General features: G+C 40.3%; 8 protein-coding genes and 3 long non-coding RNA genes across 13 annotated transcripts; 3 read left to right on the top strand and 8 right to left on the bottom strand.

Moving 5' to 3' along the window:
* Positions 1-7,698: 7,698 nt before the first annotated feature.
* LOC144701759 (Leucine-rich receptor-like protein kinase family protein) lies at positions 7,699-12,600 on the bottom strand. The gene is made up of 3 exons (XM_078573509.1): positions 11,485-12,600; positions 9,243-10,796; positions 7,699-8,438 (listed from the first exon to the last, which is right to left on the bottom strand). The coding sequence occupies exons 1-3, from the start codon at positions 12,419-12,421 to the stop codon at positions 7,864-7,866; spliced, it is 3,066 nt and encodes a 1,021-aa protein (XP_078429635.1). The 5' UTR covers positions 12,422-12,600; the 3' UTR covers positions 7,699-7,863.
* A 2,647-nt stretch (positions 12,601-15,247) lies between these two features.
* LOC144701758 (putative MYST-like histone acetyltransferase 1) lies at positions 15,248-21,967 on the bottom strand. Its single transcript, XM_078573508.1, has 9 exons — positions 21,581-21,967; positions 20,130-20,218; positions 19,652-19,711; positions 19,313-19,522; positions 17,147-17,215; positions 16,844-17,005; positions 16,661-16,754; positions 16,445-16,587; positions 15,248-15,560 (listed from the first exon to the last, which is right to left on the bottom strand). Exons 1-9 carry the CDS (start codon positions 21,936-21,938, stop codon positions 15,357-15,359), a joined length of 1,389 nt encoding a protein of 462 aa, XP_078429634.1. The 5' UTR covers positions 21,939-21,967; the 3' UTR covers positions 15,248-15,356.
* Positions 21,968-51,082: 29,115 nt separating this feature from the next.
* LOC144702589 (uncharacterized) lies at positions 51,083-52,517 on the top strand. The gene is made up of 2 exons (XR_013581264.1): positions 51,083-51,448; positions 52,022-52,517. It is a non-coding gene; the product is annotated as an uncharacterized LOC144702589 (long non-coding RNA).
* A 374-nt stretch (positions 52,518-52,891) lies between these two features.
* LOC144701757 (FAD/NAD(P)-binding oxidoreductase family protein) lies at positions 52,892-54,378 on the bottom strand. The gene has a single exon (XM_078573507.1). The coding sequence runs from the start codon at positions 54,345-54,347 to the stop codon at positions 53,007-53,009; it is 1,341 nt and encodes a 446-aa protein (XP_078429633.1). The 5' UTR covers positions 54,348-54,378; the 3' UTR covers positions 52,892-53,006.
* A 6,832-nt stretch (positions 54,379-61,210) lies between these two features.
* LOC144701755 (protein HEAT INTOLERANT 4-like) lies at positions 61,211-67,431 on the bottom strand. Its single transcript, XM_078573505.1, has 14 exons — positions 67,101-67,431; positions 66,758-66,796; positions 66,609-66,662; positions 66,415-66,478; positions 66,144-66,202; positions 65,802-65,926; positions 65,670-65,729; positions 65,085-65,143; positions 63,957-64,033; positions 63,774-63,812; positions 63,592-63,654; positions 61,970-62,017; positions 61,754-61,882; positions 61,211-61,675 (listed from the first exon to the last, which is right to left on the bottom strand). Exons 1-14 carry the CDS (start codon positions 67,293-67,295, stop codon positions 61,628-61,630), a joined length of 1,059 nt encoding a protein of 352 aa, XP_078429631.1. The 5' UTR covers positions 67,296-67,431; the 3' UTR covers positions 61,211-61,627.
* A 1,977-nt stretch (positions 67,432-69,408) lies between these two features.
* SEP2 (stress enhanced protein 2) lies at positions 69,409-71,867 on the top strand. The gene is made up of 2 exons (XM_078573506.1): positions 69,409-69,921; positions 71,457-71,867. Exons 1-2 carry the CDS (start codon positions 69,598-69,600, stop codon positions 71,724-71,726), a joined length of 594 nt encoding a protein of 197 aa, XP_078429632.1. The 5' UTR covers positions 69,409-69,597; the 3' UTR covers positions 71,727-71,867.
* Positions 71,868-80,697: 8,830 nt separating this feature from the next.
* Positions 80,698-84,305, bottom strand: LOC144702588 (uncharacterized). 2 transcript variants are annotated; one of them, XR_013581263.1, is made up of 5 exons: positions 83,257-84,305; positions 83,145-83,174; positions 82,831-83,012; positions 81,245-81,370; positions 80,698-80,825 (listed from the first exon to the last, which is right to left on the bottom strand). It is a non-coding gene; the product is annotated as an uncharacterized LOC144702588 (long non-coding RNA). The 2 variants fall into 2 exon arrangements; XR_013581262.1 differs by having other exon boundaries at positions 83,145-84,305.
* Positions 84,306-84,468: 163 nt separating this feature from the next.
* Positions 84,469-86,697, bottom strand: LOC144701754 (uncharacterized). The gene is made up of 3 exons (XR_013581101.1): positions 86,646-86,697; positions 85,212-85,309; positions 84,469-84,631 (listed from the first exon to the last, which is right to left on the bottom strand). It is a non-coding gene; the product is annotated as an uncharacterized LOC144701754 (long non-coding RNA).
* Positions 86,698-87,016: 319 nt separating this feature from the next.
* DPE1 (disproportionating enzyme) lies at positions 87,017-93,169 on the top strand. Its single transcript, XM_078573501.1, has 16 exons — positions 87,017-87,456; positions 87,613-87,675; positions 88,025-88,113; positions 88,225-88,285; positions 88,878-88,956; positions 89,228-89,364; positions 89,525-89,683; positions 89,766-89,842; positions 90,419-90,558; positions 90,630-90,661; positions 90,928-91,002; positions 91,625-91,697; positions 91,763-91,851; positions 91,941-91,988; positions 92,087-92,239; positions 92,888-93,169. Exons 1-16 carry the CDS (start codon positions 87,061-87,063, stop codon positions 92,993-92,995), a joined length of 1,779 nt encoding a protein of 592 aa, XP_078429627.1. The 5' UTR covers positions 87,017-87,060; the 3' UTR covers positions 92,996-93,169.
* Positions 93,006-103,419, bottom strand: LOC144701753 (uncharacterized). Of its 2 annotated transcripts, none has more exons than XM_078573502.1 (10): positions 103,211-103,419; positions 102,682-102,777; positions 102,491-102,565; positions 102,123-102,191; positions 101,103-101,179; positions 100,843-100,931; positions 100,274-100,403; positions 100,123-100,213; positions 99,976-100,041; positions 93,006-93,226 (listed from the first exon to the last, which is right to left on the bottom strand). In XM_078573502.1, exons 1-10 carry the CDS (start codon positions 103,376-103,378, stop codon positions 93,104-93,106), a joined length of 984 nt encoding a protein of 327 aa, XP_078429628.1. In that variant the 5' UTR covers positions 103,379-103,419; the 3' UTR covers positions 93,006-93,103. The 2 variants fall into 2 exon arrangements, with proteins under 2 accessions (XP_078429628.1, XP_078429630.1); XM_078573504.1 differs by lacking the exon at positions 93,006-93,226 and adding an exon at positions 93,255-93,432.
* Positions 103,420-140,065: 36,646 nt separating this feature from the next.
* CYP78A7 (cytochrome P450, family 78, subfamily A, polypeptide 7) lies at positions 140,066-142,104 on the bottom strand. Its single transcript, XM_078573500.1, has 2 exons — positions 140,974-142,104; positions 140,066-140,886 (listed from the first exon to the last, which is right to left on the bottom strand). The coding sequence occupies exons 1-2, from the start codon at positions 141,967-141,969 to the stop codon at positions 140,254-140,256; spliced, it is 1,629 nt and encodes a 542-aa protein (XP_078429626.1). The 5' UTR covers positions 141,970-142,104; the 3' UTR covers positions 140,066-140,253.
* Between the last annotated feature and the right edge of the window lie 2,075 nt (positions 142,105-144,179).

Raw genomic sequence — 144,179 nt, 5'->3', positions numbered from 1 at the left:
TAAAATGATAATGGATCAAAATTGTTTTATGATATTTTCATGTGTCTTGGTTTTAATATCATGTTGCTTACTATTTGTTAAAAATAGATTCATTTTAAATCAAAATATTGAAAATGTAAAATTTAAGGTTTAGAATTTATCTAAATTTAATATTTTGGTATTAAATATGACGATGATCACTTTATATTGGTATTAAAATCCATGCTCAATGAATCTAAAGTGATATCAGTTATCATATATAAGGTCTATCATCGAATGTGAAATCTTGATTAAGTAGGTGATTAGGCCTCAAATCAGGAAATTCTTTGAACTATTTTCCATTTTATTTATTTCAATTATATTCATATGCACCCTTGTGGAACTCCTGTCTTGAATGGACAATATATGATCTACAGTATATCATTCCAAGTTGACAACAGCTTCAATCTGATTAATTGTAGCATCAGTGATTAACAACCAATAATATTGAGGTAGGACCTATAGGATGCTGAATCGGTACTAATAGTCATGATGTAAGCTGGGGACCATGATAACACATAAATTATTGGGTTATTTCTAGGAAATTTACACATGCTTATGCATTAAAATAATATAAAATATGTGTCATCAACCTTTAGATGATTAAATGTATTTTAAGAGTGATATTATGATCTTTTGGATTTAATGGTTTTTTTAAAAAACTTAATTTTCTGATTTGGAATATATTTTTATAAAAAAAAATTGCCCTTAAATTCATGGAGATATGGATTTTCTAATTCAAAATATAAAGTTATTAAATTTTTCTGACTTTATATTTATATTATAAAATTGTATTAATATATTTTCACCTTGAATAAGCATACCACCACGTGATGTCATTGAATGGATACCAATCAAGAGCATCTTCAATGATTAGATGTGCTAATCAGTGCAAAAGGTGCAATAATGGCCTCGCAAATTGTAATTCCATAATGTGCCAATCATTAGTCTGACACTTTTTATATATTGTTCTTAGAGGATGATGTGGACCAACATGAAAAAAGGTGAAATTTAAATCTCAATAATTGTGATCCGTATATTGAGAGTAAAAATTATAACAAGAGAGAGAAAGAGAAGTAAAGAATTGCAACGATACACGTGGTGTGCATGTGTGCCGCAGCGATTGATTCAAAAAAAGATACAGGTCCTAATGGGGTACACATAATCACACACTATGTCAGGTAATCATTGTGATGTGAATGACACATCAGCATGCCATTCATTATAAAAGGCTAAAAAAGAATAGTGTGATGTGGCACACAGTGACACGCTGTCATGACACAAAATTTTCCTTTTCTCCCCCATGTACACGTGGTGTTCTCGGATTGCACAATTGCAGAAGATGAGGCAATCACGCCAATCATTAATAGCTAAGGATTGGACATCTCAACTGCCAAAGAAAACAAGGAAGTGTCTGCTCCAATGACAAGAGAAAATAATGGACAGTTAGGATTCCTCAAACTTCAAAGCTTGACATCTGATGATCCTGAGGTTTGATTGAGCTAAAAATTTTCAGGGATTCTTCATCTTCAACCCCCATTTCCATACATACCCTCTTATCTATAAAAGAGGATTGTATCCTTATCAAATGCACTATTAAACTTGATTCCTACTCATGTGGGCTGATTAAAAGATAGTGAGTCACTGAGATCCAGCAAGCATGTTATTGGTGTTCCAGATGTGTTGGAAGAGGCAAAAGAAAATATTGGGATCTTACATGCACCAAGGATCGTAAGGATCTATGGTAAGTACCCTTGTCTTACATTATCCGACCTCATCATTGTCATTATATTAGAGTGATTTCACTATTGTGTCTCGCCATCACATCACTCATTTACACTCTTGAATCACATATTACCACATTCACGTCACTGTCTAACCATTAATGTGAGCGCCATTTACCTTATATGACTCGCTCTTTACCTCGCTAATGTCACTCCTCATTTTAATATCGCTTCATTTTTGCACTCGCTGGATTTTCTTAAATTGGAATTTTTTCCATCTACTAACTACTATCCTCATCTGAATTATAGTACTAATTATCACTATATCGCCTCATCTTTTCTCGTCTCTCGACTCTGTATTTTAAATGTCTCTCATATCACCACATAATTACTATTTTAAGAATTTTGAATCCTTAATTGTCGTTACCTTTGGAGACGATCAGTACTCATCTCTAGCTAAAATTACTGAGTACAGGTTTATATTTTTATTAAATAACCTCAAAATACCAATGATGCATTAAATCCTGATTTTTGAGCTCATCATGCCACTGAGTTGACCCATGTGCATCCGTCATCTTCAATGGCCCTCTATCATCTATATAAGTTTATATTTTCCTCGCAAATATATCACTTATCTTTGAAAATTAAAGTCGCACCATTTATTTTTATGGATCAACTTGAAAGACCATTGTACAAAGGCAAACTTTATTTTTCCCTAAGTCCCTAGTTCAAAACTTTTACTTTGATTGTTTTCTTAAAAATGATATATCCCTCCAAAATATATCAAACTCACTACGTCCCTAGTTATGCCAAAAATAATAATCCTTTTAAAGGTCAACATCAAAAATTGCAGCCCGTTAAGTATACATTTATAATTAAATATTAATTCCTTTCTTGGACAGTAAAAATATCCTAGTGGAGTAAATAATTTAAACAGTAAATGTAATTGTGATACGAGCAAGTCTTTACATCATGTGATCATGAGATTGAATCCATAATTTTTTCTTAAATGAATCTTGATAAATTCATATATTTAATATTGGCTTTAATTTTCATAAGTAAATAAAGTTGATATTCAGGTCGGAAAACACATATGAAACTTTTTGATTAATAATCAGTTTGTATTAAAACATTTAGCCACCTATGGTATTTTAATCACTAAAACAGAATATTGGGAAGATATATTTACAACACCATTAAATATAAATAATTTTTTAGAGAAAACATCATTTTTGCGAATAAATTTTTATTGATACTTTTTATTGAAAATACATTGTGGTAATTATGAGAAAAAATGGGTTATAAATATTTTGATACGAGCATATGAGAAGAAGAGACGAATCCATAGGGAGCAATCATTGAATAAATGAATTTTATATTTAATTTCTATTTTTTATATTTACTTCAGGAGTTAAATTCAATTTAATAAAAGCAAACTCATGAAAATATTAAATATAAAATGGTGAGAAATTAATTTTTCTAATTAACCTTATTGATCCAGAATTTATAAAAAAATTACATAACTTTAATAGAACTTTGTTATAATAAATACCTTCGGCGGTACTTCAACAGTGTTTGGTGATGGTTGACAGAAGTGGATGTGAGTGTAGCAGAGCAGATAAAAGAGATAGCACCGCTGATTGCAATGGAGATTATGTCAGATACGTAGAAATGATAGACAGATCAGGGGTGCGCCATGACAATTTTACTATTGCTAGTGGCCACAGACATGGTGGGGGATAAGTTGACGTAGGACGACTAAGGAAAAGGTGACTGAGGGGATGGATGGATGATGATGGGTAAAGGGTAATAGACGGGTTCGAAGGGAGGGATAAAACAGCCACAGAAATACACACGGTCGGATTCGGGATTTAAAACCGATGAAAAACTGGTGGTGCAGCTCCGACCCTTGTCGAGGGCGGGAGTACTGTCTTCACCCACCGCGACGATGCCTAAGCACCGAAATCAATATCCGAATTTGTGTCACGAAGAAACGCTCGAAAGAGAGAGAGGAAGTGGGAAATCCAAACCAAATCTAATTCTGACGGCGGTGGAAACTTCTCGAGAAAAAACTGGACGGAGAACACTTTCGACACCAAAGAGTTCAGGTGTACCTCGGCACTGTAACGCGTGAAGAGGATGCGGGAAATTCCGATCGTGACAAGGCTGGGCGAATCCGGGAGTTGAGCGGCCCACTGGACGAGGAAGATTCTGGGCGTTCCGGGCGTTGAAAGGCCATGGTTGAGAGTAGATGTCGTTGTCGCAGAGTTAGACGTAGGCGAATACCCGCGCGCGCGAAGCGCGCGGAGGGCGCGCAGCGCACCTGGAGCACGCGTAGCGCGCGCGGATCGAAGCGTCAGACCGCGTCAACAACGACCGGCGGCCTGGGGCGCTCTGGGCGGCGGTCTAGGGCTGCCCTGTAGGGGCGGCCTGGGGCGCCCTTGGGGGCATTGGCGGGCTGCTCGGGGCGTCCTGGCGCGTCCTTGGGCGGCCTTGGCGGGGCTGCCTGGGGCGACCTGGGGGCGCCCGTGGGCGGCCTTGGCGAGGCTGCCTGGGGCGGACTGGGGGCATCCTTGGGCGGCCTTGGCGGGGCTGCCTGAGGGCGGCCCTGGGCGTTCTTGGGCGGCCCTGGCAGGGCTACCAGGGGCGGCCAAGGGCTGCCCTGTTGGGGCGGCCTGGGGGCGTCCTTGGGCGGCCTTGGCGGGGCTGCCTGGGGGCGACCTGGGGACGTCCTTGGGTGGCCTTGGCGGGGCGGCCTGGGGGCGTCCCTAGGCGGCCTTGGCGGGGCTGCCCTGTTGGGCGACCTTGGTATTGCTGCCTGGGGGCGACCAGGGACTGCCCTGTTGGGCGATCTGGGCATGAAGAAAGAGAGAGAAAAGAAAGAGGAGGGAGGGAAAAGGAGAGTGAAGAGGGATGGAAGAGAGAATGGAAAGCTGACGTCGCGAGGCGGCGACTGCAACGGCGGTGACGGCTAGGGTGAAGAGGGATAGGGGAGGCTGGGCAGTCCTCCAAGAAGAGTTAAACAAAACTCAATTCTTGAAATTATGACTGCCTCATGTTTCTTGAAAACAATGGCCTATATATAGGCCTTGGAGGAAAGAGAAAATGACGAGAAATTAGAGACGAGAAATTAAAGACGTGTGTCGTGTCATGTCAAAGGGCAGTTGTGGATCTGCCTCTGGCATCGTGTCATGACGTGCGTAGGGACGTGCGCGAGTGGAGACGTGCTTTTCGACGGTTGCGGCATGTTGACTTTGGTGTTGACTTCGGTCGACCATGGCGGGTTGACTTCGGTTGACTTCATCGTTGGGTCCATAGCAGGCGTGTTGACATCGGTTGACCGTGGCGACGCATTCGCCGGTGATGTGTTGGCGTCCTCGCCATCATAAGTGCTGATGAGCGAAGCAGTTTTAGGTGGTATGTGACGGTTAAATCCTAGGGTATTAGTGATGATAACCTTGGAAAAAGGTTCAATCCATGAATCAGAAAGATATGAAGATCACGCTAACCTCTTCCTCACGTGCTCGTAGGGCCTATTGATAAGAACATCACTCCAATCCTTGAATCTTGTAATACAAGAAACAATATAAACAACATTTTGAGTGAGCAAATCACTCCACTATTTTAATTTGGAATAAAATCAAAGGGTGCATTTTTTAAAAGATGGAGTTTTGTTATTTGTAGGTCAAAGATGGTATGGATTAATGAGGTCAACATGGAACAATCTTAGCCTAAAACTCCATCTTCATCGCTGTATATCATCATTGCATGAAATTCTAGGAGGACATGCAAAAGTCATAACTTTCATTAAAAACATTGAAATAAATTCAAAGTTATATTTTTAGACTCATAAAATTATTGTCTTTGTGAGTTTAACTTGAATTTTTCATAAAATATCATAAAAATGATAATATTGATTCCAAAAATATAATAAACCCATAAGAATAGTTGAATAAAGCTAAATAAATATTTTTTTACTTTAAAAATAACTAATACATGAAATTAAAGATTAATGGGAGAAAATTATGTTAAAATACCAGCAAATCAAGGAAATTAAAAATTAATTATAAAAGTGTAATAAATCATTTTAAGCTTTACTAACATCCATTTATGAATATTTTAATAAAAATAGCATATTAAATGCATGATATTATTAATAAAAATACAATGATATTTATGATTATCAAGTTCATGTTGAAAAAGAATTGACATATCAGTTATCAGTTCCTTCGTGTTGGATGAATGTAAACATGGGTAGATGTATTATGAAATCAATCAACCTTGTTGTTAAAAACCGTGAAATGAGATTTATGATAAATAAAAATGTTTGAAGGTGGAAAAACATTCTTCTCATAAAAGGAATTTCTTGCTTATAAGGTTATTTGGAAGAAGAGATTGACAGAATGAAAACTTTACCATAATGAGTCTTTCAGGATTCCTCGGAACCTTGATCTCAAACCATACTGGACTCTAATCATAACTTCTGCAAGAAAATTTTCTTTCATGCTTCACTTATTTATTTGGTATGTTTAGTATGAAAATAGTATAAATCGTCATCAATATTTCTTCTCACTGGCCCATCAAGTTGAAATATCTTTGGAGCTTGAGATAGGAGCATATTTGTAATGTTTCTGCTGACTCTTAAGTTGACATAGTGATGTCATATACTGACTTAGATTCCAATTTTGATCTCTATTATCATTGATTTGATTAAATTTATCAATCAAAATGGTCAATAACCATGATAAGATATAAAATCAAAATAAATTTATGAATGAGTAGAAATCGTTTAACAAAATTTTGAACTATAACTCGTGATCTGTGATATGATCTTTCTATGCCTTCTAACCTCCTGTATTATCTGAAATATTCATTCTTTGTCTCATCCCTCATTATTTTTATCACGTTCAACTCTTGTTTTGTTGTTCAAAATCATCATCGCTGACCTCATAGTCTGTCAGTACGTGTTGATGGGTTAGATCTGGTTATTTTAAAGAATATCCATTTAGATATTATTTATTATTAGTGAAAAGTGTGTTCATTTTATAATGTGTTAATTATATCATTTCCGAGTATGGGGCTCAACACAGTAAGGCAGAAGCAATCTAATAGCAACCCCTAAGTAGTAGACAAAAGTGGCTCAAAGGAAATTATGTATATATTGACAATAATTACACTGCTCGACTGTGATGATTTGTGTGATGAGACGGTTGATGTAGTATGGACATAGAAATGCTTCATAAAACACCCATAGGGATGACACCTACTTATAATTGAATTTGAATCTTGAAAAAAGTTATAATTTCAATACTGAAACAAGTACACAATGAAATTTATGAAAATCCTGGAAGCTATATAAGACAGCCAAACATTTTCATGATGATAAACTCTTTAAAAGTTATCCTGATAAAAATGCTAGATATATAACGATGTAATGGAATTATAGTTCTCAAAATTAAAAGCACCAGATATAGTAGTTAAAATATATAAGTACAGTGAGAGTGTAATTGCTGACCCTAAAACTTATTCAACTTCAAAGTAAATTATCAGGATATGACACATTTTTTGGAAAGCACACAGATTTCATCAAAGAGTTGGGCTAACTGCTCCATAAAAAGTTGCATTTGATCTAAAGATTATGAATGAACTAAACTTTTTGTGGAACACAGTGACTTTTATTAAAATACTATGAGAGTCCACCATGGTATACATCTTCCATCATTTTAAATAAGTTAACTTGCTAAAGAAAATAAAAAAACATGAAGAGGCATATATCATCATAATCCAATGTATTCAAATTTTGAAACATTTATTTCCGTGTTCATAGAGTTCCCAGCATTTATTGTGGACAATAATAGTACCTCAGAGGTACATCCTTAGTGGTCCTCTGATACAAGGGAAAACTCATGATACTAAAGATTAATGTATCATACTAAAATATGAACTACCAAGCTAATGCTGACAACCCCAATCTGAGCTCTATAAATCAATGGAAAATAACGTTTTACACACAAGGGAGGGCCAAGAGAAACAAGAGATAGACACAGATAGAGAAAGAGAGGGTGGATTGATCTGCAGGGGCAAATAACTATACAAACGGCCAAAAAAAGAGAAGCCCCAATCAGACGACAACGGAACAGAGCTCCTCGAGGACGGCCCTGGCAGTGGGCCTCTCACTGGCCGGGAGCACACACCGTAGGGCGAGGCCAAGGAGCCGGTCCATGGCAGGAGGAGGGGTCTGGTCTGTTAGCGGAACCACGTCTCGGTCGTAGCACTCACACGCCCGCCCCTCCCGCACGCACATCCGGACCCAGTCGGCCAGGTCGACGGCCCCGGACTGGCCCGATATGATGTCCTCGGCGCTACGTCGAGTCAGCAGCTCCATCAGGATCACCCCGAGGGCGTATACGTCCCCCTTGGGCGACGGGGCTTGGGCCAGCTCAGGGACGGAGTAGCCGAGAGCACTCAGGTTCAACATCTGCTCCCGGGTGCCAGCCGGGGTCATCAGACGGTGGAGACCGTAGTCAGTGAGCCGCGCCGTGAGATCACTGCCGGTGAGCAGAACGTTGGCGGGCTTCAGATTCCCGTGCGCGAGGCCCCGGTCCTGGTGGAGGTGCACCAGCCCCCGGGCGATGTCCGTCGAGATCTTCAGCCTCTGCACGGCTGTCAGCGGCGAGTGCCGCCGCGGCGTCGACTCTGCCCAAAACATTGATTAAGTACAACCATATGGAAAGAAGGGAGAGGTTTTAAGGAGAGAGTGCGACATGATAATGCATAAGGAAAGACATGATGGTCAAAGGTCCAGAGCAAGAGAGATGAGCAGGAAGACATTGAAGGAGAGCAGCTTTCGGAGAAATATATGGAGACAGAAAGAGAGAGAGAGAGAGAGAGAGAGAGAGAGAGAGAGATGGAGAGTGAGCTCAAGCATAGAATGATTATTGAGGTTATACAGGAAAGCTAACGAGTTGCGAGTGATTGAGGTATTACAAGGGATTCAGATAAGAGAGAGGGAGAAGATGTATGTACTATTTCATCACTATATTTGTGTATTGTTTATTTTGCGCCCGTGTATGACTGTCAGCTTAAACATTGAACTAAATTGAGCACAACTTTAATCCAATATTTTCAAATTGTTAAATACTCAATCAGGATGTAATCTGGACCCAGTGAAGTATTTTGCCCAAATTGAATAATAAGAACTACAAATTAACAGGTTGTGATGAAACAACAAACCAGACACAATCCAGAGAAATCTTCAAGAAAACATGATAAACTCATCAAAGAAATTTGAGAAAAATTTGGTCATAATCCAATTACTGAGATGGGATCTCAAAACTAGTTTAGGGCATAAGTATATGTTTTTGTATACTTAGTAATGGTCTAAGAAACATGAGAAGTGAACTGGGGAATAAAAAGTGTAGGGAGATCCATCTCATGTCATCAAGAAGTTTAGATGCAGATAGGCAGGGAGCAAAAGACAAAAGGGGAAATGTGACATACCATGAAGATGGAGGGCCAAGCTATCTCCATGGATATAATCAGAGAGGAGGAGGCGCTCCTGCTCGCGTAGGCCCCAGTAAAAGCTCCTCAAGGGAACTATATTAGGATGCCGTATGGAGCCGATCTTCTTGACCTCTTTAGAAAACTCGTTCTTGCGCTTCACCAGCCCAACTCTCAACCACTTCACGGTCAACACATGACCATCGTCCAGGGTCGCCTTATATGATGTCCCGTGGCTACTTCTTCCCAGCACTTCTGCCGGAGCCCGTGACAAGTCCTCAGCCGTCAACGTCAACGACTTATCCAAGTAAAAAAGATCTCCAGCAAGCCGGTCCGGCGAATAAACATCCAGCACGACGGCCTGGTCAATGGCATCTACCTCCCTCGTATTTGAAGGAGCAATTTCAGCTGTTTCCGAGATCGTTGAATCCTTCTGCGCTGGTAATGTCCTTGACGACGTCGAATTTAATAAATGATCGTTGGAGAAGCTCATCGAACTTTGGACGACATCGTGTTTATGGAATCTGAAGATTGATGATGGGGAGAACCTGCCGGCAGCATAATCCCTGAATCCTTTCTTGCCGCAGAGCTCTTGAGTTGCTATCATATAAACGGCCATGAATATGAAGAAGATCAGCACAACAGCTCCAACCGAACCAAAGATAATGGCGATGAGGATTCTGGACTTCATCTGTCGATGCTCTGACGGGGAACCAATAGTGGAAGAGTGGGTCTGCGGGCCGGACCGCCCGCCCGGTAATATAAGCAGAGCATTGCCCGGGTGAAATGCATCAATGCCAAATTTCCTCAGACTTTCGGGGACAACACCAGATAGATCGTTATAAGAAACATTGAATCTCTTTAAGCTGGCCTGTGGAAGGTTAGGGATTTTTCCTTTGAAGCTGTTCATAGACAGGTCAAGAAATTCGAGATTAATGAGGTTAGATAATTCTGCGGGTATCCCACCAGAGAGGGAATTTTTCCCGAGCTCAATGTACTTGAGCTTCTGGAACTCTGAGATTTCAGGAGGCAGCGGACCCGAGAGGGAGTTAGAGGATAAGTCCAAGAACTCCAATGGTAAAACAGAAGGCAATACAAGCGATTCTGTTGAATGAGGAGCTTGAATAGGCAGAATTCCTGAAAATTGATTCTCCGACAGATTCAGATATGTTAATGCCAACGATAAGAAAAGGCTAGGAGGGAGAGGCCCCGTTAGTTTGTTTGAGCTGAGGTCAATATCTGATAGCTGACGGCCGATGTCCGAGGCCGAGGGCAGAGAGCCAACCAGGGAGTTGTTTCTCATCTTAAGATAAGTCAGTCCTTCAAAATGGAAGATTGAGCTTGGTATTTCTCCGGATAATGCATTCGAACTCAGGTCAATGACCTCAATAGTAGATCCCCAGCTCTGAATTGAAGATAAATCGCCAGAGACCATGTTCATGCTCAAATCAAGTACTTGGCAGGCACCTATTTGCGCTGGGAGTGAACCAGAGAGTAGATTCGATGAGAGGTTTAAGACTTTTAGAGACGTAGAGTTAATGTTGAAAATTTGACCTGCATACAATAACCATGAATTATATAGTAAAGTTCCCCATTATCAATAACATAAAAGAAAATAAATAACGTCTGCATAATCAGCACCGATAAAAAGTCCAAGGAAAAACCAAACCATCATCACGTAAATTTCAAGGGAATGAAGTCCTCTAAAATAAGCCTTAATCCTTAACGATCAAGTTTTGGATCGAGTTTCAATTGCCGTCGATAAAAGAAAAATCCTTCATTCCACTTTAATGGCCAGTAGCATTAAATTAAATAAAATAAAATCACAATTTTCCTCAAATCTTGAAACTCCCGACACCGGACTTCAAAGTTCTTGAACTCCGAGAAACAGCCGGGGAAACTTTTTGACACAACTCGATTTTCACACATCGAGGTTAATTATGTCCCAAAAGTATTTATTTTCTTTCGGTAAAATAAAAAGACAACCAATTTACAAACTTCGAACTTGCCTCAAAATATTTATTAAGACTTTCATTCACAAATATCACAAATCTTGTGATATTTGGGTGAACAGTCATCCACAAAATGTTTGCATAATGAAATCGACGAGATAGACTGCCGTCAAATCAGCAAGAAACAGAAATTCATCTAGTTCTTCCAAGAGTGTGGACATCGTAGAAAGGATCTCAGAAGAACAGGTAATACACAGAAATATCAAAAGGAAATATTAATCTAACGTTACCTGTAAACCCATTTCCACTCAGGTCAAGTTCTAGCAAAGCCGCCGAACTACCGAAGAGTCCTTGAGGAAGATGCCCAGAAAGCAAGTTCCAGCTCGCTCTTAAAACCCTCAAATTGTACAAGGAATCGAAAGAGGGAAGCTCGCCGCTCAATCGATTATTGCTCACATCCAAAGTCTCCAAGTTCTTGAACGACGGAAGAGCATCGCCCAAAAAGAACCCTCCCCCGATCCTGTTGAAACTCAAATTGATAATCTTCGCCGTGTTCCCCAAGCTCGTGAGATTCACCGCATCCACGGCCAACGACCCGTAGAAACCGTTGTTGCTCAGATCAAGAATCTCCACGTTGCGCAGCTCGGAAAGCATCTCCTTGACATCCCCATCGAGGCTGTTGAAGCTCAAATCAAGAACCCTGAGCTGCTGCAAAGACCCCAATCCGCCGGGAAACCGGCCCTCGAACCCATTCCGCGAGAGATTGAGATGAACAAGCCCCCAAAGATCGGTAATCCGGGGAGGAACAGGCCCGTAGAACTGGTTCCCGGACAGATCAAGATGCTGAAGAGAACCCATCGACCCAATCATCGGAACGAGCCGCCCGGTCAAATTGTTCCCCGAGAGGCTGAAATTCCGAAGATTGCGCATTCCGACGAGGGTGGAGAACTTGACCTCGCCGGAGAGGGCGAGCCCGTTCAAGGCAACAGCGATGACCCCGTCGTCGTCCTCGCAGACGACGCCATGCCAATCGGTGGGGCAGCGATTCTGGGCCAAGGCGAGGGATTCCTTCCAGGAGGAGAGTACCAAGCCGGAGGGGTCGTCGCGGATGCCCTTCTTGAACTCGAGGAGGGAGCGGAGGTCGTCGGCCATGGCAGAAGCTCGGGCCGGGGTCGTTGGAAAGGAAATCAAGAAGAGAAAGAGGAGGAGGGGGAGCGGAGAGGCCATCTGCGATGGAGATTGGGATCGGAGCGATCTTCAACGGAAGGGATCGAAGGGATGAAGCAGCATTGGGGGAGATCTGCTCCTCCGAGAAGAGAAGAGAAGAGAGGAAATTAGGGTTCTTACTTCTGAGCTGCAGGACTCTACTTCTCGTTATGCTCTCTCTCTCTCTCCGCTGTGCAGAGAAATATATATATATGTACCTAGAGAGAGAGAAGAAAGAGAAGAGAGAGAGAAGAAAGAGAAAGAAGAGAAGAAAGATAGAGACTAGAGAGAGTAGATAAGAGAGAGAGAGAGAAGAGAAAAAAGATAGAGACTAGAGAGAATGAGAGAAGAGAGAGAAGAGAAAGAGAGAGAGAGAGAGAGAGGAGAAGAAAGATAGAGACTAGAGAGAATGAGAGAAGAAAGAGAGAGAGAGAGAGAGAAAAGAGAGAGAATGTAGAGAGAGAGAGACAGAAGAGAAAAAAAAAAGATAAAGAGAGAGAAAGGAGGGAAGAGAGGGAATGTAGAGAAAGGGAGAGAAGAGAGAATGTTGAGGGACAGAAGAGGAAAAGACAGAGAAGAGAGTGAAAAGAGAGAGAATAGAGAAAATATGGATAATAAAATAAAAGAAAGAGAAGAGATAGAAGAGAGGGAGAAGAGAGATAATAGAGAAAATATAGATAATAGAATAAAAGAAAGGAAGAGAGAGAAGAGAGGGAGAAGAGAGAGAAGATACAGAAGAGAGAGAAAAGAAAGACAAGAGAGGGAAAAGAGAGAGAAGAGAGGGAGAAGAGAGGAAAAAGAAAGAGAAGAGAGGGAGAAGAGGGAGAAGAGAGAGAAGATAAGAGAAGAGAGGCAAAAGAAAGATAATGGAGGGAGAAGAGAGAGAAGATAAGAGAAGAGAGGCAAGAGAAAGATAATGGAGGGAGAAGAGAGAGAAGATAAGAGAAGAGAGGCAAAAGAAAGATAATGGAGGGAGAAGAGAGAGAAGATAGAGAAAAGAGGGAGAAGAGAGAGAACACACAGAAGAGAGGCAAAAGAAAGATATTGGAGGGAGAAGAGAGAGAAAGAGAAGAGAGAAGAGAAGAGAGTCAAGAGAGAGAAAAGAGGGACAAGAGAGAGAAGAAAGAGAAGAGAAGAGAGTCAAGAGAGAGAAAAGAGGGAGAAGAGAGAGAAGAGAGGGAGAAGAGAGAAGAAAGAGAAGAGAGAGAAGAGAGTGAAGAGAAGAGAGAGAAAGAGAAGAGAGGGAGAAGAGAGAGAAAGAGAAGAGAGGGAGAAGAGAGAGAAAGAGAAGAGAAAGAGAAGAGAGGGAGAAGAGAGAGAAAGAGAAGAGAAAGAGAAGAGAGAGAAAGAGAAGAGAGTGAAGAGAGAGAAAGAGAAGAGAGTGAAAGAGAAGAGAGTGAAGAGAGAGAAAGAGAAGAGAGTGAAAGAGAAGAGAGTGAAGAGAGAGAAAGACAAGAGAGTGAAGAGAGAGAAAAGAAGAGAGAGAAGAGAAGAGAAGAGAAGAGAGTGAAGAGAGAGAAAAGAAGAGAGGGCGAAGAGAGAGAAGAGAGGGAGAAGAGAGGGAAGAGAGAGAAAGAGAAGAGAGGGAGAAGAGAGAGAAGAGAGTGAAGAGAGAGAAAAGAAGAGAGGGAGAAGAGAGAGAAGAGAGAGGAGAGAGAAGTGAGGGATGAGAGAGAGAAGAGAGAAAGAGAGAGAGAGAGGACACCCTGTAAAGGCCGCGGGACGTGGGATTGGTGAGAAAGGGTGAGGGGGAAGGTGGGGCCCATAGGACACGTCACCCCACGTGGCCGGCTGGTAAAATAAAATAAGAATACGACGGCGGAGTCGCTACGCGAGAATAATTAATTTTATTGTATTTCTATCGAGAAAGAAATAGGAATAATAACCATTAATGTAAATCAAAGGGTAATTTCTCTCTCTTGCTTGGAAAGTGGGATGAGAGAGAGGGAGATTGAGACAAATACATTAAATATGTTCCCTGCATATGGCAACTATTGTCTGCCAGTGGAGAGCTCTCAGGGCTAGAGAGAGAAAGGGATTGGCTGGCAGAGGAAGAGATAGAAAGAGAGTCACACTGGGAGATTCAGATAGAGAGAGAGAGAGAGGAAACTAATTAGAAAGTAGGCAGAGGAGAGAATACTAATTATTTTATTTTCTCACTCTACAAATAGAGAGAGAAAGTTCGCCTTGGGATATTTAGGGAGTGAGACAGGAAACTAATGGAATAAGCATTGAGAAAAGGACAATTTAGACAGTAGGCTGACGAGAGAACTCAAACTAATTTATTTTATCTCTAAAAGTAGAGAGAAATCTGAATTGATATATTTAGAGAGAGAAAGAAGGGAAATTAATGGAATGGGCAGTGTGAAAGGACAAGTCAGAGAGTAGGATGAGGAGAGAACTCAAATTATTTTATTTTCTCTCTACAAGTAGAGAGAGAAATCTAAATTGAGAGAATTAGAGAGAGAAAGAGGGGAAATTAATGAAATGGGCAGTGTGAAAAGGACAATTAGACAGTGGGATAGGAACTCAAATTAATTTATTTACTCTCTCCAAGTAGAGAGAGAAAACCGAATTGAGAGAATAAGAGAAAGAAAGAGGGGATATTAAGGGAATGGGCAGTGTGGAAAGGACAATTTAGACCGTAGGTTGAGGAGAGAACTCAAATTACTTTATTTTCTCTCTCTACAAGTAGAGAGAGAGATTCATAGACAGTTTTGCGCATGGAGAAAATTGCTTCTCTCCAACACTTGGGCCACTTCCAGACTGTCCAGGTCCCTGTCTCTCTCTCTCTAGAGCCGAGCCAATCACATGGCTGGGCCCGGATCTCAGGCACCAAGATCCAACGGCCAGGAATCTCAGATAAGATGATCAGATAACAGCACAAAGGACCAAATCAACGGTCAACGGCGTCTCAACCGTCATGTACAGGTGGCAGGGAGGAAGGCAATCCACGTCAGCCCTGCTCCTTGAAAGGAGTCCAGATCAGCTTGCTGACGTCAACATCCAGGCCGCCTCGTCCCGCCGCCTTCAGGTGACGGTCCAGAACCTTCGGGTCGGCGCAGATCGCGTGCTGCCCCTTCCTGTACTGGATCAAGTCCAAGCTCTGGAGCGTGCTCAGTATATCGTCCGCCTTGATCGCCGTCATGTCGCTCAGCTCCTGCCACCCACCGTCGGCTTTTGAGTTTCTTAGCGTCGATCAAAGTTAAAGTCGAAGTGAAAGTCAAAGAGACGGGGGACACAACCTTGATGGAGATTAGACAAGGTTGTTCTGTTCTGTTTGTTTGAAGCCAGTAAAAAAATTGCACAAAAGACAGGGCCTTGTTCTTTGTTCTGTTCTTTTTTGTGCAAAAAACGAATAAAATTTGCACATTCGAACAAAATTAGAACAAAATTCGCACAAAGCGGACGATAGAATTGCACACGGGTCTGTGCAATGATCTTGTTTGAATTCGCACAAAAGAACCGCACAGGGTCTTGCTCTTTGTTCTGTTCTTTTTTGGACAAAATTCGCACATTCGAATTTTGCACAAAGCGAATGATAGAACTGCACACGGGTCTGTGCGATGATCTTGTTCGAATTTGATATTATTCTGTTTGGAAAACAACCAACAATTCGCACAAGTTCGCACAAAAGGAACCAAACAACCGTGTCTAGTTTCTTAGCGTCAATCAAAGTCAAAGAGATGGGAGACATCACCTTGATGGAGATCAGACATGGTTGTTCTGTTATGTTCATGTGAACCGAACAAAAAATTAGCACAAAAGAACCGCACATGGCTTTGTTCTTCGCTCTGTTTTTTTTTTGTGCAAAAATGAAAAAATTCGCACATTCGAACAAAATTAGAACAAAATTTGCACAAAGCAAACAATAGAACTGCACACGGGTATGTGCGATGATCTTGTTCAAATTTGATATTGTTCTGTTTCGGAAAACCGAACAGAACGAACAATTCGCACAAGTTCGCAGAAAAGGAACCGAACAACCATGTCTAGTTTCTTAGCGTCGATCAAAGTCAAAGTCAAAGAGACGGGAGACGTCACCTTGATGGAGATGTTGCTCTTGTGCTTCTTCAGGATGTCGAGGAGGACGCGTGTCCAGTACCCACGGTAGCTCAGCAAACCTAGGTCCGAGAGAGGCCTCTCCGGTGTGCCCACCTTGCCTTCTTTCTTTGATAGTTCATAAGCTGATTTCCACGAATTTTATTTTATTATTTTTAATTTCTGAAATGGGAATTTCTGTGGGTTTAAAAGACTCACAGAATGCGATGAGGAATTTTCCGTATCCTTTTCTCTGGTAAGGTGGGAGGGTGAGAATGCAAGCTAGATTGTAAGACTCCTCGGAATGTTTTTCCTGAGAGAGGGAAAATGATTAAATAAGAAAAAAAATTCATTTCATGAGATAAAATAAGATTGTTATTTTTTATGCAAAGATTCATTCACCTTGGAGAAGTAGCCGACCATGTGACAACCTCGATCATCGCACTCACATAGAACGTAGAATAGAAATAAGTCAACATCGTAGTAGAGCGTCTTGTGATCCAGAAACAGCTTCGCCAAGTAGCATAGATTCTGTCCGTAAACTTTATTCTTCTTGCCGTCCACCTAATTCAAGAAATAAAGAACAAAAAATCAGAGAAATCAAGAGGAATTTGGCGCTCACATAAATTTATTTTAGTGGACGCAAATATTGGGTTTTGGTTCCCCGAACTTATTGAAAAAATAAGAACAAAAGAAAAAAATAACCTCAAACATCGAAAGCGTGCCAGAACGGTAGATTTCATCTCCAGGCGGATGCTTCAGATTGCATTTCCTCTGCGAATGAAATTCCATAAATCAGTAAAAATCTCAACATCAAAAGACTATACAAATCCTTCACGTTAAAAAAGGAAATGACACGAATGCAACAAAGAAGTTTCTACTCAAGATACAAGAGATAACCGGGGATAAAAATTAAGTAATTTGGGTGTGCACAGTTTGCAGAGAGGGTAAGATTTTTGCGGTCGCCAGAAAACTCATCAGGACCAACTGTGAAACACTGGAATGTATTAGTTATGGCTATTATTTACTACCCTTTTATTTGATTTTCCTTTTGAGACCGATGTAAGAGTGAGCCGCCATGTTTGTTTTTTCAGTTCACGGAACTACTGACATAGTCACTCTCTAAGTGAATCCAATGCAGGTCCAAGCCATGCCTGAAGCAGAAGAAGCGGGATTCGAAGAAAAAGATGATGAAACGGGCCAAAATAGAGAGAATGCGGTGAATATGGATGATGCGATAAATCAGGAAGATGGTTAAATGTACTGGTATACTGCACTGAGAGGCGGTAAAGAGCTGCCCCAGAAAACCAGCATATTCACTAACTAATTATTTGTCATACAAACGATTAGCAGACACATCTAAATCCTTCCTTGGTAATTTTAATGAATATAACAGTTCACAAAACCGTTTAAGAAGCATGGTCTAAGAAGAAAACGAATAAAGATCTTGAGGGGGAATATTGAAAATTGCGATTTATTATCCTTCTTTTGAAAGATGTCCTTTGAATTTTTGTACTTGTTTTTTTTTTAAGTTGAATTTGTGTATTTGTGTCCTGGTCATTCCGGAAAGATTTAACGGGTAGATATCTACCACGTAAGGAGGATCAGATAACACATGTGTTCTTCAAATAAGATGAAACTTTCCCCAAATCGGATAACAGAAGTTCATTTCGTTTTTCTACTCTCTTCCTGTCTTCTCTGTTCTACCCTATCTCTCAGCTTCTGTCCTCAGTGATATGCTGTCTCTGGCTTAATGTGCGCGTACCAACAATTTTATAATCATAACAGGGGATAACGAGCAGATTCAGCGTCTGTGTAGAAGTCTATCCCAGCATTTTAACGTTCGGCACTGGGCATACTGAGATTTTTTTTTTAGAAATTAAGAGTGCATACTCAAGAAGACGCATATCCATTTCTCAGAAGAAATACATCCTTGATGTTTCGCAGTAAACAAGAAGGCTTGCAGGAAAACCAGCGATTCCTGGTGTTGACATCAATGTGAAACATTGAATTGGAATTCCCTCGGTGAACATTGAATCCTTCCCGAAGTTCATTGTGAAGTTGTGGTAAGTTCCTCCTTCAGACTTATCAAGACAAGAAGGAAGCACAAGAGAAGCTCCGCACATGCGACAGTTGTGGGTTTGCGGCTAATGCGGCCAACTCCCGTTGTCAAAATTCTTTCAGGCTTTCTATTTCTCTCAATTTAGTGGATTCCTGTTACAGAGAGGTCAGTCGATTACATTACTACATTCTTCTAAATACAATCTTTTTAGATTCTTGACTGTTTTGGTCAATTGGGATACGAAATTGGAGGACTATTACAAGTTGGTATATTTAATCCATACCCGACCTGACATCTCTTATCCCATCGGCAGCCTGAATGAACTTGTGACTGACCCAATAGACCAAACTATCCCTAATACAGGGTTTTAATGAATCTTAAGGAATATAGATTACAAGAAAAGGTGACATGAAAGTTGTATAAATTGGTCCAGATTTTTCTAAGTCACCTGTGGCAAGGCAATCAACCCCACATTACTACGCTTTTATTGGGGACAGTCTGGTCACTTGGAAGACGAAGTAGCAGGTGGTGGCCCGTTAATATGCAGCAGCAGAGTTTAGATCTACGGGCAATAGATTATGTGAAGAGTTGTCATAACCTAAAGTTTAACAGAAGGTTCCGTTGGTAAACAAAATCACACGAGAGAGAGCACCTGGCGGCACTGGGGTGAAGCAGAACAGACTCATTTGTAAACCAGATATAAAGTGAATTTCTACGAAGGAAATCAGAAAAAAATATTTATCATAAATAGATCGCATAACATGCCATACTAGAATTACAAGTTAAAAAAATTATTTGACATGGCTCACCATATGCCTTTGGAGCTGCTCTTTCCGCTTCATGAAGTTGAGACAGAACTCGCAGAAGTACAGCTTGATACAATCATTGTACTCGGGAGGAAAAGGGGAGAAGTACCAAGTCTCAATTTCGTATCTTCCGAGCTCTATGGTCGCTATGTTTTTCACTTTTGTGAATTCTTCGTGCTCTCTGAGACTTGCAGCGTCGAGCTCTTCATGGCCCTGGCTATGAGAAAGAGACAACTGTTGACTATTTCCTTGAAAACATAACAATCCACAGTGGTTTTACATTGGGGGCTACTGTAAATAGACAAATACAGAAACTCTTTGGAAGATCAAACGAATGCATACCTCTACATGTGTCTCGTCAATCTTCCTTTTCTGATGACGAGTCATTTTCAAGCTTGTCGCCTGGCCACAGAGAAAGAAAAAATAGAAAATGAGGTTAAAAATAACTAAGTTTTCAATCCATAAATAAATGAAAAAAAAGTACTTCACGCAATTGATATGGTTCATTCAGCGGTCAACATAAAAGGATAGAACATTTACACTGAGAAAGCATAAGCAAAAGATATTCTGGACCATAGTAAAAATAACCAGACAGAAAGCCAAAAGTCATGAAAGCTAAACAAGAATCAATGAAAAAATGGTACTGAAAGGGAAAAAAACCCATATCACAATCATACCGATCAATGAATCAAGAAAAGGTTTGAATTGGCCCCAAATTACTCACCTTTTTTGTGGAATTTATGGAAATTATGGAATTTTGATATTTAACACATCAAAATGTTTAAGAAATCTAATATTGCCGTACGTAATAAATCTTTACCTTCTCTTCAACTTTTTCGTCAACATCTGTCTCCACAGTATGAAGATCAAATTGATCAAGCTTGACCCACTCGTCAAGCCTTCGATTGACTGGAGAATGGATTTTTCAATCGCATTAGGATAGAACCTTCCCGAACTATTAAAGACATTGGAGGCAAAGTACACCCGAAATAGAAAGAAGCACATATTCAAAGTAGTAAGTTTTACAACCAATTAATAATTCGATAATTATGGTCCACTAGATGAATTCGTCTTCAATCAAACTTTCCAGGGATGCTAAAACATAATGAAGGCGAGAGATCACAAAGATATGATACGAAATGTGGGTTCCTCAAAAAATCGAGGATATTCGGAAGTTGCGGAACTCCCTGGATGAACCAAAGAAGATTTCCGAGGATTAATAGTATGTTTTTTAAGAATATCAATAAGGAGTGCAGTAAATATTCACGTAAGGGGCCATAATTTCTAAATTTTTATAAGAATTGGAGCAAAAAATAAGACAATCAATCAGCCAGCACAAACAAAAATTGCTCCCGACTCGCTTCTAGTCGGAACCTCTACCCAGATACTTTTCAAAAGATGAAGGCGTGAGCATGTAAAAAACCAGTTCTCCAGGTAGCAACGAAATAGACCCTCGGAAAAAAAATTATTTCATCAGTATTAGCTAAAACCATTAAAATTGTCAGCAGTATACTTGAGAAGAAAAGTTATACAACGGCCACAAAGAGGTTAAATCAATTTTCGTGCTCAACTTCTTCACCACGTCAAGTTTGTCTTCTCACCAACAGAACAGAGACAACTTTCAGCAATAAAAAATCACGGGGCAAACGAGCCCCAGCCCGACATAAACCTTTAGGATCTTTGATTTTGAAACTAAGAAATTAACATACGAACATTAAAAACCCAAGCTTCAAAGAACCCAAAACCATCCATTCAGGATCATTGATTTCGAAGCTAAAATTAAATCTACAAACAATAAAGAACCACCCTAGACCGACCCAAATCTTCAGGATCATTGATTTAGAAGCTAAAACGAAATCTATAAACAATAAAAACCAACCCTAGACAGACCCAAATCTTCAGGATCAATGATTTAAGAGCTAAACAATTAACATATGAGCCCTAAAAAACCTACCGTCGACGAACCCCAGACCGTCCCAAATACTCAGGATCATTGATTTCGAAGCAAAAAACTAAAGCTTTAAACAATAAAAACCAACCCTAGACCGACCCAAATCTTCAGGATCATTGATTTAAAAGCTAAAAAATTAACATATGAGCCCTAAAAAACCTACCATCAACGATCCCTAGACCGACCCAAATATCCAGGATCATTGATTTGGAAGGCAACAAATTAACATACGAACCCTAGACCGACCCAAACTCTCAGGATCACCAAAAATCACCACAAAAACACCCAAAAACCCCTAATTTCAAGGAAAAATCACTCACATTCACTGTAATGGACGTAGTACTCGTACTCGTGACCGCCGCCGGAGTCTTTCGCCGGCAACTTCCGCCGCTCGATGACCTTCACAGGGTGGAATTTCCCGTCCCTCCACCTACACATTACTCTCGTCCCGACCTCCAAGGGCAGCATCGCCCCCGCCCCAGACCTGCCCTTCCTTGTAGCACCTCCGGCCGAGCCAGGGCAATCGACGGAGTCCCCTTGGAGCAGCGACGTGGGGGCATCCGATTGGGCCACGTCGTCGCCACTGCCGTTGCCTTGGCGCTCCTTGCCGCTGTAGCTGGGGGCGGCGACCTCGCCATCGCCGCCGTTCTCCGCCATGGCCCCCTCCAGCGAGCCCATCTTCTTCTTGTTCTTCTAAATGGCAACTGAGAGCTCCCCGCCAGGTATAAATCAATGGATTTGGACTTTCATTTGAGTGCTCAAAGGCCCATAATCAGACTGCTGGAAAATTTGTTAAAGATCTCTGAATTAGTTGGTACATTAGTAAGATTAGTCCGGCTAGGGTTTGGTATGGCCTGATGAGGCCGATGTTGACAAATAGTTGATGATTTATTTCCCTATGATGTTGATGTCATCTTTATAGTTATTCCCATTGTAATTGGCATCATCATCATCATCATCATCATCATCATCATCATCATCATCATCATCATCATCATCATCATCATCATCAGCGTCAGCATCAGCATCATCATCAGCATCAGCATCATCATCGTCATCATCATCGTCATCGTCTTCATCATCATCATCATCATCATCATCATCATCATCATCATCATCATCATCATCATCATCATCATCAGCATCAGCATTAGCATCAGCATCATCATCAGCATCAGCATCATCATCGTCATCATCATCGTCGTCGTCTTCATCATCATCATCATCATCAGCAGCATCAGCATCATCATCGTCATCATCATCGTCATCAACATCGTCATCATCATCGTCGTCGTCTTCATCGTCATCATCATCATCTCCATCATTATCATCATCATCATCATTATCATTATCATCATCATCATCATTATCATCATCATCATCGCCATCATCGTTATCATCATCGTCATTGTCGTCGTCATCATCATCATCATCATAATCACCATCATCACCATCATCATAATCGCCATCATCATCATCATAATCATAATCGCCATCATCATCATCATAATCATAATCGCCATCATCATCATAATCATAATCGCCATCATCATCATCATCATCGTCGCCGTCGTCACCAGCATCATCATAATCGCCATCATCATCATCATAATCATAATTGCCATCATCGTCATCATCGTTGTCGTCATCAGCATCATCATAATCATCATCATCATCGTCGTCATCATCATCATCATCATCATCATCATAATAGCAGTCATCATCATCATCATCGTCGTCGTCATCATCATCATCATCACCGTCATCGTTTTCATCACTTTTGACGTCATAGATTTCGTCATTGTCATCGTTATCATTATCATGTGCCCACCAGGCTGAGCAGATCTTTTTCTTCATGAGTCTTTATCAGATATTCAATCCTTCACTCTCAAACTCAAGAGCGTAAGAAAAAAGCTGATTTTAAATGAGTGAATCACTACGCTAATCTAAATTAAAAAAAAATTCAAAAGACTTTTTTTACTTAGATGGGGATCTACTTGAATATAAGAGACAACAGATGTATAAAGGAGGTAAAGGCCAAACCGTCCTTAACATTTCACCCTAAGACTTCTATAGAGTTAGATGTCATGTTGTGAAATTGGAGCAATCTAGGCTGTTGATATTTTCTCTCTCCTCCTCAATCCCCTCTATAATTGCCAGCGATGTGTGTAATCATTGCATTTGAGGATTATGTGTCATAATAAAGATTTGAAAACATGCTTCAATAATGTGTAACATGTGCCCTCAATTTTGTCAAAAAGCTCCACATTGCCCTAGAAATCCATACTTAATCAATCATCTCGTCATGAAAAGACGTGTACTGGGAAAACACATTCCAACATGTTAAACCGGTCTTCTTTTGCTTTGTCAAATCACACGATGTCATGTATCTGACCACATTTAAATGGATTCGATGCGTTTATTACGATAAAAATATCGAATTTTCTACTCTCCTTCTGTGTCACACTTGTAAATCAGCACTTTTAAAAAGCTAATTTGTTATTTATTTTATGCATACCTTTTCATGTAAAAAGAAATAATAAAATATATTGAAGAGCGCACCCTAATCATTGGCCACAGTTTGAATGAATCAGATTACCACACTTGATGGAGCAGATTAAATAAAACAAATGTATGCTTTAGACATTACAAATACTTGATTAGATTAAGATATATATATTCTGGATTATAAATACTTTATTTATAAATTTAATGTCATCAAATTCCGTAAAATACCAAAAATCACAAAAACTACATTCCCATTCAATAAACCTTTAAAACATTAAAACCCATATGAATTCTAATTTGTTAAATTATTATTATTTGGATTTAATTAAAGATAATTCCATAAAAAATACCAGAAAATTGAGGAAAACCAGAACTCCACTAAAAAATATAATAAATTATTAATAAGCTTAAGTAACATCCATTTACGACAATTTTGATGAAAGAAAATGATGGCGCATGCCATCTTGACCCGTCGAAAGCATCATCCCCGCCGCCGCCATCGTCGTTGACCGCACGGGTGAAATTATGCTCATTTTTATCGTTTTCTGATTTCTGTCGTCCCCCCTGCTTATTCGTGTTTACATTTCCTTGGTCTCATCCAATCATTTCGTCGAGTCTGTGTCAGTCATTTTATGATTTTATTTTATTTTATTTTGTTTGGTTGTAATGGGAGCCCATTATATAAGGGTCCCCCCCCCCTAATGGACCAAGACCCCCTCTCTTTGTTGACCCATTAGGCCCAATTGACTTTCCTTTATAAGGGAAGAGTGGGCACCCTAAGAACGCAGACCAGGAAATTTCGAGTTGTGATTTTGTTCAGTTTCTTGGTCTCACCACCTCGATCAGAGAGAAAGGAGAAGTGAGGGAGGGGAAAGAGGAAGAAGAGGGCAAACAGGAAGGGGAAAGAACAAAATTCCCCACATGAATTGGGCGTCAGATCAACGTGAATGGGGATGCAGCAATTGGCCTGATTGCTCTTCTCCAAACACCAACCGAGTGCAGTTGGCAGGAAATCACCGGGTGCCATCGTCATTCATCGACTTCGTCCAAGGTCCTGTGAACAAGCAATCGATAGGGAGGGGACTCCTCCATCCAGAGAGTCCCCACCACCTCTAGTGGCTCTAAGAGGCTCGATCGGCCAGCCCCACCGCTGCGGCGAATTACCAAACTGTCGGGGTTCCCGCGGGGGAATTCTCCACGATCAATCGGAAGTCATCGGTGCCTATGACTGGATCCGCATCAACGTCGGGAATCAGCAGCTGTGAATTTGTGTCTCTGATTTGTTCGATCCCGCATTGTGTTGACCGACGAAAAGTCACAACAAACGCCCTACCCTTCATCAGAACTGTTCAAATCGTGGATATTGACCTGCTCAGAAATCGTGACCGACCGGCTGACCATCAGTTGAATGCTCTAGCGTCGCCATTGGCACTGTTGGCCACTCCCACCGTCTATGCACTCTCAGACGGCCGTTGACATCCTGAATTGGGCTCCCGTGGGTGCTATCACTGTAATCATCGCCTGGTCGCCGTGGGTACTCGTGCTCAGACTGAGATCGACGTCTGCCGATGCCTTATGGTCGTGCCACCCTCCAGCCCGGACATGCCCGCTGAGTCGTTGTTGTGCTCAAGTTGGTGCGAGGGTCATCGTGTTCCTTGGCGCGATTGCGCTGCTCACGCAGCTCGCACCTGTCGCCAATCAAGATCTTCTAGTGTTTAGCTCGCGTCCGCCGTGTGACTCCGACTAGTTGACTTAACGTCATCTCGACGAATTTGGCCGACGCGCGAGCTGCTTAACCCCGGGCTTCACTCTCTTCCTCTCGACCCCCGCGCCTCATCTCTAACCACTCATATGCTACGCCAGTTGAGCCGCCGACGCTCTCCGGCACCTCTCCACCGCACTCGCTCTAGTTGTCATGATCGATGAAGACTCTGCACAACGATCCACGCGCCGACGAGGTCCGTCGTTCCTGAAATCGAGAGTTAACTACGAGAAATTGGAGCATCTTACCGGTACGGACGAGTTCGTCTGTTACCTACGAGCCCTACAGATTGATTCTGTTCAGCCCGTAGACGTCGTCGTTACCTCCGACGAGGTTCAAGAGGCCACCGTTGCCGTCACCCGGTGATCCCTTCGAAGCTCGGAGCTCGGCATCCCCCTCAAGTCGGGGCCTGCAAATACAACCGTAGGACACATCGTCTTGCATCATAGTTACATATACCTGTTTAGGGTTTATATATCTGTCAAACGATGACACCTTCGTTGTCCGACATTACTATCTGGGTACCGAGCCATCATCCTCGGTACCGAACGAACGACATCCTCGATGACGTCGGGCATCAGTAAACATGTAAAATACAAAGATTAAAAAACACATTATTTTGAGCTCGGTACCCAGATATTGAGTGGTAAAGCTCGGCATCACCCTTGCCTTAAGAGCTTCATACTTTCTAAAGGTAGAAGTCAAGAAACTGAACTTTGGAAACTGTTGTGATAGCCTAGAGGTTAAGGATTGACGAGTGTGACATGGGACTAATGATTCACCAGAGTTTGGTTTCCAATTTGTATCATTCCACAAATGTTTGCTTGGAAAAGGAGGTTGATCATTCATTCAGCAATATTTTTTAGCTGAAAGCCAATATGTTGGGTTAATCCTTTCATATTGTAAGGTCATTTAACACCCCACTATATTGAGGTGGGAATCTAAAGGGTAAAACAGTGTTTGTATAATTCCTCATAGAGGTATCATATTCATCATCACTTGACTCCTAGATCTCATATTGCATATTGCCACCCTTAAGCCATAGCTTTACCACTCATGTTTTATGTTCTGTGGAATCCATTTTTTCATTTTTTTTGAACGCTGAGCCCCAAAATAACACATGATATCCATAAGCACATGAGTCGATCAAAGACATAGGAAGATAATGCTATCAAAACAAATGGCTCTACCACCTTAAGACAATCATATAAAGCAAATGGAATCTGGCATATATTGGATTGGTAACTTAGGAAACCAGGTAATCAAGGTACAAATATTCATGCCTTGAATAATTAGTAATCATAAATTAGATATAAGATAGGACATTATAAAATATTAGTGACAAACTTTCAGGATTTTCCATTATCTTGAGCTTCAAAAGGATTGGAAGACCTTCAATCACTAGTTTAAGTTTGAAATGTCACTTAGAATACCTCCACAACACATTTACAAATAATTCCATACTATAAAATTAGGAAAAATTTAACCAATATCCCTATGGATCAACCTTGACTTGCTGTAATAAAAATGTTGATATTTTCCAAGGGACTCTCCATATTAAAGCACTAGTGATAGTTTACATCCAAATACAATGATATTAAAATGATTACGATCTGCTATTATACTCGGAAACTATTCTGCAATATATGTTGGGTTCTATGCCTTTGTTTGTCCATGGAGAACATGATTTCATGGATGTGGAAACGTGTTAATTGATTCATAATCGATCTTTAAAATCAAACATTGAATGTACCTTGTGGGGAACTTGTTCCACCGTTGACTTTGCCACTTTGAGATTATTCTGAAGCCGTACACGCGTCTGGCCTCTAGAAGTATCCACGCGATCACTCGACAATTGGATCTCTACGTCTTTTTCTTCAACTCTTCTTGAAAATCTAGAAGATCTTCTCTCTATGACGATACTCTCCTTGGATGAGTGGAGAAAGGGAGGAGCTCTCAAATCTGGCTGGCCTAGGTGCTTGAAATGAGTGTCCCTTCCCTATTTATATTTTACATAAATTTTTTCTCAAAAGCCATACAAAGTAAACTATGTCCACCAATGGCCTTATGACCTTGTGAGTGTGACCCTCTAGGTCCATGTATCACTCTAGTTAACAATTTTAGTGGTCCAATAGCAATTATTGGCCAAACTTATGTATTAACTATATCGACATATAGATTAATTAACTAAGGATCAATTTAACCCAATTGATAGGTTATGTTTACAGCCCGTGGGGTGCCAAGCTACACCTCGTGCTCTAGAAGATACTGAGTAGTGTTGAACCCCCTTGATAAGCCTAAAAATGCACGTAAATATGTATTTGATTTGGCGTTAGACTTATAAAATAAAATTTATAATTTTCCTTAATCAATAAATATAGAATATAGAGTAAGCAAGGAGTCAAACCACAGGGAGGCAACAAATAAGAATTTTTATCCAATTTCAATGAATTAATTCAAAGATGAATTAAGTTTCCAATTAATAAATCTTAATTATGCTTAATACTGTTTTTTATTAAAAAAAATTAAGTAAGAATTAATTTTGATTTTAAATATTTCGATCAGAAACCCCAAGATAGAAATATTTCAATTTTAAGATCAGATTAATTCGGATTATTACTTTCCCAATTATTATAAAATTTTAAGACAATTTTTATGAATTAAAATTGGGAATTAAATATTCAAAAAAGGGATTTTTAAATTGGACTTCAAGATGGATGAATTTTCGAATCAAAATTTATTTTTAGGTTTTTATACATTAAATTAAATTCCTAAATAATAAAAATCAAAATCTAGAGAGAGAAACTAGACAAATTAACCTAGAGAGAGAAAGTGAAGAACTTGGGAAAAGGATGAAATCCGACCCTAAATTAAAAATCTAATGAAGTAGAAATGTTCTAAATTGATGTAGAATTAAGGATCAGAAATCAGATCTTGAATCAGAATCAGAATGCAGTGCTAATTTCATTCAAAACCAACTTCTAAGGCATGTACATTTCGCCCATGCCTTGGCGTTTTAGAATTGTTCAAGAAGAAGATTGAAATACAAATCAGAAACTTAAAACTTTGAGTGCAGAATCAAGAACTGTCAACTTCCAAAGCATCCCTTGTGTCCTTCCTGGCCAAATCCTTGGAGAGAGCTTCAAAAAGTGAATTTTGCCCACTTCCAGACCTTCATTTAAAGATCCAACTGCCTGGATTGTAGAGGGACAAAAGGCGAACCTACCCTCAAAATTTCAGCCCAATCGGACATCTAGATATCAAGATATCGAGGTTTAAGTGAGGATAAATCTAGGCCATTGGATGTATTTATCTCTCCTCCAATAAGTTAGGAAATGGCGCTTCTTGATTGGCCGGAATATCTTTTTCTCGTTTTCCCCGTCCTCGGATCGTGCGCTGTCATGTGGTTGCCCACGTCCGCCGTCAGCAATCATTGGAGAAGAATCTCTCTCTCTTTAATCGGCTAGGATGATGCCACGTCGCCCCCTTTCTTTTATTTTTCTAAAAAAAAAATAAAACAACAATTTAAACCGTAATGTTTGACCTTTTCTTCATCGCCTTTCGCGCCACGTTGTCCTGTTTTAATAAAGAAAAACATTAAGAAAAACAAAGCCAGACGCAATTTTTTGAAAACTTTTCAACGCACGTATGTCGATTAAAAAATAATAATAATAAAAAGCCGTAAGCTTACCAGGCGTCGTTCCTTAAAAAAAAACGTAAATCAATGCACGAGCATGTCGGTTGCCGCATGCATTAAATGCATGCGGCAACTCGACGGCGCATGCATGCACATTGATTTATTTATCAATGCACGTGCATTAAATGCACATGGCAACTCGACGGTGCATGCACATTGATTCATTTATCAATGTGCGTGTCGGTGGCCTCTTTTTTTTAAAAAAAATCAATCTCTCTCTCTCTTATTATTGTAAATGATAATTATCCACTCATTCGCCCGAATTTCGGGTGAATGACTTGGATGCCCTTAATATATGTATATAAATACATTATAAAATGTGAAATAAATTAAATATGTATTATTTAAATATATGAAAAACATTTCTTGGCTATATAATGGTCAAAAAATTATATAAAAATATGGAATAATTCTAGAAAAATTAGAAAGACCCTTACCAACCTTTAGTCAAGTATTTAAAGCCTTGCAAAAAATATTTCTTCACTAAAATGAGGTAAATTTCCATGTAATAAATGATAAAAAATCAGAAATAATAATAAAATGAAAGTGTAAGTGATTTATCTTTATTTTAATATGATAACATGCAGATATAGTCATTAAAACACATAAATATAATGTAAAATTCTCTAATTAATTTTACATTATAATGTTAATTTGCAAGTTATCATACCCCCCCCCCCACTTAAATCATTCCTAGTCCCTTAGCAATGTACCATTATTTCTTTAGGTGACTTCTTCATCCATCAATCCTCATTCATCTGCATGAAGTGTTAGAATTATCAATAACATGCTCAAACGAAACTCTCCTCGACAATTTGAATTCCACCTTGTCAGGAATATGGGTGCCATCCCTCTTTGTTTTGGGTAGAGCTAATGAAATGAATAGAAAGATGTACTTCTCTCTAGATATTACACTATGATCCAGAATGCTCCTCACTGCACTCTTCAAATGGTGGACCTCTCGCCTCTCATATCAAGATCACTCTCTTCCGGGTAGCGTCTACCGGTGTTAAAATTCTCCACTAAGTTTCCTCCAACTATAAGATAAAATCTAGACATTCTCCGCCTCCCAGTTAGCACAGAATATCAAATAGTGTGATGGCATGGGTAAGAGAATAAGAATGAACGAAAGATAGCATGCTCAAAGGGGAAGAGATGGATTTCGAATGAAAGGTTTCATCAAGGATATATCATTTCAGGTTTCCTTCTCCCAAGACTTAGACAAATGAGAAAGAAATATAAATAAAGAAATCATGTGTAATACCCTTACTAGATTTAACAACTTGAAACAAAATCAATGTACTAACAATGCCTATCACAAAACCCCCCCTTTTTTTTAATTTCCTCATATTTTGCTTGAACTTGACAACACGCCAGTGTGTCTAGCCGTCACTCTCGACACATCCCCAGATGCACCCGTAGCTCCCCAGCCACCCGAAGTCGAGACCCTCATATCGGAGTTTAGTGACATGTTCCCCGACGAGTTACCCGATGAATTACCGCCGATGCATCACATACAACATGCGATTGATCTCATGCCGAATCATTGCTGAATCTTCCACATTACCGAATGGAGCTGCAGAAGTACGAGGAATTTCTACGACAAGTCCACGAGTGATAAGCCTAAAAATGATATGAAATAAAATTTATAAATACCCTTAATACCTAAATACTGTGTATAGAGCAAGCAAGGGGTCAAACCACAGGGAGGCACTAAGGAAGAATTTTTATCCGATTTTAAATAATTTAATTCAACAATTAATTAATTTTTCACTTAATAGACTTTAATTATGTTTATAATTAGTCAAAATTAAGTAGAAACTTAATTTTGATTTAAATATTTTCGGTCAAGGCACTCAAGATAAGATAATTTTAATTATAAGATCAGATTAATTTAGATTATTAATTTCCCAATTATGATAAAATTTTAAGACAATTGTTATGTATTAAAATTGGGAATTAATAGTCAAGAAGAGGTTTTGAAATTGGACTTCAAGATAGACGAATTTTTGGATGAAATTTTATATTTAGGTTTTTAATATATTGAGTTAAAGTTCCAAATAATCAATTTTGAAATATACAGAGAGAAAATAGACGAATCAACCTAGAGAGAGAAAGTGAAGAATTTGGGGAAAAGTGAAATCCAACCCTAAATTAAAAATCTAAAAATGCAGAATTGTTCCTAATCTATTTAAAACTAAATATTTAAATCCAGATCTCGAATCAAAATCAAAATGCAATGCTAATTTCATTTCAAAACAACTTCAAGGGTATGTACATTTCGCCCATGCCTTGGCATTTTAGAATCGTTCAAGAAGAAGTTCAAAACACAAATTAGAAACTTACAATTTTCAATGATGAATCCAGATCTATCGACTTCCAAAATAACTCATGTATCCTTCCAGGCCAAATCCTTGGGGAGAGCTTCAAAAAGTGAATTTTGCCTTTTTCCAGACCTCTATTTAATGATCCAACTGTCTGGATTGTAGAGGGGAAAAGACAAACATGCCCTCAAAATTTCAGCTCAATCGGATGGCTAGATCTCAAGATATCGCAGATTTACTGGCGTTTAATCATGGCCATTGGATTGTTTAATTATTTAGGAAAAACAGATTTTTCCTATTGGAGGATGGCTCTTTTTCCTTGTTTTTGCCACCTTGGATCTCGTTTTGACACGTGTTTGAGCGCTTACACATGCCCAATCATTGAAAAAAGGATGCTCCATTTAAATGGTTGAGAAGAGACCACGTCCTCCTCATCAGCGCCTTTTTTTTAGGGAAAATAATAATAATAGTAATAAAGTTAGTTTACCTCATAACGTATTAAATGCATGCAGTGTCGGTTGCCACATGCAATAAATGCACGCGGCTAACCAACTGTGCATATGAGGTGAGCTTTTTTTAGAGATTATTAATACTAGTACGCTCAATTGCGCACGGCCCTGGGAAGTCAACGTGCCCACGATTGGTGTGACTACAAGGGCTCAAGCCAAATCGTTGGGCGACGTGACCGTTTTCACAAGACCCTCTCCAACTGGCCACCGATGACCATGTCCGTGCATGCTACCCTATCTCGCCCATCCAAGCCTCTACCTTGTGACGGGAAAGAAGATAGGGTCGACTCCCGACCAACGTCCTTTCGCCCGAAGCACATCCATGACTCACCAGGATGCTGAATCACGCCCGCGTGCAGTCCCGCTAAATGTTGTGCGACGCCCACGACTCTCTCCTAGGCCAGGGGTTATGTCCTCCTCCCGTGTAACATGTGTCACCGAGAACCGTTGGCTGCGCCAAGCTCCACCGCAGCCTTAGAGTTGTCTTGTAGTCGCATCCCTACCGTGCCCGGTGTCCTCCCGCTGCACACGGACCTCCACTCGACTGTGCGCCATTCCAAGCCGCTAAGCTTGCCGCTCTGCCTAATCATCGCGCCGCATGCTACCCACCTGGACGCGCCCACCAGTCCCAAAGGATCCATCAACCCGACACACTGTTGCTCGTTTCTCATTTCGTCTCCGACCTCTGTCGTCCCGGTCATGTGTTGTGTCACCGCTGCCAGTCGAGTCCACTAGGCCCGTCACCAGCACGCCTCCATCGTCTTGCCCTCACCGATCTATGCACCATCGAAGACTATGATGATGAATGCCGCCACCAACGAGGTACGCCAACCCCCTTGCTCGTTTGTTATATTACGTCTTACAATATTTTTTACTGCACTCCACCGCGCTCGGGCTAGATTAGGTGAGAGCAAATTATCAAAACAACCTGTTGAGCGTCTTCCTAGGTACAGGCTGAGCTAGTTCGTTACGTGCCAGCCTTACATAATTATTCCGTTTGGTGCCATAGTCACCATCCTCGCTCCGACAAGGGTCAGAAGGTCACAGTCACTGTTACTGGACGCCCGCTTCGCAGCTTGGAGTTTGGCAAATTACCACGAGTGAGGGACTGCACGTGCATTCTCCTAGGTTACATCGCATCACATAGTTACATTCACTTAGTGAATTGTCCCGTCGGGCGACGCTGCCGACGACGTCTGACATCATTGGATGGCTAGCTTTTCTTGGTTTATAGCCTGGACCCACGTGCCATTCTTATCAGATTTGAAAACGGGCCTTTAAAATTCAAATTTAGGTTTAGTTCCATAATTCCTTCCTATAGTTGATCCAGTCCTTAAGGAGGTTTAAATAACTTCTAAAGCAAACTTCTTGTGTATTAGGCCTCTTCTTATTATCTATTAGATGGCTTAGGTTTCTCCTTTCCTCCCATTTGTATGCCAAATCCACCATTATATTTACTTAAGGCCTGTTTTTATCCAAATAGAACTCCAATAAGTATGAGAAATCCGCTTGACTCTAAGTAGTCAAGTGGGGTTATTCTAAAAAATTAATAATATATATAAATACATATTAAGAAAATAAATCTTAAGTTTTTCATGTTTTTCCTTAAATGGTAAATAATGATAGTGCAAATCTTTAAAAAATGTCATAAAACAAGTGTAAAGCATAATATAATTTGTCAACTTTGAAGTTATCATGTTGTCATAAACTTGAACAAATATAAAAATAAAAAACTCCAGTCCTCGCATAAAACATAGAACGGTTAAAGTTCCTATTGGTATAGAAATTACTAGAAAAATGAACAATTATCAGTTAGATGTCTTCATCGCAGTCATATATATGGATCAATTGCAAGGATTTAAAGATCCAAATCATCTTGATTATGTATGCCTCTTTAAAAAATCAAAATAAGGTTTGAAACAAGCTCCCTGAGCTCTTTTCAATAAACTGATTTCTTACTTCATAAATCTTGCATTATTGGTTCAAAACATATACTTCATTATTCTATTAACCTCATCTTACCAATCCCTTTTTTTATTTTGATATATGCAGATGAATTTTTAATTATATGTCCAAATTTCTGTGATACTAAAGTTTTCTAAGATCTAATCACTCTTTTATTGGTATTCAGAATTAATGCAATAAAAAAGAATTCACTTTATCCCAGTCAAAATATATTTATGCTTTATTATAATTTCGTACTATGTTTGCCCTTATCGTTTTCATCATAAAACTAAAACTCAATCGATGATTATCATTGAAAAATGTTAGTAGAATCACTTAAATACATCACACTAACTAGGCATGTTATAACTTTGTATTTATTGTGATATTTTAAAGGCACTGTTATACATTTAGTTATTAATTATGAATCAGAATTTAAAATCAGATCTTCTTAATGCAATTTGGCAGGATACAATATTGATATAATATGAATAAATCCTACATAATAAATATTAAAAAATATAGTCTCCTTGAGTTCAAAAAATCATCCCACTTTAGAAATATTGATTATAAAGTATGTGTAAAATTTGCCCCAATTTTATCATAATTATATCTTGATTTTATCTTATGAAAATACCAAAAATTGTCTATTAAATATACAAACCACATTATCCAAATATTTATATTCCTTAATCATATATTCATTTATATACTTAAATCTTAATTTATTCCCATTCCCATTCATTCTCATCTAGCTCCCCCTATCTACTTAATTAACTGAAATTCTTCTAAAAATAAAAATCTACTCTCTCATGTAAAAGATCTTTCTCTGCTTCATTCATCTATAAGTAATTAGATAATTTATGGATTACTATCATCATAATTCTTACCTTATTTTCTTCTTCATCCTTCTACTTATTTTTTACTAAAATAAAATACATCTATTCACTAACTCCTTTAATCATGATATATCTTTACTTACTAAGATCTACCTATCCTATCTTACATATAATCTAAATGTCAATTAAAATAAATAGCAATATTAAAACTATCGTCTATGAAGAGTAGTATCTTTCTAATTTATCTACACCTTATTTCTCTTATATCTTATTTAAAATCTAAAAATAATTTTCCCACTTGCTTAATATTTCTAGTACCTATAAAAATATTAATTATAATAATGATATAAATTTTATTTTACTTCTTCCTAACTCTTACTACTTATTTCTACTTACTAGTAAATTGCACTTTCATTAGTCCTTAAATCACCTTATCCATTCTCTTACTCTACTACATAATTAGTTCCTTTTTTTGTCTTCATTATCATCTTATTTTCCCTAAACCTAAATCAAATATTTTACCAATCTCTAAAGGCCAGTACTTGTGGAGACAATATCACTCCCAATATACATATTTGAGGTAGTTTCGATAATTACAACGTTTATTTGATTTAGGGAAATTAATTTATGACCACATTAAAATTAAAACCCTAATTTGCCTTCTTCAGTCACTCACCATGACACTTACTGAAGTTGTTTCCCCCTTTGCATGCAGTTGGGTAGACTTGGCCCCCCAAAGAGTTGACTCGCCTGAGTAGTTGACCTCTTAATCACCTTTGTTTTGTAACCTTAGTCATTTACTCGATCAAGCAAGTTCCATGTGCATTCCCATCTCTCTCTCTCTCTCTCTCCCCTCTACTCTACCACTCCTTGACCACTGTCATCCACCACTAAAGAGCTGGCAAGGGTATTTGAATCCTAAAAATCTTATTCAAATAACATAATATTTTGAAATAAAATCAATGTGGATTTAATTTTTTATTTTGACTTCAGTTGTGAAAATTAAATCCTAGAAAACAAAACTTTTCCTAGAAAATAAAAATATTTTTTAATTTTACAAAATCATAAATGAGATTTAATCATTTTTAAAGAATGTTATGAAACATTGCAACTATTTCAATATCTCCTCTATGTAGTTCATTCCTTATATTTACGGTGTGAAAAAAATAATATGTTCCAAAAATCAGAACCTTAAAATGACAATTTAGATTCTCTTTTGTGATTTATCAGTAGAGTAAACTTATGATGGAATTATTTATTTATTTGAGGGAATACCCCAAAGAGTAAATTTACATTTCAGAGAGACATTTGATTGAGTGATTGAAATCTAGACTCCTCATTGATCATTTTATGTTACTTTGTGATTAACAAATTGAGAATGGTTTGAAAAAGTGATTTAAGGATTACATAAATGTGTAGGATATTTATCATTTGATGTAACCATTGAGGTTCTTCATGAAGAAAAAAATGTCATGTTTAAATATTAGCTGAGATAACTTTATAATTGAGAATCCAATACATTTCCTTTACTGAGAATTTGAATCAATGGATTAATGTGTGTGACTTGAGAGGATTCATGCAATTGAATCTGAAAAACTATATAAATATCACGTTGTGAATGAGGAAGTAAGTAAAGAAGAGTAGTAGTTTGAATCAGGAATAATATAAGATTTTCCTTTTAAAAGTAGATTGCATTAGTTTTAGTATTGTTTTCAGGGAAGAGGAGCGATGAATTCAGTAAGGTGTACTTACAAGAAGCATGGAAGTGAGAATGACAAAAGAAAGCTTGATATGAAGGCTGGTACAGGAGTAGGGAGTGACAAGGGATATCATGAAGTTGATGAATCTAATGTGGCCGTCAACCCAATCACACCACCATTTTTTATTAAAGTTCTTTGAAAAAAATATTTATTCATTACTATTATCGTGTGATGTTTATAATGAAGTCTATGAATATGTTCAATGGCCTAGTGGATTGTGACAAGATAATAATATAGCGATCACTAGCCTTAGAACATATATTATTAATATTCCTATTTCATGGATAGTCAACATGGAAATTTGAATTTTCTTGATAGAATTGCATAATTTGATTCTACTTGTAGGATAAGTATGCCTATCATGTAAACATTAGTGTGGCCACCTTAAGGACAAAATATGGGAACACTTTTGAGAGAGACATCAAAAGCATTTGTAAAATGATAGTCAATGATTGAAAAAGTTCCCACAAGGTACACTATATGTGTTATGTTTTAGAGATTTCTTTACAATTGACCTTAGCTTCTGTTGTATAGAAAATATATTTCTAGCTTTCAATCAAAGCACCAGAGCAAAATGGAATTATACATAGGAAAGTTTGGATGGAAACCAAGCTTCGAGGAGACATCAAAAGTATTTGTAAAATGATAGTCAATGCGTCTTACAGATCTGATCGGTAAATGACATGAATTGTTAAATGATGAATATAGTCAATTGGAATACTAAAAGGCTATAAAACCAAAATGTGAAACCCCAAGAATTAGGACAAAAAATCCGAATGAAAGACGTGATGAAAGGTGAGTGCAGTAAAAAAATATAAAAATTAATATAGATAATACACATTGAATCCAAAGGCACTATATACTTCCATTTAGTTTCACTTACCACCACTTAGTTTGAACTTCAATAATAGTTATTAAAATTGGTTCATAAAGCGTAGTGAAATATTTATGGAACTTTCCATAAAAATCATTTTCAAAGGTTGAATGCTATAATATAATTTTAGAATACTATATAATAGAAATAAATTTATGAAAAATAAATTCATAAAATTAATTGATTTAAATATCACAAAGTAAAATTCATGTGTTCCATGACTAAAATTAATGAACTCAATAGATGTTTATTCTTATTATACTTTTATTATTATGACCTAAGAAATATAGTATGCATGCATGAAAAGGATATAGAATTCAAAAACCATCCTATAAATTACAAATAATTCTTTATGAATAGTTTCTTAACAACAAACAAGTGAGAGTTAACATCCAATCCGTGGTGTCATTAAAGGTTAATCACGTTTCAGAATCAGATCATCACAATGTCCATGATCTTTAAGCTTAACAATTACTTTACTTACGTTTTATTACTAACATGAATTAAAATATCATAAAGAGACCACATCTTTAATGAAACTAAATTGTTAATATATCGAGTAATCTAAATAACCAAATCCAAAATTATATGGGTAGTTTGATGGTGACTAGGTCAGAAACATGGATAAAAATTGAAGGTCTCGTAAAATACAATTTAAATAAATGTAGGATATTTTAGTGACTGAGAAATGTCATATTTGCATAAAATATTTATATTATTTATATAATATGAAAATCATTTGTAAAAAAGATTACTACAAAATAAGGAAACTAAAAATAATCAAGGGAAAGAATAGAAATGTGCCCAAGGAAATAATGAGGATAAGTAATTGGGGAAAATACATGTCGTTAAAGAATAAGATTATTTAATCAAGTTAAAAGAAATGTAAGTAAAATAAAACTATAACTAGTATCTAGAGATCAAATCCAAATATATAAATGATATTTTTTGTTTAATTACTGTCAGCATGAAAGAAGCTGAGATAACAATGAGAAGTTTATATATTATATAACTTTTTAAACTCAGTAAGGATAATAGTTTATGGTGTGCTAATCAAAGTCATATTAGGAAGTTCAAAGAGAGGAAAAAAATGATTGTCAGAAAAGAGACACAAGAAAGTTGGGAGGGAGATATATGGGAATAGAGAATAAATCAGGTATATACTTATATATAATATAAATCAGGTTTATATTTAAGTTCTAATAGGTTATAGCTCTGGTTGAATTCTGGAGAATCCAACTATACGTGAGTGAAGGAACACTAGATATATAAAAATAAAGGGATGAAATGATTTAAAAGGAAAAATAAGAAACTATTTGGAAATCGTGGCTTTGATCGACTTAATCTGAACTCAGTTGCATAGTGGATTGCTGATAAAGGCAAAGATGTATATTAATTTTTTATCATTGTAGATTAATTTTCCTTAATCAAAAACATAAAACTAGCTCAAATGTATATTAGGAGTGAGGTCGTCTCCACAGGGACTGGCCTTTAGAGGGGAATTCAATAATTGAGTTATAGTTAAAGAGAAGTAATAATGATAATAAAGATGATAAATATAGTAAGTGTTTAGTAATTAGAATGTGAAGGAAATGTTGAATGGATGAGAGAACAAAGATAATAGGTAATATTAATGAATATTAAATGATGTGAGAGAGAACAAGAGAAAGAGAGGCAATATATGATATTATTTCTATCTTTGTATATGTATTAAAGATAGTAAAGGATGTTTGCAATGAGTTAATGCTATAACTAAGACTGATGTTAATGCAGGTAGTGAATATGACTAGGATATTAGTGAGATAGATAGAATAATAAAATACTATTAATATGAGATAGGAGGTTATTTATTTAATTAATAGTAAGGTATAAGTAAGCTAGAAGATGGAGATAATGATGATGTGTGTTAAGATTTAATTAGGTAGTGAGTAAGATTTTATGGTAAAAATTTATGATAATGTGTAAGAAGTTAATTCATAGAAGTTTTCAGTTTAGTATAGGTGAGAATAAGAATGAAGAGGAAATAAGTAATACTTATGATAAGGGAAAGAAAGAATTATGTGGTAAACAATATGCTTATATGTGTATGTATGCTCAGATTTTAAGATCAAGAAAGATAGGAAAACGTTTAGGGATTATCTGATTTATAATAAAATTATGTAGATAGATAGGAAGAATATTTAAGATAGTCAATTTAACTAAACAGATAGAGAGATTAAAAATTCGTTTGATTTTAGAAGAACTTAGGTCTAGGGGAATAATAAGAGGAGAGAGAGATGGCTGTATATATTTGTGTGCATATATGGATCTGGATGCTTAGAATTTAAGGGCAAGAGGGGTAAGTAAGATAAAAGGAACAATTTAATTAATAAAATAATTAAGTGGTTAATTAGGTCGTTAGAGAGAGAATTGAAGAAGAAGTCGAAGGATTAAGAAAATTATTAAGATGAATATTAGTATGTATTTATGATTTTTATATTTATGCTTATCCTATAATTATAGTTGTAAGAATTTTGTAAGTAAATATTTATAAGAAATACTTTTAGTACTTTTTGAGGGAATAAAATTGAGAGAAAATTGGGTATTTATGTTGACACCTCAAAGAGGCCACAAGACAAAAACGAGACAAAATCAAAAACCTCCTTCCAACCAAGCCCAATATATTAATTCTAATATGTTTATAGGTGAATTGTCATCCAGATCAAACTAAGAAAACATACCTGATCCACCCTGAATTGAAGAATGGGAGTGGAGAAGCCAATCACCACCCCCTAGCCTTAGCGTGCAGTTTCCCCCTTCTCTTCCTTGCGGGTGCATATCACCCTCTTCTTAACTTTTCTTTGCAGCCTCCCAAAGCTGGTTGCACAGTGGCAGAGTGTCATGACTTCGACATTCACTCTAAGCTTTGAAAGGGACCTCCACTGATGCTATGTTCTTTAACAAAGAAGATGTGTTGTTAAGCCTCTAAATTTTGACTTCTCTAAGCCATTGGATCACAAATGGTCCCCCCCCCGTCAGCCTCTGTCAGCTGGCTGACATGGATGATGAACAGGGTGGCAAAGGACATCTCTGCCCCTCGGCTGTTTGATCCCCCAAAAAATGGGTTAATGGTTGCGATTAAATCACAGTCATGGACCCATTCATGAGGGGTGTACCACTCGATGCCACATCTGCAGCCCTATTAGTCACCCCGTCACTGACTCGTGCTCTGATTTGCCCATGACTTAGACCTTCCATCTACAACATCAAGTCAAAATCCTAAAAGAGAAAACAATAAATTAAATAATATGAAACAGATCTCACCGTCCTATCTTCCTTAAGAACATCGGACGACTAAGATCATGTATGTTCACTTAAAGCGACATGCTATGACATGGGCTTCTGGCCAGGTCGGCTTGAAACCTAGTCGTGGATTCTTTGTTATTCTTAAGGCAAGTCCCATGGGCTCATGATTGGATTTTCTCGTTGACAGCCCGCCCCCCTGCAAAGATGAAAAATTTATTCTTGACAATCCCATATCGGAAGAATTGAAAATAAAAAATTACTGTACAAGCGTCATCTTTCTCTAACCTTTGAATTAACTTACCGTCTTCCCCAAATGTGTGTGCGCGAGCTCTGTCATGTGTGTAGGCCCTTAGCTGAGTTCTGTGTGCCAGCCATCAGAGACTCCATTTACGGCAGCGCTCGATGGCTGTTGTCCAACTTGAGTGTTGTGTGCGTGCTAGTGGGTGGCTGCCTTGAGGACTGTCGGCTCCCTCCTTAAACTGCCAGTTCTCAGCCACTTAAGGTCCCCTTTTTTTTCTTCTATTCTTTTTTATTTAATACATTTTTATTCGCTGCTAAAATATGCAATACCCACTGCGAGAATTAATGCCATTATAGATAATAATCTCAAACCATATTCTAAATGAGATAAAAATGAACTTAAAAAATTAGGTAAAATTTCAATAAAAAGAAATGGTGATTTTAAGCTTTTCTAGAATAGATGTATGGAATGGGAATTGATAGTAAAATAAAGATAGGTATAGTAAAATGATGCATAGAATGACTCTAAGATGTGTACATTTTAAATACTCAAAATCACTTCATCGATCACCAAATCAATGGTAAACCTTAAAAACAAAAATAGATTGAATCACACTTTCATTGATTGAGGTCATGATTTCTTGGTTCCATTAATGATTCTCTTTGAGCCGTTCAGATGTCTGGCCTATTTACATAGTCATCTGATATTCAAATCATTGGATATCCTCTTCTTTGCATTGAACTTTGGTACTAGAACTCTGAGTATATTTCATCATCATCTAATCTTTCTATAAGTAATACTCAGGAAGAGAAAGAGAAGAAAGAGGAGCCCTCAAGAATTATTTTCAAGGGTATAAAAATAGGTGCCCTACTCTATCTATACTCTCTTGGAAATTTTTTTAAATGGCCCATAGAAAAATTCCCATCCCCAAGAAAATTTCATAAAAGTCTCCAAACTTTGAGTATATCCACCAATGTTTAAATGATATTTAAAAACGAGGCTTATTTGAGTTGCGAAGAAATGAAAATGTTGCATAATCAGATATCGATGATTGCATGTAGTGTAATATTGATTCTAGAATTGAGATAATTTTAGGGAATTTTGAATTGAATTTCTGAAGATAAAATTTTACATCGTTGTTATCTTATTATAATTTGTTTCATTCTTATGTCACTGAATTAAATTAAATTATATTACAAAATATTTTATTTTTTGAGGTTTATTTATGGCGAAATGTCTGATATTAAACCAGATATATTGTTTGTTATCTGGAGCTAAGTTCATAATATGTTCTTGAAAATGAGCTGACATGGGTGGTACTAACTCATTTGATATTCAATAAATTTAATATTTTTTATCAAATTTATCAGATTCTATTAACATTAATTCGAATGTGAAGATTTTGAGATTTGGAGAAATATAATATTCAAAATTTGAAAGGTACACTTTTTATGGAATGAGTTACACCATTTTTTCATGACATGCTATTTATTGCATTATAATAATTTAATTATATTATTTTGTAGAATAAAATTATGATACATGCATGTTTTTAGGCCTAAATGATTAAATATATATTTAGAAGGATATTCTGATTTTATGACATCATATTCGTAAATATACTGTTTTTCTAGCTTTGATTTAATTTTTAAGAAATTACATAAGGGGTTTTAGATTTTTTACTGGTTTATTTCAAATTCACACCATGATACAATATAATTATTTGAATACAGTCAATCATTGGCAATTGTCAATCATCAGATGTGATGTAGGATTGGCCTCCCCAATCATTTTGAAAATCACAACCACAGTACCGTAATTATTTTTCATGATACCACAATCAGTCAATCATTTGATGGTAATTATTTTTTTATGCGTAGGGACACAAGGCACTGAGAAAAATGGTTGATTTAATTTACAACAAATGTGATGGAACGTGTGGACATCTTTCAACATTAAAATGTATATGGAGTAAAATTGGCATAAATATGATGAAAAGTCATCACATACGTTTGTGTCACAAATTTGGTGATTAAAATGACCTATGAATGTAGTTTAAAGTACAGAAAATGTATGCACATAAGGAAGAATGTGATTGGTCAAAAACAGGAAATGAGAACAGCTTTTGGAGAATTTGGGGATGTAATTTCGACACACATCAAATCTTGATGATTGGGGTAAAAATTGGAGTGAATTCTTTGGTGAATCTGTCAATTCTGTAAATATTTTGGTGATCTTTCTTGTTGATCAATTAGGAGAGAGAAAAAAATTAGTGGCTCAGAATGATCCAACTTCTTAAGGAGTCTAGGCGGAGAATTGAAGGGGGGCTTTATCTCTCTTCTCTAGCCAACAATAGCCTTGGATCTATAAATAGATCCCCACATCGATTTGAAACCATATTGATTTTATCATTCATTTGTTGGCCTAGTGAAATAAAGAGAGTTTGAAATTTATCAAAATCTATGGTGCTAAATATTCATCCAAGTTGGAAGGTGCAACAGAAGTGGAAGGGCTCTCCTGAAATAATAAATATCCTTGATCCTAGTAGAAGATAAGAATCTAAGGTGGATTCCTCACACTAACAGCTTCATCTTGTTCTCAACATATATATATCAATCAATATACATGCACATCCATTCAGGGTCCCGTTTATCCCTCATCTCTCTACTATCGTTGTATCCCTATCTGCTCACATATGACTACAATTAACAATTATCATGTTTATCTGTATTTGTTATATTAGAAAATATCCTTTCTCACCCCCTAAATGACCATTGTTGGAAGCTAAGAGGGGGGGTGAATTAGCTTTTCTGATTTTATATTATCTAAATACCTTTTAATGATTCCTTGTTTTAACTCTCACCTCCTTTCTCTAAGACACCAAGTTTACTTGGTTCCTCGATCCGCTAAGTGATCGAGTCAATCCAAGGTCCCCCTTCGAGTCCAAACTAGGACTCAGGATATCCTTATCAAGGATCCTCCCTTGTAAGGTACCCTCACCCAACTTACAGAGTTGCTGAGGAGTCTTCCGGTGGCACTTCTCGTTCCTTGGTGCACGAGCTTCAACCCCGAACGCCTTCGGGTAGACCGTCATGAGCACTTCCTCGTACGCCTACTTCTCTCGTCACCGTCACATCCTTGATGCCACCCACGTCACCTCCCCGCCTTCTGAATCTTCTTCACCTGCTCAGATTAGTAAAAAGGAAAACAATGCCACTCCCCGTGATTGATTCAACAGTCAATCACCGCACTCAATGATGGATGAGTATATGATAATATCACAAGCACAAGAATCAAATCTTCTTTCAATCTCAGATCAAATTACTATCAAAAATCTCTCTCAGATCACAGAAATCAACTTCAAATATTTCTTTCAAAAGATCAAGATCAAAATTCCACTATCCTTCACAATACTATATGAAAAATCACCACTAAGACTATGATTGTGAAGGAATCTATCAACCTTTTCACTAAATGAGTGAATGATCAAAATGAAAAACTTCCCTTATGAGTAGAGAAGCACAGCCACACCAATTGAAGGGGAAGAACTTCACAAAGAGGAGCACTTTCTTCACACACAAAGAGCTCAAGAGAGATGGTTTTCAAAGAGGATGCCTCAACCCTTGCTCTGAAGGGGTATTTATAGGAGTAGAGGGGTAGATTGTAATTTTCTGAGAATTTTAAAAAAAATTTGAGCTCAAAAGGAGCTGTAATTAATTTTTTATGATTTTTTCAAAGTTTTATAGAAAGTTTCCTTAATTAAAAAATTAATTATAGTAATTAATGCTAATTAAAGTAGTAAGGTTTAATATAGGAATTTCAAAAGTCGGAAAAAATATGATTTTTAGAAATAAGAAATGATTTTGGAGAGTCAACCGTCGGACCCGACCTTTGGAATAAATCGAATTTCCTAATTTGATTTTTCGGGTCCAAAGTACATTATATATAAATAATTTATTTCTACACTAAGAGATGACTTCTGGCGCAGTGGTAAGTTGCTTCATTACTGAGGCGGAGGTCTTGGGTTCAAATCTCGTTCTCCCCATATATATATATATATATTTTTAATTCAAACTTTAGTAGTGGACCCGACCTCGAATTTAACTGGTTAAATCCGCCCGTCGGGTCCGCCACTAAGGTTAATGGGCTCCGCCCATTTAGGCCTTATTGGGCCCTTCTTAAATGAACTAAAATGCCAGAAATTTATTTAGGAGTCAATTTTGCACTATTTAAAATACTTTTAATTGTTTAAAAAATTCAGAAAAATGTTTATAATATTTTTAAAGTATTTAAAAATATTTCTAAGGTTTCTGAAAATAATTTCAACATACGTTAAATATGAAATGACCTTTTGAAATATTTTAAAGTATTAAAATAACATTTTAATACTTTAAAACTATTTTCAGAAACTTTAAAAAACATTTTTCATTCTCCCAAGTACTTTATGATTGTTCTAGTTTATTTTATAGTTTTAACACATTTACAAAACATAATCTTAAAATATTTTAAGCTCTAATTATAAATTAGTTTCTTAATTATAAATTCATGATGTTAATGTAATTTAGTGTACATTAAAACACAAAAACCTCAACAACAGTCATTCTTATAGAGATGGCCCTTTGATCACTATTTAATCATATTTAGAGAGCCAATGTCTCATAAATTTTATTGATTAACTCAATTATGAATGACATATTAAACCCCAAATATTGAGTTAATTGATTCCCATGTTTTTTTTTCTGTGAACCTATTCACCAGATATTGAGGAATATCTTAGATATATTTTGCGGCTATGAAAGGATGTTGAGAATTAGCTCTATTAGTGGAATCTAAAGTTGTTGCGGAACAGAAAATATATTTTAATCTGTTAACTTAGGTTTTCTGTTTATTTCAATCACTCTACATCTAATTCACAAGGGTTTTTATAACCTAGAATATTGTTAGGGAATTATGATAAAAAATTTTGGGATGTATCAATATGAAGACCAGGACGAAGGATGAGCAAAAATCTTCAAAAAAAGTACTTGTATTATATCACTGTTCCCTGGAGAGTTATACATTCAATTAGAAGGTATGTAATTGGGAATTATTCATTTGCACCCCCCACTAAATCCCTCACATTAGATTATTCCTTGCAAAATATAGTAGTAATAATTCATTTTATGTTCCAATACATATCCTCAATTAATATAAAATTCTGCAAAACATGTATTCATTAGATTATTCAAATACATTTGATTACAGCCTTCCTATACTATCTTCTTATTTATATGAGATGTGAAGGCCTCATTTATTAAATCCTTCATATCTCTCTCTAATTTCTAGTCTATTCCATATATTACTTGATTGAATCACATGGCATACAAGCCTATCACACTTATGGATATTAATTAAGTTCATTGAATTAATTAATTTAATTACAATTCACTTGTGATGTTCATGATGAATTCATAAGAACATTTGAAAATATTATTGATTCACGATAAGATTGTAGTGCAACAATCACTTATTTTTAGAAATTTCCAAAAATTCTTATTAAATATAATATTTAAGAATGATATCAAAATATATGGATGGAATATCTCTTTCTTCTCCCACTCATGTGAAGAGTAAGATTAATCTTTAAAAAATTATTGTCGAAAAAATCCCTAGAGAAATATCCATTGATCCGATCCATATGAGTCCTTGTATGGTATTATTGTTGGGTATGGTGCCTTGGTTCGGCCATGGATAACACGGTCTATGGATGCGGAATCGTGTCGATCGATTCACAATCGATCTTTAAAATCAACATACTGAGTGTACCTTTTGAGGAACTCGTTCCACCCTTAACTTTGCCGCTCCGAGATCGTTCTGAAGACGTTCACACGTCCAGCATCTAGAAGTATCCACGCAATCACTCGGCGCTTGGATTGGCACGTCTTCTTCAACTCTTCTTGAAAATCTTGAATATCTCCTCACCATGAAGACACTCTTCCTTGGATGAGTGGAGAAGAGAATGGAGAGGGGGAGAGGCTCTCAAATCAGGCTTAAAATAAGACCCCTTTCCCTCTTTATATTTCACTTAAGATTTTTCTCAAAACCCCACCTAAGTAAAATATATCCATCAATGCCCTTATGACCTTGTGCGTATGACCCTCTAGGCCCATTTATCATTCTTGTTAATAACTTTAATGGCCGAATAACATTTATTAACCAACCTTATTAATTAACTATATCAACATATACATTAATTAAATAAGGATTGATTTAACTCAATCGATAGGTTAAGTTTCCAGCCTGTGGGGTGCCAAGCTACACCTCGTGCTCTAGAAGATACCGAGTAGTCTCGAACTCTCTCATGGAACCTTTACCGTCATCGGTTATCGTATATGTATAATCCATCATCCTCGTGAGACTCTCGAACAACTTAGGTTATGGTTTATTGTCAAACCCTAATCGGTCATCGATTAGTACTAATGCGTAACGAGGATCATTGGAGAATGCCTTCTCCAATATCCTCACTAACCTGGCCTGGGATTTTTCTGCATCATTTTCCTCGAGTCAATCTCCTCTTATACCAAGGGTGGGTGACCCTGTCTTGACCACTCAATCATCTCTGTAAGCTTCTTACTACATCCGATCTATAAATTATTTGAATCCCATATTAGAGGCTCGTAATTTGGAGTCAAAATGTAGTCGTCCATTCACGAGATGTCCTTGGTGTCTCAGGTCAGTGGATCACTTATACAACCGTGACTTGAATCACCTGATTGACGTTTAGGTATAATACCATTCAGGGATTCTTACGGATCAATTCAGTGAACTCTTTCTCCAAAGAGCACCCACTATCTGTCCTTAGTGTCGCCACACTAATAGCTACAGGATCACCTATACTTATCGTATAAGTAGGATCAGCTAGTGTTATTCTATCCGGATAATTTGATGTCTATCTCGACTATCCATCGAATAAGAATATTTAGAATACATGTTTAAAAACTAGTGATCACTATATTATCATCTCATCATAATTTACTAAGTCATTGCATGTATTCATGGACTTCATTATAAACACACTGAATAATAATTAATGCAAGTATTTTATTCAATTAACATAAATAAACATGGTGGTGTGATTGGCTTGATGGCCACATAATATCCATCAATTATACCCAATTGTCAGATCAATTTATGCCATGATTGTGCAAATGGTCTTCTGTCTTGATCCACCAAAGACATATTGTGGATAGAGCAATAGTGTTTAACTATACAAGTCCCTAACATCTTCAAAAACTTTTAAAGAGTTGAGGGACTTGGAGGGGATGTCATTTGAGGATTGTTGATTACTCGCAATGAGAGGAAAAAGTGGGAAGAAAATAGGTCAAGTTGGTCTAGGCTTCATGTCAGAATCCCATGTAAAACAAGGACAAATGAAAGAAAAAAGAAAATTAGATTTCTTGGGGAATATCTTAGATTTATTTGGGGCTAAGGATGTTTGAGATATTAGTTCTATTATTGGAGTCTAAAGTGGTTGAGGAAGAGAAAATATATTTTATTCGTGCCGCTTTTGTTTTGTGATATGTGACTATTTTAATCACTCATCTTCTCATTCACAAGGGTTTTTGTAGCCTAGAATATTGGTAGGGAATTTTGATACAAAATTTTTGTGATGTGACAATATGAAGACCAGGACTAAGGATGAGGAAAGATATTTATAAAAAATACTTGTATTCTATCACTGTTTGTCACGCGGTCAAATCCCGAGCTATGTCAATTTCTCAAATGTGGCACGTGCCGGCCTCAGTGCTTGGAGCAGAACACCAAGCAGCCTCGATCTCTTGGAGCGGAAGTCTTTTGCAATAGCTTAAGATCACATATAAGGGGTTAGAGGAGAGTGTGGGGATGCAGCCCCATCGAGGAAAATTGTCATTGCATTAATATCTCAACTGTTTACATCGTAGTCATGATCGTTACATGGAGGAAGATCAGGGATGATACATAGTAATGAGATGAGGCGCATCGCCCTAGGGTAGTGTCGCCTCATCGCCTCGAGGCCTGACGCTCCACGCGCGTGGGCCCGCCAGCCCTGCCGCTACACATGTGCCCCCAGGCCGGGCGTTGCGCGCCCATGGGCATAGCGATCACACACGCCACCTTGCCTTGACGATCACACACGCCACTAGCACCCGCGCTGACGCCTATCGCATGCAGTATGCGCAACATCGCCACATTCGGTGCCTCAAGCCGAGCGCTTTTCGCCCTGTACTACCCGCGGGAACGCCATGCGCCCCATGCCGCCTTGGCGCTCATTGTGCCCCATTGCCTTAGTCTCTTGGCAGGATGTCGTCCGCCCCGCACCCCGCACACACGATGCGCGCGCTGCCCGCGTGACCGCTGCATAGCATCCCGCACAACTCCACGTGCTCCACCCACAGAATGCAGCCCGGCATGCGCATCTCGCGCCCGCATGCGAAGCTTGGCGCTCCCACGTGGCGCTTAGGGCTTGCGCAAATTGTTGGCGCCCGCGCGTGGCCCTTGGCGCTAGCGCGCCGGCGCTTGGTGTCTGCGCACTCGTGCCTGTCGGCCCATGTGCCCAGAAACGTGCAGACTTCACCTGATCCGTCCCGCTAAGGCATGAACGGGCACACACACCATCTGTAGGGTATCACCCCCTACGGGGGTAATGGCCTGAAAGATCAAGTTGGGCACCACCACCCTTAGTGCGTCATAGCACTAAATAGGACTCCGTCATTACAGATCATGAGTTTCATGCGAACACGCCCTCCCAATAAGCACACATGCCTCTGGGCAGGGAATGCCACCTAGTTAGGGGCCTACATTGTTCCCTAGAGACTTTAACATTCAAATATAAGATATGTAATTATATTTAGTTATAATATTTGAACCACCTACTAAAACTCTGACATTACGTTATTCCTTGAAAAATATAGCAATAATGATTAAATTTCACGAGGTTATTCAAATATATTCTTATCTATATGAGATGTGAAGGCCTTATTTAATAAATCCTTCATATCTTTCTCTATGATTTCTTGTATATTCCATATACTACTTGCCGAAATCACATGATATACAAACCAGTCACACTTCTATACATTACTTAAGTTCATTGAAATAAATCAATTTAATTACCATTCACTTGTGATGTTGATAAGGAATTTGTAAGAACATTTGAAATTATTATTACCTTACAATGAGATTATAATGCAATGATCACTTATCTTCAGATATTTCTAAACATTCTTATTCATATAATATTCAAGAGTAAAATAAAAAATATATGGATGTAATCATTTTTTTCTCCCACTCATGTAAAGTGTATGGTTATTCACGTAAAAATTAGTGTGGAGAAGCAAAAGGAGAAATATTCACTGGTCCGATCTATATGAGTCCTTGTATGGTATTATACCCAACTGTCAGGTCAATTTATGGCATGATTGTGCAAATGGTCTTTTGCCTTGAGCCACCAAAGACATATTGTGGATAGAGCAGTTGTGTTTAACTATACAAGTCCCTAACACCTTCAAAAACTTCCAAAGAGTTGAGGGACTTTGAGGGGAGGTCATTTGAGGATTGCTTATTACTCACAATTTTAACAACGAGAGGAAAAAGCAGGAAGAAAATAGATCAAGTTGGTCCAGGCTTCATGTCAGAATCCCATGTAAAACAAGGACAAAGGAAAGAAAAGAACATTGGAGAGTAAGAGAAGAAGAATGTGTTCAAAGTGATGTGGTTAAAAGAAGATAGGAAGGCCTCTCCAAAGGAAAGGGAAATAGACACTAGGATAGCTTTAAACCTCACCTAGTGAGTAGACTGATGGATATAAATAATTAAAAGAGAAATATGAGAAGCTAATAGATGAGTCTTACATTATTTACACAATGGTGTGATCTCCAAGACCTTTATTAAAAAAGGATTAGGATATGGTCCATCAGTTATGGTCAAGCCAAAGAGGTTGCATAAGCCTTTATGGACATTGAAAAATCAAGAAATGTCCCAAAAAGGAAGTCCAAGATACCAGATACGCCCTTGAAATACACGCCCTTGAAGACGATATGGATGGGTCTGATACCAAAAATATGATCCCAACGAGACGTATCGACTTCGAAGTAATTTCAATGATGAAATGCACCGATTCCATAGAAGATAGAATGGAGCCAAAGGACAGATGAGAGAAAGAGAGAGTGGCCGAGTGTGAGGCCGAACAGAGGAGGTAGAGATCGACCGAGGAGGAGTCACAAGAGGCAGGGGAGACAATCACAAGAGGCAGGGACCCCGATGTAGAGACAAGATTTGGGCATAAGGGGCAGGAAGGGACGAGCAATGTCTGAGAGGAAAATTTCTTGCTGCCCTCCTAAATGGAACGACTGCCCTTGAGAAACATCATCAAGCAGAAGAATTTCGAACTGGGTTCAATTTCTTTCACCCTGATTATGCTCTAGTAGGTATGTGTGTTATGTTCTATTTGTGCAGTTTTGTGCGAATTGTGCCTTCTATTCAGTTATCCGAACAGAACAAAAATGAATTCGCACAGGGCATCGCACAGACCCGTGTGCGATTCGGATTGTGCGAATTGTGCGAATTTTTTATACGTTTTCAAAAAACTCCACTCGATTTTTCCCCTCTCTCTCGTCGTTCACCCAGTCCTCTCTCTCTGTTTCTCTATTTACCTTGCGTCTACCCAGACGTGGTTGACCTGTAAACCGTGAACAATGAGAGCAGCCCCCAGAATCCGAGTGATAACAACGGCGTCGACGATCTGGTTCCGCTGGTGGTTCAGCCCACCCAAGACGCCTACCATGAGATACTTCCGCCTGTCCTTCTTAATTGCCTGGGATGTCTGCCTACACCCGTCACTGAAATGAAGGCATGGTCGGTAACCCATGTCATCCAGTTGCTTCCAGAATTCTCTAAATCCTTTGTCTTCCTCAACCGGCGCCATCGCTGGCTGAGAGACACCACCGCCGAGCTGGGTAGTCAAAAAATGGATGGCCAACTCTTCACTTGTTGTGTTACAGGGTATCGACGAGAAGGCTATCAACGGATCAGGCTGCTCGCTAAGAATTACCATCCCAACTAGTGTTAACACGCAAACGAACACGAGGAAGATCGATCTACTGACGACGCTGAAGAATCGGGCTCACGTTCTTGATCTCTTACTTGGGGATTTTATGACACCTGGAAGAGACGGTGAAGGAATCGAGCAGATGATCTGTGATGGCACTGCTATGTAAGAGAGCTTGATCTTCACCTTCTCCTTCTCAGAGGCCATGAGCTTGTCCACAAAGACGAAGCTCTCTCTCCAGTTCTCTTTATTTCTCGTGCCTAGCAACAATCAGAATTGCTCCTATTTCATCAGTGGTTTTAATCAGCAATTCCGTCTCTTATTGACTGCGGATACACGGTCAACTAGTTGATCTGCCACGCTGAACTATTGGCCGGCTCGCCAATCAGGGACGACGATGGGCTAGACATAGACATGTATTCTGTTCTATTTGTGCAGTTTTGTGCGAATTGTGTCATGTTCGATTATCCGAACAGAACAAAAGCGTAGATGATTAAAAACTTGTTATTAGGATCATTTGAATTACTAATATTATTTATTTAATGTTAATGTTACTCAACATCCACTCTTAGTAACAAAAAAAATACTATGAATATTTATTCCAGAGAATTAGTGTGAAATATGTAAATTCAGCGTAATTTTGTATCAATTTGTACGGATTTAAATGATTGTGCAAATTTTGTGCAAATTCTGAGGCATTGTGCGCATTTTGTTCGAATTGTGTGAATTGTTCTAATTGTGCGAATTTTGTTCGTATTGTGCCAATTTTACATAGTGTGCAAATTTTGTAAGCATTGTGCGAATTTTGTTGGGATTGTGTGAATTGTTGGAACATCTGTTCAAATTTTTTCACAAAAAGAGAACAGAACAACGAAAACGGCCCTGTGCAACTCCAGCGATTATGAACAGAAAAAAATTCAGAGGCAGGGAATCAAAGATCAAACCTGAGACCACCGATCGCTGATGAGTGCTTCGGCGGCGAGCCTCCCAGAGACGAGCGCCCCATCAAAGGTAGCAGACCGCATGAAATCTCCGCAGAGGTACACCCCACCGCCGGCCCGCACCTCCCTCCCCACCAGCTCCGTCGGCGGGCTCTGATCCGGCTGCGCGTACGCAATCCTATACGTCCTCAGATGCCGCCACGTGGCGACCTCCGCGGCCCCGAACCACTCCCCCAGCTCCGCCGCCACCGCCGCCGCCACGTCCTCCCCCTCCGCTGCCGCCCCAATCAGCGACGCCGACACCAGCGCCGTCCCCGGCGGCGCGTACGACGGCGCCACCTCGCTGGCGAAGAACATGTTGTTCACCCGCCCCCGTCCCGTTCCGTTGAGCAGCAGCACGGGCCCAGGCACGGCGGCGCGGTCCGCGGCGAAGTACACGCAAGTCGTGCCACGTGGCGGCCGGCCCGGCGGGGGGCCCCGGCCCAGGAGTTGGGCCGCCTCCGGGGCCGGGACGGCGAGGATGACGCCGAGCGGGGCCGGGACGTCGCCGCGGTCGGTTCGGACCAGGGATCGGTCGAGGGCGAGGGCGGTGGTGCGGAGGAGGAGCGATTGGGGGGGGAGTTTGGCGGCGAGCTGGTCGGCGATCGATCCGATGCCGGCGGCGGGGAGGGCGTTGTCGCCGAGGGCGAGGCATTTGAAGACGAAGTCGAAGAGTCGGGAGGTGGTCGAGAGGTCGGGGTCGAAGAAGACGCCGCCGAAGAAGGGTCGGAAGAACTGGTCGACCATGGAGGGGGAGAAGCCGTCGGCGGCGAGCCGGGATCGGATCGGGAGCTCGGGGGCGGTGAGGAGGTCGGGGTCGGCTCGGACCGCGGCGCGGAGGCGGGCGAGCCCGACCCGGACCTTGTCCGCCGGGGTCCCGATCGGGTTCAGGAGGCTGAGCAGGCCGTCGATCGGGTGCCGGAGCGGGTCGGCCAGGCGGTGGAACCGACCGCCGCCGGCGTGGACCAGCGCGCCGGAGTAGAACCGGCGGAGGTCTAGGGCTTCGTAGTCTAGGACCGCCTTCGCCTCCGGGTAGGCGGTGATCAGGATCTGGAACCCGCGGTCGAGGAGGAAGCCGTCGACGCGGTCGGTGCGGACCCGCCCGCCCAACCCGTCCGAGCCCTCGACGACCGTGACCGGCACGCCGGCGGCGCGGAGCCGAGCCGCCGCGGCCAGACCGGCTAGACCCGCGCCGACCACGACCGCGCCGGGGGGAGCTTCCGCGGCGGCGATAATGGCGGACCGGCGGCGGGATCGCGGCCCCCCGCCGGCGGTCCGCGGCGGAGCGACCGTTAACATCGCCCCCCCGCCACCCTGAAAGAGATGAGTCGAGGGTCTGTCACCGCTCAAACAGACTAATCTTTTATATCCTCTGAGGATGATCATCACCGTTGGATCTTGATCCGACGGCTGCGGGAGGAGAGAGAGATCCGGGGGATGAGGTGAACGGGGGATAACGGAACGGCTGACGAAACGTGACGGACGTTGACGTGACAAACAGACTAATATGTATATCCTTTGAGGATGATTCCCACTGTTGGATCTTGATCCGACGGCTGCAGGTTGAGATTTTAAGGTGATGACTTGTTGGAGCTTAGAGGTGACTGGGGATGACGGAACGGATGACGAAACGTGACGGACGGTGACGTGACAAACAGACTAATATGTATATCCTCTGAGGATGACTCCCACTGTTGGATCTTGATCCAACGGCTGCTGGTCGAGATTTTGAGGTGATGACTTGTTGGAGCTTAGAGGTGACTGGGGATGACGGAACGGATGACGAAACGTGACGGAAGGTGAGGTGACAAACAGACTAATATGTATATCCTCTGAGGATGACTCCCACTGTTGGATCTTGATCCAACGGCTGCTGGTCGACATTTTGAGGTGATGACTTGTTGGACCTCAGAGGTGACCGGGGATGACGGAACGGATGACAAAACGAGACAAACAGATGAATCTTTATATCTTCTAAGGATGATCCCCACCGTTGGATCTTGATCCGACAGCTGCAGGAGAGGAGAGAGAGATCCGGGGGATGAGGAGGATGAGGACTAAAGTTTGTCCCGCGTATCACAAGACGGGACGGTTTTCGTCTCATAGGACGAAAAAGCCGTCCGTTCGGAGGTCTCAGACGATGGGCCGGATAATCAGGACAGAAAACCGCCGGATTCACATCCGTGGTTGAGATGTTGCCATGTGGCCTCGCAATGACAATTTACATCAAAGTCCCTATATATTTACGTGTGTGCAAATCGACGCAAGTCAGAAATAATTGTACATATGCCCCTTTGCGTTCTATCTCCTCAGTAATTCCCTAAAAGACTTGAAAAAAATCTATATTAATACATTAAAAATATAAAATGGGTGTCTTTCGTCCGAGACGAATGTCAGGACCAAAATTCGTCCGGGAGGAGTGGACAGGACGAAAAATCATCCCGGTATGACTGGACGGGACGTTTTTTTTATCATTGGACGAAAAACCATCCCATCCTTAGTCCCTGAACTTACTCTGGATGTCGGATGGGACGAAATTCATCCCGTCACGTCCATCGTCCACGTCCGGGACGATCCAGAACTATACAGAGAAGCAGCCGAAACTTTGGGTACGACCGGTGCGATTTTAGGCCGATGTGCAGTCCTGTTCGATGTTTCGGGCCACACATCTGACAAAGTTACAGTAGATCGCACCGCACATCGCCCACGGTCGTGTGTGGTGCGATTATGCGATTTTGGCCGGATTTTTTCTAAAACTTTGAATAAGGGTCTGCGGGTCGCGGGCTGCGGGGGTCGTAAGGCACTCGGGCATTTGAGGTCTCGGGCTGAACCGCTGAAGAGTCAGTGAAGACAATGAAGACTTCCCCCCGTCTGTCTCCATCGGTCTAAGTTGGGCTTCCCCTCTCTCTCACTCTCTTCCTCTCAATTACTCCCTACTCTCTCTCTCAGTCTCATTAAGTGTTTCTGACCGTTGCTCCGGTCCTCCAGCTGAAGACTGAAGTTCAGTTTCCCTCTTCACTCCCAAAAAAATTTGGGCCAAAATTGCCTCCATTGTAAGGTATCATGTATGTACGTTACACAATCCAGCTATCTCATATTAGATCAGATATTTATTTCATCCCGATAATGATTTAGATCACATATCTGTGTGATCTAAATCAATTATCATTTTTATTTTATCTCTTGGCTTCTCAGTGAAGCATAGACACCTCAATGGTAATTGGTAAAACATAGACGTCATGGAGATGAGTTTCAGGATTCATAGACGCCTCAATGGTAAATTATCATTTTTCCCCATTATTGTTGGGTTAGTTTATTTTCTGCAAAATGGAGAATTGAAGATTAGTTCCTGCAAATTGGATTTTTTTCATGTTTTTTCATGGATAATTATCATGTTTTTTCATACCCGAGATTAGTTACATTTTATATCTTGGCTTCTTACTCTCTTTCTCTCAATTACTCCCTACTCTCTCTTACCCCTATGTCTCACTTTATTTCTATCAATTACTCTCTACTCCTCTCTCTCTCTCAATGACTCTTTTATTCCTCTGTCTCTCTCTCAGTCTGTTTCTCTCAATTTTTCCCACAATCTCTAACCCCTGTTTTTCACTTTCTTACTCTCTCAATGACTCTCTTACTCCTCTCTCTCTCTCATTCTCTTTCTCTAAAATTGAGAGTCTCAATTACTCCCTACTCTCTCGTACTCTACGCCTCTCAATTACACCCTCTATCTCACTCTCTTTCTCAAAAATACTCCCAATATCGCTTACCCCTATTTCTCACTTTCTTACTCCCTCTTACCCCTATTTCCCACTCTTTTACTCCCTCAATGACTTTCTTACTCTCTCTCTCATTCTCTCAATTACTCCCTACTCTCTCGTACTCTCTTTCTCTCAGTTACACCTTCTCTCTCTCACTTTCTTTCTCTCAAATACTCCCAATATCTCTTACCCCTATTTCTCACTCTCTTAGTCCCTCTTACCCCTATTTCTCACTCTCTTACTCCTTCTTACCCCTGTTTCTCACTCTCTTACTCTCAATGACTCTCTTACTCTCTCTCATTCTCTCAAATACTCTTTCTCTCAATTACTCCCTCTCTCACTCACTATTTTCCTCTCAAATACTCCCACTATCTCTTACCCCTATTTCTTACTCTCTGACTCCCTCTTACCCCTGTTTCTCACTCTCTTACTCTCTCTTATCATGTTTCTCACTTCTTACTCTCTCAATGACTCTCTTACTATCAATGACTCTCTTACTCTCTCAATTTCTCAAATACTCCCTCTCTCTCTCTCGTACTCTCTCTCAATTACTCCCTCTCTCTTTCACTCTCTTTCTCTCAAATACTCCCACTATCTCTTACCCCTATTTCTCACTTTCTTACTCCCTCTTACCCCTATTTCTCACTCTCTTACTCCCTCTTACCCCTATTTCTCACTCTCTTACTCCCTCAATGACTCTCTTACTCTCTCTCATTCTCTCAAACACTCCCTCTCTCTTTCGTACTCTCTTCCTCTCAATTAATCCCTCTCTCTCTCTCTCACTCTTTTCCTCTCAAATACTCCCACTATCTCTTACTCCCTCAATGACTCTCTTACTCTCTCTCATTCTCTCAAACACTCCCTCTCTCTTTCGTACTCTCTTCCTCTCAATTAATCCCTCTCTCTCTCACTCTTTTCCTCTCAAATACTCCCACTATCTCTTACTCCCTCTTACCCCTATTTCTCACTCTCTTACTCCCTCAATGACTCTCTTACTCATTCTCATTCTCTCAAACACTCCCTCTCTCTTTCGTACTCTCTTCCTCTCAATTAATCCCTCTCTCTCTCACTCTTTTCCTCTCAAATACTCCCACTATCTCTTACTCCCTCTTACCCCTATTTCTCACTCTCTTACTCCCTCTTACCCCTGTTTCTCACTCTCTTACTCTCTCTTACCCATGTTTTTCACTCTCTTACTCTTTCACTAAAGAGGATTTGGCCCCCTCCTATGTGGATGAAAAAGCTCGAGGGAAAAAGAACCTGAACTGACCGCTTGACAGATGTTTTATCCATGTTACCTTCCTTTTAAATATTAGGATGGAAGATGGTGAATCATCACACGGCCTAGAGTTCACAGTTATGTCTGCGGAGGATGAGTCATCAGACAGTGGCACAACTAGAGAACAGAAGAAGCCCCGCATTAATAGATGCGATGCGTTGAGGTATACGTCTGATCTCAGACGACAAAAATTCAGATGCAACATATGTACTGTAATTGTGGACCGCAGCAAATATTAGAGCAGCACTCATCTGTGGAGATATCTGGAAAAATTTCATCGGAAGGTTTTCGTATCCTTGAAGGCAAGGGGAACAGCTTCAGAAGGGAGAGGTCAGTGATTAAATATTTTGATATAAGAGGTAGTAAGAAGCAATATTATATTGGTCGTACAATAGAGAATATGAAGAACTAGTGCGCTTCATATGTCTATCTCATTCACCGTGGGCGATTGTTAGGAAGTAGTTTATAAGACTTCCCTGTTACATCACACAAGAAGAGATATCTATCTCATTTGTAAGGGCTATCAAAGTCAAAGCACATGCTCTTGACAAAGATATGAAAAAAACCAGACGACAAAAACTGGCTGACGTTGCGCGTGTATCACCAACACTAGATGTATGGACTTGTGAAAACAACATTGCATTCTTAGTGGTGACTATGCATTGGATGGACAAGGAGTGGAAACTGTGTGAGTGTGTGATTGTGATACGCCAATTGAAAAGGATCACACACTAGGGAAAACCTTAGTGCAACTGTCCAAATATTGACGGAATTTGACTTAAAGTGAAATGTATGCATAAGAATGTAATCAATAATAGTCTGTGCAATGACATTCTCACATTCCTGATGTATTTTTACGCAGGTGTGCGTGGTGACCACAGACAATGCGTCAAATAACAAGAAGATGATGGCCACTCTAGAAGATGAATTGAAGCAAGGGGACCATCATTTCACTACAAGTAGGCACGTATTATGTGTGGCATATGTAATCAACCTTGTAGTCCAGGATGGGCTCAACTCACTACGGGTTACGGAGGCACCATTTGAGTAAGTCATTCTAGATGACAGTTATATTCTTGGTGCCAATGACAGTGATGATTCACCCCAATTTAGAGATGGTCGTGCAGTATGGTGCGAAAATTTGCACCGAGTGTGCGAATTTTTGCACGCACAAAACGGCGTGTGCAGTCACCGCACAACGCACTAAATTCACACATTTAGAAGGATTTTTTAAAAAAATTTAAATACGATTTGGAAAATAAAATAAGTATATTTAATTCTTAATATAAGTGGTATAATTACTATGTTTAATTATTAATATAATTAATAATTAAAAATAATACGATGCGGCGGCAGCGTCAGACGACAGGCCAGGGCGGCGCCACCGTGTCGCCCAGACGGCATCACCGGAGAAGACGGTGCCGGCGAACGCGGCAGTGGTTGGACGGGGGACCGCGGCCAGAGGAGGGTGGAGAGAAGGCGGGGTTGGTTGTGAGGCGGCGGCCAGGGGTGGAGGCGGAAGGGGGTGGGAGAGGACGGAGGTGGAGGGGGCGGGCGGCGAGGGGGACGGCGGGAGGGCCGAAAAGTGTGGGGGGGGACTGCGGGGAGGGCCGAGAAGTGGGGGACGGCAGGGAGGGCCGGAAAGTGGGGACGGCGGGAGGGCCGGAAAGTGGGGGGGACGGCGGGGAGGGCCAAGGGCTGGAGGGGGGGGGGGGACGACGGGGCCAGTGGAGGGGGGGGAGGGGGGCACGGCGGGGCAGGGGGGGGGGGAGGAGGGGGGCGGTGCGGCGGGGCAGGGGGGTGGAGGGGGGCGGGGACGGCCGGAGGGGGGGGCGGGGGGGCGGGGGGGGGGGGAGCAGGCTAGAGGGGGGCGGGCGGCAGGGGACGACCGTAGGGGGGCCAACCTACAGACGGGAGGGGGGGGGGAACTGCACGAGCGCGATCTGCTCGCACGGTTTGGCGCATGTCTACCCCAATTGATGACTTCGGTTCATCCACTCTGGGTGACACAGTGCTCCGATTGAGGGACATTGTGACTACTATACGTGGGTCAACACAGTGCGCTGAGCGCTATGTATCACTATGCAAGCAGTTTGGATTATCCAACCATAAGAAGATACCCTTAGACTGCACTACATGGTGGAATTCAACGTATGAGATGCTAGTCGCAAGCGTTGAAAAGAGGGATATTATTGACGTAATGGTGGAAATGTCTTGAAGAAGCATGTGCTGGTTGATGAAGAGTGGCAGATGATCAAAGATTTTGCAGGGATATTGCAGCCCCTTGTGATGACAATGTCCCTCGCTTGTCAATCTAAGTCACCAACTGCAAATGAAGCAATTGTCATCCTCAAAGCTATGACAAAACATCTTGATAGTGTCATACGAGGAATCAGAGAATCAACCTTGTTTCAAGTGAATAGTGTTATATATTCACGGCAACAGACTTCCATCTACAATGCTTGTAAAGCAATGAATATCAAGCTGAATAAATATTCAGCTATCCTCACTCGTAACCAGGTCTGCCTCATTGTTGCGCTCATTGATCCATCCATGAAGGGACGGTTAATCGAGCGTGACTACCAAGACGAAGTCATCAGCAATTTATTAGCTACTAGTGACGGCAGAAATGATCAAACTATGACTGATTCAGCTCGCTCTAGGTGTTTTCGTCCCCCTTGGACAATGACAGCTATTTTCAGCGAAGCACTTGATGAGAAGAGTCGAGGGTCTAACATCGCTGAAACAGACTAATCTTTATATCCTCTTAAGATGATCCCCATCGTTGGATCTTGATCTGAATTTGACAGAAGCGGGAGAGGAGAGAGAGATCTGGGGGGATGAGGATGGGGAAATCCCATCTTAGGAGATAGAAGCAGACAAAATTTTAGGGAGGGGGGTCGTCGTCTAGGGAACAGCCAAAACTTGGAGTGACGCCCTGGGCATGACAGAACGGATGATGAAATGTGACAGACGATGACATGACGAAACTTTCGTCACGTCACCACCCCGTCATGCATCCCAGTATATGGAGAAAAACCTATCACGTTATAGTCACGCGTCCCTCCATGCAGCATCCCACCACATCCCGACACCAGACGGCAGCACCATCACCGGCAAAGTGAACAAAACCTTAAAATTTTATTTTTCATTATTAGGAAAATTTGAAGGACAGAGAATCAGAGCTGTTTATCTCCAATTATTTGTAGACGGCGTTGGTTTGGGTGTGCAAAATAAAATAACAGGGACTTCTGTGCAAAATGCCAAGTGGCAAAATCTCAGCCCTCAAAAAGCTTAAAAAATAATGATTTTAATACGTATTTTCTGTCCTTTTAAACTTTTTTAAAAATCCGTCACGGCAGTCATCCGTGGCGGCCGGTCCGTCGCGTCACGCATCCGAGGTACCCCGTCACCCTCATGTCCCCGTCACGACCAATCCATCATCCATCCCCGTCACCGTCATCTAATTCTGTCACCATCACCGTCATGACATCCGTCATGGTGACATGACGGATGACGCCTGCCGATCACTATTGTCTTCAGAAGACGGCGTGGGCTCTTCCATAGTAGCGGTTTATGAAGGGGGACTGCGGCGGAGAAAGACAGAGATGTGAGATGATTGTAGAGAGAGATGGAGATGGGAGGGGAGAGAGATGGGGGTTGACCTTGACTTGGCTGATGTCCGGGGTGGTGGGCGTCTGGACGGGATAAAACTTGTAGAATTTCATGCTCTGAAAGGCTGATTTTTTCTCCTCGTCCATGTCTTCGATGGCCTTCCACCGAGCTTCCCTCGCCTTGTTATGGAGATTTATTGAGATTTTTAGTGTGGAAAATTGAAGGATAATAAGAGGAGATTATCGAAGTAGAGAGGAAGAAATTACCTCGCGCTGGGACTTTTTTCTCTCTCTAACCTGCTCCTTCACGAATTGCTGAAACACAAGCAAATCTTCAGTAATAGACGGTGAGATTTATATAGGAGATAGAAAGAGATGGATTAGGCAAATAAGAGAAAATGAGTCAGAGAGATGTATTAGATTTGCAAAAGAAATGAAAAGAGGGAGAAAAAAAAAGAGAAAATGGAAAATGACTGATTGAGAGAACGAGAGGGAGATGAATTTGGAAATGAGAGACTAATTGAGTGAGAGAGAGAGATGAATATGGAAATAAGAGAATCATTGAGAGAGAGAGAGAGAGATGAATATGGAAATAAGAGAATCATTGAGAGAGAGAGAGATGAATATGGAAATAAGAGAATCATTGAGAGAGAGAGATGAATATGGAAATAAGAGAATCATTGAGTGAGAGAGAGATGAATATGGAAAATACAAGAATCAGTGAGTGAGAGAGAGAGATGAATATGGAAAATACGAGAATCAGTGAGTGAGAGAGAGAGATGAATATGGAAAATAAGAGAACCATTGAGTGAGAGAGAGATGAATATGGAAAATAAGAGAACCATTGAGTGAGAGAGAGATGAATATGGAAAATAAGAGAATCATTGAGTGAGAGAGAGATGAATATGGAAAATAAGAGAATCATTGAGTGAGAGAGAGATGAATATGGAAAATAAGAGAATCATTGAGTGAGAGAGATGAATATGGAAAATAAGAGAATCATTGAGTGAGAGAGAGATGAATATGGAAAATAAGAGAATCATTGAGTGAGAGAGAGATGAATATGGAAAATAAGAGAATCATTGAGTGAGAGAGATGAATATGGAAAATAAGAGAATCATTGAGAGAGAGATGAATCTGGAAAATAAGAGAATCATTGAGTGAGAGAGAGATGAATATGGAAAATAAGAGAATCATTGAGTGTGTGAGAGAGAGATATGAATATGGAAAATAAGAAAATAACTGAGTGTGTGCGAGAGAAAGGGAAGGAGATAAATTTGGAAAATAAGAGAATAGCTGAGAGGTGTGTGCGGGATGGATTCAGAAAAATATGAAATGAGTGAAGGGGAGAGGGAGATGGATTCGGAAAATAAGAGAAAATAATTTGGACAATAAGAGCAAATATTGAGCGAGAGAGGTGGGGAGATGAATTTAGAAATAAAAGAAAACGATCGAGGGAGCGAGAGAGAGAGGGACATGAATCTGAAAACCAAGAGAATAGTGTAGTGGAGAGAGAAGGAGATGATTTTGGAAAATAAGATAATAATTGAGTGAGAGAGGAGGAGATGAATTTGGAAAATAAAAGGAAAGAATAGGGAGAGGGACACGTATTCAAAAAATAAGAGAAAATAATTGAGTGAGAAAGGGAGGGAGATGACTTTGGAAAATAAAAGAAAATAATAGAGTGAGCGATAGCGAGAGGGGGACATGGATGTGAAATAAAGAATAATCGAGTGAGAGAGAGAGAGAGAGATTGAAATGAATTTGGAAAATAAGAGAAAATAATTCAGTGAGAGAGAGATGAACTTGGAAAATAAAAGAAAATAATCGAGTGAGATGGATTTGGACGATAGGGAAAATGAATGAGATATATAGAGAGAGGGACAGACCTTGAAGGCATCTTTCTGGTCTTCCGGGAGCACTTCATCAGTGATGAGTCCAGTAACAAACTCCTGAAATGGGCCCAGCGAAAAATATTGATTGATAAGAGAAATAAAAACATTTTCCGATACTCCATGCAAAAGAAAGGGATGAAAAATCTCAGAGAACTGGGAAAGCTAAAAGTCTGTACCTCAAGCTCATCAAGATCATAATCAAAATCACGAACAATCTGCAGGAAGATCGTGAAACTGTCAAGATCAAGCACTACGACTTCCAAAATTAATGACCTACTCTATTTTTTTAAGAAATGGGCCCAAAAACTTTTATCCTTTCCTAATATTCATCATTTCTAGAAGGTTGAAGAAAAGATTACCGGGGGTTCAAAAGGGTACATAATGGGAACAACTGTATCCTCTTCGTCTTCATCCGCATTTAGAGGATTGTAAAAATCTGCAGTAAATAAGTGGAGGGTAAAAATCTATAACCGAAAAAATAATAATAATTCTTGAAGTTTTTTTACAATTCATAAGATTATTCAATTTTCTACTCCAGGGATAAATTGTACAGTCATCCCGTTACACACACAGCATGTCAAAATTGCAGGCCGGATACAACATATCAAGGACCCAGGTGAAATAAAAATACTTCCACCACACCCTTTGATTAAAATTCTCTGACTTCAAACTTTTTGGAAACTATATTTTTTTCCCAGACAAGGAATTTTTACACGACTGTCATAAGCGCAGCAAATAAGGATTTTTTATACGACTCATAAAAAATGAAATACAGGTAGTGACTCTCAACGTGCGGTCACATAACCGGTTGTCAAGTGAAGTGAGTGAAATGTGCATGTCATATATTTTACTCAAGACATTACCAAAGAAGGAAAAAAAGGAAGAATGGTCAATGGCGGATAGGCATGCGTGTTGACTAGAGTGGAGAACCCCTTTGAACAACCAAAGGGGGGGAATCCTTTTCAAGAATGGCATTTAGAGTGCCGACGATGCCATAAACACCGGATTGAGCCTGCTGAACCAGAGGAGGGGAGCTTTATCAAGATATCCTCTATCGTATCTCCATATCCCTGATTTTCCTATGATTGGTTTTGGTTATCTGTACACGAACTACGTCCCTCTGATCGAACCATTTACATTGAGGAATTCAAATGTTTATTGATTTTTACAAGGAGGATATTCTCTAGCTACTGCCGTATCAGCATGTCAATGAATTGATTTAGTTCCAAATAAAATGAAGATATATTTCCAGGCGAGACAATGATTAAGAATATTATGCGTACGATTAAGATATATCTTCACGCAAGCTCTAAAGGGTGTCCATTTAAATAGCCGGTAAGCTGCTATTTAATAGATAACAATTCATATTGTGTGTAGCATGTGCAAAAATGAAGGCAGCAGAGAAGTATAAAAATATAAATGAATAAAAAAGGTTGAAAATGGAACAAAATCTAGTTTAGATATTTTGAAAGGGATTGGAAACTCACAGGGAAGGCAATATTCGTACTGTTTAATACGTTCTTCCTTGAGGTGTTTCAGGGCAGACCTGGTAAAGACGAAGTGACAGAATTTAAAAACAATTTTCTAGAAAAAAGAATAATCAATACAGGGCGGCTGAAACCATAAGAGAAAATGGAACTAGCCGACTGAAGACAGAGAAAGGATCACAAAATAATCCCGGTGAAAGAAAAGTTGTAAAATGAAATTATACAGGAGAAAAAAAGGAAAACTGTTTCGCATGTAACAATAGCTTAGAAGGTTTTTTTGATATGCGGTGAAAAACCAAGAACACAGACGTCTCTCAGAAAATAGAGGAAACAGAAGAAACATGAAGACTAATCTTTAGAAAGAAGGTTTATTTGATATGCGATAAAAAACCAAGAACACAGATGTCTCTCTGAATATAGATAAAACAGAGGAAAAATGAAAGCTAATCTATAGAATTATTACTTTGAAGATACAACCATTGTTTTTTTAATGACGCCCAAAAAAAACTACAGCGCATTATCTTGGAGACAAAAGAATCAGTTTCTAAACATAGAACACATGCAAGTTAAAAAATAATATGGCACCTTCTCTGCGTGCAGCCCATGGTAAAAATCTGCGTCTTGAATCTATCTACTTGACTCTGCCTGAAAATAAAATCTATAATGTCAAATAAAATTAAAAACCAAAAGATCGGACTGGTCGAGATTGCTGGTCACCTGCCCTCCAAAGGAATATAAGGTACCCAAGCTAACTTCATCGTCTTCATAGGAATAATTTCTTCTTCTACCCTCTGGATTGATTTGATACCAACTTTATCAGAAGGAGGGAACGGAGACACCACCTGGAAAAATAATAAGTTGGGGATGCAGTTATGCATAAAGCTCGTGAAGTTAATTAATACAGGCGAAAAAAAAGTTTCCCAAAGATAAAGGCATTATGATTTTCAGGAATTTGGATAATCAAATCAAATATCAAACATTAAATAATATCATTCCAAGAAGTCTATAATCCAGGAAATTAATAATGTAGGAAAGCCAGTCACAGGCGCCTTGACATACCGCAACCACAACGGGAATGCAAGCAACCTTCTGCTCATTATTTATAACTAGCAACTGAGCTGAAAAAAGAAGAATAAAAACAACATTAAAAACTTATAAACATCTCCCAAATGACAAAATGCTTAGCCAGACTTGATGCCTCGTTAGATGAATATTTATAAATGATCATTTATCATGAACAAAGAAAAAGGGGACTTCAATAAATATACTTCTCATAAATATACGTCCACATAAAATAATTTGAGAAAAATCATCCTTGATAAATTCTTACGTTCTGTGCAGCCAAATAGGTACACCCTTTTCCCATGAAGCTCGCCTCCTTCTTCAAAGGCATCCTAGATGGACAAACCATATTGTTGGAAAGCACAAGTATTGGAAACATCAGTCGAAGTTTTTCTAATTCTCATTATCGTTTTCTTGCCGTAACCTCCAGTATAAAAAGTTGTGAGCAAGCGGGAAAATCACCTCCAAATTGGTGAATTTCCATTGAACCTCATTTAGTGCATCCAGGTTATGCCACTACCAATGGAGAGAGAGACACATGAGAATCAGATATCACGAGAAGGATGCAATTTCAGCTGAAAAATATCTATAATAATATAAATTGTAGAAACCTCTGTGCCAACTGGAAAAGCGGCTTGCCACAAATCCTCCTGCATGAACAACAAAATAAGGTGAGAAAGCAGCATTAGAAAGGGCGAAGAATCCGTCCCCAAGAAAAAGCCAGAGCACAAATGTGGTAACTTTCTAGTGAGAAAGAGCGAGCAAATAAGGAAATCAAAAAAAAAAATTATACCAAATTGTAATCCTATTTGACAATGCTGCCACATGTATAGCTTTATAAGATGATTTTTAGCAATGGAACTTCACCTTCCCCCTCCAATACCACAATCAATATGAAAAAAATGAGTGGGAAGCGCAATCACCATGGACACATTTCATCAAACACCCACTCACCAGATTTCTTTTCTCGGGGAAATATTCCTGTTCCCGAGTTTCCTTGCGCGCCAGAGTCCTCGCTCGTTTAACCCGCGGCGAGGCTTTCGTGGAGCCTTTAGAAACTTCACCGGGGGACTTGCTGCCACCTTCATCGTCCTTGGGAGCGGAAGATTCAGCCTTTCTCTTCCTGGTCGAAGTCTTCGCTCTACCCATCAACGCAAAAACGAATCAAAAACACGGAAATTTGCACAGATTTCGCTGAAAATCGCAGAGAAGAGATCTGAACGCGAGCCAAACGCGGCCTTTCACTCAAAATTTGAAGCAACGAAAGAGAAGCCGCTCTGATGTTGAACGATGACTATTTATTGTACCCTATCGATCGCGGATTTTGCCCGATATCGACCCGATAAGAGCAGTCCACGTGTACGTTTCTCAGTCGCTGCCCTATTTTCAAATTTCAAGCAGAACTCTCGAGGGTAAATAGGTAAGTTCCTACTGATTCTATTTTTCAGCCATCTGAAAAGAAATTAATTGCATGATATATTCAAAGGTCGAGATTTATTCCTCTTTATTTTGTATTATTTACTGCTCTTTTATAAGTTGAGTAAAAGAACGTTTACTGATTTATGGAGTATTGAGAGCTTTACAGTCAATTTTTAGAATGGTCGTGTAAATTAATTGGTCTACTAAGTGTCCTTAATTTAACTAGATTATGTCCTTCTTATAATTGCTATGTGCAGTTCCTTTGAGTAATGGGCAGGGCGTGTCTGGGGTCAATGCGTTAATTAGGATATTTACACTCTCTCGTGTTTGTAAACTCGGTCATTCATGTGGATGAGGACCAGGCCTAGCATTGAGGCATACTCAACTGACCAGAGAGTTATTGATTGATACGTGGATTTCCTTTCGGTAATTTGTAGGGACGAGTGAAGTCCGTGTGTAAATTGGGATACTTGCCAACTCTATCATCCGCATGGATGAGGACCAGCTCCTAGCATCGAAGCATAATCGAAAAAACACCAAGGTACGATTGTGACATGCATTTCCTTTGGGTAATTGGTAGGGACGAGTGAAGTCCATGCGTAAATTGGGGTATTTACACATGCTCCATGCCCACGAACTCTATCATCCGCATGGAGGAGGACCAGCTCCAAGCATTCGGGTATAGTGATGGGATGTGGATGGGACGGTTTTTTCATCCCAGTACAAAAAAATTATCTCGTCTGCAAGGTTGGACGCAAATTGGGACGAAAGTTCATCCTGAGACCTCCAAACGGGATGGTTATTCCGTCTGGAGGTCTCAGACGAAAAGAATCGTCCTGTCCGCATCCCTGCACTGATTCCGGACGTCGACAGGACGATCTTCGTCCCGTCCCGTCTATCGTCCACGTCCAGAACGATCCTAAACTATGTAGTACATGGACGCAGACGAGACGGTTTTGTCACACGGGACGAAGAAATCGTCCTGTATGTGAGGTTGGACAAAAATCGTGACAGCAATTCGTCATGAGACTGCCGGACGGGACAGTTTTCATCCGGACAGGACGAAAAAATTGTCCCGTCTGAAGGTCTCGCACGAAAAAACTGTCCCGTCTGCGTCCCTGCATATTTTACGGGCATCGGACAGGACGATCTTCATCGTGTCCCATCCATCGTCCATGTCCCAGACGACCCAGAACTATACATCCAGGCATACTTATTGAACCACCAAGGTAAGATTGATATAAGCAGATCATTCTGGAAGCAAGACAGGGACGAAAGAACCGTCTCGTCCCGTCCAAAAGTCTCTGACAAAAGAACCATCCCATCTGCGTTCCTGCATATTTTTCAGACGTCATACGGGACGATCTTCGTCCCATACCGTCCATCGTCCACATCCCGGACGATCTGGAATTATACATCCAGGCATACGTATTGAACCACCAAGGTAAGATTGATATAAGCAGTTCATACCGGAAGTAAGACGGGGGCGTAAAAACAGTCTCGTCCCGTCCGGAAGTCTCTGACAAAAGTCCCTGCATATTTTCCGTGCATCAGATGGAACGACCTTCGTCTCGTCACATCTATCGTCCACGTCCTGGACAATCCAAAACTATACATCCAGGCATGCTCATTGAACCACCACGGTAAGATTGACACAAGCAGTTCACTCCGGAAGTAGACGAGGAGGAGTGGGGTCCGTGCGTAAATTTTGATATTTAAGCTCTCACCCCACCTGCAAACTCTACCAAACATCTAATAAATTGGGGGATGCAGGGCACGGCTGGATCGGTCTACGAGCAAGACCCAAGACCGAGGAGGTCAAACCGGGCCCGCAAAAAGGAATTAATCACTGACTTTCCTTTCCTTCCCTTCTCTTCCACAAGAACGGCTGGCCGTTGCAGCGGCCACCTTCTTCCCTGCAACTCCACTTGTTCTTCTCTTCTCACTCGCGTACAAATACACACAGAGAGAGAGAGAGAGAGAGAGAGAGAGAGAGAGAGAGAGAGAGAGAGAGAGAGAGAGAGCTCTGGCCATGGCGGCGATGAGGAGCGCGGGGCTGGAGATGAAGATGATGGTGAAGGTGAAGGTGAGAGGGGGAGAGAAGAGGCGCGTAGCGGTGTCTGCGATCAGGACGATGAGGGCGACGGATCAAGATCTGGTGGCGGAGAGTTCGAAGGTGGTGTTGCAGCCGAGAGTGGCCAATCTCCGATCGTACACTTCCAAGGAAATGGCTTCAGAAGCTTTGATCAAGCCCGATGATGGCGAGATCTCCACGTTCTTCGCCTCCCTCGCCGACTACATCGACAGCTCCCGCAAGAGCCAGGACTTCGAAACCCTCTCCGGTCGCCTCGCCATGGTACTCTTTCGATCCGGTCTTTTACCCTCTGCCGATCTCTGAATTTGGGAGATTTTTGATCTTATCCAGTCCCCGATCATCTCATCGGTCCGATCTCGCCGTTGTTTATTTGATCAAGGCTCTGCCGATCTGTGAATTTGGGGGATTTTTCGATCTTACCAAGCCCTCTGTCATCTCATCGATCCGGTCTCGCCGTTCTTTATCTGACCAAGCCTCTGCCGATCTGTGAATTTGGGGATTTTTCGATCTTATCAAACCTCCGATCATCTCATCCATCCGATCTCGCCGTTCTTTGTCGGATCAAGCCTCTGCCGCTCTGCGAATTTGGGGGATTTTTCGATCTTATCAAGCCCCGGTCATCTCATCGATCCGATCTCGCCGTTCTTTGTCGGATCAAGCCTCTGCCGATCTGTGAATTTGGGGGATTTTTCGATCTTATCAAACCTCCGATCATCTCATCCATCCGATCTCGCCGTTCTTTGTCGGATTAAGCCTCTGCCGCTCTGTGAATCTGGGGGATTTTTCGATCTTATCAAACCTCCGATCATCTCATCCATCCGATCTCGCCGTTCTTTGTCGGATTAAGCCTCTACCGCTCTGTGAATCTGGGGGATTTTTCGATCTTATCAAACCTCCGATCATCTCATCCATCCGATCTCGCCGTTCTTTGTCGGATTAAGCCTCTGCCGCTCTGTGAATCTGGGGGATTTTTCGATCTTATCAAACCTCCGATCATCTCATCCATCCGATCTCGCCATTCTTTGTCGGATCAAGCCTCTGCCGCTCTGTGAATTTGGGGGATTTTTCGATCCTATCAAGCCCCCGATCATCTCATCGACAAGATCATGCCGTTCTTGATCGGATCAAGCTACTCTGCCGATCTGTGAATTTGGGGGATTTTTCGATCCTATCAAGCCCCCGATCATCTCATCGACCAGATCTCGCCGTCTTGATCGGATCAAGCTACTCTCCCGATCTGTAAAATTGGGGATCTCGATCCAAACAAGCCCCCGATCATCTCATCGACCAGATCTCGCCGTTCTTGATCGGATCGGGCTACTCTCCCGATCTATAAAATTGGGGATTTCGATCTCGATCAAGCCTTCGATCATCTCATAAACCAGATCCCGCCGTTCTTGAGCGGATCAAGCCACTGCCAATCCCTGAAATCGGGGGATTTCGATCCAATCAAGCCCCCGATCATCTCATAAACCAGATCTCGCTGTTCTCGATCGGATCAATCCTCTACCGATCGATGAATTTTGAGGATTTCGATCTAATCTAGCCCTCATAAACTAGATCTCGCGGTTCTCGATCGGATCAAGCCTTTGATAATCTCCGAATTTGGGGGATATCGATCCATTCAAGCCCCCGAGCATCTCATAAGCCAGATCTCGCGGTTCTCGATCGGATCAAACCTCTGAAAACTCAGAATTCGGGGGACTTCGATCCAATCAAGCCTTCGATCATCTCTTCGGATCGAAAAACTCGTCAGATTGCGGGACGGAGAGATCTGACGGGGGAAATCGCGGCAGGTGGCGTTCGCGGGGACGGTGGCGGTGGAGGCGGCGACGGGAAGCTCGGTGTTCCACAAGCTGGACGTGAGGGAGATGGCGGAGGGGGCGGCGGCGGTGGCGGCGGTGGTCGGCTGCGCCGCCGCCTTCGCCGCCGCGTCGAGCGCGAGAAGCCGGATCGGGAGGATGATCGTGCTGGGCTACTGCTCCTTCGTCGACGCGCTCATCGATAACCTCGTCGACGGGCTTTTCTACGACAGCGAGCTCTCCGACTGGTCCGATGAAGCTTAAATACCAGCGGGAATCGCGTTAATTATTGCTTAATTTGCCTAAAGTTGGATTATTTTGTACTAAGTCGTCACATATGTATAGCCTCGTGTTATTGAGGGCTTAATCCAAATATACAGAAAAATATGGTGTTTTTTAGTTGAATGACATTTGATTATTTAGTAATCAGTCACGTAAAGTGTATGGTTATGCTTGGAATTGAGTTGTCCGATGAAGCATAAAAACCTGAGGAAATTGCGTTAATTCTAGTTTAATTTTCCTAAAGTTGGATTATTTTGTACTGAGTCGTTTCAGGTGTATAGCATACATGGAAAAACCTTGTGTTAGTGAGGTTTAATCCAAATATACAGAAGAATGTGGTGTTTTTTAGTTGAATGAAATTTGATTATTTAGTAATCAGTCGTGTAAAATGTATGGTTATACCTGGAATTGAGTGGTCCAATTAAGCTAAAAAACCAGCGAACTCACATTAATTATAGTTTAATTTTCCTAAAGTTGGATTATTTCGTACGAAGTCGTTCCAGATGTATAGGCATACTTGGAAAAGCCTTGTGTTAGTGAGGGCTTAATCCAAATATACAGAAAAATGTGGTATTTTTTTGTTGAATGTAATTTGGTTATTTAGTAATCAATCGTGTCAAACGCATACTCTTCCTTGGAAATATGCATTTCGTGAGTGTTTTAAACCCAAGATACACAAAGTGTTGTGTTTGTATTTGAATGAAATCGGGTGGTTAGTAATCGGGTGTATGGGCATACTTGGAAAAGCCTCGTGTTAGTGAGGGCTTAATCCAAATATACAGAAGAATGTGGTGTTTTTTAGTTGAATGTAATTTGATTATTTAGTAATCAGTCATGTGAAATGCATATTCTTCCTTGGAAATAAGGATTTGCGTGAGGGTTTTAAACCCAAGATACACAAAGTGTGGTGTTTGTATTTGAATGAGATTGGGTGGTTAGTAATCAGTCATACAAAATGTATGGTTATACTTGGAAAGGCGCATATCAATGAGTGTTTTAATCATAAAATACACAAAGCGTGGTGTTTTAAAAATAAATGAAATTGGGTATTTAGTAACTAGTTATATAAAATGCATGCCCCTACTTGGAAACCCGCATATTAATGAAGGTTTAGTTCCAAAATACACAAAGTGTGCTGTTTTTTTGTTGAATGAAATTGAATATTTATTTTTCATTCTTAAAAAATGCATACTCTTACTTGGAATGCCGCATAATAGTGAGGGTTTTAATCCCAAAATACAAAGAGCGTGGTGTTTTTAAAATAAAGGAAATTGGGTATTTAATAACCAGTCATATAAAATGCATACTCCTACTTGGAAAGCAGCATATTAATGAAGGTTTGCGTCCCAAAATACACAAAGTGTGCTGTTTTTTAGTTGAATGAAATTGGGTATTTAATGTTCAGTCTTATTTGGAAAGCCCCGTATTTGTGAGGGTTTTAGTCCCAAAAGGTACACAAAATGTGATGTTCTTATTCGAATGAAATTGGGTGTCTAGTAGTCATATTACAAAATGCATACTCCTACGTGGAAAGTCGCATATTAATGAAGGTTTTCATCCCAAAATACACAAAGTATGCTGTTTTTTAGTTGAATGAAATTGCATATTTATTGTTCATTCTTACAAAATGCATACTCTTACTTTGAAAGCTGCATAACGGCGAGGGTTTTAATCCCAAAATACGCAGATCATGGTGTTTTTTAACTAAATCAAATTGGGTATTTAGTTGCCAGTCATATAAAATGCTTACTCCTACTTGGAAAGCCACATATCAATGAAGGTTTTAGTTCCAAAATACACAAAGGGTGTTCTTATTTGAATAAAATTGGGCATACTCCTACTTGGAATGCCACATTTTAGGGCGGGGTTTAATCCTAAAATACACAACGCATGATGTTTTTCAAATGAATAAAATTGGGTACTTTAATATTCAGTCATACAAGATGCATACTCCTACTTGGAAAGCCACATATTAACAAGGATTTTCATCCTAAAATAGATAGATAGCTGTGATTTTTGTTGAATGAAATTGGGTTATTTCATTTTCAGTCTTACAGAATTCATACTCCTACAAGGAAAGCCGCGTATTAATGAGGGTTTTAGTCCTTAAATACACAAAGTGATGTTTTTAGTTGAATGTAATTTGATACTTAATTTTCAGTCATAAAAAATGCACATTGATACTTCTAAAGCAGCATATTACTGAGGATTAAATCCCAAAATACAAAGAGCACAATGTTTTTAGTTTAATGCAATTGGACGTGTACTCATGTTTTGAAAGCCTCATATGAATGAGAGTTTGTATTTTTGTACATACTAGATAACTGCATAACGTGTCTGACAAAAGACAAAGGAGTGATGGAATAGCACAGGGATGGGGAAGAAATGAACTTTCAGGATGACAATAATGCGACGGAGGACAGAGGGATCTGTACGGGTGATGTGAATGGATGATTATTAAAAACACGAGAAATAGGTAAGATGAAATGGTTATGTTAAGAATAAAGGGTTTAAATTTTCACCTAAAAAATTAATTTGTTTGATTAGTTTTAGATATTTTAAAATGTAGATGATTATTCAACTATAACATAAACCTTTTGAAAATGATGGTTATTAAACCCCATTGGGTAGGCCATTAATACATGTATTAGATGACACAGTAAAATCACATGATTTATCAATATATAAATAATGAAATACAAATAAATTAATTGAATTATCTCTCTCTCTTCGAAAACAACACAGATGCCGTTTTTAGTGAAGTTGATTGTTCAATTTTAAAGAAAGTATAAAAAATCATTTAAAAAGAAGTAGATATTAAATATACTTAAGAATAAAGTTGTATTTGTTACTAAGAATTAATCGTTGTTGAAAATAAATGGGTATTTTATTGACTTCACGAGCCATTATTGTTGGTTTACATAGAGAAGAAACACATAAAAGGTGCACAATCATCTGGGATGGAAAATGAGAATATAAAATCATAAATTATGAACTCATGATTCAGAAGCGAGAGCAGAGAGCCACTAGTGCCTCCAGAAAGTTGCCAAAACATAAGTTCATAATTTAAGATTCAGAAAGTGGTGGTAACCAGTGGCTCTCGGCTCTTGCTCCTCTCTCATCTACCAGTTTTCCATCATTAGTTGTAGGTTCTCGTTTTGAACTAACAGTATCTCTATCAGAAGAAAGTCACAAAAGTTGCTTCAATATGATCTGGGAGAGGTTGCAAAGGTAACTTTTTCACGTGATCTTTTTTCAAAGTACTCATTTATCGTATATGTTGTCTGATGAGATTTGATCAGTTATTTAAACTCTTCTACAGTTTGTCATGATGCACTGTTTTGGGTTTAGCTATCGTTTCTTCCTGTGCGTGTATGGATACTCCATTTGACATTGGCAGATGCATGATTGCCCTTATTTTTCTTTCTAAAGTTTTATGTAAATTAAAATTTTCTTGCATATTTCATTGATACCTATTGTGTGATATGAATTAAACTATATCTTCTCAGTCTTTCATGGCTCTCTCTCCTCTGCTCATTTTCTCTATGCGAGCTACATTGCATTTCCCTCTCCTTAATTCTCTTTCAAAAACACTCAAATCTTTATTTTTCATCTCTTTGTCTCTATTTTCTCTCCCATAGCTTGACAAACTGAAAATGAGGCGTGAGAACATACATGTCTTAAGCTCATTTTGGATCAGTACGAAGGTGTAGTTCCAAACCGCTCTGAATCAGGGCAATATAGTGATGTTCTGAAACTTCTTTGGTGGATATAGTGTTGAAAAGTGTGATTGCTTACATATAATTGGTAGAAATTTATGTTGAAACCTGGTTTTAAAGATCTTTTGATAGTTTAACCCTATTGGGCCTTTTCACAAATGCCTACTGGGCATCAAATATTTCCCCTGAATTTACTCCATTTTACTTTTGATTTTATCTTATAAAAATATAATAATACTTCTTAAATATATAAACTTATATAAACTGAATTATATTAATCATCTACCCCCCACTAACCATATAATAATATAAATACTCACCTCCCTAATTACTGATATTAAAAATTATATCATCTCTTATCCTCCTCTCTATCTAAATACTTGCAACTCTTCTTATATTAAATAAAATAAATTCACGCTCTATCTCTGTTATTCTTTAACTTACAGCCTATATCTATAACCTACTTCACTCAATTAATCTAGATATGAGTAAATAATCTCATCCCCTTTTCTACTTCGTTATTTTTAGAATAAAATTCCCCTTTTCACCACCTACCTAATCTTGATATGTTTACTTACTTTATGTAACCCTCATATCTTACACATAACCAAATATTGGTTAAAATAAATAATAAAATGTGTTCTATGAAGGATAGCATCTTATTAATCCCTCTACGACATTACTCATACGTAGTAATTAAAATCCAAAAAATCTTCCACTATCTATATTAATATCTTCCTCATTATAATAATAAATGCAAATCTCATCCTCGTTACCTTTAATATATATAAGAATACTTATCCTAAACATAATATAATAAAGTTTTTGTCTAAACTATATCTTTCCTCATTTTATTACAACTCTTACTATCTATTTCTACTTCTTATTTTCTACCTTATAACTATCACGTCATTATTCTTACTTCATTTCTTATATTAGCTTATCAATTGCTTTATTACTATAATCAATCACTTAATCACCTTATTTTATCTAACGCTAACTCAAGAATTAGATTCACCTCTAAAAGCCAGTCCCTATGTAAATGACTTCACTCACACTATACATATTTGAGCAGGTTTTCTATAATGATGGGGAATGGCTGAAGAAACCAAATGGTTACCGTAGTAGTTGGCGTTACGGTAATTGAATAGAGAAAACCAGACATTTAATTATTTTTAATATTTTTCATTTTTCTAAATTCTAAAAGCCACATGGGAAATGAAATACAATTCCCATCCCTTGATGTAAACAATGATGAATTTTGAATTGAGACTGTTGGGTTCGGTGCCTTGGTTCGTCCATGGAAAACACGATTCCATGGATGCGAAAGTGTGGTAATTGATTCATAATCGATCTTTAAAATCAAACATTGAATGTACCTTGTGGGGAACTTGTTCCACCTTTGACTTTGCCACTCTGAGATCATTCTGAAGCCGTTCATGCATCCGACCTCTAGAAGTATCCACGCGATCACTTGACGCTTGGATGTCCACGTCTTCTTCTTCAACTCTTCTTGAAAATCTAGAAAATCTTCTCACCATGAAGACAATCTCCTTGGATGAGTATAGAAGAGAGTGGAGAACGGGAGGGGCTCTCAAATATGGCTGGCCTGGGTGCTTGAAATGAGTGCACCTTCCCTATTTATATTTTACTTGAATTTTTTTCTTAAAAAATCCTGCAAAGTAAAATTTTTTCACCGATGTCCTTATGACCTTGTGCATGTGACCCTCTAGACCCATGCATCATTCTAGTTAATAACTTTAGTGGTCCAATAACAATTATTGACTAACCTTATTAATGAATTATATCGGCATATAGATTAATTAACTAAGGATTGATTTAACCCAATCGATAGGTTAAGTTTCCAGCCCATGGGGTGCCAAGCTACACCTCGTGCTCTAGAAGATACCGAGTAGTATTTGAACTCTCTCATGGAACCTTTACCATCATCGTTTACTGTATATGTATAATACACCATCCGCGCAAGACTCTCGAATGACTTAGGGTATGGTTTATCATTAAACCCTAATCTATCATTCGATTAGTACTGATGTGTAACAGGGATCATTAGAGAACTCCTCCTCCAATATCCTCACTACCCTGGCCAGGGATTTTCGACATTGTCTTCCTTGGGTCAATCTCCTCTTATACCGAGGGCGGATGATCCCATCTTGACCGCTGAATCATCTCTGTGAGCTTCTTACTACATCCGAGCTATGACTTGTTTGGATCCCATGATTAGAGGCTCATAAGTCGTAGTCAAAATGTAGTCGTCCATTTACGAGATGTCCGTGGTGTCTCAGGTTAGTGGATCACTTATACAACCATGACATGAATTAACCTGATTGACATTTAGGTATAATACCATTCAGGGATTCTTACGGATAAATATCAGTGAACTCTTTCTCCAAAGAGTACCCACTGTTTGTCCTTAGTGCCGCCACACTAATAGCCATAAGATTAGCTATACTTATCGTATAAGTAGGATCAGCTAGCGCTATTCTATCTGGATAATTTGATGTATGTCTCAACTATCCATCGAATAAGAATATTTAGAATACATGTTTAAAGATTAGTGATCATTGTATTATGATCTCATCATAATTCACTATGTCATTGCATATATTCATGGACCTCATTATAAACATCACACCGGAATAATAATGAACATAAATATTTTATTCAATGAACATAGAGAAACATGGTGGTGTGATTGGCTTGACGGCCACATAATATCCATCTGAAAGAAGTATTGATTTTCACCTTGGGAATTGCCGATGGATTGCCGCTACTACAATAACACCTAAACATCCACCCGTGTAATGCCTTTTGTTGCCCGCTTGTGTCTTACCCGCATGCACTCACTTTGTCGCACGTATGTTGCCCACCTCCGTCCTCGCACCGCTTGCCTGTAGCAAGCACCTCTCCCCATGTTTTCTTGTCATTTTTGGTTTGTAGTGGGCATGACGCCTGCCATCAACCATTGTATCCCCATTGGCCAGTCAATTGGATGATTGCTTGTCCCATAACTGCTGTCACATTTTGTTTGACCGTTACTAGTACACACTGTCACTGCTATTGCTCCTTAATGTTGTCCTACATCAACTTCGGGATTAGAGCCAAAGGATCTTATCTGTCATCTCCAAGCATTCATCACATTCTCTACATGCACCCTCCCAAGCAACCACCATCTGCATTCGTCCCCCACATCCATAACATGGCAGCCACTTCTCTCGCCAAGATCGTTATCATCGGTCTCTACCTTGGTCGTTGCCGTCCTTGCTCCTCTATCATCACCCCAGCCCAAGTTTCCCCTATAGCACAACCACCTGCTCCTTTATCATCTTACACCATGGAACTGGGCAGCCAAACTCACATTGGCTTTTGGCCATTACATCAATTATGGTGAGAAGGCGTCATGCCTAACCTGCCTAGTCATCTCTCTGACCTGCGGCTGGAATGTTAGTTCCACCACTCTGCTCTTGCAGCGTAGTTGATCCCACCTGGTGTGCTGCACGCCTATGGGTATTTGCAAAGGATGCACTCCGATGTCTTCCCTTGATATGGCATTCTATGTGCATCATCCTATGTCTCCCTTAAACTGCCATTGGTAAGCCAATACATCTCATAGAGACTAGCATTCACTATGTGTAAGCCATGGCCTAGGACCAGGATGTGCGTCACTGTCTGAACATTGCATGTATGGCACACACATGTCCCCCTTTAGTTATGGCACACCCACCGTCACTGGTGTGAACCAGCCACACGCGCTGACCCGTCGTGCGTGTAATGCAATGTTGGTTGCCGCTAGGGATTGTCCAACCGATATCCGTCTGATATCCAGTATCGGACAACCGATATCCGATATTCAAAAAAATTAGACAGTGTATGATATCGGATATCGCATGATATCCATCCTTTACAGTGTAGACGAATATTAGATGAGTAAGGATGAGACAGATATCAGGTACCAGATATCGGATTTTGATATCCGAATATCGGAACTGGTGTCCGGGTATCGACATCCGATATCTGGATATTTTTTTCCGGACCCCCGTAATCCCATATGGAGGAATTCTAAACATTTGATAAGTATATATGTTGTCCATCCATTTTTCACATAAACCCCTGTTTCAAGTTGCACGCGCAAATGGATGCGGCCCGTGAAATTATCGGAGAAATGCCCCGCCACTTCTGTATTCACCAAATTTCACTAGAAAAACTATAGGAAAATCAAAATTAATTTGTTAAGCCCTTGTAAATAATTTATTTGGATTTTTACTCCTGAAACATAAAACTGAGAGTTGTTTTTTAGGGGCATATGTTAAACAAATTTCCTCAAATTTAGAAATTAATCTAAAAACCTATTTTTATTATAATTATATCATGTTTCTAGTGAAGATGTCATCTTATCCAAAAATAAATTCCCCAAAAATCAAGAAATTTGTATAAAAATCTCAAAAATTTGGTAATTCATCCCCACAATATATTGACCTGAATTTAATTTTCTGAAGTGCAATTAAATTTTAAATACAGTAATGCCTGGCCCAAATGAATTCCATAAAAGTCATACATTAACAAAACAAATTAAATAAAACCCGAGATCACTTGGAATAATGATTTACGTATAAATATTTGATGACCCACCTTTTTTAAGCTCTTTAAACAGATGGAAATGTGCTTATTAGTTGAATTAAACACATTATGATATATAGATTGAGTATCTCATATCTTAATTTAGAAAGAAACTAATATATATTTTCAGAGGTTGCAAGACTGTTATTCATTAGCTGTAAAAGTCATAAAAATTCTTGAATTCCATAAAATTCATACATTAGCTAAACAAATTAACATATAAATATATAATGCCGACCATACTTTAAGCTCTTTAAACGAATGGAAATGTGGTTATTAGTTGAGGTAGACACAATATGATATATAGATTGAGTATCTCATATCTTAATTTAAACCGGAAACTAAGATATATTTTTAGAGGTTGCAAGACTGTTATTCACTAGCTTTAATATTAATAAAAAATTGAATTTTAATAAAATTCATACATTAACAGAAAATAAATAAATAAAACCTAAATTCACTTGGAATTATGATTTACATATAAATATTTGACGTAGCACAAACTTTTAGCTATGTGAAGTTTGTGTTATATTATGCACACTATGTATGTTTCTAAAATTTGGAAAATTTCTATACTTTAGTACATGTAATGGTTAGAAGTTTAACACAATAATTTTGCAACAAAAGAAGCTTTTTGTGTAATCTTTCACCCTCAAAATATGCCCTTCATCGTACAATTTCTTTTCCCCGTGCCTCCATCAATGGTTTGTACTTACTTGGTCATCACCTACGTAGTGAAAGAGAACAAATAAAACACGGAGATGAGAAGAGGAAACAGATGAGCAGAGAAGAGGAAAAAGAGGAGAGGAGAAGAAGAAAATGAAAGAAGAGAAGAGAATAAGAAAGAGGAGGAAGAGAATAGAAGAGGAAAAAGAAAGAGAAGAAAAAAAAGAAAGAGAAGATGAGACGAGGAAAAAGATGAGGAAATAAGAGGGAAAAGAAAGAGAAGATGAGAAGAGGAAAAAGATGAGAAGAGGAAAAAGATGAGAAGAGAAAAGGAACAAAGAGGAGAGGAGAAGAAGAAAAGAAAGAAGAGAAGAGAAGAAGAAAGAGGATGAGCGAAGAAGAAAAAGACGAAGTACGGCATCAAGCGGTTATGTAAAATCAATTAACAGATATCATGCATCGAGGCATCGGAGAAATTACTTTCTTGCTATTGGACAAAGAAGTGTGCCACTCTTATCGACCTTTCCCAAGCAGATTGATGCAAGAGGAACAAAAAAGCACCCTGTGATACATTGACAGCCTTCCAATCTCCGTGGCTTCAAAATGCTGCAAAGAAATACAAAAAAGAAAAGCAATCAGAACTGCACAAGAACTCCATAATGAAATGGAATTCAACATGGCAAGGTAGATCAAGCTGCGAATTGACATGAACCAACTGAGACAGGAACCTATCCTCCGCCATGCCACAAGAGACATTCCACTTAAAAAGAGAATTAGAGGAAGAGTAAGAATAGGAAGACGAAGTAGAATTGGAAAAAGAAGAAGAGGAGAGAATTCGAGTAAGAAGAAGGGGAAGAGGGGGAAGAAGTGGAAGAGGGGGAAGAAGAGGAAGATGGGGAAGAAGGGGAAGAATAATAATAATAACAATAATAATAATAATAATAAGAGAGAATGAGAGGAAGAAGAAGAAGAAGAGAGAATTAGAGGAAGAAGAACAAGAATAGGAAGAGAAAGAAGAATTGGTATAAGAAGAAAAAGAGAGAATTAAAGGAATAAGAAGAATAATAAGAAGAAGAAGAGAGAATTAGAGGAAGAAGAAGAAGAATAGGAAGAGGAAGACGAATTGGAAAGAGAAGAAGAAGAGAGAATTCGAGGAAGAAGAAGGGGAAGAGGGGGAAGAAGTGGAAGAGGCGGAAGAAGTGGAAGAGAGGAAAAAGAGGAAGATGGGGAAGAAGGGGAAGAATAAGAAGAATAAGAAGAGAGAATTAGAGGAAGAAGAAGAAGAATAAGAAGAAGAAAGAGAGAGAATTAGAGGAAGAAGAAGAAGAATAGGAAGAGGAAGGAGAATTGGAAGAAGAAGAAGAAGAAGAAGAAGAGAATTAGAGGAAGAAGAAGAAGAATAGGAAGAGGAAGATGAATTGGAAAGAGAAGAAGAAGAAGAGAGAATTCGAGGAAGAAGAAGGGGAAGAGGGGGAAGAGGGGGAAGAGGGGGAAGAAGGGGAAGAGGGGTAAGAAGGAGAAGAGGGGGAAGAAGGGGAAGAAGAATAAGAAAAAGAGAGAGAATTAGAGGAAGAAGAAGAAGAATAAGAAGAAGAATAAGAAGAAGAAAGAGAGAGAATTAGAGGAAGAAGAAGAAGAATAGGAAGAGGAAGAAGAATTGGAAAAAGAAGAAGAGAGAATTCGGGGAAGAAGAAGGGGAAGAGGGGGAAGAGGAGGAAGAGGGGAAAGAGGGGGAAGAAGGAAAAAAAAAGAATAATAATAAGAAGAAGATAGAATAAGAGGAGGAGGAGGAGGAGGAGGAGGAGGAGGAGGAGGAGGAGGAGGGGGGGGAGGAGGAGGAGGAGGAGGAGGAGGAGGAGGAGGAGGAGGAGGAGGAGGAGGAGAAGAAGAAGAAGAAGAAGATGATGAAGAATAGGAAGAGGAAGAAGAATTGGAAAAAAGAATAAGAGAGAATTAGAAGAAGAAGGGGAAGAGGGGGAAGAGGGGGAAGTGATGTTGGATGTCGTCAAATGGCGTCGTCTAACGGGTAATTCACTAGGTTAATGTAACTAAGTGATGTGAGTGACCTAGGTGGAGTGTACGTGTAGGGCCAACAAGTGGGGTTTCACCGAGTTCCGAGCTCTAGGGTAGGCGTCCGATGACGATGACAGTGACCTTCTGACCCTCGTCTGAGCGATGATGATGACTACAGCGCCGAACGGAATAATTCCACAGGGGCTCGCACGTAACGAACGGGCTCGACCAGTACCTGGGAATTTGGTCAAATTTGTAGTGTTTCTCGATAAATTTCTCTTACCTAAACTAACCCGAGTGTGGTGGAGTGCAGCCAAAAATGTACTGTAGAAAGTAATTTAACGAACGAGCAAGGGGAACGATGTACCTCGTTGATGACGGCATTCGCCGTCAGTGTCTTCAATGTTGCAAGTGTCAGTACGGGCAGATGTAGTGAGAGAGAGAGAGTGCCGGAGGAGGGCGACAATAGCTTGATGTACCTCGTATGCGGTGGCGCGACGTAGGATCAGGCGTCGAAGGTTGGAGGCAAGGAGGAGTGCAGCAGATGGGCAGCTCAAACGAATGAAGTGTGGTGTGTCCGGCACGACAACATGGTTCGTGTAGTGGAGGGCACAACAGAGACAATAAACAGGGACAGTGTCAGCTGTGGGCACAGAGAGGAGTGCAGACGGTGGACGGTGGGTCCAAGCGCGGCCGTAACAGCTTGGCAGTAGTGGGGTGCTACCTAGATGGCATTATGGGGCCAAAGGGTGCACGTGCAGGACAAGAGCCGGGTAGCGCAGCACGGAAGCAATTAACACATCAGTTGCAGATTGTCGCACATGACGTCAGTGCGGTTGATTGGGGGGCGGGTAGCTTTTCTTGGGCATGATTCCGAGACATTTAGCGTATGCGATCGCTAGGTGAGTAACCAGTAACCAAGGTGACTCACCTCGCAGTCAATGACACGAGCCGTAGACAGTCGAGCAAACACTGCACCTATCGAACTATCACACGACCAGGAAGGCTGGCTGCGTGGTCGTCAACGTTCAGAGGGCGTTGACAAATCAGCAAACGGACACTTGAAGGTGCGCGAGCCTTTGGGTGACAGTAACTCCACCACGCTTAATGCCTGGCACACCGCAAGCTACGATCGTTCTAGCGCAGAATCTTGCCTGAGTTGAGTCAGCGACATCCGGCGGTCCAGGATCCGCAAGGCGGATCCAAAGAGATCCATGAACGGTGAACCACAATCGACGAGAAGGGGATCACCCGATCGTTTGATGGGTTGACCGTGTGGGCAACGTTTGGATACCTGAGGGTTTGCGCCGACCGTCTCTTCTTAAAGGGACAGCTTGGTCTGGTGCATATACTCCACAAGTTGACCGTACACGTGCAGTAGCGTGCCGGCGGTCGAGTCTTGGTTGTAGCGAGTGATATTTCCTTATTGCCTTCCTTCCCTTCTCGCTCTCCTCCCTCTTCTCCCTATTCTTCCTCTTCTTCTCTAGGGTGAGATCTGCAAACGATGGTAACTGCAACAACTTCCAGATCTACCATTGAATGTGGTCCCATCATGGCCTAAAATAGGGCCATGATGGGCCCTTACATAGAGTTCAGAAAGGAGAGTCCAATAAGGATCTCTCCCTTCATTAAAACATAAATAAGAAAAATGGACAAGACGACGTGACTTAAAATGATACGGACGACTGAAAACAGAAATCAAGACGGCTGAAAACAGATAACGAAAACACGACGATACGAGCACGAACGTGCTCTACCTGGGGTATTTAAACCCGGGCGTCTTCACGGACGCTTTGGCATGCCAGTCGGGCTGGACATGGACCGGCTGCGATGCTGATGACGGCAATGACGATTCTGTTGATGATTCATTGGCTCCATCGGGAGGCGCTCCATCAGGAAGAAGATAAAGAGGGGGAAGAAGGGGAAGAAGAAGGAGAAGAAGGAGGAGGAGGAGGAGGAGAAGAAGAAGAAGAAGAAGAAGAAGAAGAAGAGGAAGAAGAGAGAATTAGAGGAAGAAGAAGAATAATAGGAAGAGGAAGAAGAATTGGAAAAAGAAGAAGAAAGAGAGAGTTCGAGGAAGAAGAACAGGAAAAAAGGGAAGAGGGGGAAGAAGGGGAAGAGAAGGAAGAAGAAGAGAGGAGAAGAAGAAGAAGAGAATTAGCGGAAGAAGAAGAAGAAGGGAGAATTCCAGGAAAAAGAAGGGGAAGAGGATGAAGAGGGGGAAGAAGGGGAAGAATTCAAAGAATAAGAAGAAGAGAATTAGTGGAAGAAGAAGAAGAAGAGAGAATTCCAGGAAGAAGAAGGGAAAGAAAGGGAAGAATGGGAAGAGGGGGAAGAACGAAAAGAAGAAGACGAAGAGGATGAAGGAGGAGGAAGAGGAGGAGAAGAAGAAGAAGATAACGAAGAAGAAGAAGAGAATAAGAAGAGAACTGACCACTAGTCGCGCTGTCCGCCGATGCCGCCGTTGCCACCGTGCCGCCGCCCCCTGACTGTCGTTCACCAATGCAGCACCGTCCGCCGTCCACCAAGGCGCTAAAATATTCAAAACGCCCAAACAAAATTAGGTAATTAGGCTCTAGATTTTGGATATCGAAATTTGATATCCAACATTGATATCCAATATCGTCATCCTCCCCCTGAGACGGAGGCGAATGACGACATCGAGACGGATATCAACACTGTAGCAACCGATATCCGATATCGATATTCGATATCCGGATATCAGAAAAACGGATACCAGAAATTTTCTTTCCGGTATCCGGTACAGCATCCGTCCCGATACCATAATCCGATATCGATATCGGGACGGGCGATCCCTAGTTGCCACCACCACCAAGGGAGTACGTAGCATTGTCGTTCTTGTGGAGCGGCAACAAGACATTTTGTACGTGTGGGACGCCACCGGGAGTGCGCCTAGATGGTGCCTCGCGGCAAGGGCACGAGCCTGTGGGTGGCTCGTGCTCTTGCGTGACACCCACATAGCCAATGTAGATGTTGGGCGCATGTAGGGTTGGTAAAAAAATGTTTCGTTCGTTCGCAAACATGCAAACGAACGAACATGAAGATGAACAGTCCAAATGGGACACGAACATGTTCGCGAATGGTTCGCGAACAGACGAACCGTGGCAAACAGGTGGCATTCCCTAAGTAATGTTGTTTTCAATATAAATTATTATTATTTTCACATAGAGAGAGGGAGAGAGAGAGAGAGAGAGAGAGAGAGAGAGAGAGAGAGAAAACGGGGATCTCTCTTTCTCACGCCCTCCTCTCCCGTCTCCCGTGGCCCAGCCTTTCCCTCCCTCCCTCCCTCCCTCTTTCACTCAGTCTCCCCACTCCCTCTCCCATGCCCCCCCTCTCTCCCCGAACCTCTCTCCCTCTCCCTACCCCCCTCTCCCGTGCCCTAACGTGTACGGCCGTGCCCCCATCTCTCTCTCTCTCCCCCCCCCCCTCTCTCCCCCCCCCCCTCTCTCGTCCCCCCCTCCCGTCTCTCTCTCTCTCTCTCTCTCTCTCTCTTTCTCTTTCTCTCTCTCTCTCTCTCTCTCTCTCGCTCCCCATCCGCTCTCCTGTGCTCCCCTCCCCCTTGCCCCCTCTCTCATTTCTCTCTATCTCTCTCTCGCTCCCCACCCCCTCTCCTGTGCTCCCCTCCCCCTTGCTCCCTCTCCCTCTCCCTCTATCTCCACTGTTTAAAAAAGCGTAGCATTCATGTTCGTTTGCGAACGAACACGAACTGAAATTTTCATCTGTTCGTTCGTTGTCGAACAGTGTTCTGTGTTTCATAGATGAGCGAACACTGTTCGACGACGAACGAACAGATGAAAATTTCAAGTGTAATACTGCATAGATGACCGAAACAATCCTGTAAACTTACTCCTTTCTGACCAATCCCACCTTCCACATCCTTTGCAGGGTTTCATCTCTCTCTCTCTCTCACTCTCATGTTTCTCTTTTCTCTCTCATTACGCATACTTATCAGGAGTTGGGCTTCTATTCTCCTGGGGGGCAGGCCCAATAACACTTTGACGGTTAGAAATATCTCCACAGCCCGTGACACGTGTCAACAGATGGGCCCTTCAAGTCTGGAGAAGGGAAGCCCGGGCCGTCCATTTATCGATAGAGATCTACTGGGCGGGGCCCACCAGAGCCGGCCACGTGGACTGAGTGACGGTTGGGGGAGAGGTAAGATGACCGGCGAGTGACCAGACTCCTCGATCTAACTATAAATATCTGTTTGTTCGTTTTGGCCCCGAGTTGGATCAATTTCTACCTGGAGAAGCTTTACGAGCATGGCCACGTCGCCGAGCCTCCGCATTCTTCCTGCCGGAGCTCTATCCTGCTCGACCACGCCTAATTCGAGATCGAAGATCGGATTCTTCAAATTGGAAGGTGATTTTCGTTCTCAATCTCTGATTTGGCGCGGAAATGTAGCTGGAGGAGGTCGATTCAAGAGATTTTCTGCTTCTGCGGCTGCCGCTACGAATTTTCGCGAAGTGGAAGTAGGAGAGAGCTTTTCGGAGGGCTATGATTCGTGGTACCCGAAGAAGGACCCCGCTGAGGCTCGCCGCGCTGGTGTTCTTCTTCATCCGACCTCTCTCCAGGGCCCGCACGGGATCGGGGACCTCGGGGACGAGGCCATTCGGTTTCTGGATTGGCTTCACAGCGCTGGTTTTACCGTTTGGCAGGTTATGTTTCTATCATTTTTATTTTTTCGTTGTTTCTTTTGTTTCGCGTTATGGGAATGCGGGGTGCTATGGGAACTTTATAAGCTGAATTTTCCTAGCCTGATCAGTCATTCTAGCTGTATTTGCTTAATTTTTTCTTTCGGATCTTAATTCCAGGTTTTGCCGCTTGTTCCTCCTGGAAGAAAATCGAATGAAGATGGTTCTCCCTACGCTGGACAGGTATTCAGGGCTTTCACGTGCCCTTAATGAGAATGTAGAAGTCTTCGGACGTTGATTTCTCTTTATTCATCGTCCATGTCAAATTTTGGAAGTGTATTCGTGAATTCTGAACGCAATTCATGTGGCGAATTCTCGATTTCTCTTCGTAATATTATCACTTCAGTCATGGAATGATATTCATCGTCTTCTTTATGCAGTATTACACCTGAAATATCTTTTCGGGCATCAGAGATTTGTATTGTTGTCTCCATTTTATGTTCATTTGCTAATTTGCCAATGAAAATTCCCAATGAACCGACTACTCAGGCTGAAAAAACTAAAGGGCGAATATATGGCTGATTGTTTACAGGATGCAAACTGTGGAAACACTCTTCTGATATCCCTCGAAGAGCTGGTTAAGGACGGGCTATTATCAAAGGATGAGCTTCCAGAACCGATGTAAGATGTAGATATACTTGGTTTCAAACCCAAGTAACATCGAATGATCTTTCGATTCCTCATGCTAGATTACTTTATGCTCAGCTGATCTCTTTGTTTGCGATCTTTTAGGGATCCAGAGTATGTAAGCTTCGCCAAGGTCGCGGAAGTTAAAGACCCCTTGATAGCCAAGGTGTGCAAAAAAAAGTTATTGAATGCAAAATGCTGATTGTAGGCCCCTTTATTTTGGGCCATATCTTTTTTTCCTTTTCTTGATGGTTCCCAAAAATAAATTTTGATATCTTTATCTCTGTTCCTGCCAATATATGTTGACTTCAGCTCTTGATGCCCTCGTGACACATGTTCTTTACTGGCACATCTTTCAATATACGTTGGTTCATGATATTCATTAATTATCCCTTTTGATATTCATTGTATCACATTTTTTTGAAAGAATCATCGTATCACATGTTTTTTGAAAGAATCATTGTATCACTTTTTTTTTGAAAGAATCATTGTATCACTTTTTTTTTGAAAGAATCATTGTATCACTTTTTTTTTTGAAAGCATCATTGTATCGCATTTTTTTTGAAAGAATCATTGTATCACATTTTTAAGATCAACAGACATTCTCATTATCACAACTGCAGGAAGACCCTTAGAAGCACTTGGACATTAGTTTTCACTTCTAAATTCATCAAATGCTGTGTACTTCTGACAAAAAAACTTATAGTTAATAGTACTTGATTTTGCGGCCATCTTTTCTTTATCTAATGCATTGCTAGGCCGCAGAGAGGCTTCTTTCAAGCGAAGGGAAACTAAAAGCACAGTTTGAAGAGTTCCGCAGGGATCGAGAGATCTCAGGTAGAAAACCCGATTCACATGACCCGGTTCATCTGCCTTCGCTCTCTCATCATTTCCATAAATCAACTTAAGAATCATACCCATCACTTGGCACCTATAATACAGCCAATAATTAGAGAAAGGGCTCAATCATCAGTTCTGAAATTGATTATGTTATTTTCATTACTTGATCACTTCTTCAACTTATTGGAACAATGCTAATCAAGCGCTATTTGGCTTTCCCATTATTGACCCTTTTCAATCCTCATCCATTTGATATTCTTCTATCAAGGCTGGCTCGAGGATGCTGCTCTTTTTGCAGCTATTGACAATAGCCTCAACGAATTTTCCTGGACTGACTGGCCGGAGCCTCTGAAAAATCGCCATCTTGCTGCTCTTGAGGGAGTTTATCAAACCCACAAAGATTTTGTACGCGCCTGAGGCTCTTTTTCTCACTCCTCTCTCTAAAGAATTATCTTCCTCATTTCATCCGATCAAGTTACTTTTGGATAGTATGCCAACCAGGATCTTATCATTCAAAGAGTCCTTGTTCTCCCAGCTTACCCATCTTCAATATATCATGGTGCAGATTGACATCTTTGTAGCCCAGCAGTTTCTATTCCAGAAACAGTGGCAGAGAATCCGAGATCACGCCAAGGAGAAGGGAATCAAGATCATGGGTGATATGCCCATTTATGTGGGCCACCACAGCGCTGATGTCTGGGCCAATAAAAAGTCATTTTTGCTGGTCAGTTCTTCCTCAGAACCAATATCCCTCTTCGTTGTCCCTTTGCAGGCAAGATAACTATTTTTTTTCTTCGAATATTCAGAATAGAGGCGGTTTTCCCATCCTTGTCAGCGGTGTTCCCCCGGATGCTTTCAGCGAGACCGGCCAACTATGGGGCAGGTTTTAATTTTAAATCTTGCGGGCCCTATTTTCTGATTTATTTTCAGTGACCATAGCATTGCTTATTGAAGAAAATAGCAATAGTCCTGACGGGTATGCTGGTAAATCAACAGACCAGAATGGCATGAATATAGGGCAATATCAAGATGATTATTTTTTAGGTTCAGAAAGTTGTCTGAATGCTATGATTTACTTTCTGTAAATAACCAGGAACAAAGGTGATCACTCAGGTAAAGCTGCATACCAGGGGCCAAAATTTTAAGACTAGAGACCAGAAATATTTAGTCTATCATTATGATTTATCATACTAAGGTGATTACAGAGTAAATCTGCATGCTGTGGTGCCACGATTTTAAAGATCACGATTAAAAATTGTTTTTGGTACCTGAAATATGTGATCTAATGTTATTATACATTTTTCAATGACCATGAACTGTTTTTTTTTTCTGTAAAATCACTCTGAATGTCAGTCATACCATTAAATCTGGTCGACGCTCTTTTTTGATTGACCTTTTTTCTATCGCAAAATTTATGCCAAAATTTATCCTCTTTTTTGGGTGTGGGGGGGTGTTTCAGCCCTCTATACGACTGGAAGGCGATGGAGAGGGATGGATTTTCTTGGTGGGTGAAGAGAATAAAGCGTGCCTTAAATCTGTACGATGAGTTCCGGATTGATCATTTTCGTGGTTTTGCGGGCTTCTGGGCCATTCCCTCCGGTAGCCAATCTCTCTCAAAACTCCCGTGTGTTGACTCTGTTAGTCTCCCGTTGACTTTACTCTCTCTGCAGAGGCAAAAGTGGCGATAGATGGGGCATGGAGGGTGAGTGGGTCCCACACTTTTGTTAATTACCCTTTTTTGTCTTTTATTATCAATTATCAATTTTTTTTTAATAACAAAAAAGGCGGTCACCCTAAAAGGGTCGGTAACCACCCTCCAATTACATGCCTTAAGCCGTAAGGCTCTATTACAAAGGGGTTCATCCTCTCCCCTCTCCTTTCCTGACTCAGGGGAACCAAGCTGCCAATTTTTTTGTTATTCAAAATTTTTTTTATCAATTATTAATTATCCTTTCTTTTGATTTGTAGGCAGGACCCGGAGTGGCGTTGTTCGATGCCATTTATGCCCAAGTTGGCCAGCTTAGCTTAATTGCGGAAGACCTCGTAAGCCCCCCTCAGATATTTTCTTTATTATTACTGAAAATACCCTCCGGGAAAAAAAATACCCGAGAAGAACATATTAGTTGTTGATAATCTCGACATCTTCTTTCTAGAAATTCAATCTAGCACTTGGGTATACTGGAAATATCCTCTGAGAAAGATACCCAAGCATAACGTATTAGTAGTTGATAATCTCGAGATCTTCATTGTAGCAATTATATCTAACATTTGGGTTCATGAAAAATGGGGGATACTGAAGATATCCTCTGAGAAAAATGCCCAATTAAACGTATTAGTTGATAATCTCGACATCTTCTTTTTATAAAATTAATCTAACATTTGGGTTCATGGAGAATGGGGGTTACCAAAAATATCCTCTAAGAAAATTACCCAAGAATGACGTGATATCTAATTTTATCTAATTTTAGTTGATAATCTCGATAATCTCAATATCTTCTTTTAAGAAATTATATCTAATTTTCGGATTCATGAAAAATGGGGGATACCGAAAATGTCCTCTGAGAAAAATACCCAAGAATAACTTATTAGCTATTGATAATCTCAATGTCTTATTTCTAGAAATTTAATCTAATTTTCGGGTTCATGAAACATTTTGGGGATTCAGGGCGTGATTACAGAGGACGTGGTGCAGCTGAGACGGGCCATTGGAGCCCCGGGAATGGCGGTCCTCCAATTCGGTAAAATTCAAATTTAACTAATTTTTTAAATTTAGTTTTCAAGAAACTGACAGTGGTGGGGCCAGCTTTCGGCGGTGGGCCAGGGAATCCACACTTACCTCACAACCACGAGCCCAATCAAGTGGTTTACACGGGCACCCACGACAACGACACGGTAAACACGGGTCTAATGGGCCGAGCTACCAGCCAAACGGGCCGGTTTTGGTAATGACTGATTCTCTGTCCTACGTGGCATTCTTTCAGGCACTGGGGTGGTGGGAGAGCCTGAGCAACCAGGGAGAGAAGGCCTTGGTGGGTTTCTCTTTCTAGAACTCTCCTCTCTTTCTCTCTATTTTCTCTCTCTTCCAAATTTGATAGTGGATTGAAATCATGGGGAGTGAAACTTGAAGGTGAGGAAGTACTTGAAAGCAGGAGACGATGACGATATTCCTTTTGCTCTGATTGAGGCTGCATTCGGGTCTGTGGCTCGCATCGCCATCGTTCCATTTCAAGACATTCTCCGCCTGGGAACCGCTGCCCGTATGAACATCCCGGCAACGCAGGTTTACACCTCTCTCTCCCTCTTTCTCTCATGCACCTTCATTTTCTCTTCTATCTAAATATTTAGTTCATATCCTTTATGCTCTTCTTTGTCAGTTCTCTCTTTCTCTTGTTGCCCTTCTCTCTGCCCCTATATATTATTATATTATTCAATATGCAAATATTTATTTTACACCCTCCACACTTCTTTCTCTGTTGGTGTCTCTCATTTCACTTTTTTTTTCATTTTCGATGCTCTCTTTTTTTTCGACATGCAAATATTATCATATTATTCACTTTGTTTTCCATTTTTTGTGTTTTGATTATCAATATGTATTTTTTAGTTTGTCCGTATTTATTTATTTTATATTGTCCACGGTTTTCTGTTTCTCATTGCCCTTCTATTTGCCCCTATATTTTTTCATAACTATATAGAAATATTATACATCACAATGATTTGTCTCTCAGTGTCTCTCATGGTACTTTCTCTATTTTGGATATGCTCTTTGTCTGATGTACATATTTATTTTTCTCATGGGCTTTCTCATGGGCTTTCTCACTCCTCTCTCCACCCCTGTCTCTTTCATGGCCTTTTTTCCTCTCCCCTCCTCCCTCTGCAATTCCCTCTGTCTTTCTCACTCACACTCTATCTCATGGACTGCCATCTTTAGCTGGGCAACTGGCGGTGGAGAATACCACCAGCAGCGAGATTCAAGTCTATGGAGGCGGAGGCACGCCAACTCCGGGAGCTGCTCTCGCTCTACAACCGCCTTTCTTAGCCGTGCTGCGTCTGCATCTTTTCCGTAAATTATTGAATAATTTAATGAATTCCCACAAGCAAAGGGGGGGGGGTATGCGAGGAGACCGTACAATTCGGCTTGTGTTATTCACTTTTCGGCCCCTTCAATGGCCTGAATACAGTCCACGACGGAGGCCTTCTGGGCCATAGCTGACATCAGAGCCTCGTGGGCTGCCCGGTTGTTCTTCAGCAGTGATGCCGCGAACAAGACCTGTGCTCATTGCCGACATCGCAGCCACCATGACAATGAGCATTTGCCGGCAATGGTGATGATGATGATGATGCTGATGCTGATGATGACGATGACCGTGATACGAATCTGAGATGTCGTCTCGTATCGGAAGGAGGGTAGAGGACGAGACAAGGTAGATGATCACAGCGACGACGACGATGAGGATTCTAATGGTGATGCTGATTCTGCACATGATGATGTTGTTTGGAAAATTTTGTCATCATCGGGGTCATCGACATCATTAGCATGATCATGATAATGTTGCTGCAGATGATGATGTTGTTTTGAAAACATTGTCATCATCGGGGTCATCGACATCATGATCATGACAATGTTGCTGCAGATGATGATGTTGTTTAAAAAACATTGTCATCATCGGGGTCATTGACATCATGACCATGATCATGATAATGTTGCTGCAGATGATGATGTTGTTTTAAAAACATTGTCATCATTGGGGTCATCTACATCATGATCATGATCATGATGATGTTGCCGCTGCTTCCGATGATGTTTTTTGGAAAATATCGTCATCTTCGCAGTCATCAACATCACGATCATGATGATGTTAATGCTACTGCTGCTGCTGCTGCTCATGATGATGATGACAATGACCAAAACGATGATGATGATCATGTTGATGATTCTGATGATGCTGCTTCAACTGCAAATGATGATGATTGGAAAATATAGTTATCATCGCGGTCATCGGCATCATCATCATGATCATGACTATGATGCTGCTGCTTTTCATGATGACGATGATGATGATGATGATGATGGTGACTGTATCAACCCATGAAAGCAATCAAGATCGCCAACATCATCATCAAAAGATGATGATATTGGTGATGAACAACTTGAAAGATATAGATTATCTACAGTGTAACCATTTGAGGAAGATACTGATGATTGTGAACAGTATCATCATATGATCATTAGATGATGAGTATGGAAAATATGGTCACCAACTTTGTGATCACTAGATGATAATAATGATGATTTTGGTGATGAACGACTTGTAAGATATAGATCATCAACAATGAAACCATTTGATGATGATAATGATGATGGTGAACGTCATCATGATAAGATCATATGATGATGATGCCAGCAGTGATGTCAATGGACAATGCTACAATGATGTTAGACAATATAAAACATGATGAGCATTGAAGACAAGAAGAAAGAACAATTCTTGATTCTCAAACAAAGAGATTACAAGGGGTTTTATAGGGAGCCCTAATGGGCTAATAATAGAAAGGGCCCTTAATGGGCTAATAATAGAAAGGAACTAATAATAGGAAGAAGAAAAGAAAAAGGAAAGGAGACAATAATGTCAACACTCCCCCTCAAGCTGGAGCGTGGATGTTTTTCACACCCAGCTTGGAACAGAGCTCCTCAAACCGAGGGGCATGAAGCCCTTTGGTGAAGATGTCTGCAAGCTGTTCAGCTGACGGAACATATGGCGTGCAGAAATTTCCCGACTCAAGCTTCTCTTTAATGAAATGTCAATCGATCTCAATGTGTTTTGTACGATCATGCTGGACGGGATCATGAGCAATGCTGATAGCCGATTTGTTGTCACAGAACAGCTGAACAAGGGAAGAAACCGGACACCTTAGTTCATGAAGCAGTTGGGTAATCCAAAGTGCTTCACAAAGACCATGCGCAAGGGCACGGAACTCCGCTTCAGCACTTGATCGAGAGACCACTTTCTGTTTCTTACTCCTCCAAGTAATAAGATTGCCTCCCAAGAAGGTGCAGTACCCAGAGGTCGACCGACGATCAACCACAGATCTTGCATAATCGGCATCAGTGTAGACTTCTAGACGCAGACCACTGTGACGACGAAACATTAATCCACGGCCAATGGTGCCCTTCAAGAAACGGAGGAGGCGATGGGCAGCATGAAGATGACTCATTCGAGGGTTCTGCATAAACTGACTTAGAACACCCACTGTATATGCAATGTCGGGACGGGTGTGGGTGAGATAGAGCAGTTTGCCTACAAGTCTTCGATATTGTCCGGGCTCAGCCAGATCTTCATTCTCATCCGCACCAAGTCGATGACTCACATCAATCGGTGTCGAAATAGGCTTGGAGTCTTCCTTTCCCAGCTCGCAAAGAAGATCCACTGTATATTTCCGCTGACAGATGAAAATCCCACTCGAAGAATAAGCCACCTCAATACCAAGAAAATGTCGTAATGGGCCAAGATGACGTATGGCAAGGTCCGACGACAGATACATAGCCAGCTGAGTAATGGACTCCGTATCATCACCCGTGATGATAATGTCATCCACGTACACGAGAAGAATAGCCACTCCCCCGGACGTGGAATGACGGTAGAAAAACGTGTGATCTCCATTACACTGACGGTATCCCCGGTTCTTCATGGCCATGGTGAAACGGCCAAACCAAGCACGAGGAGATTGCTTCAAACCGTACAACGCTTTCTTCAGGCGACAAACAACTGAGCTCGGAGTAGACGGCACTAAGGAGGCATATCCAGGAGGTAAGGCGATATAGATCTCCTCAGTCAAATCAACATGAAGAAAAATATTCTTGACATCATATTGCTGCAATATCCAGCCCCGATCGGCGGCAAGAGCCAAGAGAATCCGGACAGTGTTCATCTTGGCCACAGGGGCAAACGTTTCCTGATAATCAATGCCATACTGTTGGGTGAACCCTTGCGCCACAACACGTGCCTTGTGCCTTTCAATAGAGCCGTCGGAATTGTGCTTTACAGCATAAACTTAACGACTGCCAACCAAGTGCTTGCCCGGCGGTAGTGGAACCAGATCCCATGTGTCATTTAGGGCAAGTGCTTGTAGCTCCTCCTCCATTGCCCGACGCCAATGAGGAAGAGAGAGGGCTACGTCCACCGTCTTTGGAAGGGAGATAGTGTCAAGGGAGGTGAGAAGAGCGTGGTAGGATGGGGAAAGACGATGAGATGAGATGGATGCGGCTAATGGATACAATGGAGAAGGATGAGGGCAAGACACAAGTGCTAATGAAGGATTTTCAAGAGGAGTGGATGAGGAGGATGAGGGAACTTCAGGGGTAGGAGGAACACGAGGCTTGCGACGAGCAAGAGTGATACCATAGCATTTTTCTGGCGGGCAACGGCGTATAGGTAAAGGGGCACAACATAGTGGGATAGAGGGATCCGATGGGGACTCTACAGGAGGGTTCGATGAAGCAGAGGATGGATCTTTAGTAAGGACAGGTGGATTTGGGATTGGTGCAGGCAGAGGATCAGAGGACAAGGTGTTCATGGAATATCAGATGGAGGCTCTTCGAGAGGAACAGGCAAGGAAGGACTTGGGACTGGTGACGAAGGAGATGAGTTAGCAAGAATAAGAAATACAAGGGGATCTGATTGAGGTGGTAAAGAAGGAGAAGGTGGAGAAGAAGAGGGGTAATACGGAGTGAATTCGTCAAAGGTAGCATCCTTGGTGACAATAAATCGACGAGAGGGTGGATGATAACATCGATAACCCTTTTGAGTAGAAGCATAGCCGACGAAGACACATTGGATGGCCCGAGGATCAAGCTTGTCACGACCAAGATGGTGGTTAGGAGCAAAGCAAACGCACCCAAAGACACGAGGGTAAGATTGGTTCGAGAGAAATGTTGGGGAAGGAATGCTGAGACAATCAATGGGAGTAGAGTAGTTAAGCACGCGAGACGGAAGACGGTTGAGAAGATGAATGGCAGTTAGGACAGCTTCAGCCCAAAAATACTTTGGCACATGCATGTGAAATAAGAGGCTCGAGCCATTTCAAAAATGTGACGAATTTTCGCTCTGCAACTCCATTTTGCTGGGGTGTAAGGACATGTGGTTTCATGGATGATGCCTTTTTCTTGGAAGAAAGTACTTAACGTGGAATTGACATAGTCTCGGGCATTGTCGGAGCGAAGCGATTTAATAGAAGTGCAGAATTGAGTTTGAATGAGAGAGTAGAACTGAGGAATAACAAGGGAGATCTCTGATTTATTTTTCAAGAGATAGCCCCACGTGAAACGAGTAGCGTCATCAATGAATATACATAACCACCGAGCACCGGACGTGCTATGAACAGGGGAGGGCCCCCACACGTCGGTGTGAACGAGAGCAAAAGAAGTCACAAATGGGAAGAAGAAATAGGATTCGTAGTAATGCGATGATGTTTAGCAATTCGACAAGCATCACAAAAAGCGGTCCACAGAGTGGCCTTGGAAAAGTTTTGAAATAAACGATAAAGAGTAGCAAAGGAGGGATGGCCGAGGCGTCGATGGAGAAGCCGCAAACGCTCATGAGACGCCGAGAGGGGAACTGCAGCGGCAGCAACAGCGAGGGGAGACAAGGGAGATCGAACAAGCTAGAGACCCTCATGCTCCGCAGCAATGGAAATCGTCCTCCCCGACACCTTATCACGATAAAAACAGGTATTAGGAGTGAATGTAAGATCTTGGTTCAGATCACGAACAAGGCGGGATAAAGAAAGAAGATGATGAGCAAGCCGTGGAACATGAAGGACTTTAGTGAGGTTCATCGAAGGAGAGAGATACACACGACCAATCCCAGCCACAGTGAGAAGATCACCGGAAGCTGTTTTAACTTTGGAGGAGCCGGAAACGGGTTCATAGGTCACAAAAGCTCTAGGATTGGATGTCATGTGGGCAGTGGCACCAGAGTCAAGAAGCCAAGTGGATGATGATGACGAAGATGGTGAAGGAGGAGGAGAAGGAATGGTGGACATACCTGCGTTAGCTAGAGAGCATGAGCCCACGACTGGAGGGTCAAGCAATCGCCGAAGACGTTCCACTTCTTCAGGTGTAAAGCCGGGAAGAGAAGCACTCGCCGAAGACGCTCCACTTGGAAGAAGACCATAGGACAGAGGCACTTGACCAGGCATCGGTACTTGGTTGACAGAAGGTGCAACCGTAGCGAGATTGCTCTGTTGTGTTCGCCTGCTGAAGCTTAAAGCACGCCTCCTTGGAGTGACCCGCTGCAGTAATTGCAGAAAAGGGAAGGATCACCTTTGGAGGATTCCTCAGTCCGAGTAGATGGACCACGAGACGAAGCTCCTGCTCCAGTCGATGTGGTCGTCACCGAGGAGCGCGTGGAGGAAGACGAATGTGCTACAAGTGCATAAGCCGGGTCTGGGACTGCTGGCGAGATTCTTCAATTCTCGCGCTGCGCGCATCCTTGAAGGAAAGCTCTTTCTCCCGGTGTATAAGCTGAGCCCGCACCGCTTCATATTCGGGTTAAGTCCTATAAGGAACTGAAAAACCCGGTTGAAGAGTGTACTTGCGATCCACCGAGTGAGGGTCGGAGGCATGTAGTGATCAATCTCATTCCACAGAGAAATGAGTTCTGTGCTGTACTCCATGATGGTCCTGTCTCCTTGACGCAGATTGGCGGCCCGATGCACTAGCTCATACAGTGTGGCAATATTATTTTTCTTGGAGTGGCTGTCAAGGGCCGCTTCCCACACGGCCCGGGCAGACTCAAGAGACAGAAATTCACCCTTGATACTCGGTGAAATACTATCCAAAAGCCATCGATGGACCACCCCTTCAACGTCTAGCCAGTCATAGTACTTGGAGTCTGTCTTGGAAGGCCCTTCTTCAAGTAAATGACGCATCAGTCGTCCCTTGAGAGTAATCTGGACATATTGCTGCCACTGAAGAAGGTTAAAGCCGGTGAACATCCCATCTGGAGGCATCCAAGGCAGAGAAAACGGTCTAGGTGAAGCCGACCAATTCCCCGACTCAAGAGGTGCCTCAGAAGCATTTGACGTTTGACCCACACTGGGTGGCGTCGATGCTGGCGTCACACCGGAAACCGATACAGGCTCCGTCATCTTGATCACAGAATGAAGTGTCGCACGAGGAGCACACGGCTGCAGGAACGCCCGCTATTGGCGGCGCGCTGAAGAGTCGAGGAGGAGCGCGCCGTGACCGAGAGGAGAGCGCGCGTCGAGAGGAAGCGACGCTGCCGAGAGAAGCACAGCCGAGGAGGGAGCGCGGTGCGGGAAGCCGGAAATGTGGCCGGAAAGAAGCTGCGCCGCCAGGAGCAGGTAGCCAAGCGGAAGGAGAAGGAGCTCAAGATCGTGGCGAATGTAGAAACGCCAGAGATCGGAGCTACGGTCGAGCCCAGGAACCCGGATTAGGGTTAGAGTTAGGGCTCTGATACCATGAAGACAAGAAGAAAGAACAATTCTTGATTCTCAAACAAAGAGATTACAAGGGGTTTTATAGGGAGCCCTAATGGGCTAATAATAGAAAGGGCCCTTAATGGGCTAATAATAGAAAGGAGCTAATAATAGGAAGAAGAAAAGAAAAAGGAAAGGAGACAATAATGTCAACAGATGATGATATTGGTGATAAATGACTTGAAAGATATAGATTATCTACAGTGTAACCATTTGAGGAAGATACTGATGATTGTGAACAGTATCATCATATGATCATTAGATGATGAGTATGGAAAATATGGTCACCAACTTTGTGATCACTAGATGATAATAATGATGATTTTGGTGATGAACGACTTGTAAGATATAGATCATCAACAATGAAACCATTTGATGATGATAATGATGATGGTGAACATCATCATGATAAGATCATATGATGATGATGCCAGCAGTGATGTCAATGGACAATGCTACGATGATGTTAGACAATATAAAACATGATGAGCATGATATATCTCTGATGTCATAACTCACCGCCCATCTGGTCAGGTTCTGCTGTTGGTCCTTGTTCAACTTGGATTGGCTCCGGTTAATTAGCCTCTGAATGATGATGAGAGAGAGATAGAGGATGTGAGAAGTTTAATGGGTTTTAAGAAGAGAGAGGGATGAATAAATGGGCACCTGGAGACTAAACAGATCAGCAGATTGACCGACCACTTTATCGTATCTCAGCCCCTCGGCAGCCAAGCCGGCCATGGACACCACTGCCAGCCTGCCCAGCTCAAGCTGGTTAGAGAGAGAAACAGTGAAAGATCAACGGCTAAGATTTTACCTGTCAAGGTCTCTATCTTCGAGCTGGCCACTGTATATCTGCTTCTGAAGGCTGTCACTAAGCAAGTTGACATGTTCCTTGCCAATGTCCAAGGAGTAATCCACAATGGGGAGGCCCACCAGGTAAGCCACTGCGCATTCCCACCAGAAACTCACATTATAACAAATTACATATTTTGGCATACTTATGATCTAAATAATCAAAAATAATTTAAGAAACCAGTAAAATATCAAGAAAAATACATAAAATGGAGGAATTACATGGTAATACAAAGTTTGCAGTCTTAGCAGAAACCATCTAAGAATAAAATAAGGAGAAGTAATAAACAAATTACATATTTTGACATAATTATGATCTAAATGATAAAAAATAATTTAAGAAACCAGTAAAACATCAAGAAAAATAAATAAAATGGAAGAATTACATGGCGATACAAAGTTTGCAGTCTTAACAGAAACAATCTAAGTTCTTCAAAAAAAAAAAAAAAGAAACCATCTAAGAATAAAATAGGGAGAAGTAATAAACAAACAAATCAAGTGAGCAGATCTGATTCTTTGATTTTTTTTAACCTATAAAATGGGCTGCCTCGTGACTCGCGATCCTCTCCTGGTAGTCTGGAAAGAAAGTTGAGAAAGCTCCAATTCCTGCCTGAAGAAGGCTTAAGAGAAGTTTTTAACGGACCGTCAGCCTGAGAGAGGATGTGGACATGAATTTTTTTACAAGAATATAGATTTAAGGGTCGGTGAAAAAACTGGGGAATACTGAGATGGATAAAAGCTGATATAAAGACCAAGACAAGAAGATTGTGGTCATTTAGAAAGAATCTCACCCAGGGGAGATGCTCCCTACTGCTAAGACAACCAAAGAAATGCTCCCAATGAGGTAGGGCACAAAGAAGCCCCAATCCTGTGCACGATCAACGTAGTTAATCCCAAAAAGATTCAATACATGAAAATCAAACAATTTTAATAAAGAATGTCAGAAATGATGTTGATGAATTCAAGACATAAGTATGTCAGATAGATGTCTACCTTTTGTTCTTTCTTTCTTTCAAGAATTCTTCACTAGATAAGAGACCTACATCAAGGTCTCTATCACACAGCTACGGACTTGTGCTGTTTACTTGATATATCAGACCAAGATTAGGAGGATGAAGTTGACCAAGTCTACTCCATCATCTTAGAGGCAGACGATGATGATGGAAGGACATCAAAATTGTTCCGTTTACTTGATATATCAGAATAATTTTAGGTAGTCTTGCAGAGCCGTGCTTCTAAGATGATTTCCATCTATGGTTCTGTGTTATTGAGGATGATGACCAGTCGTTAGTGTCATCGTCATTTATCCACACCAGGATGAGGATGAAGATGACAAAGTCTTCACCATCATCTTAGAGGCAGACGATGATGATGGAAGGGCACATCCATTCCACCCTCTGCACCCTCCTTCCCCCATCTCTGTTAACTTGAAAGTCTCTGTGCCCATCTTCACACTGCAGCCGTACAAAGATTTATGCCGATCATCATTGTACTTGACAGTCGTCTACACCAGGATGACGATGAGTTTTTTTATGATGAGTTTTTCATCTTCAATTGGACCAAATTGGCTTCAAAGAGTAAGGGGAATTTACTATGAAACGTTTTCACATTAAACCGTTGCTAAAAGATTATCACAATTAATGTTGATGAACGAATGCCACAATTTATGCGAAAAGTGGTTTCAGAAGACTAGTACTTATCAAAGGAGAAGCAAACGAAGATGATGTGATCAGCCCTATGATGATATTCTGGTCAATAATGCACTATTTTTCAAAATATATGAACTAAATAATGAATGTTTCAAACAGTACCCCGGGTAGCTGTCCGGCAAGAACGCCCAAGAATCCAGTGGTTCCAACAACCGTAAAAAGAAAAGCTGCCTGCATAATCCAGAAGCATCATATCTTGCTTTAGTCTGTAATTCAAACTTCTTAGGTAATAGAATTTTCATCTAATAATCATGATTTCAGCGAAAGAAAAAAAGCTTCTCTGTTTCAGCCAGACTGTTTTCAGTGATGATCTAGCTATCATATTTTCAGTGAAGTAGAGTGATGAAAGTGACTAGCAGGGTAATCCTATCCATGGAAAAGATCTAGAAGGGAAATGGCAAAATACCCCTAATACGGTGCAATAATGAAGACTCATTTTAGGCTAAGGTGTATGACACTTTCAAACTTACATCATTTCTGACGCTTGGTATTGCAAGATTCTCCGCATTCTTAATCCCAAGAGTAGTCAGCTCGCGCATAAAAACCTGTTTGATATATATTTTTTTGAACAAGAAAAAAAAAAACCTGTTTGATATTTATCCGCTGAGATATTCACCACAAAGGGAATGTAGCTCAGCAGAGAAAGAAAAGAAGAACAAACCGTTCTACGCGAAACATACGGTTGAGAACTCCACTTCTTGGCCCAGCCACTTTCACTCAACAGATCAAGAGCTTTTTTGGTCGCATCACTATCTTTCTGAAACCATAACAGTTTATCAGAATCTGTGAACCCGATGAACAGCCTGAGAGAAGCTATTTCGATCTCTGCTCCCGAGGAATCACCACAACTCAATAATCTCAATTGCCCGGCAAATGCAAAGGGATGTATTGTTCAATAAGAAAAAAAACGGAAATCTACAACAAAGGGTAGTCAAAGAACACTAAGTCATGAAACGGGGAATACAACAAATCTTAGAAACCTGAGAAAAAAAACAAATCTTTAGGAGAGAATCGAGACAATTACAGTGTAAACGAAATCATCGACCTTTAGGGGCGGGTAAAATTGGGGACAGATCTTTTTGCACCGGTCAAAATCTTCCCGATAGAAGACGTAATCTCAAGCGATCAGGGAACGACACAATCGAAGAAATTTAGATTTTAGAGAAAGAGAACGGCCCGGGAGGGAGAACCTTGGAGATTGCAGTCTGCAGGGTCTCAAAATCGACTTGCGAGGCAGCGGGGAGAGCTTCAGCACAGAATTTCCCCCTTCGACTAGTGAGAAAACCGCTGCGACCGTGAAATCCACGAGAATTGAACTGGCAAAGATGAAGAACGGAGATCGTCGCAGCAGCCACCATGATTCGCTCCACCAACCGCCGCGGATGTGGTAACCGAAAACAAATGGTTCCCGCGCTGAACGTGATCGCATTTTATAGAGGACGGATGAGGACCTGGCAACCGTTCCGTTCCGTCCAATTCTGTGAAGGACGGCTGGCTGACTTGTCGTCCCGTCCCGTTCTGTTCTATCTTTTCCTGTCTGCTGCTCATATAGTGCAGGTAGACATGGTCTTTCTGTTCTTTTTGTGCGAATTTGAGCGAATTGTTCGTACTGTTCGGTTTTCCGAATAGAACAAAAATGAATTCAAACAGAACATCACACAGACCTGTGTGCGGTTCTTTTGTTCGCTTTGTGTGAATTTGGTTCTAGTTTTGTGCGATTGTGCGAATGTGTGAATGTGCGAAATTTGTTCATTTTTTAAAAGAAAAATAACAGAACAAAGAACAACGCCCTGTGCGGTTCTTTTGTGCGAATTTTTTGTTCGTTTCAAAAGAACAGAACAGAACAACCATGTCTAAGTGCAGGGACGCGGAAGGGACGATTTTTTCATTCCAAGATGAAAAAATCGTCCTATCCACGAGATCGGGATGAGGGATGATTTTTTCTCATGACGGGACGAACAATTCTAACATATACGGATACCGGACGGGATGATATTCATCCCGGCCCGTCCATCGTCCATGTCCCGGACGATTTGGAACTATAGCTGCTCATTCCCAAACATTAGAGTTATCTTTTTTTGGAAAGTAATACTTTACATTTACTTTAGCTGACTCTTGATTAGGCTAGAGAACATTATCAAGAGTCAGCTACGGATGAAACTGTGACTTATAGTTTGTCACGTTGATTACATGCAAATTATTGGGTTAATCCTGCACAATTTACATGTTTTCTGCATTAAATTAAGTATATATGTGTTAACAAGTTTAAGATGATTAAATCTATTTTTGTAGTGATATCCTAATTTTTTTGGATCTATTGGAATTTTTAAGTTTTTTATGACATCATATTGTTAAAGAAATTAAATTTCTGACTTGGAACGTATTTTTGAATGATTTTGACATTATATTTATGGATATATTGATTCTCAAAATAGTACATATGTACTATATTTTTATGACTAGAATTTTATCTTTCGTGGATTATTTAAGGGGTTAATGAGTTAAATTTATTGAATTTTTTTTTAAAGTAGAGGGTAGGTATGTGTAGATGGTTATTGGGCTTTACATTTAGGCGATCTGACTCTTGATTAGGATAGGGAATGACACGTCCTGAATGGAACATGTGAGATTTGATGGGACAGATAAATATTGGTGATAGAAGAAACTGTGACTTATAATTTGTCACGTTGAATACACACAGGTTACTGGGTAAATGTCACGTAATACATCACCTCATCACAGATTTAATACTCAAATTCCTTTATCTTTTTCTTATTTTTAGTGCAGGAAATGTATTACTCTCAGAGCTTCCAATCATGGAAATGAGGAAGCGACAACAGAGAATTGATCAAATGATATGGCCACTAAAGAAGAGAGATAAAAATTAATCAAACTGACAGCTAGGATATTCCAACTTCAAACTTGATACCCAATGACCTAGAAGGCCGATTGAGCTGGAATTTTGAGGATACCTTCATCTTTACCCCATATTTCCATCCATACACTTTAATCTATTGTGAACCTTTGTAGAAATCATCCTTAAACTTGCTTCCTACATTTGTGGGCCGATTTAAAGATAGTGAGTTTCTGCGATCCATCAAGTTCATTCTTGGTGTCTTGGTTTTGAGAAGAGGCAACAGAGAAGAGAGGAGCTTACTTGAACTAGCAAAAAGCTGTGATCCTCGCAGAACATTAGGGTCGGTAGTAAAAGTCTTCTCTTTATATTTCTTCTGTTCATCATCATCATTTCCTAAGACCTACCTTACATCATATCACATCACATCTTTACTCCTTTTGATCACATCTTATGCCCTATCATGTCGACCTGTCTTTATCATATTAATGTCATCCCACTAATGGCAATCACTCTTTATCAAATATTTACCTTTCTTTTCTTATCCTGTAATCATCACTCTTATAATATCACCCATATCACGATTTCATATCAATTATAACCATTTTATTATTATTAATCATTATCATCTTCTTGCCTCGCATTTTACCTGTCTTTCTACCCTGTATTTTATACAGATTTCTCCTCCTCTCATTAACACTATTTAAAGAATATTAAATCCATAATTATTATTCCCCATGGAGATAATCAATACTCATGACAAGTTAGATTTTTCTACATGACAATAGGTTTATATTTTTATTGATTTAAACTCAAAAACACCAAAGACGAATTAAAACCCTACTTTTGAGTGTATAAATTGGTGTTACTTTCAGGGATTGGTAGCCATTTGGGATATTTTTATGTGGTGATTTTTTATATCTTAATAGTATTCTTTTAAGAATGCAATTAACCATGCGAATTCATGAAATATACCAAGGGCAGGTATGATTCTAATTTTCCTTCACATGAAGATCACTTAATAAACATGATACATGGATATGAAGTCCATAGATGAAAGGCTTAAATAGTAGAGAAGATTTTTCTAAATAGTATATTATAAAATAAAATGAAGTAAATAGTTGACACAGATTAAATGAATATTTGGGTCCCCTAGGGTACAAATCACTTATCAAAATTAACACTCCTACTGATGAGGGATCATATTTTAAAATTGATCAAATTCAATCTCTTCAATTTCCATGATTTATCTCAAGAGGAGTCATACAAATGATGGGAAAATTTGAACCTTATTTGTCAAACTTTTCTCTTCCATAATGTCACTAACGAGGTCATAAAAATGTGATTATTTCCCTTCAGTCTTAGTCATAAATATAGAAGCTGGCTTACATATTTATTCATGAACTTTGATTTGTGGAAGAAAATGGAAATCATTTTCCTTTATAAAATATTCTGTTGGGAAATTCTTACATATGGAAGAGAGATATGAGAATTTTTAAAGGACTCGGATTAAATGAACTAACTTGAAATTTTTTGTTCCATAGTATAGAAGATTGAGAAATTATTCAGAGTTTTTTTGCAGGCCCAAGAGTTCAAGAAAGAAAGAAGATAGAGCAGCCAATGGAGGTTTTTTTTATGCATAAATATTTAGATGAGGCATTTAGAATTTTAAAGACTTGAGCATAAAATCAAATGAATTTCTGTTCCATGTTAAGGGTGGGAAAATTAAATGAATTGACTTGAAATTTTTTGTTCCATGGTATAGAAGATTGAGAAATTATTCAGAGCTTTTATGCAGGCCCAAGAGTTCAAGAAATAAATAAGATAGAGCAGCCAAAGGAGGTATTTTTATGCATAAATATTTAGATGAGGCATTTAGAAATTTAAAGACTTTAGAAGAAAATCAATGCTCACTATGATGCTCTTAATTGTAATGAAAGGAATCCAAATACTAAGAGAGGTGGGATGATCAATGTAAGTGCAATAAAACCTCATTTAAAATTGGAATAATTATTAAAAACAGTTACTGATTTAACTACAGTCGCCGATAGCATACAATCATTCGTTTCATCTCATCTTTGTAAAATAGATATTTCACTTTGCCTTCATTGTTCTAGAGTTGAACATATAGAAATGGACTGTCCATTACATGAATAGGCTTTGGCCATCAATAGGTCCAAGATGGGTGAGCTTGTAGATCAAAAATCTTGGAGTCCTAGAAATAGTGGGTACCGTAGAAACAACATGACAAGAAATTCATTTTAAAATCCTTCTTCTTTTCATCTGCAAAAAAATAAGCTTCTACCCACACGTCACCCAGACTAATTTTCTGCAAACTACTAATTTATATTATGAGTTTATAGGAATGTGAAAAAAAGACAGAATTGAGTAAATTCAAGCTCAAATGATCAGAATGCTACAAGAATTCAAGAGGGAAATAAAGAAGATGATAGAATAAATCAATGCATGAGTGGGAGCCAAAAAATGTGAAATGAATTCCATATCCATTAAATAGGTTTACTCCCAACTCAGACTGAAATTAATCCTTGGAATTTTCATTTGGTTGGAAATCATATTTATTTAAAAATCATTGTGAAGACATGAAAGCTATTTCTAGTCAAGGAATGTAAAAGTTTTACCTGATATTCATGTATCTGAAAAAGAAGAATGAACCTTGGAAGATAGACACTGATCCTAAAGATATATGTTCCATCTATTCCATTCCATGATTATTTGAAAAATATAAACCTAAAATGAATGCTCATAATGAGCATCCCCTTGCAATTTTTTAGCAAGTAACTTTTGCAATTCCATTGACGAAAGCAATACAACATATTCCATTGTACAGTAACTTTTTCAAGAATCTGCATACACCTAGTAGAAAATAGAAAATAATTTGACGATCCAAAAGTTTTTGTTATATCTTAAAAAATCCTCCATAAATATATAAAATTCTGGGAGGTCCCTTAATAAATTGTGAGATAATAGGAATACAGTTCTTCAAATCATTGATTGATTCAAGAGCTATGGTCAATATCTTACTGAAAAGATCTGTAAGATACATTCAAGTTTGGTGAATTAGAACCTACATTTTTAGAACTACAATTAGTTGATGGCTCTATTTGGCAACCCTTATGGATTGTTTGAAGATATTTTTGTTAAAATCGAACACTGTTAATGTTCAGCTGATTCATTATTGCTGATAGGAAGGTAAGATGAGATCTTAGAAATTCCCTTGTGATTTTAGGTTGATCCTTCTTGGCTACATCTAGAGCAAAAACAGACTGGTAAAAGGTAACAGCAGATCTAAAATTTGGGAAGAAAATGTGAAACAAACATATCTAAATTGATAAATTCCAGAAAAATATTCTAAAGATATATGTTTTCTTGATGTTATTTAACATATTGATTACCGTGTTTATGTGCATTGTCTCAAGAAATTCCTGATTACTTGAAATTGATTGAGACTGATAGTTACTCTGTTGAGGCAACAGCCAATTTGAAACCATTTCCATAAAATTTACATATTGAGGATTAAATAATATAGTCTCTTTATCATTTATTCATCTTTATCTATGCATTAGGAGAATAAATAACTCGATATGCTTAGAAACTATTAATTTCCCGTTGGATGGTCTATCTCTGATATCAAGATGATTAATGCATCCACATGTGTTTGTTTACAGATTTTTTACCGATCAAAATGCGAAATCTATTAGATAATTTGAAAAAAAATTGAAACCTGTTGTGTAAGAGGTAGTCAAAAAGAGATACTAAAATGGTTAGAAACTGGATTTATTTACATAATTTTTGCATGTCCTTGGATAAGCCTTTTCCTTATAGTTTCAAAGAAATCATGAATCATTGTGACCAGAAATGAGTAGGGGTAAGAAATTCAAACTAAACTGCTAACTAATTTGAGAATATGTATTGTTTATTTGAAACTTAACGCATTCACTAAAAAGGATCTTTTATGTTGTCCGTGATCAAAGTTTGGAGAATTAGAAGGTCAAAATTACTTCTGTTTTCTAGGTGGATATTCATGATATCAAATAGAAATTCATCATGAAGATCAAGTAAATACTCCTTTTACTTGTCCATTCAAAACTTTTGAATTTAGATTTTGCTGAGGTTATGTTCCAGCTACCTTTCAAAGATGCACGAATGCCTCATTTTCAGAAATAGTCAGAAACTATTTAGAAATTTCCATGAATGACTTATCCGTTTTAAATCAAATTTTGATGTATGCTTGGTTAATTTATAAAAGGGCTTACAGATATGTGTGGAGAAATGATTAGTGTATGGTCAGGAAAGTCCCATTTTATGGTCCAAGAGAGAGTAGTTCTAGGACATTTGGTCAGCATCTGATAAAAGGGATTTTAGTAGCAAAAATATGCACAATTTAGAGTTAGTATATGCATCATTTTATTAATTTTATATTTATTTTACTATAACTTTACCCAACATGCATTAATTCTAAAAAAATTTAATATGGCCATTTATCCTTATTAAAATTCTATCTATGTTTGAAAGCCATTTTCTCAACTCCATTTAGGAAATATTTTGAGAATTAATATTTCAATAAAAAATAATGGTAAAAGGGGGGGGGGGGGGGTTGTAAGTGGCCAGCGGAAGGGGGGAGTCGACAGTGATAAGTTCAAAAATACGTGTTAAATGTCGTTATTTTAGGGTTTTTCGAACTTAATCACTAAAATTTGTTTGTCCCTTAATGCTTGAGTAAGGGGTCGAACCCTAGGGAGGCAATCGGGAAATTCAATTTTTATCAATTAGGGATTAGCACTCTAGTTTTAACAGACAAATTTTTTACTCAGATTTAACAGATTTTATGATTAGTTAGCAATTCTTGATGAGAATCACTAGCTAATCCCCTAACTAAGTTATTTGAGTGTTCAATTGATATAAGATTTTTAGAATTTTAGCATTACCTTTCATTAAATTGTTTAAATCCTTAAGCTCCAAATCAACACCTATCACTAGTGCTCCTTATTTATTTTACCCAAGAACTTAACTCAGTTTGAATTATGTTTTTGGATCATTTTTTTTAGTGAATTAAAAATGATTTGGAGAAGAAAATTTTGGATTTTCTTAATTGTTATTAATTGTTATCAATCTTCTTATAAGGATTGATCCAAATTTCCTATGGACTGCAAGCCCTCAGGTCATACTTTCCAATGTTTTGCACTTTATTTTATAGTGTTCTCATGGATTTTAGAATGTTAAGAGTATTTTTATTTTATCCTAATTAATTCAAAATTATAAAAATGTCCTAAAATAACAAATCGTGAATACGATTCACAATTTGCTAATTTAAGAAGTACGAGATTGAATTTGATGATTTAAGGGACAAATATGATTCGAAATAGGAAATTGATAATCAATCAATGCTAATTGATTTGAAAACGAACTAAAATTTACGAATTAAGATGATTAAAATCGGAATTTGGGAAAAATGACAAAAGTGAATGGGATTGAGAAATTCAGAAAATTAAAAACCAATGCGACTGTAAAATGTAGTAAAATTGAGCCAAGAGGTACCAAAGGTAATCAGAGACTTGATATGGACTGATTCCGCGCAATGAATGCCCAAAATTTTCAATAATTTTGGCTTGAATCAGCTGGAAATTGCGGCAACGGATCTGCAAAATTCTTCAAAAATTTGAGCTCCAAATTGCTTCTGTGGATTCCTGAGACTTCGAGGAGGCTGGGCTTCTTTCCTCGAGCTTCAAAATCAAGAACTCCCTTCAATTTTTGATCTTCCCCTTCTTATTGCCGCGGAATGGGAAGGACAGCTTTTCCGATTCCGTTATATTTTTTTTCTTGTGCGCATTGTACGCAGAGCGTACAACACGTTCTTATTTACTAACATGGTGCCGTGTACGGGTCTCCCTCTGTGCGTACCGCACAGTGTGCGCGCGCTTTGCACGGTGGAAGACCCGCCCAGTGCCATGTATGCGCTTAACTCGCTGTGTCGCATGCAGCGAGTTAAGCTGCATGCGATTGGTCAGCGCGTAGGTGCGTGTGGTGTGTATGGTGTGCGACATGCACGGCGCTGCGCATATGTGTCCCGCACTGAAAGTACCGATCTAAGCATTGATTGGTCCGTGCTTGTGTTGCATGCCCTGCGCCATATAGCACCAACGTGAATGCCAAAACTGGCCCAATTAAGGGCCAGTTTAAATATAAACATTTTGTAATTGTAAAATAACTGGAATAAATCCTAAAAAATGTGTATTAATGCCTAAAAATGATTTTATTAATTTCTAAAATTCGTTTTATTTGTTTATTTTGTGTTTGTTTATAGAAATAAATCAATTCAACATTTAATTCCTTCTAAAATTCATTTTAAAAATGTTTAAAATGTATAAATTGACCTAGTTATTTATAAAAAGTCTTATTTGACTTGAAACTTAAGGAAATTCTTCTTTTGACTAGAAATCATGATAACATGCATTAAAAATTAATGTTTTAAAGCATTAAAAACCCAAAAATACGATAAATTTAACAATTTATTAGCTCTTATTTGCATGTTATCAGACAGCACTCAAACCAACTGCCAGCCAAAGAGCGCTCAACACAACAACAACAGGCGAGCCAGAAATATGCGAGCTCCACCGACATAGGGAGCCAACTACTGGCCCACTACAAAGTGCACAAGATAGGCGCCAAAAGGCCTAATAGCAAGCCCACAAGGGCCTAATGGAGTTCAGTTTGCAGAGAGGGAAGTCATTTATTTTTTATCTACAATACCATGAAAATTGTTTGTAGAGTAACGCTTCCAAAATTTTTCCAATATGGGATAGTGGATGTTTTATATTTTTAGATTCGTGTCAGGTGGGGCCCTTTGTACAAGTACCTAATTGGTTCTCTAATCCATCAAAAGGTGTCTCTAAGACCCTATATGATCCTTAACCACAAAAACAAAATACCATCTTCATTACAGATTCAATCTGTACTATGCACTCATTTCATAACATTGTCAAAGGATCTCCAGCATGAAGAGGTTCTAGACTCTTCCCTTTGAGTCTTCTCCAAAAGCACCTTTAATTTATCCTTTCTTCCTCAAGATGTTAACTGGCCTCCGAAGATCCAAATCCTCCAAACTTAGTCTCAGACTCTCCTAAATTGGTCTACCAAACCTTGATGATTCAACCTGAAATATCTTTTTTTCCCCTTCCTACAAGTATCTTATTGTTATCCCTTTATGTTTCAAAATATCTCTTACAATGCTGAATAAATCAAAAAATCAATACTAATTGCTTTACAATACTTTCACAAAATTTCTGATTCAATATATCAAAGCTTTAAATCACTGCACTTAACTTTATTTGATATTATTGACTATTTTCCATAGATAGAGAGATTAAAAGAATCACAAAAGTAGAAATTTGAGAACATATTTAGCTTCAAAGATGAACTGAATGTCAGATTTAAGATTTTTGGACTGTAGATAATATTCATAGAGATTAAAAAATCACAACAGAAAATATTTCAGCAAAATTTCAAATTAAAAATGTAGTACTGTACACAATTACAAAATGACAAATGCAATGTTATCTTCTGTGAAAAATGTCTGAGAGATTTAATGTACTCTAATGTATAAAGGTGCAAAGAGAGAGGTATGAAATCTACTTATAATGAATGTTGATTGACATGAATCAATAATTTCAGACTATTTGCTTCAAAGTGAAGTCTGGATTATAAAATGAAAATGAATATAAAATGTATCCTGTTATCATGTCGTCTTCTTAACTTTTCCTCAAAAATCAAGTTAGATACATACAGTCAAAATACTCTTGGGTGCTTGAGCATTGCACGGTGATATTCATGCTTAAAGGTTTACTTGATTTATTTAATGCTTCAAACTCATGCTTTTAGGTTCAGAAGGTGAATGGAGAATCCAATTAAAATTCAAGGTCATTTCTAGGGGACTAGCAATGAATTAGCTTTGGGGGGGGGTGTCTAATAGAATGTGAGTTATCGGGCTAGTACTATTCAATTTGTATTTTTAATACATTTAACTAATTGTACATCCACATTATCTAGCATAAAATGATTAAACATACTTTTGTAGTGATATTCTGATTTCTTAAATGTGACATATGATGTTTTCAATTATCTAGATTAAGCTGATCCTCTCCCCCCCCCTTTCTCTCCCCCTCCCTCTCTCTAAGTTTATTTTTCCCTCTCCCTCTCCTATTCTCTCTCTAGCTCTCTCTCTCTCTCTGTGTCTCTACCTTTCCCTCACCTTCTCTCTTACTCTCACTCCTCTCGCTCTCCATCTCTCTCTTTGTCTTTCTATCTCCCTCTTCATATCTCTCTTCCTCGCCCTCTCCCTCTCTCTTTCTCTCTCCCTATCCTCTCTATATCTTAGGTGTAAGGTGTTGGACCTTTTAAATCAGACCTACTAATAAAAAATTGGCTACAATCACATGGGTCATCGCAAAACCTTGTTGGGACTTTGGGGTTTGTTTGTATTGTACAATTGTAAAATTGACTAAAGGATTGACTTAGTTGACATGGCTCTCTATGTCTTGATGGATATTATGTGGCCGTCAACCAGATCACACCACCATTTTTTAAGTTCACTGAATGAAATACTAATTTAATATTATTATGGTGTGATGTTTGTAATGAATTCCATGAATGCGTGCAATGCCCTAGAAATTTACAATAAGAACAAAATGCAGTGATCACTGTTCTTGAAACATGTATACTAAATAATCAAATTTGATGGATTGTTGAGATGGACATCACATTATCCAGATTGAATAGCACTCTCTGATCCTACTTATATGACAATTATGGTTGTCCCTATTGTTGTTAGTGTGGAGGCACTAAAGATAGATGGTTGGTGCTCTTTTGAGAGAGAGTTCACTAAATTGATCCATATGAATCAATGAATGGGATTATACCTAAACATCAATCAAGTTGATTCATGTCACGGTTGTATAAGTGATCCATTGACTTGAGACAACAAGGACATCTCGTGCATGGATGTCTATGTTTTGACTATGTCTTACAAGTCTCTAACCATGAGATTTGGACAAGCTTTAACTTAGATATAGTAAGAAACCCACAAAGATGATTGTGAGGTCAAGACGGGATCATCCACCCTTAGTATAAGAGGATATTGACATAAGGAAGATGATGCAGCTAAGTCCTTGGCCAGGGTAGTGAGGATATTGGAGAAGACATTCTCCAATGATCCCAATTACACATCGGATTAGGCTTTGACGATTAACCATACTGTAAGTAATATAGGAATCTCATGTAAAAAAATTGGTGGATATTATGTGGCCGTCAAGCCAATCATACGACCATATTTATTTAAGTTCATTGAATAAAATATTTGCATTCATTATTATTCCGTGTGATGTTTATAATGAAGTCCATGAATACGTGCAATGACTTAGTGAATTATAATGAGATAATAATACAATGGTCACTAGTCTTTAAACATGTATTCTAAATATTCCTATTTGATGGATAGTCGAGACAGACATCAAATTATCCGAATAGAATATCACTAGCTGATCTCACTTATATGATAAGTATGGTTGATCCTGTGGCTATTAGTGTGGCGACACTAAGAACAAATAGTGGGTGCTCTTTGGAGAAAGAGTTCACTGAATTGATCTGTATAAATCCCTGAATGGTATTATGTCTAAATGTCAATCAGTTTGATTCAAGTCACGGTTGCATAAGTGATCCACTGACCTGAGACACCAAGGACATCTCGTGAGTGGACGACTACGTTTTGGCTATGACTTATGAGCATCTAATCATGGAATTCAAATAAGTTATAGATCGGATGTGGTAAGAAGCTAACGGAGATGATCGAGTGGACAAGACTAGATCATCCGCCCTACAAAGTAAATCTCCTCAATCATCTCCGTAAGGGCATTGGTGGATATATTTTACTTTGTAGGGTTTTTGAGAAAAACCTTAAGTAAAATATAAAGAGGGAAGGGGGTCTCATTTTAAGCACCCATGCAAGCCTGATTTGAGAGCCCCTCCCTTTCTTCATTCTCTACATCAACCAAAGAGTAAGTCTCTAACAAGAGTTGAAGAGGAAAAGGTGGAGATCCAAGCGTCGAGTGATCGCATGGATACTTCTAGAGGCTGGACGCATGAACGGCTTTGGAATGATCTCAACGTGAGTATGTCAAGGGTGGAATAAGTTCCCCAAAAAGGTACATTCAATATTTTTTTAAAGATCGATTGTGAATCTATCGACACTCTTCCGCATCCATGAAAACATATTTTCCATGGACGAACCAAGGTACCGAACCCAACGAAAATATCCTACATATACAGTAACCATAATGGAAAAGATTCCATAAGAGATTTCAAAGGCTACTCTATATCTTGTATATCACGAGGTGGAACTCCGCAACCTACGGAATGGAAACTTAACCTATCAATTGGGAACTCCCTTTTTAATTAATCTATTATGTTGATATAGTTAATTAATAAGGTTGGTGAATAAATAGTATTTGACCTTAAATAATTTACTAGACTGATATATGGGCCTGAGGATTACGAGCATTAGTGTAAAATGATGTTTCATCATATAGTTTATTTTGAGGTTTTTGATGAAAAGGCATTAATGAGTACAAATAAGGGGGCACCCATTTTAAGTGCCAAGGCCAAAAAAATCAGGAAACCCCCTTTTTCTTATTTCTCTACATTCTCCATTCATTCCACAAATCCTTGATGGCAAGAATGTTCAAAAGATCTTCAAAGAATAGTGGAGGAAAGGAGATCCAACAAGCTTCTAATTGCGTGGATATTGCTGGAAACTGAGCTGTTGATATTGGCTTGAAAAAACTCTCCCTAGAAGCAAGTCAAGGGTGGAAAAAAATTCCAAAAAGGTTCTCAATATATGAAATGTTTCATAGATCATTTATGAAATGATCTCATGCTTTCGCTGCTTGAAATTAGTTTCATGCAGCAAAAACCATTGCACTGCAACCCAACATGTCTCACCCCTCTCCATAGGAGTTTAGTCAAGTAGAACAAGGTTGTGCTGCTTGTCGCTCGAATCCAAAATAAATCAGTAGGCCCTGGTGGTTCTCTCCCGCTCTCCCTCTCCCAGTCTCTCCTTCTAGTACGTATCAAGTGTGAGGTCATTTTTAAGCATATCAACTAGCATTAAATAGGCCACAACATGAAATTAGACACAAGTATCTCAAACCATATCCTTAATAAAAAAATTAAAATCCATGTGCTTCTAAGAAGTTTAGTTCCCTTTTTGATTGGAAAGTCTTAGAAAAAGTTCATTACAACAATGAATCTATGTGAGATCCTTGTAGAGATAAAACTCCCAAATGTGAAATGGAGTTCTGTAACCTAATGGATTTTGAAGATGTCTTCAGCTTCCATTGGGGATTCTACAACCATCATCAACTTGGTACCAGACTATGAGAGTTCCCCAATTAAGATAAAACATACAGTTTTTGGTATTTTTATACTTAAATGTCTTAAAATTCTAAGTTAGATAATAACACATCTTTGATCCTTTCACATAGAAAAACCTTATTGTTAGCTTACCAATTTAAGATCGCTATAGAATATGGATCGAGGATTCAATCTGATTTATCAAATGCTTGATCAGATCAAGCGTTCAATTCATCAAATATGATACTAAATCACCAGGTCCAAAACTTGATTTGAACTCAATCTTCCATTTTCCCGTATTGAATAAACCCATTCGTTTGATTTCAATAGTTGGTTTGAATTGTGTCAGCCCAAAGTTTTTGATTAAATTAATAGATTACATATCTATAGTAAATTATTTTATTTTAAAATATTTTAATTTATTTCCATTGGTGGCCTTTAGCATGACCCAATGATTCTTTTCCAATTATGTGTCTAAAGTCCTTTTTAGGCCTGCCCATCAATACATATTCCTAAATTGTGTGTCAGTTTTAATCTGTATGCTTATTCAAAATTTGTTATACTTGGCTCCCCGATGAGGAAAAAAATGTTATCTTCATCTAAAAGAGTGAAAATAATGTAGTGAGAGAATGTGAAGCGACATTAGGAGTGGGGCCTAGTGTAACTAGGGGAGCCATATGAAGATGATAACAAGTTTCCATCATCATCCATCAACAATTCATAGATAAACTATAGTTATGCTGATGACACATTATCATCATTTTGATCTCACTTCCAGTGATGGCAAAACCTAGACTATTTATCTCTATTTATTTATTTATCCATATTTTTGTATGATCAGCATCTTTCAATCAATATTTCTATCAAGTCTATAGTATTATAGAAACTTCAGTATTCCCGTCATCATTCATAGGTTATATGTAAGACAGGAAACATAGATACATAAATTAAAGGAATATTAAGATGAAGAGGAGAAAGCGAATGTGTATTTTTATTTTCAATAAGATATAAGAGGAAGAATGGAAAGAAAAAGGAATAAGAATTAGAATGACAGTAAGAAGTTATTGATTGATTATATATTATGAAGTGAAGAAAGATTACTGATATGTGATAGGAATTTAAGATCTAGATAAATACCTATAAAGTTCATTTTAAAATGTGGAAGTAAAAGAAATAAATAGAGAGAGGGAAATAGATGATAATATGGAGTAATAGGAGTGATTAGGAGTTTAATCTAATGTATTAATATGATGGTTAGGGTGTAGACTACTAAGCAAAATAAGATGTATAAAATTATATTACATATTTGAGAGGGAGTTTTTGAATTTTTATAATTTAAATCCAAGGAAAATGAGTAAAAAACTAGAGAAACTAAATGCAGTAACAAAGTATTTGACAAATGCTTTAATGAGGCTTTTCTAAGAAGTGCGATTCAAGTTCCAGCTACTTCCTTGATTTTATCTGAATCAAAGAATCCAAGAAAGATAAATTTGTAAAAAACTACCAGATTGAGTCTAGGATTTCTCCAGATCCACTCTGATATGAAGAGCATGGATGGACCAGCCTATCATTGTGGTTCCCCTCTTCTCCTCCATTATGGTGCAGATCTTCAACTTCCAGAGCTCCTATGATGGCCTTCTAAAGCTCCCAAGCTCCTATGAGGTTGTCACAACCATGGGAAAGTTTGAACTGCCTCATAAAGTGATGAAAATATATGAGGCCGGCAAGCCAATCACACATTCCACATCTCGTTCCATGTTCATTAATAGAACATATTCATTATAGTGCACGTGTGATGCGTATAATGAAGTCCATGAATACATGATTGGACTTAGTGAATTATAATGATATCGTAATACGGAGATCACTAGTCTTTAAGCATGTGTTCTAAACATTCCTATTCAAAGGATACGCTAGAAGGACATCAAAGTATCCAGATAGAATAACACTATCTAGCCTCACTCATATGATGAGTATGGCCGGTCCCGTAGCCATTAGTGTGGTGACACTAAGGATAGATAGTGGGTGCTCTTTAGTGGAAGGAGTTCACTGAATTGATCCGTACGAATCCCTGAATGGTATTATACTGAACTGTCAATCAGGTTGATTCACGTCACGGTTGTGTAAGTGGTCCTTTGACCTGAGACACCAAAGATGTCTTGTGGACAAACGGTTGTACTTTGGCAATGGCCAACGAGTCTCTAATTATGGGATTCTAAATAGTCTTAGTTCGGGTGCATCAAGAAATTCACAAAGGTGATTGAGTGGTCAAGATGGGATCGTCCACCCTCGGTATAAGAGGTGACAACTCAAGGAAGATGATGCAATGAAGTCCTTGGCCAAGGCAGCGAAATATCAGAGAAGAGTTATCTGATGATTTCTGAATGTATCAATACTAACTCGGATGATCGATTAGGGTTTGATAGTTGACAATACCCTAAGTCATCCAAGGAGCGTCAAGTGAATGAGGGATTATACATACACGGTAAACCGATGACGAACAGGTTCCATGAGTGAGTCGACATACACTCCTTTGTATCTTCTAGGACACGAGGTGTAGCTTGGCACCCCATGTGTCGGAGTCTCGACCTATCGATTGGGTTAAATCAATCCGACATTAATTAATCTATATGATGATGTAGTTGATTAATTTGGAAGGCCAATAAAGGTTATTGGGCCGTTGGAGTCATTAACTAGATTGATACAGGTCACACGCAAATGGTCTTTTGGACGTCGGAAGATGTACTTAAGTTTTGGGGGTTTTAATGAAAAATACCCACTTAGTATAAATAGGGGAAGGCCCTGAACAAAATTCACCCACGCCAGAATTGTTCAGGGGCCTTTCCTGATGCAGGACAACAATGTAGGACAACAGGAAATGATGGATGTAGGATGACTTTGGTGATGGAAAAGGGACGACATGGAAGTCCAAATATTGGGCTGGTTTGGAGAGGGGATGGATAAAACTGACCACAATTCACACGATCGATTTTGAAAGATTTAAATCCGATGAAATAGTAATGGTGCATCCCCTTTCTCGTCGAGGGTGGGAGTACTGTCTTCAACCACCGCGATGATGCCAAGCACCAAAATCAATACAATCGAATTCACGCTCACGGGAAAACTCAAGAAATACCTAATCCACTAGTCGTTGAAAATTCCAGAAAACCTAAAATAAATCCGATGACAGTGGAAGAACTTCTCGCGGAGCACTGGACGAAGAACACGGACACCAAAGAGTTTGAGGGGTACCTCTACACCAAGAGTGCGTGAAAAGGATGCGGGGAATATTGATTGTATCGTTGACGTGCGCTTCGACACGGTGTAGCAGATCCAACTACGCGGTCAGTTGGCCGAGGGCCAACGGGTGCGGGGCATCGCCCCAACACCTAGACGATATGAGCCGCGACCAGTGGTTGCGAGGGCTTCCGAGAGCACGATGGGCGCGCGCTAGCGGCTGGGGACTCGGCAGCCTAGGCGTTGGGCGGCCCTTGGTGGCCAGGCGCTGGGCGGCGGTGCTAGGCGCTAGGCGCTCGGCGGCCTGGGTGCTGGGCGGCCCTGGAGGGGCGGCCTGGCACTTGGGCGGTCGGGCGCGGGGCGGCGTTGATGGGGGCAGCCTGGCACTTGGGCGGTCGGGCGCTGGGCGGCCCTGATGGGGCGGCCTGGCGCTTAGATGGCGGGGCACTGGGCAGCCGGGTGCTTGGGCGGCCGGGCGCTGGGCGGTCCTGGCAGGTGGTCTGGCGCTTAGATGGCCGGGCGGCCTGAGCGCTAGGCAGCCCTGGAGTTTGTGGCCTGATGCGTGGGCGATCCTGACGATGGACGGCAAGACACGAATGGGCACGGAGAACGAGCAGTGGTCAACGGCTTAGGGCAACGGCGATGGCAGTAGCGGCGGCGACGGTCCGATGGGAAGAGGGCTAGGGCAAGTCCTCCAAGAGGAAAACTCAATTCTTGAAATAAAACTTGCCAAATGTTTCTTGCAGCATTGGCCTATATATATAGGCCTTGGAGGACAGAGAAAATGCAAGAGATAAAAATAAAAGTAAAGATTGGTGACGTGATATCATGTCATGTCAGAGGATAGTTCTTGATCTGGCGTGGACGATGTGTCATGACGCGTGACATTGCGTGCGTAGGTGGAGACGTGCTTGATGAGGCGTGCGTAGATGGAGACATGCTTGATGTCGGTGCGTTGACTTGGTCAGTTGACGGCGGCAGCGTGTCTACCGAAGTCGTGTTGACGTCGTCGCCATCATTTCCCCCTCTTCTCTACTCTCCCCACACCCCCTCTCCATCCCTAATGTGATTGGGACGACGTAACGACGTCGACGGAGAAAGAACGGGGCTCGTCAACGAGAAGGAGGAGATCTGACGTGCCGAGGACCGCGTGGATACGTCTAGAGGCTGGACACTTGAGCAGCTCAACTCGTCTCGCTCTGGGATCGAAGAAATCATGAATGATATTCGTGCAAAGGTACTTCATTTAATGTTTTTGTCGATGCCGTTCAATTTGTTCAAGTCTTCCACTGTGCATCATTTTCATTTGTTCATCCATGTCAAGGCCTCTAGAACCCAACATAAAGGATCTCCCCTACGTCTTTTCCTATGACAAGAGAAAGAAAATCAAGTGAAACATGCATGGAAATGGTCAAATGTCTCTTCTCTCAAAAGTTGATGGTGTGGACCTCTCTCATGACTGTCCTTGGAGCTGTAAGATCAACTAGGAGATCAGATGGCCAGGGATGGAGAAGGATGGGATTACACCCCCCCACCCCCAATCTGATCGCCTTAATATAAGGTCGTCGGCTGCAATTACATCATAGATGATGGACCCATTTTTACTCCACTCAATCTGTCTCCACATCAGCCTTTCCCTTTTTAGCAGCCTCGTCATCAACTAGCCTTATGGTTGGTCTGTCGAGGGACCCCACCGTCCTCATCAGTGGCTACAAACAAATCACATGCTTCAAGAAAGAACCATAGGCCAGCTAGGTGATATATTCAAATTGGGTCATCCAATATTCTTTCATAAGATTGTATGTTTATCATAATATTGTAATCTAAACGCAATACATATTGACAGGGGCTTTGGGCCAGGTCGTCTCAAAGCCTGGTCATTTTTTGTATATGATTTCATAAGGATTGAGGCCCATTGGACCACAATGTACCAACTTGTCTTCAATGGTCTAGATCACCTGAAACTTAGAAAATGAGTGTTAATTTCATATCATATAAATAAAGGAACCAAGCCACTATATGAATGCTGAACTCATATATACTATGAATAAAAATACAACCTCTTTCCCCCTCCACACGGGAATGCACTACCTCTGCTTACATGGCCCTACTTGGTTGCCTTGTGCTTTCTCAGCACACTTGCATTTGATGGTCGTCATTGGCTTGAGAGCTTGTCGAGTAAGTTGCATGACTAATGGTACTGCCAAATCTTTCATGTCTTTTTATCCTTTTTATCCTGTAAACCATCCAGAATTCATGATAAAATGATGTCGACTTAACACACAATACAAAATGTAATTTCATATAAATATATGAATATTTATGAATATAATGATCCCGAAATGGTGTTAGCAAGTGTATGAATGCATGCATCGCATTGGATGGGTCAACCATATTATTAATTATCATTTGTCTCCTAAAAACCAAAAAATAAATTCTAAAGGAAGCGTCTTCCCTCCAATTACAATAAAAGCAGAGGCAAGTAATTTTATCAGGGGCAAGTAACTTTTTAATTATTTGAAAAAATCTCTACATGTTTACGGAGACTATCATCTAACTAAACAAGGGACAGAAAGATGTAGATTTTACTAAGTAGTACACATAAAACAATATTATAATCTCTACTTATCATCCAAGTAAATAAAAATCAGTAAGGATACACGAGTAACTTCATCTAAATAAAATTAAAAGGACAAGACAAATTCAAGTAAAGGAAGTGTGGAGTTTTTGAAAGTATCTAGAGAGAGAATGAGAATGTTGCCATGTGCCTCAGTTTTCTTATGAGTTTGATTTGATGCCCTCGTAAGAAACTTACAGAATCATGTGTGGAAGCCTGGATCAATTCAAAACATCAAGAAAACTGTTCATTTTTTTGAACTGTTCAAGTTTGTTTGCGCAGTTTGATTAACCTTTGAATTGATTTTTCCCATTAAAATTAAAACATTCAAATCTTGAGATCAATCTTGATCCAACTAACTTTTTGATTATGAATTATTTTCAGATCAGATCAAATTGGTTCTAATTAGTCGAATCATATGATCAAAAAAATTGTTTGACTTGATCCAATCCCTGGTCCCTAGTCTACAATAATTCCATAGCCACTAAAGAAAGTGAATCAGATCATGTACACGTACATTTTCATCTGAACAAGTCTTTCTTTATCACAATTCATACCTTGTAGATTATTTATTAGTTACCCCTTAACCTGGAGGATTTCTTTGGACAATAGTTTACCATTGAAAATCTTCACTACTTTTTTATTTATATGACTGTTGTAATAGTCTCGGATGCTTGATGATCTTTTCTCAATTAACTAAATTCTGATATTAAAGTGGACATTAGGTAATAATTTTTGTATCTAGAAACATATCAAAGATTGAATTGGGGAATATTTTCCTCCTTCGATATAATAATAGTAGTTACTTCAAGTAACATGGAGTAAGACTTTCTAGATGCTTAATTTTGTTCATTCATGGACATTTTCAGCCTGGTAACCATTTTTCTTTCTAGTTTGACTGAAAACCATGTACACAACATTCTTTAATTTAAATGTGGAGCATTCAATTTCATAGGAATTCGATAAAACTCTTACTATAAAAGGAGTAAATATAGACAAATTTAGTAATAAGTGGCCTCCTGGACAATACTTTATCTCATTCTATAACACAATTTAAATGTCACATGATATCAAATAAATTCACACTGCACAAACCTATTTTCTGGTAATGATGTCCTTCTATCGCTCAATTCTCAAATTTATTCTAGATTGTTGTATAAACAAGCTTATGAAAATAAAATCTGTTTATTGAGTGAAAGTTAATTATTTTTCGAAGTTGGTAAATATCCATTGATACTAGCTCCTCCATTATAGCATGTGTAAAAAATGTTCTTTTATAGAATGAGTAGAGAAAAACTTAGCTCTACTTGTGCATGGGAAATGGCGATGGAAGTTTGGCAGTGGTGGCACATTGTCATGGTGTCTGTAATTGATAAAATTATAATTGATATACTAATATCATGAATTTAACTGTTTATTTTAAATGAAATGATAATATATGATTGTTATCAAGGTTAGGTGTTTAAATATATTTTGAAAATGGCATTGCAATTTTCCTGGGTTTTTATATTTAATAACATCATTTGACATCTTATTTTCTAAGAAAGAAAATTCTAAGTCATGATATACATATATAAGAACATTCTAAAATCATATGTGGTGGGATATATATTTAATTCCAAGTATATATACATATGTTTTGTAATATTTTCCTGAAGATGAATATATTTTCTGTAATCACCATAAAGTGATAGTAATCCTCAAAAATCTGAATTTAATTTGTTATTAAAGATGTTAAATTAAATAGATAAAGATGGAAAATTCAAGGTATTTTTAGAATTTAGTAGGAATTTTGATATTTATATTTTTGTTCATAAAAGTCACATCAGAAATTTATTCCCAAATTTCTGCAAAATTGAAAGTTAAATTGCAGAACGAAATATGATTAGTTCAAAGTTTAATGTATTCTGTTCAAAAAATAAAAAATGAAATAGAGGGTAAAATTGATGGGGCCATCTAAGAAATTAAAATAGTGATGTCATGTTAGACTGATAAATATGAGAAATCTATGAGCATTTTATGATAGTAGATGGACCTACCATAAAACTACGCTTCAAAGCATCAATGTGATGAGCAGATGCCTTTTTGTACATAATAAGTACACTCATGAGTCCCATAATGAATAGTTTGGATCTATTGAGGAAGAGAATCACATCATTTGAGGATAAATAGTGTGAGTGATGAGTCCAAATTTAGGGGTTTTATGTCGTTGTTTTGATTCAGACTTAGCCAACAATATTTATGAAAACTTTCCACTTAAATACTCTATAATTAATATAGGGCAAGGGGTTGATCCACAGAGAGGCAGAAATTTAATTTCAGAAGTTTTTCTCAAGCTTGGGATGAAGAAAATGATTTTAAACATGAAAAATACAATTTTTTTGGGATGTTTCTAGATTTTTAGGTAATTTTCATAATTCCCTACGATTTAAGTTAAGCCAAAATACAAGGAGAAACACAAAATCATATTTAAAACTATTTTTTCTATTTTCTCTTATCAAATAAATCAGAAATAAATATTTTTAGAATTTTTTGGAATTAATTTACATATAAAAACAACTATAACTATTAAAAACTAGAGACAGAGATTTCCTTAGAATTTTTTTAGGTGTTAAAATGACTTTAAATAGATTATATGAATTTTATAGATTTTTTCCAAATTTTTTCGGATTTTTTTTCAATGCAGAAAATAAATTTTCTGATTTTCTTCTGATTTTTTCTTTTTTTTTTAATACTAAAATGTGAAATTTACTACTCGCGACGCGGCGGCGGCGGTGCGCGGCGCGCGTTGGCGGCGGCGGCGGCGGTGGCGGTGGCGGCGGCGGTGGTGGCGGTGCGAGCGGCGCGGTGGCGGTGGCGGTGGCGCAGCCGCGGAGTGTAAGCGGCGGCGGCGGCGGAGCGGCGGTGGTGGCGGCGGAGGCGGAGCGGCGCGGCGCGGCGGAGCGGTGACGGTGGCGAGGCGGAGGTGGAGCGGCGGCGGCGGCGGCGATGGTGGCGGAGTGGCGGCGGCGACGGCGGCGGCGGCGGCTGCAGAGCGGCGGTGGAGCGGCGGCGGCGGCAGAGCGGCGGCGGCGAGCCAAATGGGCCGGCGGGCCCGGTTGGCCCTTAGAGGGCTGGCCTTAGTGGGTCAGCCCACTAAGCTTAGCCCAATTTGGCTAAGTTAAGACTTAGCCAAATTGGGCTTAAGCCTTATTGGGCCTAACCCACTTGCCAGGACTTAGCCGATTTGGCTGCGTCCTGCACAGGGCTACACTGTGCCCTGCGGTCGTGTGCGCTGGCTGCGCGCAGACCGGCGGGCAGAGGGCTGTCTCTGAAGCACGGGCACCGCACGGTGGCGGCTAGAAGACAAAAAACTTGTGTCTTGAAAGGATGAAAAATGATATTTTAATGTGATTTTTTAGGATTCGAAGTAGGGAATGCTTGAGGATCTAGAGAGATATACGGATGTATTTTAGAGTGAGAAAAAAATGTTTATAGAGAGATAAAATGTCAAAATGAGAGTATAGAGAGAGAAAATGAAGAGATAGAGAGAGAAAATGAAGAGAGTGTAGAGAGAGTTTGAGAGGGAATTTGAAGGTGCAGATGAAGGAGATTTTTTATGAAATTTTTAGGTCATGAACTGTGGATATGGATGGAGGTCTAGAGAGAGAAATAACAGATTCTAGAGAGAGAAATGGCCGAAATGAGGAGATAGAGAGAGAAAATGAAGAGAGTGTGTAGAAGGACTTTGAGATAGAATTTGGATATGCAAATGAAGAGGATTTTTTATGAAATTTTTAGGGGAGTAACTATGGATATAGATGAAGGTCTAGTGAGAGAAAAAAACCTATTTTAGAGAGAGAAAGTGGAGAAAATGAGTGTTTAGAGTGGGAAAGTGATGGGTTTTAAGGGTAAATGGATGGGAAATGATGGAGAAGGTAGAAATCTAAGATCCTAAAGCCTCAATGAAAGTTTACTGAGCCCTCAATGCTTCCTCTCAAGTATGTTTCCTTATATTTTTCCAGGATCAGGCATTTTTCAATGCAAACAAGAGACGAGATTAAGAGAAAACTTCAATAAACTTACATTAAGCAGGTTGAACAACCTGGATTCTGAAGAATGCCTTGTCCTACTGGCCAGCCACTTGCTAGAGCACGTCCAGAATGAGGGAAAAAGTCTATTTATACATTGTGAGAATTACTAAAATACCCCTTTGGGCATTATCTATTCTCTTTTCTTGCCATTTTTCCTCTTTTCTCCATGGGCTGAGAGCTTTGCCTTGTAATTTCCAGTTTGTTTCTTTTGTAATGTGTTTGCAGGCCCAATAGGTAGTTCAGGTCGTGGTCCAAGCCCCTCTGATCTCTCCTATAAAACCCCACAATACCGTTTCATCATTTGCAGCCCATTTTGATAATCACTAAGCTCCCAAAATCCTCCAATTTTTCTCAGAATGATATCTTCTAATTCCTGTAAATTTTTTTACATTTGTAACTATAAAATACTCATCAGAAATCAAAATGATTGACTTCATAGAAGTCAATGAAGTTAGTGAAAAATAATCATTATGTGCAAAAGTTGGAATTATTAGCTAATGCATAAATATTTGGTTAATTCAAACAATAACACGATAAATTATAAATTAATAATACTAAAAACATCTAAAATGTATACAAATATAGGTTCATTTATCATGTTATCAGTGAGATAATATAGCAACCTTTTTTTTGTGTAGTACGGTTGGATGAGACCCTCAATGATCACTTATGTGAGTGATCGACTAAGGACTCTTCCACCAAGATGAAAAGGGTGGGTGAGATAGGATCACTCTCTCCTATACCACAATGGAAGTGAAGAAATTAAGTGGAGCTTCTATACATCTAGAGGGAAAATGTTTCTGTCCACTATAAGTATCGACAAGGGTAATGAACTCATTAGTGACGCCAAGTCATCTCAACTCTCACTTTGGTAATGAACGTACATTCGACTCTATCAAATGCCTTCTCCATATTAAGTTAGATGATGAAATTTTATCCAATTATAAGGTAATTTAGTGATTGTGCTAGTTTTTGAACTGACATAATATTGTCATGTATTTGCTGACCATTGATAGAATCACACTACTCAATAGGAGATGATATTATCAAGAAAAATACCTAGTCAAAATTTTATGATTTTTGAAACAAATTTATAGAATACATTATAATGACTAATGGGTCTAAAGTCTCTAAAATAAATTGGGTTATACAGTTTAAAGATAAGTGCAAATAAAGTGGGATTCTGACTTAGAAAGACTTTGTGCAAAGTCAATGATGATGATATCCCAATAGATTATAAGAAACTCACCATGCCTACTAAGAAGACCACATCCTTTAGCAATGGCCACACAGTAATGACCATGCAGGCTTGAAAAAAAAAGCTATAGAGAGAGAAATAAATGAAAAAGGTTTTTAGATAGAGAAAAAAATGAAATGAAGGGAGAAACGAATAGGCACCTTTTGACTTCAAGTTCAGTTTAAAATATCCTTAATGTGTAGAAACTGAAATTAATAAGTGATGCGTGATTATTCAATAAATGTGTATCATAACATGATAAAATAAAGATTATAGAGATTAAAATCATATACTTATGCATGTATTATGATATCATTCATCTTTTAAGTTCATGGAAGTAAATATTTTTGTATTTTTATTATCTAGTATTGTTTATAACGAAGTGCATGAATTTATGCAATCAAGGTTATAACACACAGATTGCTGGTCTTTGAATATGCATTCAAGATAATTATATTGAAATGATAATTGAGAAGGACATCGACCTATCTGAAAATAATAGATATATCTGATCCTTACTATATAATTAATATACCTGATCATCTTCTAATTAATATGGAAACACTAAGGATAGAGCTCACTGAGTTGATCACTATGATTCCCTGAATTGAACTTTAAATAAGGATAGAGTGAAAGGTCATATAAGTGATACTTAGACCTGAGACAGCAAGGACATATTTTGAATGAATAAATATATTTTTACTCAGATGTACGATTCTCTAAACACACGATTCGAGAAATATCACTTATAGCTCAAATATAACAAGAAGCGTATGAAGGTGATTTGGCGGTCAAGATGGGATTGTTTGCCATCGGTATAGGAGAAGATTGACTTGATGAAGAAGATGCATTAGATCATAGGGCAAGATAGTGAAGATATTGACGAAGATATTCTCTAATAGTTCCCATTATGTCTCACTAATAACTAAGTCGCATAATTGGGTTTGACAGATAATGATGCTCTAGGTCATTTAAGAGCATCATGTCGACGAAAGTTTATACCTACATGATAATCGATGATGACAAAAGGCTCTATGAAAGAGTAAAATAACTACAATTTATCTTCTAGAGCATGAATATAAATAATTAAAATAGGTTGAGCACTCATTTTAGGTGCTCATGTGAGCAAGACCTTGGTGGTCCCCAACCTTATGCTCACTCTACTCACTTTATTAATGAGACTTGATGGAGAGGAGATCCACTAGATATTCAACAAGAGTTAAATAAGAAGAGGAGATAGATACAGTATCACATTGATCGTGTGGACATGTCTAGTGGTAACACACATGAACAAATTGAAGAGTCTCTCCCACGGAGCACGCCAAGAGCGGAGTGGGTTATTTATCAAATAATGTGATTTCCTAAAGTTTATAAAATAATTTTATACAGGTTCATGAAAAGGATTTTTTAACATTAAATCAAAGTGCAAGAATACAACATTTAGGACCTAGTTAAACTAGAATTTTGGTTGAATAAGTCATATTGAGGCTCCGATTTATGCAAAATATTTATAAAATTATCTTTACTTAATATAGGGTAAGGGCCGAATCCTTATGGAGGAAGTAATGAGAGATTAAATTGAAATTCAAATATATATTGAAATAATTTTTAGGTGATTTTATATTTTTCTGGATTTTAAAGTATTTTATAAATAATAAAATCAAAGAAAAAAATGAAAACTAGTCAAAAGTATTTTAAATAAATGAAATTCATATTTATTTTTTTTAGATAAATTATAAAAATTAAATATGTTTTAGGAATTTTTGGGGACGTTTTATGATAAGAAATAAGAGTTAGCATTAAAGAGATCCTTTGGCCGCAATTTGTGGGCGCTTGGCACTCCCATGGGCAGGAGAATTGGGCACCAAAAGGTAGTAGACTGAAAACACTACAACTAGATATAGAAGGACTTTTTATGTTCTGTTTGAAGCATTGTAAATCTCAAATTCTAGGTAATGGACTAGGGCGTATATCTAGAGGAAAAAGCAAGAAAATTAAAATCAAACATTTAGGAGATCACACGAACCTTGTTGTCACTTCCACCAAGGTCCAAATGGTGCTCTTTCTCTAAGAATCTTAAGTTCCATAGACCTATCTCTCCCACGCTCTTGCATAAAAAGAATGGACCAAATAAATCTGATGCACTAGGCCTCCAACAACAACTTAGGAACAAAAATCTAAGATGGGATACAAAGAGAGGGTGATGTAGCCCAGAGGCCCATTTTCTGAGTCCCGTTAGCAAGTTGTGGACCAAGAAGGAGATCCTTCTAGAATTGACAGGATCTGCAGAACTATATCTAGAGGCCCTCAAAATCCTCTCACAGGATTTTCTCTGACAAGATCTTCTGACAGGATTATCTCTGACAAGATTTTCTCTGCAATATCTTTTGACAGAATCCTCTACCAGATTCTTCTTCTACCAAGATCTCTGCTCTAACTTGTCAGATCTGCATATCTTCTGTTTTGTCCCATCAGGATCTTATTGAGCCACACAAATATCTCTTGACCCCTTCTACAGCCCCAGAAATCTACAGGATATCTCTACTCATGCCTGGCAGGTTGCTTATCCTCTGTTTTAGCTTGTTAGAATTATTTTTTTCAATGTTTTGACTTTTCTTATCATGGGTACAGTCATTATGGATGACCCTGCACTTTTTGTGGCCTATATAAGGCCCCCATGTACCCCTCAATGAGGATTATGGAAGTCTATTGTCTTGTTGAAACTGTTGTTTCTCCCCTCTGAGTGTTCTCTTTGCTAGAGAGTGCTTCTGTGTTTGTGGATTCAAGTACAACCACCCGTGGATTCAAGGTTTGGAGAGGTTAGTTCTGTGGATTCAGGACTTAGCTCCTTTAAGTAGAGCAAGGCTTGTGGATTCACGTCCTGTTCCTATGCCGTTCGTGTACTAAGGTTGCGTTAAAGGGGATAAGAGAATAATAGAAGTGCCCTAACTCCCCTAGCCATTGGATTTAATTTCAAGGGTTTTCAGGGATAATATTTATTTATTTTCAGCTTGTATCCACATTCCCTCCATAGATTTGAAAATAGGCCTTTCAAATTCAAATTATGGGTTAGTTCCACAATTCTTGTCTTTAGTTGACCCGTTCTTTAAGGAGGTTTGAATGTGCTTCTAGACTGGGCTTCTTGTATATTGGAAATCTTCTTATTATCTATTAAATTTCTTAGATTTCTACTTCCCTCCCATTTTTATGTCAAATTCACCATTGTATTTACCTAAGTCTTGTTTTTCAAATAAAACTCCAAGAAAATGAGAGAAATCCACTGAACTCTAAAGAGTTATGTGGGTTTAGTCTCAGAAATCAATAAAAAATATAAAAATAGAGCTTAGTAAATCATACATTTATCATTTTATCTTTAAATGGTGAGTAATGCTAGTGAAAATCTAAAAATACGTGGTAAAAAAGAAGTATAAAAGCATAATTTTATTGATCTAATGAGATGTTATCAGACCTCCACCTATGTGTACGCATCTTCAATTACATGCCTATTCAACCATTTCAACTGGAGTTTGATTCTCCTCAATCGATAATTGAAGTTCTCGATAAGCAAAGTAGAAATATACCGATGACAATGGTAGTGCACAAAGGTGTGAAAAGCTTCATGTTGAAGCCACATGGTTTGAAAAATTGGAAAGTATGCCCAGGGACTTTAGTGCTTGTCTTTGGAATGAGGAAAATCAATAAGTGATTAGAGTAATAACAATGTAGAACAAAAAAATGTATTATAATATTGTATCAAGGGATTGTTTTTAGTAAAACAATGATACATAGATTTGTACAATATGGCGCTGATTACACCATGTCTAAATATTTCTAGTCATAGGTGGCTCAAATAATTATGCACCTCATCATTCACTAACTACACATATCTAGATGAAATCCCCTATGATAGACTGATGCAACACGTACAGCCGGGATCGACGGTGCGCGTTGCAACACAGGGTGCGGGGACGGACAACGAGTATAATTCGATGTTTAATATAATGATGCAACGTTTGTAGGAAAACAACGAGAAGTACAACGGAGCAGCTGAGATAAGACGAACGCCCTGGAAGAGTTCCCGTGCGTCCCACGTACGATCAGACTCCCAATGACCCGTTAGATCAATCGATGGACGCCAACGATGCGGGTATCCTCGATCCAACTAACTACTCCTGGTAACGAGGGTGAACAGAATAATAAAGGCAAGTACTCTACCCAAACCCCAGGGTACAGGTGACGTGTAGGTCGAGCCTCGGTGGTGGAGCACGCGAGGGTATATTGCAAGAAATAATAATACTCGATAGGGGAAGGGTGTAGCGTGTGATCTGCGGACGAGGTCCGGTAGTCGCGGTGGATTGCAGCCGAATCCTTACTGGCGTGGCGGCTCGATGTCCGAGCGGCGGGGGACGAATTGGGACGGTCGATCGGCGGCGCTCCAACGGTGGGTGTCTGATCGTCGGTGTCGTCCGAGCCGGCACGGAGGGCCGGGGTAGGCGCCTCGGGCGGGGTCGGCTCCGGAGAAGGGCCGCGGCTGAGCGGTAGGCATACCGGCAGGGCGCAGACGGCGGTGAAGAAACAACGGTGCCCGTCGGGCAAACAACCCCGGCAAATCGTCCATTGCAGGTAGGGCGGTCGAGAACGTGCCGGAGTAGCGAAGCAGGCGACCCCGCGTCGGGGCAGGGGCAACGGCGGTCTAGGGCGCCGGGGTGGCGGATCGGTGGCCACGGGTCGGGTTGGGGCCGCGATCCGGGAAAGGGGCGGCGGCGTACGGGTCCCAAACCTGTGATAGGGCGGGGTGGCACAAATCAAGCGGGGACCGGACTTTTGCCTGCGGAGGGAGCACGGTTGGCGGACGTGGGCAGGCACCGAGCGGGGCCAACAGGCGATCGATGCAGGCGGCGACGGGCGAGAAGGCTGCGATTGTCACGGGCGGCCGTCCCCTGGCGAGCGTCCGCTGCTGAGCAATGGCGAGCGGTGACGGGCAGTCGGTGGTGAGCGGAGGTCACAACGATCAGAGGATGCGGCAGTGGCAGTAACGGCGGCGGCGGCGGTGAGCGGCAGCGGCGGCAGCGAGCGGCGGCGGCGGCGGCCCCCTGAAGCCCTAACGCTTCTCCTCTTGTCTCTTTTTTTGTCTTGACGGAAATGCCCTTTCGGTTCAGCATTTTTACCTTCGAGTGCCCTTACTTGAATCTGAGTCACACTGAGTCAACTCAGTGGTGACTCTACGGTACTTAAAACTGGGTCGGGCTGAGTTGACTCAGTGCGGGAATCGGTCCGTCCGCCCTGAGTCAACTCGTCCTTGACTCGGCGTCGTCTTCATTCGGCGAGGGCTCCGACGGCAGCATGAGAGGGGGGCCCCAGCAGTTTTGGCGGTGGCTAATCGGCGTCAAGTGAACTGGGGGGACGCTCGTCTGGCAGACCGGCGACTCCCTGAGGACTCCACAGGACGAACAGAGCGCACGGGTGGTCGGTCCTCTTTGTTGTTCAAGCTAGGATTGGCAGGTGGCTGTAGGGTGCTAGAGTCGGCGGTCGCGACGGTGGAGGTGTGGCGTCTCGACGGCAGCGGGAAGGCGGCGATGGCGTCCTCTTCTCCTTCAAGGGGTCTCCCCTTCTAACAAGCTGTAAAACACAATTCAACTTCTCTAATCTCCTCTAGGGCATCTCTTCTCCTTTTATAGTTGGAGAGAGGGAACCCTAGGGGCGGCTCGTAATTAGGGAAAACCCCTAATCGAGCCGTAAAATGTGGTTCGAAGTACGACGGAAGGGCCAAAACACAGAGGCCCTCAAACAAAAACACAACGAGAAAGTTCAGGAAAACGCGAGGAAAATAAATTACATACGCCTTCTCGTCACGCCGTGTATTTGAACTCCAGGTCCTTCTAATAAGCTCGAGCTTCGCGACGTGGTTGCTGACGTGTCAGCGCGGGTTGACCTGGCGCTTCAGCTTGCGGATGGTCCCCCATCATAGACCAGGGTAGATAGATGAGCCAAGGGTAATATGGAATATGTTATGTGAATTCTCCTTATAGGGTCTCACACACTAGGTGTCAATGAGAGGCATACCCGATTGTTTACATGTAAGGCTATCAAGAATAAATCTGTGAAAGTGACAATAATTAATACTCATTTTTTTCAAAATAACCAAATTTTATTCAAGGAGTGACACTAAAGATTATTTATTCCAGATTTGCTTTTTAGGAAATGGATATTTATGAGGTGATCGTTGGGTAAAAAAGCCCAACTATTCCTAGTTTGTGCTTATTGATGAAAGATATTATGTGTGGCTAATTGAGAGGGTTTCCTAGTTATCTACGTCTCCAAACAAGCATTTGAATCATGGAGACCACCATCTTGTTCAACGCATCCACAATTAGCTTGACCTTTTAGTTTTAAGGTAATGAAAGTTTCTAAATTTATTTAAATTAAATGAATTCCCTACATTGTAAAAAATATATGTCAGAAACAGGAATTAGAGTTGGTCCCAACTCTGTAAATCCAAATAATAGAAATGGGAGATTGAGTGGAATAAATAAGATGAAAAATATAATATAATACATCATGGATTGTGATATGTGTAGTTAGTAATTAATAATAACAACTAAGATATAGTATATCATGAATAAATAGAAGAACAAATACATAGTTGATAGATAAGTATCGTATTTGGTGGTGGTGATCAAATGAATCATTGAATATAATAAGTATTCGTAAACAGAAGGATATACTAATATTAAATAATATATAACAATGTAAACATAATAAATAAATATGATCTTCATTATTAACAGTTTAAACATAAGATACACGTATGATATTGATAACTTTTAATTTATAAAGTAAGATATAGATTCATCATTGTTTTAGGAATGCATTTATAAATAACATATGATGATATTTTGTGGGAGCATGTAATTTAATGAAGAAATTAAGGCAAGTTTAATATAAAAACCTTTGTTAATTAAAGTAATACATATAATGTGATGTAATTTTTTATAAATTTTGGAATTACCTATTCATAGAGACAGTTATGTTATATGATAAAGATGATATAGATCGTAAGAGTTACATCCTTTAATATTTATTGGATACAATTTCATCTCTACTTTTAGGAAAATAATTTTAGCATAAATAAGGTTATTGGAATAAACCCATTCCAAAAATAAAATTGAATCCCTGAAAAAAATTAGTGCAAGAGAAGAGTTTACCTCGATTGGCTTTGATTGATGCATAATACCATCTAATAAATGCCTAAGAGTACTCAGTGAATGTCATAATATCAATTGAATGATGTATACCACGGACCACTGGAATAAATTAAAATCCAATAATTTTATATTAAATTAAATCAGTCTTTTTCAAAAAAGTTCTTCACGGCAAAAATTGAATGCATAAGTCTCAATCAAGATTTTCATGATATCACTTTTTTCATTTATCATTTTTAATAAAATTCTAAGTTTAGATAAAAACTGTAAGATTCTTCATAAATATTTTCATAAAATTATTGGAATTAAAATGATTTTTAAAAATAAAAAACAAGTTTATATTTGAAAGTCCCTGGAGTTTTAAACTATTTTCTCAGAGGCACAATTGAATCAAATGCTTATCTGGCCTGGAAGTTGAACAAAGTGCCTTCCAGCTATTCAGATGAACCCAGACAAAATATATTACCGTAGAAATCTCTTGAATAGCTTTGTTGTATTTCTAAATTAAGCTTTCGATTAAATATTAGTTTAGGTAGAAAAACTCATATTCTGAAACGACTTGAAGTCAATCCATGGAGAGGTTTGATGTCTTCTAATTTTCCACTTTTTTGATGAAAATGATAATGTCTAATTTAAGAAGACGTTGTAATACATAGACAGAATGAAAATAGATTTAAGGTCTATATATTTTGCTATGGATCAACATTTCAAATGAAAAAATAGAAAAATATTACAAGAAATGTCATATTACTACTTTTTAGCAAAAGTAAATTCAATTTTTTGTATATTGGCTAGCCTAGTTTCATATTGGGGGTCCAATCGACACCAGATTTGCAATTTTATGTAAGCTTTTAAATGCTATAGAACCCTTGCTTTTGGCATGAATACCGCCCTCAATCTTTGATCAATTCACATGGGGTGTGTTCTAGTCCATGCATAATCATGTTTGTTTTCAAAGAAATCAAGTTTCACTATGTAACACATGATAGGGATTTCACTTTTTTATATATATTTTCACTGAGATCCCCCTGGCAAAGAAGACACAAGGGGATACATTCAAATAAAACAAAATGAAATAGATTGACAGATTCTAATTTAATGGACTATACTGACTATGTTCTTGTGCAAGTAGGATGTCACTGTCAAACCATATCATGATTGTATAAGACAAAATACATAAAAACATATAATGTAAGACAAAATAGATTCGGGTACCCTCCTGTATGCTAAAGCATAAGATTGGCCTGCTTTGCCAATCTACAGGTCCACTCAGATGATCCGCTATCTCTTGATAAATACTTAAATGACCTTTTAAAATACATACTCTAATTAACTCATTACTTCATATACAAAAATAAAAAAAGCTCTAGATTTATTTTCTAAAAGTCTAGACAAATCATAATGACCCTAGGAAATTTTGAGAATAACATGTCACTTCATTCTATAGTAAATATTGTAAAAGAAAATACAACACGAAACGTCATGTTCATGCTAGAATGTTAGAAAAATATCAAAAACAAAAGATGATCATCATTGTTTCTATCAATCCGATACAGAAATACTGGTAAATGGAGGAGCTCATCAGCCATACGTTCCCTTTACCACATGTTTTGATGTGAAAAAAGGACTCAATATTCCGATTGATGACAATGGGTTCATAATTTTCCATCGAATCCCTGGGGAGACGGCCAAATCCTAGAAGTTTGCTCTGGAATTGGTCTTTAGTTGAGAAGTTGGCTCCACAGCATGTTGTCTTGGGGCGCGAGAGGAAGAGGACGAATCGGAAATGACAAAAAATCTCAGATGATTGACCAGGATGAAAGTCGTGCCATCTCTTCACATTTTTGTTTGGACTATTCACAAGCTTTTTCGTCGAACAAGCATATTGCTGTGACAGATGAATCGAAGTTGCTGAACAGACGTCAGCTCGTAGTTCATTTCGTCATGTCAATCAATCATAGCGTTATCATCAGTCCATCCTGAACCACTGCTGTCTCTCTCTATCCCTCTCTCCCTCTCTCCCTCTCAAGAACACATACACTCCCTCTCATTCTTTCTCTCCCCTCGAACTTGCACATTATCTCTTTCGCTCTCTATCTTTATCTCTCCCTCTCACGAACACAAAGACACTCTCTCTCTCCTCTCAAGAACATATACACTCCCTCTCATTCTCTCTCTCTCTCTCTCGTTATTTCTCTCTATCTCTCTCTCTCATTATTTCTCTCTTTCTCCCCATCTCTCTCTCATTTTCTCTCATTCTCTCTCTCTCGTTATTTCTCTCCATCTCTCTCTCTCATTATTTCTCTCTTTCTCCCCATCTCTCTCTCATTTTCTCTCTCTCCTCTCAAGAACACATACACTCCCTCTCATTCTCTCTCTCTCTCTCTCGTTATTTCTCTCTATCTCTCTCTCTCTCATTTTCTCTCTCTCCTCTCAAGAACACATACGCACTCTCTCATTATTTCTCTCTATCTCTCTCTCTCATTTTCTCTCTCTCCTCTCAAGAACACATACACTCCCTCTCATTCTCTCTCTCTCTCTCGTTATTTCTCTCTATATCTCTCTCTCTCTCTCTCTCATTTTCTCTCTCTCCTCTCAAGAACACATACGCACTCTCTCATTTTCTCTCTCTCCTCTCAAGAACACATACACTCCCTCTCATTCTCTCTCTCTCTCTCTCTCGTTATTTCTCTCTATCTCTCTCTCTCTCTCATTTTCTCTCTCTCCTCTCAAGAACACATACGCACTCTCTCATTATTTCTCTCTATCTCTCTCTCTCTCTCATTTTCTCTCCCTATTCTCAAGAACACATACACTCCCTCTCATTCTCTCCCTCCCCTCGAACTTACATATTCACTCTTTCGCTCTCTGTCATTATCTCTCATTCTCTCTTTCTTTCTCTCTCCCTCTCATGAACACAAAGAACACTCTCTCTCATTCTCTCTCTCTCATTTTATCTTTCTCCTCTCAAGAACACATACACTCCCTCTCATTCTATCTCTCCCCTCGAACTTACAGGTTCTCTCTCTCGCTCTCTATCTTTATCTCTCTCATTCTTTCTCCTTCTTTCTCTCTCCCTCTCACGAACACAAAGACACTCTCTCCCGTTCTCTCTCTCTCATTATTTCTCTCTATCTCTCTCTCCCTCTCATGAACACAAACACACTCTCTCATTATCTCTTTCCCTTTCAACACACTCAAAACATTCTCTCTCGAGAACACCCACTCTCTCTCTATTACTATCTCTCTCGTTCTCTCTTTTTCTCTCTCTCCTTCTCACGAACACGTACAACCTCTCGTTCTCTCTCTCCCTTCGAACACAGACACATATTCTCTCTCTAGAACAGTCACTCTCTCTATCTCTCTCTATTACTCTCTCTCTCTCACAAACACAACGACGCTCTCTCCCGTTCTCTCTTTTTCTCTCCCCCTTTCGCGAACACATACACACACTCTAGTTCACTCTCTCCCCTCGAATTCACACATTCTCTCTCTATCTTTCTATCCCTCTATATCTTTCTCCTTCCGTATCTCTTTCTCTACCTTTCTCTCTCTCTCTCTCTATCTTTCTCATTCCGTTTCTCTCTCTCTACCTTTCTCTCCCCTTTCTATCTTTCTCATTCCGTATCTCTCTCTCTACCTTTCTCTCCCTCTCTCACTCTCTCTATATTTCATCTCTCTCTCTACCTTTCTCTCTCTCCCTCTATCTTTCTCATTCCGTATCTCTCTCTCTACGTTTCTCTCCCTCTCTCTATCTTTTTCATTCCGTTTCTCTCTCTCTACCTTTCTCTCCCCTTTCTATCTTTCTCATTCCGTATCTCTCTCTCTACCTTTCTCTCCCTCTCTCTATCTTTCTCATTCCGTATCTCTCTCTCTACGTTTCTCTCCCTCTCTCTATCTTTGTCATTCCGTTTCTCTCTCTCTACCTTTCTCTCCCCTTTCTATCTTTCTCATTCCGTATCTCTCTCTCTACCTTTCTCTCCCTCCCTCTATCTTTCTCATTCCGTATCTCTCTCTCTACCTTTCTCTCCCTCCCTCTATCTTTCTCATTCCGTATCTCTCTCTCTACCTTTCTATCCCTCTCTATCTTTCTCATTCCGTATCTCTCTCTCTACCTTTCTCTCCCTCTCTTTATCTTTCTCATTCCGTTTCTCTCTCTCCATCTTTCTCATTCCGTTTCTCTCTCTTTATCTGTCTATCTCGACGCAATTATTTAACTTCAGTTGATGGCCAAACGGGCTTCACGATAATAAAAAAAAGAAAAAACTAAAAAGACTTGCAAAATCATCTCTCTCTATCTCTAACTCTTACGCTCCTGTCCGATCATTGGTCACATCTCCACTTCTTTACATCTTTTCGGCCGTTTTCTGGGGATTTCAAATCTCTTTTTCTTCTCCCCACGAAACTGAACTCTTCCCCTCCAATTATTTACTTTCCTCACAAATTATTTTTACCCATAAAACCCATCTCTCTCTCCTAACATCCTCGCACTCCATCTATCTCTCTCTCTAAGTCTACGGACGGCCCAGTACAATTAACACGTCACCTTCGCGGTCAGCATCCCCTCGTACGGCGAGCTCCAATCCAAAACAGAGTAGCTGCTACGTACCGTCCACGGTACAGTGCACTTCGTACGCCAGCTAACTCCACAGGAGTAAGCGTCACTGGAGCTGACGTGGGCCTAGCAGGGCCCACCACGTGGCAGCCTCTCCCATCGTGCCCATCTCTATCTCATGTGAGAACAAAAAATAGTCCCTCTTTGCTTTGACTGGTGCATGCCACGTGGACAAAAATTCTTTGTCTCCATCTGACTGTGCATGCCACATCATCATCACAGAGAATTTATTCTCAGCGCCGCCACATCGATGTAAGCAAGCCACTTGGTGGTTCATTAAACTGCCACGTTTACTAGTAGTTTAGATGAGCGTTTGACGGTCCTTACCAAGTCCTGGTTTTGAGCAAATACCTAAAATTCTGACACTTCTCATAGAAAGTTTACTAGTTAATGTATAACAACAAATTAAGAAATCTCATGGTGTTGGTTAATTTGACCACTGTGCCTTTGCATGTCCTCTTTGGGTCTTCCTCTCTCCAGACCTCTCTTTCTTTTCACAGAACTGTCAAAAAGTGTAGCAATTAAGTTAATGTATAACATCAAATTAAGAAATCTCATGTTATTGGTTATTTTGACCACTGTGCCTTTGCATGTCCTCTTTGGGTCTCCCTCTCTCCAGACCTCTATTTCTTTTCAAAGAACTGTCAAAAAGAGTAGGAATTGTATAACATCCCAAGCAAGGACAAGAAGCCTTAGCAGAGAAGGGAAGAGGAGCCAGAGGCAGAACAATGTGGAAATGACTTGAAATGCAAAATAAATATTTAATAATTTACTCTGATCTCAGCCTGATTTGACCCTTAAACCTAATCCTGTAAGATTGGACCGGGCCCCTGTCCTGAATGTCCAACCCTAAGGAAAAGGAATATTATTTTAAAGGAAGCCTGAGGAAAAAAGGGGAAATACCAAAACTGGGTCTCACGCATAGATGATAGACTGCACTCAAAAAGGGAATCAGAAAAAGAGAGAGGATCCGACAGTCAGGTGGCGGCAACGGGGGCGCGAGGCAGGGCGACGGCGGCGAGGGGATTCTTCATCTCGAGAGAGAGCTTGAGTTGCTCAGCCAGGTCAACAGGCTCGCCAGGGGCGGGACGCCACTCAAACCGGTGGACCAGGCGGCCCACCCAGAGGCCCACAGTAACAAGCCCGAGATTCTTCCCGGGGCAGACGCGCCGCCCAGCGCCGAAGGGCGCAAGCCGGAGATCGCTGCCGCGGACGTCGACATCGGCGCCCCCGTGGGCTGGGGAGAACCGTTCTGGACTGAATTCCTCTGGACGAGCCCAGATGGACGGGTCATGGGTGATGGCCCACATGTTGACCATGGCGGTGGTCCCGGTGGGGACCACCATCCCGTTGCCAAGGAGGACATCCGACGTGGCAAGGCGGGCCCACGACAGCAGCGGGCCGGGCGGGTGTGCCCTCAGGGTCTCCTTAACCACAGACTGAAGGTACGGGAGGCATGCCACATCAGCATCGGTGAGCTGGCCGTCCGGACCCACTGCCCCGTCCAGCTCAGCCCGGAGCCGTGACTGGACCTCCGGGTGCAGCACCAGCTCAGCCATAGCCCACTCCGTCAGCAGCGCCGTCGTATCCGTTCCCCGAAATATCATCTCCTGCACGCACAATCCAAGATTATAAATCCGAATCGAATAAGGTTCTTCCACGGGGAGAATCGTATAAAAGAGAACGGAGAAACGGACCCAGAGAACGGCCACCATGTCGTCCTCGTCGAGCTTGTCATCGCCGTCGAGGGAGAGGAGAACGTCGACGAAGTCGGCGGCGTCGGGCTCGGCGAGGTCGCGGCGGGCTCGGTGGTCGGCGATGATGGCTCGGACCAGGGTGCGGACCTTGGCCACGAGCTCGGCGCAGCGGGGGGAGACGCGGTCGGGGTCGAACCAGGACCCGAGCCAGGGGAGGTGGTCGGACCAGTTGAAGGAACCGAGCAGCTCGAACCCTTCCCGGACCATGGCCTTGATCTCGGCCGCCTCGCGGTTGCCGTCGGACCAGTCCTCGTAGCGCCGGCCGAAGACGCTGCCCATGATGCCGTTGAGCGCGGCCATTTGGAGGTGGCGCCGGAGCCGAACCCGGCCGTCGAGCCGCTGCTCGGCGAGGACGGACCCGAGGAGGGCGGCGCAGTCGGCCTGCCGGGCCGGCTCGTGCGCCGCGATCCGGCGCGGGGCGAAGAGGTGCGACGCGGCGACCCGGCGGAGGAGTCGCCAGTAGGCGCCGCTCGGCGCGAACCCCATGGCGCGGCCGAACATGAGCTCGCGGGCCGAGCGCTTCAGCGGGCGGTCCGCCAGGTGCGGGTGGGCGAGCAGCTCCCGAGCCACCCCCGGGTCGGCGGTGACCACGGCCGGGGTCGCGCCAATGGAGAACGCCATGAGCTGCCCCGCGCCGGGGATGGCTCGCGCCGCGGCCGCCAGGGCTCGGTGCGGTAGCCCGGAAGATAGCGTTAAGAGACTACCCAAGACCGGCAGCCCGCGCGGGCCGGGTATGGCCCTCGAGCCGCGGCGCGCCCGCCCGCCCGCCCACGCCCCCCCCCCTGGCGTGCACGCCCACGCCACCAGCCCAGCCATTAAGAACGCCGCCAACAGCGATAACAAGACCCACCCGTCACATAGCTTATCCGCTCCCAGCACCGCCGGCACCGCCACAACCCACCACTTCGCGTCCGCGCTTGCTCCCCCGCTCTCCATGGCCGAGACGAAGAGAGATAGATAGCTCGATACGAGGAGAGAGAGATGGTCTAGAGAGAGAGATGTTGAGCGAGTTCGGAGACTATCCTCCGAGTTTTTATAGCGAGGAGGCGGGCCGGAGAGGGAAAGTATTTAAGGCGTGGGAGAGCGAAGCGGCGGGCTCGAAAGACGATGTGAAAGGAGAGAGAGCCGTGAGCGCGTGGCGTTGTCGCTATGAATTAGAGTGATTACGCGGGGATTTCGCTAATCTCCTACTGGGTTGGTTTCACCGTAACGTAAGAAAACGCTGTAAAGTCGGGGTAATTAAGCGATGGTTTTAGAAAGATTGGGTAGACTCGGGTAAGGAGGGAAACAAGCGGCGGTCTGGACGAGGTTTTATCGCATGGCCATCGCGCCGCTTGGTGCATTCTTAGAAGCCATGCGATAATTTTGCCTTTGTGCCCCCCGACTATAGTTTAATAATGAGCGATATCGCAAAGTCGTTTTATTTATGTGATCTTGGGGGGAATGGAGTCGTCTTCAGAGGCGAGAGGCGGTGGAGAGAAGGCAAAGATTTGGGCCCACGAGATCGAGACTTTTCTTAAATGGGAAGAATTTTCCATGTGGGATCAAGATATAAAAGAATGCAATAAGGGCAATATCTTGATGTGCGTGGAGATGGATGTGGGGTAGTCGAAGGTTCTTCCCCTGGTAATCGAGTAGAGAAGGCCGTGTAATCAATGGCAGATCTCATATTACGCTTGTTGGCCGGATAACTAATGAGGCTTTTGGATAGACGGGACGGCTGTCAGCTCATGGCATTTGATTTTGATGGGAAACGGCTGGCATAGTGTAATGGAATGGTTTGGGTAACGGAAGAGAAAGGGACATGATGTTACTGCCGTTTTTACTTTATGTTTTGAATACTTTTCTTTTTATTTCAGTCCAGAAAGAGTCATAGGAAATGCTATAAAATATCCCTTCTTTATTGTGTACTCTGGAGAATTTTGGATAGAGTTGCTTTCGTCCTCTTCATCATAGTAGTTACCTATCAATCTCCACCTCTGCTTACGTGCCAAGACAGCCACCTGCACAATACTTGCCTGTAGCCAGCTTGTGTCTATCCTGCATGTCCATGTAGTGAGCACATTTCCACACATCCACCTGCATGCTACTCACATGTAGCAAGCATGACAACCCATCTTTGCATGTCACTGGTAGCATGTAGCTCGCGCTATACCTGCCATCCACATAGTGGTATCACTTGTTCCCTGGTAAATCCATTGCTAGTTTGCCCAACCCCTGAACACTGTCAGGTTCTTCCTCATCTGCACCCATGGGCACCATCATCCTTGTCATCACCATCGCCATCTTCACAGTTACCTTCCTCACCGTCATCTTCAATGCCACAGACTTCACTTTGAGCCGACATCCCGTCAGTGCTGGCACCACCTCAGCTTCTCTCCAATCTCTACCAAGACACTCGTTGGCCCGGCTGTTGTCACCGTCCGCATATGATATCACCTCTATGGCGCCACTGACTCAAATATCCTCCTGACCAGCTATTTAATTCCCTCTCCCTCTACCCACCAATCTCCCTTCCCTTCTCACTTTCTCCTTCTTCCTATTTTTTCACTCTATTTTTCTGTCCAAATCTCTCCCTTCGTCTTTCCTTCTCCCTCTCTCCCTGTACCTGCCTCTATCTCTTTCCCTCTTACTCTTTCCCTCTCCCAATTCTCTCTTGCAGTATATCTCTCTCACTCTCTAGCTCTTCGTATTGGGTCATCGCATTGTGACCTACAACATTGCACAAGAAGAGACAAACAACACCAATATGCACTGTACTTTGCACTATTGGTTTTGACCCACACCTTTACCCGATGAGGATCAAAATATTTTTTAAGGAATTGAGTGAGATAATCTTTCGTCTTCTTTCACTGGAATTTTTTTCTTCTATTGATGATATAAATTCAATTTATATCCAAGTCCATTTTTCTTAGTTCTTATAGGCTCCGTCTACTAGTGGGGCCCGCTCGCAATGCTAGCTGTAGATAACTTTTTGTGGCTTTGTGCAAGGTGCGGTGCAAATTTCATGCCTTTGTGCAGGGCGCGGAAGGCTGGGGGAGGAGGGCGGGGCAGCAGCTGGGAGGGGGATCTCTCACTCTCTCTCTTCTCTCTCACTCTCTTGTCAGCCAATCAGCGTCTAGAAGGGTACGCCAATCAGCCCCACC

Source organism: Wolffia australiana, chromosome 4, assembly GCF_029677425.1.
Source record: "Wolffia australiana isolate 7733 chromosome 4, ASM2967742v1".
Classification (NCBI taxonomy): Eukaryota; Viridiplantae; Streptophyta; class Magnoliopsida; order Alismatales; family Araceae; genus Wolffia; species Wolffia australiana.
The sequence above is the reverse complement of the archived record's forward strand: the minus strand, read 5'-3'. Positions and strand labels throughout refer to the sequence as shown.

Excerpts from the sequence above, each read along its gene's own strand:
- DPE1 (XM_078573501.1), top strand. The coding sequence starts at position 87,061 with ATGGCCACGTCGCCGAGCCTCCGCATTCTTCCTGCCGGAGCTCTATCC. Across the intron at positions 87,676-88,024 it reads GTTCTCCCTACGCTGGACAG|GATGCAAACTGTGGAAACAC; the intron begins GTATTCAGGGCT and ends GATTGTTTACAG. Across the intron at positions 88,286-88,877 it reads AAGACCCCTTGATAGCCAAG|GCCGCAGAGAGGCTTCTTTC; the intron begins GTGTGCAAAAAA and ends ATGCATTGCTAG.
- LOC144701757 (XM_078573507.1), bottom strand. The coding sequence starts at position 54,347 with ATGTTAACGGTCGCTCCGCCGCGGACCGCCGGCGGGGGGCCGCGATCC.
- SEP2 (XM_078573506.1), top strand. The coding sequence starts at position 69,598 with ATGGCGGCGATGAGGAGCGCGGGGCTGGAGATGAAGATGATGGTGAAG. Across the intron at positions 69,922-71,456 it reads TCTCCGGTCGCCTCGCCATG|GTGGCGTTCGCGGGGACGGT; the intron begins GTACTCTTTCGA and ends AAATCGCGGCAG.
- LOC144701753 (XM_078573502.1), bottom strand. The coding sequence starts at position 103,378 with ATGGTGGCTGCTGCGACGATCTCCGTTCTTCATCTTTGCCAGTTCAAT. Across the intron at positions 102,566-102,681 it reads CGTATGTTTCGCGTAGAACG|GTTTTTATGCGCGAGCTGAC; the intron begins GTTTGTTCTTCT and ends TATATCAAACAG. Across the intron at positions 100,932-101,102 it reads GTAGGGAGCATCTCCCCTGG|CCTTCTTCAGGCAGGAATTG; the intron begins GTGAGATTCTTT and ends ACTTCTCTTAAG.
- LOC144701759 (XM_078573509.1), bottom strand. The coding sequence starts at position 12,421 with ATGGCCTCTCCGCTCCCCCTCCTCCTCTTTCTCTTCTTGATTTCCTTT. Across the intron at positions 10,797-11,484 it reads GAGTGGAAATGGGTTTACAG|GTCAAATTTTCAACATTAAC; the intron begins GTAACGTTAGAT and ends TATTGTATGCAG. Across the intron at positions 8,439-9,242 it reads CTTGGCCCTCCATCTTCATG|AGTCGACGCCGCGGCGGCAC; the intron begins GTATGTCACATT and ends TGTTTTGGGCAG.
- LOC144701755 (XM_078573505.1), bottom strand. The coding sequence starts at position 67,295 with ATGGGTAGAGCGAAGACTTCGACCAGGAAGAGAAAGGCTGAATCTTCC. Across the intron at positions 66,479-66,608 it reads GGAAATTCACCAATTTGGAG|GATGCCTTTGAAGAAGGAGG; the intron begins GTGATTTTCCCG and ends TTGTCCATCTAG. Across the intron at positions 65,730-65,801 it reads TATATTCCTTTGGAGGGCAG|GCAGAGTCAAGTAGATAGAT; the intron begins GTGACCAGCAAT and ends TTTTATTTTCAG.
- LOC144701758 (XM_078573508.1), bottom strand. The coding sequence starts at position 21,938 with ATGGGCTCGCTGGAGGGGGCCATGGCGGAGAACGGCGGCGATGGCGAG. Across the intron at positions 19,523-19,651 it reads TTGACGAGACACATGTAGAG|GGCCATGAAGAGCTCGACGC; the intron begins GTATGCATTCGT and ends TCTCATAGCCAG. Across the intron at positions 17,216-19,312 it reads AGCAGCTCCAAAGGCATATG|AGGAAATGCAATCTGAAGCA; the intron begins GTGAGCCATGTC and ends TTTCATTCGCAG.
- CYP78A7 (XM_078573500.1), bottom strand. The coding sequence starts at position 141,969 with ATGGAGAGCGGGGGAGCAAGCGCGGACGCGAAGTGGTGGGTTGTGGCG. Across the intron at positions 140,887-140,973 it reads ACATGGTGGCCGTTCTCTGG|GAGATGATATTTCGGGGAAC; the intron begins GTCCGTTTCTCC and ends TTGTGCGTGCAG.